This window comes from Triturus cristatus, chromosome 7 (genome assembly GCF_964204655.1).
Source record: "Triturus cristatus chromosome 7, aTriCri1.1, whole genome shotgun sequence".
NCBI lineage: Eukaryota > Metazoa > Chordata > Amphibia > Caudata > Salamandridae > Triturus > Triturus cristatus.
In genome coordinates this window covers 1623745355-1623889533 of record NC_140590.1, presented here as the reverse complement: position 1 = coordinate 1623889533, position 144179 = coordinate 1623745355, and the positions used below count along the sequence as shown (strand labels likewise).

Below are 144179 nucleotides of genomic sequence, written 5' to 3'. Positions count from 1 at the left end.
TTCCTGAGGGATCCCCTTCACAGGTAGTTAGGGACCTCCCCCAGAGGGATTCTGTTGGGCACAGGCAAACATGGGACCTTAGGGCCCCAAACCTGACCTGTCCCTCCAGTAAGCCCACAAAAGGGACCCAGCCTCCAGCTTTAGGTAGCCAGAGGCTGACCCTGAGAGCACAGTGCAACTCAGTTAGAGAAAGAAAGGCATCCATGGTGGAGGATGATTGGAGGAAGCTGAGGCCTCACTTTGAGGACACTCACTTCAGTACTCCATCTCAACACCAGCCTTTTACTTTGCAAAGACACACCAAAGGTAGAGATTCCCTATGGTGGAGACCCTATGATATCTTTAGGATGAGGGATTGCTTAGTGGACCATGAGACAGGGGGTAACCATGCCAGTGCTGGTTCTTCCTTATATGGCCACTCAGGCAATAGAGGCTGACCTTGTCAAGGCCAGCCTTATCTCCTTTCGTTTGGGGGGGGGGGGGGTTGTGTAGGAAGGTGGATATCTGACTATGGTTACCCCCAACTTTTTTGCCTAGTGTCTAGCTGGTTTTTCGACTTAGTTGGCCTGAGATCCTGCCATTCAGGGTCTCAGGCTGTCTTCTCTCTCTGTAAAATGGACTCCATGTACCCTAGGTACATACACAATTGGTAAGGATCACCTTATTGGATCCTGTACAGTGTACCCTAGGTACCCAGGGCATAGGTGTACCCTAGGCCTCCCAGGGGCTGCAGCATGTATTATGCCACCCCTGGTCTGGCCTTCCAATCAGACACAACTGGCTGATCACTCAGCTGGGGCAAGGTCGTGTAATCACCCCTTGCTTAGGTATAGTATGCCTATATCTACCCTTATATATAGACAAATGTGTACCTATCAGTCACTCCTATGGCAGGCCTTAACAATCCTGGAGGCAGAGTGCTTGGTAACATGTGAGATGGTGCTCTAGCATGAGCTGAGCCTGTCTGCAGCTTTCGGAACCAAGTCCTTATAGCTGTTCTATGATATAGCCTACCATATACTCTTAAAGTGCCTTATAATCTTAAACGGTTATGGTAACTATGGTTTGGCTTTATCAAAACATGTCGTGTAAGGTGTCTAACACTGTGGAATAATACCCCCATGCCATTTCTGGACATGAGAATATTATTCCCCCCTTCTAGAGGGAAAGACATGTTAAAATCATACTTCAACTGTTAGCCTCTGACCAAAGCCTCAGCATCACAAAATGGATGCTGCTGCCACGACACAAGTCTGACCTCCTGCAGCTGGGAGTGATCCCAGCCAGGGAGGCCTGGACAATAGGTTTCCTGCTTGGGGAGGTGCTAGCACCTCCCCAGACAGCCTTTAGTGTATTGGGGCAGGGTGGGCTGAAAGGAATGAGACATGCCTGGGGCACACAAGGTGTTCCTTGCATAGTCCAGTTCAAACCGGCACTGGGGCACTCCAGCCCCAGCTCTGGCGCGAAACTGGACAAAGGGAAGTGGGTGTAACCACCCCCTCCCAGGTCCCACCCCTAAGGCGTGACCTAGCAGGTATCCCAGCCCCCCAGATTGGTATAAGAGTGGGAGTTGGACCTCAAGACTTTAGATTATCCTGAACCTGCAAAACTGAACAGAAACTCTGGACCTTCGACATTCGACGAAAGAAGAAGACTGAAGAATCTCCCTTGTAGCCAAGGAGTGGCTACCCTGTGCAAACAGGCACCATCAAGAGACTACCCTTTGCTTTGCCCACGTTCTACGAGGAACCGACTGCAGAGCCTGACCAGAGCCTTGACTCCCAGACTTCTCCGACCCTGATCCACATCTGCAGCAGAGCTGAGATCCGTGGAGGCGACGAGCGACGTGGGACCGGCTACCTGGAAAAAGTGGCTAGTAGCTTAAAGCGCAGCTTCAGAGGTACCCTCGAAGTTGTGCACCGGGGATTGAGAAGCCCCAACCCCAAGCACCATCTGCACCGAAGATCAGCCCCCCACACTCCACGAGTCCTGCGTGGGGCCCTTCAGCATTTTCCTGCTTGCCGCGTCTGTCCGGTTGCTTGCCCGCTGGCTAGTGGCCTTTGTGACGACGCACCCTGAAATCTTCTGCGCTGGTTTGGCTCCTCCAGACTGGCTCCCGCTTCTCTGCAAAGAAGCACCCCAGACCTTCCTGGTCTGCACCAGAAGCAAGTCCTTCGTTCTTCGTGGGTTCCGCTTGCCAAGGCTTGGTGAGTCCTAGTCCAACTTCGACGCCGCCGACAGCAAGAGCCTTCGTGGGACAGCTCGCCTCCTGGTCCTGGTCGTCCTCGACGCTTCCTGGTCCTCCTGGCTGCAGCGACAAGCTTCACCTTCACCTGCAATCTTCACGACATCGCCTGGTTCCTTCCTGGTTCCACGTGGTCACTGGCTAGTGACCTTGACTCTGTCCCTTCTGCTTGCAGGTTTCCTCTCTTCTTGATCCCAGCCTTGGGATCCACCGGACACTCTTCACTGACTGCCTGTCAGCATCTTTCTTCAGGCATCCATAGGAGTCGACGACGAAAACGACGCATCTTCACCCCTATGCACCCGCAGCCTGTGGGCTAGGTAACTTGGGTACTCCGGTGCTCATCAGGATAGTGACTATCCTAGTGTCTAGTTTTCAAGTCTCAACTTCCTAGCTACTCCGGAAGTGTCCTAAATCTATCGATTTCTAAACTGTACTATTGCTATTGACTTTTACGCATTACGCGTGAGTGTTTCCACTCTGCACACGAATCCCGTGGGCCTCCCACTTCCTAACTAACGCTAGTGTAGTGTAGCCCCAGCGATTCCCTAGGCCTAGGCCTATTCTATTTCCGTGACAGTGGTTCTTATACCACTTACTTAGCATATGGTTTGCGTGGCCCCTAGGGCCTAACTGTATTACTTACCTGTGTGACTTAATGTATGCTTAAATAAGACTGTGTTGTACTTACCTCTAATCTCATAAAGAGTGCTGAGGGTTGCTTAGAATAAATACACTTTATTTTATATATATATCTGTTGTGGTGTCCTTTCATTTGGTATTCAAGGGATTATATATGGTATCACAGCTGGCTTCACATGCCATTCAGAGTTTAGCCTAAGACTGCTCTTGTCCATGCTACCACTAGGATAGCTGGTCTATAAGGTTGACTTTACAACCAATCACCATAAGGGTATTTGGACTGATATAAGGTGTACACTAGAACTAGTGACATCATACATCAGGCCAACTTCTCACAACTTGTTATTGTTTGCAGCTGCTGCAGACACATCTGTCAAAGTGACGCCAAACACTAGAGGTGAATATCATACGAAGACAAGTCCTATAAGCATTTACGTAGTGGAAGCGGGCCCGTATAGGCAGCCTCTGTCATCTTTGTTATACCAACGACTATCTTGAATAAAAAATAATCAGTGGGCCCAGGACTGTTCAAGTAAGGACATTCTACCACAAAAGGTAGGAGCAGTTGAGGAAATCTGGTATATTTATCAGGAAAAACCATTAGCACTCTTTGAACCACAACCATTGCGAGGGGTACTGCTTTGGGACCACTGGGACCTGCCCTATGACCATCATGGACACTATTTGTGGATCGAGATGGTGTGGTGATGTCATCAGTGAGACCTAGTGCTACCTTCCCCTGTGAATGGGTAATACTATCTATAAGGGTAGCTCTTTCTAGCCTAATGATGTTGAATGTATTCAGTACAGCTGTCGCGGCCCGTGCCATTGCAAACATGTATTTTGCATCCATTCCGCTGAGCAGTCTGAGTTGCCAGAAAAACTGTCAACGACTCTCCAGGAGCAAGAGCCCAGCTATCTGTTACGCTGCCAACCATTAACCGCCCCACACCTTGGCATTCAAACACTGAGATTCATGGAGTAGTTCCTCTCATGTTACCCTTGACACTGGTCACCTGGAAGTGAACATTGTCCATTCGCTGCTGCCATCGCCATCTTGGATCACTACAATGGATTACGTTATGGCCACCATCTTTCTTTGGGGTCCCATCTGGAATACCACACTGGTCAGCAGGTCCCTCACTAGATCCTCACCAGTACCAACAATCCATGCTCCACAAATACCCAGTTGTGTTCATGTAAAGCGCTCAAGTCCTCAATTTCTAAAAATAAAACTAATAGTGAAATCGCTGGCAGCTTTAGCATCTCCCTAGTGCTCAGCCAGGGTATCTTCTCTGACCTGTGAGCTGAGACAATAACTTGAATCCAGAGGGAGTGGTGTGTCATGGCCAACGGAGACTGAATGGCGTTCCAGTTTTTTGGCTTGGATCTACAAGATTTTGTTAGGTGCACGCACGGGAGGGCACAGGCATAGGATCTCTGGCCAATAGGCTGAGGCTTCAAATACTGAAATCCCAAACTTTGAAGACCTTTGAAAGCCTTTATAAAAACATTGAATTTGTTACACGAGATCTCAGTTTGCACCAGATGGGGCGTTGTGTGCTTATAGCCAGAGCCTCAGATTAGAATGCCAAGTTGTGCTTTCTGCACTAACATGCGTTACCTGTTCAGATGCAAGACGGCTTTGCACACAAGAAATATATATAGTTGTGATATGTTATTAGCATGTGCACATTGCATGATCTTCCACTGGCATGGTGTCACAGGGCTTTAGGTAGCTCTGGGATGACTTTCCAACAGTTTGAAGGATTCCATCGCAGACGTGAGTATGATTTAAATTAAGATGTGCGCTCAGTAGTGTGAATGAGTATGTTCCAATGCAAAGTGAATGTGTCAACTCAATGAGTTGTGGGTGAATATTCTTGGTGTGTGCTGGGTGAGTCCAAAGGTGTGTACCAAGTTGTTTATATGTGTTCTAGGATGGTAACGGTGCCCATTACTGCCAGAAATGCAAGTGTTCCAGACAAGTAGTGGTGGTGAGTGCTGTTAGGTACAGAAACAGTCATTGAATGCCACATTTGGGCTTTTTTGGATGGATTTTCTGAGTTAATGTGCTCAGTTGCATGGAAATACATGATGTGCCCTTTTAGGAGAGTACGATTGTGAGCAAAGGGGAGTTTACAGTATGTCTGTGCGCTACTGGACGTGTGCGCAATGTCCTCGCTGAATGCTGTGCATGTAGCATCTAATTAGGGTTGTGTGCATTTCTGACCACAGTGATAACCAACTTTATGGCCTATCTGTACTTGTTGGACGTGTATGCTTTGTTCTGTTTAAAGTGTATTTCAGAATGCTGTGTTTCTGGCATGTGATTAAGGATGTGTTCTGCAGTCCAGTTGTGCGAACACGAAGTCGCGAATCGGTGAATCCAGGTCTAGATGTGTAGCACACTCACAAGCATGAGTCAGACCTTGCAGCGATCAGATCACCAGTTGGACACAAATTAGAGCCCACAAGAGTTATGCTGCTTTTCACACAATCAGAGCCTCTGTGGGAAAATGTCTTGGTGGCCCAAGAACTTGCATGCCAATAGCAGCCGCGGCCGCTGCAGGTAAGAGCGGTGGGACAGTGGGGCGGGCTGGGGGGGATTTCGATTGACGACCACAAGGGGAAATTAAATAAATAACGAATTTTCCCTCGTGGCCGTCCCTCGAAATCCCCCCCAGCCGGGCCTACTGCTCTTACCTGCAGCGGCCGCCCAATAGACCGGATTCCGGTTGGAGATTCGCAATTTATTTCAGCTGTGTCCATCCAGATATTGTCTCTGCTTCAATAGAAGTCAATAGGAGAAATGCATTCCCCGATTTTGTTTTCAAATTCTCCCACTTTCCTGCTCTGAAATGTTGGCATGTATGCAAGAGATGGGTGGTTTAAAGAGAATATACGCAACGGGGTCTAAATCTTTTAGCATCATTTTAGAAGATGGTAAAGCGTCAGCAACCATATTAAAATGAAGCCTGCTCAGTAGAAATTCAAACCAGTGGAAGCGTACAGTTTTTATTGACTGGAATAGCGGAATAGCAGCGCGAGAACCTTGGTGACGAAAGTGCGACAGAAATGAATACAATGAATCGATGTGAAAGAAAGGCCTTGGAGAAGAAGCATAAAAGGGGCCTTTAAAAGCACTGGGTGGAACGTGCCTGAGGTAACATTCTCAGAAAAAAAGCCATTAAAAGATATTATACGTGATAGGTGCACACAAAGCAGGAATCGGGGACTGGAATTAATGCGACTCGTTAAAATGACTCTGGTTGACTGGGACATACTTACACAAGTATTTTAATTTTGGATAGAACACAACTTTTGAAATGCCAGCGAAACATGGGCTTAAGGGGAACGAAACCGTCAACATTCAACAGAACTGGCAGAATTTGTTGTAGTCGTAAACAAGATTTAATCGTTAAGCAGAATCAGATAACTTTTCTGCTCCACTATCCACATAAAAGTGAATTTATGGGGAATATGCTGAATGCAATAAGTTTGAACTGATCGGATAACGAGGTTAAAGTGATGCTGTAGTTAAGTGTTGAAATGACATAAATGTCAATGTTTAAAAAATGAAAAACTACTGAAATTTGCCAGTTTGGTTTAGTGGACTGACTAAATCTTGTGCCATCATCTTGTACTGCTTATGACCTCATATACATTACATCACTCAAGATATGTTAAAAGACTTTTTTCCCAATGAATTTCAGTTTTTTAATGTATGTTAAGATCTTATTACATATCTACGACGTCACTTTAACCTATCCTTGGCTATTGGAAACAGCTATATGGAACCAACAAAAATTTGGGATTCACTGCCAGCAGCCAATAACCTCCTAATAAGGGGGTCATGTGAGGCTGGGTAACCCCTTAGAAAAACCTGCAATTGGATCCTTTTGGGGTCCCCCTTGCCCCACTACTGGCCCTGGGCTCTGCCGGGGAGTACTTGGGCTTGGGATTTAGGTGGCCCCTAGGATCAGTGGCCACCTGAAACTGCCAATTAATAGGGAAACAGAGAGATGGTCAGAACTTCAGGCTGCGGCATGTGGGACCAGCTTTCGTCTTGTCGATATCGGGCTGAGGAGCTTCACAGCCTGCCAGGGCTGGACTGGTCCTTTATTCCACTGGGCATTTCCCTGATGTGCGGGAGCCGCTGGAGGCCGGCTTTGAAGGACCAGGGCACTTACTGGAGCCTCTATCGCTCTCCCCAGGTCACCGCAGTGAATTCAGTAGGCACGGGGAGGTTTTGAGAGAGCGACTTAAGTAGGGAGAAAGATATCATGGAGATCAAAAAAGAAGAGAATGAATGGATGGATGAGAAAAGCGATAGGGAGAGAAAGGGGCGGGCTGGATTGAGCATTTTTTTGCCACGGCTGGTGGTGGTTCCTTAGTCTGACCCTGAGTCAACCGCAATGCCCATAGGGCTAAAAGGGCTTCAGCCCCCCCCCCCACCCCGTCGTGTGTCTCAGCCCGGGCTGCTGCAGTTCGAGCTGCTGTGGCCTCAGGAGGGCAGTGTCTGGAGTCTTATCTCCGGCACGCTCGAGTTTTTCACAGGTCTTTAAACACCATTTGCATATTCACATACCTTTGTAAACTGGTTACCGTGGCGTAGCTTTTTTTTCTAGTACCCCCTGGGCCCCCACACTGCCTATTCCTTACGTTTGTATTTTACATTTACTGTCTTAGTGTGAGAATGTATTTCATGAAAAGGAACATAAAGTAGGGCCAAAAGAAAAATGCCAGCTATGGGATGTTTAAAGAGCCTGCAAAGACCTCATCTTGACACTAAATAGGGTTAAAATGATTGTTTAATTTTAATGTGACTTCTATGTCTTTGTTCCCTTTAATTATCACTCATGGATCACTCAGGCAGCCCTAGAACACAATTAAAAGTGCTTTTTATTTCTATTTGCTGTTCGAAGTATGCACAGATAAGTGCTGAAAATACAGCTTTAGGTGACTGGTTATTTTGTACAGTCTGGGACAACAAAATAATGAGCTGGCAACACTGATCATAAGACTGGAAGTTTGTTACAGGATCAGCACATTATTTATTTCTTCCACCATCGATCCCTGATAAAAGACATAATGGCAGGGCTTTCAGTTGGCTGGGTCCTGCCGGTGCTCAGCACCGACAGCTCTTGAAAGCAGGTGCCCAGATGGGTCCCTATCTGGCTCTCCATTTTCACCCTCACACTCAGAATGGGCGAAAAAATATTTAACTCTGCAGCAGTTCACTGTTTTGATGTAACTTTTATTTTTTTTCAGTTCTGTAGTGCTAACCTTGAAGTGCTTTACATGAGCACCAACAAGGACATCTTCATTTATTTTTTGGTAGGCACAGACGATGAAGTGATTTGTCAAGAAACACAGGATGTTGAGCCAACGCTGAGACTCAAACCTGCTTCCTCAGCTCCAAAGTTGGCAGCTCTAGCCATTACGCCACAACCTCTCGCACAAAAACTAAAGCATTTTCATTATTATTCACAGCTAAGCCATGGTTGTAGGTATGCATGTAGTATATTTATCTTATGCAACTAACAACCTTTGACAAAGCCAATAGTCCTGGCTTGTTGTAGGTAAAATGTTACTTATGAGGAGGCAATAACAGAAGCAGCAAAATACCAGTCAGGCGGCACATTATGCTGAGCACAGATGTTTAGCATATATGTTTTAAGCCACGCCCTGAATTATATTGGCCACGCCCCTTTGAGGGACCCCCCAGTTTTTACATCCCACTTAAAGCCTTGCATAATAGCTATAGTTTAACTTATATCTGAAACCCTACGCCGCCGTCAAGAACATGCTTAGTTACTTCAAGTGTCTGGAAATGCACCCTGCTTTTAGACAACTCTCCTCATTCTCGCCCTTTACTTTCACGGTCTCCCTGCACTCACAGCGATCACAATGCACTCACACTGATCACCATGCACTCACACCATTCACCCGCTCACCCTGCACTCACAGTGATCACGCTGCACTCACATTGCACTTGCGCTATTCACCCTGTACCTCACCCTGTGGTCACATGAGCACACTACTCACCCTGCACTCATGTGACACTTAACTCAACTGTCCCCCTCCCTGCTCATTCTGCAATCTCACTCAAACAAGCCCATCACTAACCATGCATTAATTCTTTTCAATCTGCACTTACATCTGCACCCAAATTAATATGGTCACCTCACTCACCCTGCAGTCACTCCTCTTACCCTGCTCCCACACTGTTTCATCGCTCACCGTGCACTCACATGGGCACTCCTGCCACCCACACAGCACAAAGGGTTAATGTGTCTGCTACGAATTACGTGTACCATGTCGATCACAGAACTGAGTGTGAGTAAACTATGAGTAGTGCTGTAAAAAAATGAAATGTTTGTCAGAAAGGTGCTATAGAGAGATGAGGTGCATTGTTGGTGAATGGTAGTGAGGGAATTCATGGAGAAAGAGGAAACGGGAAAGGGGCGCCAAAAAAGACTGTTGCACCGTGTGCGACCAGTGTTAGGGCCAGCCCTGGCTGGGAGTGTTAGCCACCCCCCGAAGTTCAGGTCTAGTTGCGCCCCTGCCCTGAGTCATTATCTTCTGATTCACAAATGACCAGGCCCTTCATAATTTATTGAACTTGAAACATGAACAAACTCAGCATTTTCAAATATGCTCAGAAATCTGGCTTCCGGTGCCGCTGCAGTGGCTGCACCAGTGTTTCCTAGGTCCCTTTGTGTGGAACCGAGGAGAAGGGAGCTGAAGGTGTCTCCCATACCAATTTGTTTACCTCGGCTGAACATGTCTTTCAGAGAGAGCTCTCCCTCACACTTCATGCCAGTAATCTGATTCTGCCTTTGACAAAAACAGCTCAATCAATAATTCTCTGACCTTTGCGTTTTTAACCCCCGCCTCGTCGCCAATGTGTGATCCTCGTGGCATTTCTCATGAGCAGGTTTCTCTGTAAGCCTCGCTCTGAGGACGTGTATTTCCGGCAGTCGAGATGACGTCTGCTGTCCATGGTTCTGAATGGTAAGTCGCGGGCGAGCTCCGGCGCGAGCTTGGACAGGCAGCCTGGTTTGGAAAGAAGTCTGAAGTCCCTCCGGCGCCTGACTCAGCCCCAGCCTTGCGGTGCTTAGAGAGGGAGGCGAGTCTGAAATGAGGCTTAGTCAGGACTGTAACAGGTTTTCATAAGGGGCCCAAGAAGCAAAAAAATGAGGTGCCTGCCACACCATTTCCTTTTTCCCCATGCGCCACTGCTTCCTCACCCTTTCTGCCTCCAAATCCCCCTCTCCTAAGACCCAGTCCACTATCATCATTAAGTGTTTTATAAAAATAAAAAGAGGCGTGGCGGACTGTGCAGCTTCTAATAAACTACCACTGGTCTGATTTCCGCCGGCACTAGAACAGCCACTCGTGCTAATTCGAAAATGAATCATCACATAAATCCATTGCTTTTTTTCTTTCAGATATTTCCACTTCACTCTGTTAGGGACCCCGGCTTCCTCTTCCTCTCGCCTGATGGTTCCCCGAGCAGTGGTTTAGCACTCTCTTGTAGTGCATGTGGTGGTGGGGGCTCACCTTCTCCTTGGGTCATTCCTCAGCAATGCCCCTCCAGGGATACAGGCTGTGATAGAAGCAGCCAAATAGAACCATAATCCAATGAAAACCAAGAGCCCATTGAAAAGGAGGGTCCAGACATTAGCAATGAGCAAAAAACCCAATGACATCAAAGTTGACTAACCAGACCCTTGGTGAGTGCATGGACTCCATAAGAACGGGCAGCGCATCAGAATGCCAATTATATTAAAAATGAGGGAATAAGCAGGGCAAAAAACACGTCATTGAAATAGAGGATTTTTTTAGCATACCGATGGTTGAGAGGAGGTTACATCGTTTTACAATATGCCACTTTCCAGAGCCGGGTTAGTGTGAAGGATTGAAGATGGGCCCGTGAGAGACTAGACCTGGAGTTGTGTCTATACAGGTGTCAAGCAGCCTTCCATCAAACCCACCCACCAGCATTTCATGGAACCTCTTCACTCACAGCTTTGGAAGCCAAGAGGCTGGTGACAAAAACGGATGCCAATGCATCAATTGGAGTCAAGGGGTTTGCATTGGCACACTATGAGTCAATTCATTTTGTTGTTTTATACAGAAGGCACAGAATTGCCTTTAGTTTCTCCCACATTTTTGGGAGAATAGGGAACTATGGCACAGAGACATGAAGTGAAATGTCCAAGATCACTCAGTTTATCCTCTTGGTCTCAACAGACCCCACCACCACTAAGACCATCTTCCTCAGCTGCATGAACCATGTCGCAGCCTGGATGAAGGACAGCTGTCTGAAGCTCAATACGGACAAGACCGAAGATCAACACAGTCTCCGCTGCCTGCTTCCACACTCTCCACATGCTCTGACATTTTTTCAAATGACTCCCAACAAGCACAAGAAAAACAGTTACACAAGCCCTAATAACCAGCCAGCTGGACTATGGCAATGCTCTGTACACGGGAACCACCACTGAACTCATGAGAAGGCTCCAGACGATACAAAACTCAGTGACCAGACTGATCCTCAACCTGCCCAAACGGACCCACATCACCCAACGCCTGAGGAACCTTCACTTGCTCCACGTCCATAACAGATGCATATTCAAGTTACTGACACACCTACAAAGCCCTCCACGACCAACGACCAGTATACATGAACCACCGCCTGCACTTCCACCAACCATCCAGAAACCTTTGCTCCACCACCCTCGCACAGACGCCACGCATCTGCTGCAGTCACAGCGGAGGCCGCTCCTTCTCCCACCTCGCCGCCAAGTCCTGGAATGCCTTCCCTCTTCCCCTCCGAACATCGCCCTCGTTGATGGACTTCAGGAAGAGACTCAAGACCTGGCTCTTGGACTAGCCAGCAACCCAGCGCCTGGATACCCTCACGGGTGATAAGCCGTACTCTACAAGTACAGATTGATTGATTGATTTAATAAAACGGGGAAGCCTGATTTAGACCCAAGACTCCAGATTCTGAAATATGTCACTCAGGCCACCTCTTTTCTCAAGCAGCCCTCCCTAGGAATCACTAATGTCAACCCTCAGCCTTCAACTCTCAATGGACCAGCCGGCAACCTTTAAGATATCGTTAGATACTAATGATCGGCTGTAAGTTTTTCCCTTCTGATATTCAATTTCTCTAAAACCCATGGGGCCCTACTCGCACAGCAACCTGCAAGTTGAACTTCAACATGCAAATACCCTTTTGCATATGTAAAGCCATGGAAGCTATTCGCAAAACGTGGGTTTACTGATGTAAAAATATTCACTCCCGCATACTCGTTCATGGTGGGCTGATCAAGAAGTCTTCGACCACTCCGATTAATGAACTGACTCAGATCTTTGTGGCTATCCATATTGAGTTACTCTCCTATGTACCTATCACAGAACCCACAAGAATTAGGCACAGGAGAAATTTAAAAGACTGGGGAGTCATTTGCATAATTTGGGATATTTTGTGTTATGCTTGTTACCTGAAATTCCCAAAATGAATTACACCACTACGCCATGACGTGTAATTACAACGCCGTTCACAGCAAATTTATAGCGTAAGAGTACAAGCACAACGTGAACAACCAGAACACGAGTGGCTGTTGAATGCAGAACTTGTGTTTGTCATTCAAAGATGCATTTCACATTAACATATAGCGCTCAATGAGAGATTTGCATTTCATATAATTACGTATTATTTCATGTCATTTTCCTTAAATTTCATGTAATTATGCAAAATCTCATGTAATTGCGCAAAAATGTCATATAATTATGAAAATCACGTGCATTTCACACACCCCTAAATAGAATACTGCCCCAGGCCTCAGTGGTATGCCCATTTACAGGATCAGACCCAAATATATCCAACCACCCCTCGTAGGGGGACATTTATCAGGTCTCTTCCACATGCTGTGGCAAGCAGGCCTCTGTCCTCGATCCCTCGGAACACCCCTGTAAGATCCTGATCTGCATGTTTCTGACACAAAATCTGGGCTTCTAGACGCAGCTGAGATCTGCGAGGGCTGAAAAAGCAGCCGAAATCTCTGTGCAAAACTGCAGGGAAAAAACATGCAGAAATGATCGAGGAAACACAGATTCCTTCAGTTTTTTCTCCAAATGCGTGCAATTCTTGTAATTTCCCCACCCCCAGGAGTACTGGGACCCCCAGTAATGGTGATTCTTGGGTGGAGAAATGGCGACGGCTTTAAGGAGCCACTTCCAATGAGGGTATTTTCTCTCTCTGACAGCCCCTAGTAGGACACGTGTCAAGGTCTCTCTGAAGGCCCCTGCTAGAGCACTGACCTGTCTCTTCCTATGACCACCATTACGTCATCATACCCGGTGTGCTCGCTGCCGGTCCTGAAGGCCGTACCCACCCTATGGAAGGACAAGAGACGTGAATAGAAGGCGCTGGCGGAACAGGAAGGCACGTTCTCACTTCCATCTGCATCAATCCAAAGGTCGCCTTCCTTTGTTTCCACTGCTCTTTGTGTTTCCCAAGGTAACACTCAACAGCGCGCGGGTGGGGGCGGCAGAGTGCGCCGCGGAGGGAACATCGAGGCATCTAACCTCTGAATGAGGATTAGTGCCTCACTGCGGAAAGAGGGGGCGCAGCAAAGGAAAGCACGGATCGGATGAGAAGGTCAAGGCAAGGCAGAGGAGCATTGTACCAAGAGAGACAGAAAGTGCCTGAGAGAAAGAGTGAAAAAAAGTCTCCCCAAGACAGAGCTGAGAGACGGTCAGAGTAAGGCACCTGGAAGAGTGATATCAACAAGAGGAGTGTAGTTCCTACAAAGTGAAAAGTCGAAGGGAAAGAAGTTTTCCGATAGCAGACTTTCACCTAGTGAATGTAAGTGCACAAGGGAAGGGGATCCCTTTAGGGTGGAACTGAAACCCTCACACACCCAGCAAGCTAGGTGTCATGCTTCATCATCTGGGTTTTGCTCCTCGTCGGGTCGGCGGTGCAATACCCGACGGGCACCCATACAGGGGCTCTTTATCGGAGATCTTTTGTTCCCTGCCGTATGGTGCATGCGTGTGAGGGCCCGGGAGTGTAGATGTGAGACAGGACGGAAGAGAGAGCATGCAACAAAAGAGAGAGACAAGAAATATGCAGAGAAGACAGAAGCACCAAAGTGCTTCAGAGGGACGATAAAGTTACAACAAGCAGCGGGAAGAGGGGAAGGAGATGGTAGGTGAGAAAAAAAGAGCCAGATGGGAAGTGTAACAAGCATTGGCATAGCCAATAGGTCTCGCCTTTGGGACCTTATAAGTGTTTTGCCACGCAACAGTTGTTGTTGCACCAAGGATATTGTGCTGCCTAACTAAATACTTATAAGGTCCTAAAAGTGAGACCTATTGGCTATGCCAATGCTTGTTTATACGAGCTTTCGCTAGCTCAGTTGGTAGGGTGGAGGACTGTAGTGGAGTGACTGACATTCTTACATAATTCCAAGGGTAAGGCGGGGGAACCAGGCAGCGCAGGATGACGTTTTGCAGATAACAATGGAGTGGGTCGGTTATGGCACATTGTCCCCCGTGTCTGTAATTATGGTCGGCGTGGGGTGCTCAGATGAAGCGATGCAGTACTGCAAGCTTCGCTTACATTTAAGAATAATAACGCAAGCGTAGTGCAGGCTTCAGTTACACTTAATAGTTAAAGCTCAGGCAGTAGAGCACACTTCGATGGACAGACGAGAGAGGCAGAGCCACATGCTAGGAAGGAGAGGCCCACGGGGCCGGACTGGCCGTAGCGGGCACCGGGCAATCCCCCGGTGCGCCGCACAGGTGGGGGCCGGTTTTGGGCCCCTGGGGGCCGTTTTTGTTACACGCCGTTTTTGCAGCATAGCTGCAAAATCGGCCCTGTAACAAAATCGGCCGAAAACCGGCCCTCACAAAGAGCTCGGCGGCGCCCCCAAGCCCCCGGGGGCAGGCCGAGCACTTTGCCAGGGCCGGATTTGGTTCCCAGTCCGGCCCTGGCAGAGGGGTCGGAGGGGAGGGGAGGGGGGACAAGAACAAGGAGTGGGACAGAAGAAACTCTTGCACTAATAGATTAACAGGAAGAGGCGGGGGGCTTAATAAGACTCTGGAGAGTCTTCAACACAGCTCTCGGAGCCGAAGTTATAAACAAGCAGGAACTGTCTTTTCTCGTAAATGGTGTAATTTCGTTTTAATGTTCAGCGCGGGACGGGATGATCTCAACTAGGGGATCCAGGGTACTGGGTTAAGCTTCAGAGACAACAGGCAACACCCTGTGATTCTGGGCAAGTCGCTTAATCTCCCCCTATATAAGTATTAAAATAAATACTTGTGGCTTTATGTAACGCAATTCGTGCCCAATTTAAAGCGCTCTGATACCTGTTGCAAAAATTCAGGTTAAAAGGGAAACAAGTAATAACGGGGTTGCACACACGACGATTTCCCTTCAGTGACGATGGGGCTGAAAACGCCCCAATAGCGTGAATTCATATTGTCAAACAACGACACAAGCATGCCAGGAGGGGGAGAGAAGGCAGGTGATAGTCGGACAGGAAGATGCAGGAAGGAAGGGGAATAAAGATGCAGGAACAGGAGGTGGCCTAAGGGCTAGGCGGTCGACCTCCACTATCGGATCAAGGGAGCTGGGTTAACTTTCAGAGATAACGGTCAACACCCTGTGATTAGGGGCAAATGGCTTACTGCCCTCCCCCATATATATTTTAATAAATAATAGTGGCATTATGTAACGCACGTCCTGCTCGGATAAAGCGCTCTGATACTTGGCGCAAAATTCTTGTTAAAAAGGGAAACCGATAATAAACAGTTTTGCACACACGACGATTTCCCTTCAGTGACAATGGAGCTAAAAACGCTCCAATAACGGGAATACATGTTGTCAAATAACAAACAAGCATGCCAGGGCCGTAAGTGGGATGACAAAACTGGGGGTTATTTCAAAGGGACGTGGCTAAAATAACCAAGGGCATGGCTTACATTACATAAGATAACAAGCGGCCGTGCGGCCGCGAAAGTGATCGCGATCAAACATCAAAGCGGCCGCGAAAGTGAAAGTAATCGCGGTCAGGCGCGCCCGCGCACATGCACTGTAGCTCTAGGCTGGCCTGGTAGCACTTTTTGGAGCCCTCTCAAAAAGTCTCGCCAGACCAGCGCATGCACTGGGTCAGGCGAGAACTAAAAACAACTGAAGATGACAGAAACAGTTACAAGAGACAATGACGGAGGGGGAGTGGCATGTCTGGATACCTTGAGGCCAGGGATGGATTGGGATTAAAAATCGGCCCGGGCACGCTGAAAAAAGTGGCCGCATTTGCATATTGCCTCTCCGCAAAACACTGCTTCAACGAAGTTTGATAAAAAGAATGAGGAGGTCTCTTTCGGAGGCATGTTTTCTTAAATTTACTTAGATTTTAAAAAATGCACGAATTAGTTCACACTGGTGAAGCACACCTGAAAACAAGTGAGGCCACTTCTGCTCAGGCCCCCTGCCCTGCTCAATATGCATACAGTCATTAATGGGCTGGCCCAGCGAGAGAAAGGGAGTGACACATCTGCCCATTGATAAAAGGGAGGTAATGGACACCCATATGCCTCCAGAAAGACTACTCAGGCACCCACTGGGCCGCTGGCGGCATCCAAACAACACAGACAGCCCAAATCGGCCCCTAGGCGGCCCAAAAAAGCAGCCCATAGCTGGAACTCCGATAGCAGCCCATCAGCCATTGTCCGAGTGCCCGCGTTACCAATCCGACCCTGCTTGAGGCTTCCAGGCAGGAAACAGCCTTTGCAACGCGGCTGTTTCCACGCAGGACCTTTACCACGCAGCCTTTACCACGTATATATTGTTACCACGCATAGCCTTCACCACGCAATGTACGTGGTGAGGGTATATGCTGGTAACAGTGGTAAAGGCACCTGCGTAGTCAAGGCTATCGGCGTCGTTATGAGGAGCAAAGAGATCCTTCCGCTTCCTCTTTCAAGAGTTGCCTCGTCGTCGTCGTCCTGTTAAGGTAAGGAGGATTATTTTTAAGATGGCTTTTGTCGCAGGTATTTATTAGTGATTAGGGCAGGGGTTGGGTATTTGTTTTAAAGGGCAGGGGTGGTGTGGGTCGCGCTGGGTTCTAAGTTTAGGCCTTAGGGCAGGGTCGTTGATTTTTTTTAAAAAAGGGCGGGGCAGTCGGGGTCGGGCAGGAGTGTATTTTTAGGGATTAGGGCAGTGGTCGGGGACATTTTAAAAGGGCAGGGGCGGTTTGGGTCACACAGGGATCTAAGTTTAGGCCTTAGGGCAGGGTTGTGGATTTTAAAAAAAGGGCAGGGACAGTGGGGGTCGTGCAGGGGTGTATTTTTAGGGATTAGGGTAGTGGTCGGGTATTTTTAAAAAGGGCAGGGGGGGTGTGAGTCGCGCTGGGTTCTAAGTTTAGGCTTTAGGGCAGGGTCGTGGATTTAAAAAAAAAAGGGCAGGGGCAGTGGGGGTCGTGCAGGAGTGTATTTTTAGGGATTAGGGTAGTGGTCGGGTATTTATTTTAAAAGAGCAGGGGACAGTGGGGTTCGCGCTCTGCTCTACAATTAGTTTTTAGGGCAGAGTCGGGTATTTATTTTAAAAGGGCAGCAGTAGTGGGGGTCATGCAGGGGACTATTTTTAGGGATTATGGCAGGGGTCGGGTATTTTAAAAAAAGGTCGGTGGGGGAGGTTCAGGGTCTGGCTTGAAGACTGAGGGCAGGAGTTAGGGAACATTTTTATCATGCATGGACCTTTACCATACATGCTTTACAACAAAATACGTTGTAAAAGCATGCGTGGTAAAGGTTGAACGTGGTAAAGGCATTTGCATTGTAACGCATGCGTGGTAAAGGCATGCGTTGCAACGGAATGCGTTGGTGCATCATACATCCCTTCCGGGCAGAGAACTCTTTATCCGTACCCAGCCGGCAGCTGCTGCAAACATCTACCTCCCTGGCGCTGTGAAGCCTGCCTTGCCATGTTTGGTGCTCTGGGAGGCCGGCGGCAATGATCGGTGGTCGGACGCTGCTGGGCCGCGAGCTGGGGGAGGGCCCCGCATTGAAGCCTACGCCTCGCACCCCAAGTGTGTCCTGAGTGAGGCGGCGACCTGAGGGCTTTCTGTATGGTGATCATAATGTTGAAGACTGAACCATTTCCCAATAAAAGAAGAAGGGCTACAATTTTACTTCAAATGAAAGCACAGAATGACAGCGTTCCTTAGCAGAGAATTACAGAAGAGGCAGTAAGAACATAAATAAAATGCCATTTTTAAAGCCAGCAGCATGCCTGTTAATTAAATTGCTTTCTTATAACAGCTGCTTACTATCCCTGCTTTGCAAAACATAAAAAGATACCTCCCACTGTTTTCAGTCGTCCCCTCTCTAAAAATCGGGACTTAAGCTAAATTTCCTGAAATCTGCCGGGACAACTGGTGGGAAACGGGGACTGTACCGGCAAAACGGGACGTCTGGTCACCCTACTCTCTGGCATCCCTGATGGCTGACCCATGGTCCGGGTGGAGTGAGCCATGAGAGGCAGCGGGCAGGGCATGAAGTGGGAGTAGCAGATCGCGCCTGTTCTTGAAACAAGGCAACCAGTAACTAGGTAAGTTAACGTCACTCACCGGTCGCATAGTGTCCCACATTATACACAATCATGAAGACATTTTATTTGTGGCAATAACCGTCTTGCCAGGAATGAAGTAGAACCTTTTACATGAAGTATTTATATCATAAACAGGGCCACTGGAATTATGCGGCAGTGGAGGCCCAAATTATGCAGCAGGGTTGAGTAAATTATGCGGCAAGAAAAAGGCAAATTATGCGGCATTATGCAGCACATTTTTTGATAGTCTGACTTCATTATTTTGTCAATTTTAAACTTGTTAACACTGTTTGGGCATTAGTTGCAGATTTTTAGTGCCAGTTTAACATCCAAATATAGCAGTAAGCAACAGAAAGGTGACAGTCCAACTTTGCAAAGGGCCTTTCACTGCGTGGCAACACATGTGTCTGTGTTTTTAGTAACTTTTGAACCGCTAGAAACACTTTTTTTGCTGTTAAAATCTGCAGATGCAGCTGGATTTTGTGGCAAATGTGGCAAATCTGTAACTATGTGAAAATCGCCACTGCAGGACAATCGCATAATTCCACTGGACCTGATCATAAATGTTGTCAGAATATCTTTGTTTTATGGGCACAATTCAATTGTCAAATTTCCATGCATTCATTTTGTTGCAGAGCGTAAATATCAGAGTGGTGCCCGCATGGAGAAACACGAAAGCTTTTCAGACTTCAGGAGAAAGGACATCCCACCGGCACAAATAAGTATTCCAAGCGTGGTTACCCCCTTTAATGTTTAAAAGAGATTGTCTCTTGTTTCTTTTTTCAGGTATCAGGATCGAGGTATGCTGCAGCACGAATACCCCGGACAGAGCTGGCAGAAAAACGCGACCAGGCACACCAAGGAACCACAAAATCAGGTGAGGGCAATCCGGAAGGGAAGCTCGGTGAAACACTGGAACAACAAGTGTAGTTGTGGGCTTCCTCTGTGACTAAATAGTACCCCAAGCAAGATGGCCGCTTGCTCGCGAGACTATGCGAGACTTCAGCTTTAGAGTGCCAAAGTATTTGTGTGTTCTCCCGCATTGCTAAGATCCCGTACAGGCACGCAATGCCCACCGTTCTAGGACCAAATTCCCCCACCACCCCTCGGCAGACCCAAGGTAGATTCTTCAAAGACTCCTGTAGACAGGCATGACAGTACATTCCCCAGGGACCCCCATACGGTTTTGGTTTCATGGGTTACTTTTGATGAAATAGCCGTAACAGACTGAATGCATGTACCCCAGGTTCAATCCTCTGGCCCATATGCTTTCCAGCCAATAAGGTAGAATAACTTGTTCTTTAATCGTTTTCTTTATCTCACTCCGCCACCCCAGTTCAAACTGGACAGTTCCCATGAGGCACAGGGTCAGACTGATTTGCATATGGCCATGTCTGAACTGGGGTGGCGGAGTGAGCTAGAGAATGATGATGGATTAAACCCAGATCAGTTGACTGGGGGTGAGTGCTTGCAATGTTCAACACTCCATCCATCATCCCCTTTGGTTTTGCTTTGTTCGCCCTAAGTTAGCAGGGTATGCCAAGACGTGGGTCCCTTGCTCACTTTGTAACAGCTAACCTGGCTGATGACAGCTGATCAGCAAGAAACCGGTCCCCAGGATGCTTGTTTCTGGTCCAGAGCAGACATGGCTTGGCAGTTCGGGCTGGACTGTTCCCATGAGGCACAGGGTCAGACTGATTTGCATATGGCCATACAATTTTCAACACTTCGTCCATCATCCCCTTTGGTTTTGCTGTTTTCCATTAATTCCCTTCTCACACATACACCAGATAATAAGCTCCCCTGAGGTCAAGCTTTGTGAAGATTGTGGTTCTTTTGACCTGATCGAGTAGAGTGGGTATCAGTGGTAGGGGATATCAGTTATTTATAGTTACAGAATTCAGGGCTCTGTACTCTATACAGGTCCATAGATCGCCCTCGTTCTGATGGACAAATAAGAAGGGAGAAGAGGCAGGGGGCATTGAAGGCCTAATAAACTCAATGACTAACGTTTCATTCAAAAATTGCCTAAAGTTTTGTTTCTCTTTTTCCGTTAAGGCATGAAGTCTGCTACACAGTATTTGTGCACCAGGATGTGGATTAATATAGTGGTATTTGTAAGGTCTGTGAGGAGGTAGAGTAGTAGCCTTTTTCTTATCACCCATTTCCGCAAGGTCTTTGTAGCAAGGAGGTAGTACAGGTAATATACAGATTTCACATTCAACAGTGTCCAGTGATGGAGTTACTCTGGAAGATGATTTCCAACAGTTCAGTTTACAATACAAAGAATGAAAGGTAATGGTTTGTTTAGCCTAATCAATTACAGTATTGTAGGTTTAGAACTAGGGTATACAGAGAATAGCTTGCCTTAATGGCTTTTCAGAATGCAGGGTATGCCATGTTTGTTAGCTAGATAAATATCGAGAAAATTGCCGGTGTACCCTGAATCTATTAGAATATGTAATATCATCATTTTAGTACCCCATTTAAGCTGGGCAGAGATGTGGTGGAAATGTTGATAGTCATGATCTATGCACATTTGGGCCAATGTTTAGGACGCAAAGGTATTAGTGTGCAATAAACGTGCCTCCACTGTTTCTGAGCATCTTAGTTCCTGGCTTCATATTTTCTTTTGGGTTTGCTTGTGCAATTGCTTTGGAAATGTCCTTTTTTACCACAATACAGACAGAGATCATTTTCTCTGCCTTACCGTCTTTCTTTTTTTGTTAAATAACACTTAATTCTACCTATCTCCATTAGTTCTGCTCCATCTGGAGTTTTACTCATATCTGGCTTTCTTTCTCTGATAACCAAAACTTTGGATTCTGAACGCCCCGATCAGATCGTCTTTCAGACAGTCGATAGTGCAATTTAACTCCCAAATCCATTAATTCCGCACAGGAATCTGGAGGAATCACTGCCTGTGATAATAGGTCCTTTAGTTCCTCTCTTAAATCAATGTAAATCAATGAACTTTTTTTGCCCTCTGGCCATTCAAATTCTGCCACCAATCTATTTTTTTTTTATAATTCTGTTTATTAAGTGGTATCGACATATCAAGCAGCATTGAAATACAGTTAGGAGACAGTACTTATATCAAGCAACAATAATAATTCGCAAAGATTTGATACAAAGTATAGGATACATAACATCTAGGGGGGTTGTAAGGTGCTCATCATCAGTCAGTGGTGTCGGTGGGGTGCAGATGTCTCCCCTATACGAATTCCATGGCCCCCAGACCCTATTCCATTTCCTGGGACATCCTCTGGCCGTATAAACTGATTTTTCTCTGAACATACACCAATCCAGGTCTTCTTACATATCTTAGGTGGTTGCTGCCCCCCCCAGTTCTGTGCTATATTCCTTTTTGGTACCATTACTGCTAATGTTGCCCACTGCTTAGTGTATGAGGTGAGGTCCGTTTTGTCCCAAATATTTAATAGGCGCCTCCGGCGTAAATCAATCGCTAGGACCTCACTTAGTGTGCGGTGTATGGCAATCCAATAAGTTTGTATGTGATCACACTCCCACAGGATATGGATAAATGTGCCCTCTCTCCCACACCTCCGCCTCCACTCTCCACTCTTGGCTCTGCCCATGCGCATCAATCTGGGACCAGTTACATGTACTCTGTGAAGAATTTTAAGTTGCACCAGTCGTAACCGTGCCTGGATCGCCACCTCCCTCGGGGAGGAGACTGCGTCTTGCCAGTCCTCCTCATCTAGCTCAAGGCCATCCCTCACCCATTTATCCCTCAGCGATTGAAGAGGATCTTCCATGTTGTTAATTAACTTTTTATAGATCAGAGAGATGGTCTTTTCGGGCCGCCACCAATCTATTTAAAGGTATTATATTAGCTAATAGGTCTTAATTACCTTGCTTTAGATTCAATAATTCCATATCCAACAATTGTATCAATGCATGTCTATCGAATAATTACTTCATTGCAGCTTTAAATGCGCCATAATCATACAGCATAGGATCGTCCCTTTCAACCAAGGGTATTGATCAAGATGTAGAAGTTCCACTGAAGTAGGACAATACATACGCCGCTTTGGACAGTTCATGAGAAAATATGTGGGTTTACGCATGAAGTGTAATTGACATTGATTAATAGAAGTTGCGAATTTCATAGGTTCCCCCATGAATCTTTCAGGTGGTGATAAGGGATAAGCTGGGGGTGTAGAGACACAGAACACTGGGTTCCCCACCACTGTGGTTGTCCCTAAGGTGGATGGGGTGAAAATACAAAGCTGGCTGGGCTAATCCCATGCATATTTCCTCTTGTATGAGGGTCTACCCTACTCTGTTCCTGCAAAGCATCTACTCACTGAGTTAGGGCTTGTTTTTCCTTAACCCCTTCAGTGCCCATGACGAGCTGGACTCGTCATGGGCCGCGGTGGCGCTGTGCCCATGACGAGTCCAGCTCGTCATAGACCCCGCCCGCTAATGCAACGGCCGGCACTGGGCGGGGAAAGGGGCGGGCACTGAAGGGGTTAACTAACATTTCGAGATGGTGGTACCTCACTGTAGAGTGCTAAATACAAAAGGGCATATTTATGGCCCGGTTTGCATTGCGTTTGACCACACAACGTGGTACATGCGCAACAGAAACCTTAAGTGAGATTTATGAAGCCACGCACTTTGCGTGGCCCTGAGCGACTCTATACATCTGGAGTAAAGCAACACAGTGCAAATCACTGCATGCCTTACCTCGTCCTGGGAAGGTGGTCCATAGCCATTGTGTGGGTGGTCCCATGCAACTCCCATGCATTTTGATGCATTCCTAGATTTACCAGAAATGGTAAACCTGGGAATGCGCCAAAAAGATACGCCTTCCCAAGGGAGGCGTGGAGAGGAGAAATATCTTTATTTAACCTTGTTACTTCCTTTTTCTACACATAAAAAGAGGAATATGCCTCAGGAAATGCAGGAATGTGCTGTATTGACTTAATGTGGCGCATTCCTGTCCTTTCTCTGTCACGCAGCACAGCCCGATGCAGCAAGGTGACTTGCTGCTCCGCGTGACAATTTTGTAAATATGCCCCAAAGAGTGGTTCTAGCTTTCATGACAAAGAATTACAATTTGACTTGTCACACTCCATGTAGCACTTTTGTTGTGTTTAAATTATTTTATAAGTTTGAGACAAAAAGGCATACAGTCAGGCGAAAGAGCGATACAGGCAAAAGTAACGAGGTACAGGATACTCATGACAAAGCAAGGCCATAGCTATATCAGTTGTCACGATTGAGCATCTAAGTACAGTTCAGGCGTATAAAGATAAAAATGTAGGCTGTGTCTTTAGTATAACTAACAGGGTATATGAACTAACGGCTCAAAAAGGGACCATAACTTATATGAGCTGAATTCGACGGGTGGACTTAGTACCAGAGAGTGTGACATCATTTGTATCGCCTGTATATCAAGAATCGACAAACAAGAGAAGGGGGGAGAAGAGAGGCAGGGAGGGGGAGGGGGCATGGCAGGATATCTGCTTCCTGAACATAGTATTAAGTCTTAAGGAACAGGATCACTATTGGGATGAGCCACAAGACCCCGTCAAGTTAATTTAACGTATCTGTCCAAGGATCGCCAGACAATGCTAGAAATTGGTGGTGCGGATTGCCTTTCCGAATTTATCGTGAGGGCACTTAAGAGGTATGACACCTAGGCACACCAAGTATGATACGATAGATGGTGGAAAGATTTCCACTCTGTAAGTATGACTTTAATTGCCATGGTTAAAAGTAAGTCCAGCTGTGCTATATCAGTAGTGTTTAAGGGTAGAGGAGCTAATGAGGCCCAGGGCCCAATGTTACCATAGAAAGGGAGAGGGTTATGGGTATATGAAAGATTACTGACAAATGTTTTTGTATGGATACCCAGTATAAGTCTAACAGTTTGCATCCAAAGAACATATGTTGATGTGTGCCTGGTTCTACGTCACAATTCCAGCATTTGTCATTATCTCGTCATTTTTATTTGTACAGGCAAGCTGGTGTACAATTTAAGAGATTCACTGTGAAGAATTTTGACTGAATAAAAGACGTGCCAATTTTGTTGCACAAGAAGAGCTTGCCAATCAAATGCCAGGTTTCAGGTGTAATATGTTCATAAACCCCCTCATCAAAATATTTTGCCCATTTGGTGCAAATAATTGAGACTTGTGGGGGTTGAGAATCAGATAGGAATTTGTAGATTTTGGAGGCAACAAGTCCTGAGCATTGCCAGAGGGCCACATGTGTGATTAGGGCGAAGGAGAAGTTTAGATATCTTAACCTTGATTTTTAAGAAACTATAAAAGTCAAGGTTCGTGAGATCGTGTTTCCTGTCAAGGACTGAAAAGGGGAGCAGGTCATAATTGTTGTCATAAAGGTCTTTAATTAGCCAGATTCCCTTAGAGGCCCACACACTTGCAATGGTAAGATCGAGATCTGTATTGAGCTTTGGGTTGAACCACAGTGACCCCCATCTGGAGTTATTGATATGTTCCGGAAGTCGTTCATCCACAAATTTTAAAGCACTGGCCTTATCAGAAAGAATACGCTGAGAATGTGGTGTAGTGAATTTCGACATCGTGATAAAGGAGGATAAGCTAAAAGGGGAGCAAAGCTCACATTCAATATACACCCATGGGGGAGTGTTATGTGAGTCTGGGAGAAACCAGGCAGCCCCTTTGGCTGCTAGAAAGGCTGTTTGATATAGGTTCTGATTCGGGAGACTGCATCCCCCTAATGTAGCAGTCTTTCTGAGAGATTTTTATGAGATCTTTGCTCTGTTACCATTCCAAAAGAACTGTGGGGCATATCAGCAAAGGCCAGCGATAATTATCGCTCAGCACGCTTAGCGCCAGGGTAATTATTGCCGGCTAACGCTGAATTGTATCACTGAGATAGCGTGCTATCAGCAACGCTTATCTCAACAGCGATAAAATTCCAGGCGCAAGCTGGCAAATGTGCAATTATCGCTGGAAATCCAGCGATAATCGCACAACATTTGTCGATAGCTTGTTGATAGGGCAGGGCAGACTCAGCCATGATATTCACCTTCCATTGGACATCATGGCTAAGTCAGATGAAAAGCAGGCGTAAGGAAAGTAGCGCTAACCGCGGTTAGCGCTACTTTACTTATCGCTCTGCAGGTTAGCATGAGGCTAGATAATAGGAGAAATGTCAGTTAGCGACATTTCTCACGTTCTTTTGGGACGGAACGCCCACTTTGCATCTCATTAGAGATGCAAAGCTGGGCATTAAGAGGAAGGGCGCTAAGGCAAGGATTCACGCGATAGCGTGACCTTGCTGATAAAGCGATAAAATTATCGACGCTTTTCGGCCGAAAACAGACCCAAAAGCAGCGATAATTTTATAGTGCTGCCTTGATGATATGCCCCTTAGAGGTGAGTATGTCTAGCACTTAGAAGACTAAGGGGATGCGATTTTACACAGGATGTTATAAAGGAATGTTAACATTTTAAAGTGCAGATGGATTGTCTTAAATGCTAAGTTTATAAGTATGCTAAAAGAGAGTTGTCTAAAACTTGTGACACCGTTGTTTGTTTTGATATTGCAGCTACCCCTGACGAAGGGCGACTTTCAGCGCGAAATGCATTGGGTAATCATTAATATGGCTGCCTGGGGCTGCGTATTCCCAACGTGCTTTTGAAAAGACCTGGATAGGCATTTCCTCAGCATTTGAAACTATGGGATTGACAAAGTCTCGGATTTAAATGGATAACATTTTTATTAACTTATGGATGACATTGTGGGTAAACTTTTTTCATTAAAACAAAATATCGAAAGTACTAGAGTTTTCAGAAATTCTTTTGCTGTGCGATGTGAACGTGGAACGTTACACACGCTCCACTTGTTTGGAAATTAGCTCTTGAAAGAAACAGGGAGAAAATTTTGAGCATGGATGATAAAAAATTAACTATCGGAGTTATCATCATTTTGAGTGTTTGAAGTCTACCTCACCAGGAAATACATTTGGGAGACCGGGCATTAAGGAGATCCCTCACTTTGGCAATAGCATGGGATGCATGAAAGAGTACTGTATCCGTGAGATCCCTACAGAACCAGATCCCCAAATATTTAAGGCGTGTGGATTGCCACTTAAGACCGGAGTCACCTAGGTGAGAAGAGAAACACATTGGATTTAAGGGGAATACCTCAGTCTAGTCTTCATTCCCGGTAAAGCCAGAGACTTCTGAAAACGCTTGGATAATGTTAATTATATAAGGGATTGCCGATTCAATATCCTCAGTAAAGATAAGGATATTGTTTGCATATGCAGCAGTTTTCAAAGCTGTTTTGCCCAAATTAAAGGCCTTTGATTTTCAGATCTGTGTTAAGTAACCTAAGTAACGGGTCAATAGTAAGTCAAAAAAGCAAGGAAGAGAGGGGACCTCCTTGTTTTGTTTCTTGATGGAGGTTGAAGTATGAGGAGGTCGAACCATTAATCCTAATGTTTGCTTTGGAATTTGCATAAAGCACCAAGATCATGTTGATAAAAGAGCTACCTAATTTGTGTGATTCCAGTACCACGTGTAAAAAGGTCAAGGCACCTTTTCACGAGCCTTTTTTGCATCAACAGCAATTGCAGCCATCGGCAGCAAGGACAGTCGAGCTTTTTCTAAAATGTGATAACAAGTGCAAATATTATCTCATGCAACACATCCTTTGACAAAACCCTTTTGGAAATTATGGATCATGGATCAGTTTGAGTATGTAGCTTTCTAGCCTGTTGGCTAGGACTTTCGCGAAGATTTTTGCTTCCATGTTTAAAAGGGAAATGGGCAGAACTTTTTTGGGAAAAGAATGATCCTTGCCCTCCTTGGGTATGATCACTATGCTGGCCTCAGTGGCCGTGCCTGAGACCTTGCCCGACAGGGTATATTGGTCAAAGATACTTTTAAGGTGTTTGATGATTGAATGTGTAATAGCGCTATAAAAAATCATTGAGAAGCCACCCGGACAAGGCGCTTTGCCTGAACGCATGGCCTTTACTGCTTTAACAATTTCCTCTGTTCCTATTGGCTTATCCAAATGCAACCTTCCTTCTTCAGATACTGCGGTCATAGGAAGCGAGCTAGGGAACTATGGCATTTTGATTTATCACATGACGATTACGGGGTATATCACTTTTTTAGTTTAGTTTTACAACTTGTATAATCTTCTGAACAACAGAGGTGAACATTGACTGTCGGGAAGACAGAGGACACAAGGAGACAAGTGGATACAAGGAGGAACATGGGGGAATAGTTATGGTAATGGTGGCACAGAGCAGCGCAGCAAGTTGCTTTGAGCGCTGCCCTGCCACACAGGGAAAGGGCAGGAATGCACCGTATATGCACTGTATTTATCCAATACAATTCCTGTCCTTTTCCCCTGCGTTGTTGAAATTTCACCAGCCTAGGGCCAATGCAGCCATCCTTGCACCATGATACAAGGGTGCCTGTATTGTTGGCAGAATAATTTTTGTGCAGGAAGGGGTACATTCTTGAACAAAACAATCCATTTAGGGATTTACCTCTTTCTATGTGTGCTTCAGAATGCAGCACACATAGAGAGAGAAAAAACAAAGAGAAAAAAAAGATATTTATCCTCGTGACGCATTCCCAGGTTTACAAGTCCTTGTAAATCTAGGAATGTTTCAAAAACCATGGGAGCTGCGTGGAAACATCCATTGCAAAACGAATGGAATGCCCCCCTCGTGCAGAGTAAGGCAACAAAGTGATTTGAGCTGCGTTGCATTCAGTGGTTAATTTGTAACAAAATAAGTGTTGGGGCTCTCCTCGGGAGGCAGCTTGCACCAGCCCATTTCTCCTGTTAGCATGCCTGAAACAGAACCAACTACTAACCATGAAAGTGGGGAGAGGACGTGGCATAACTTCAGCCTTCGACTTAGGAGCTGGGAAACCAGGTTTGAGTCTCGGCGTTGGCTCAACATCCTTTGATTCTGGGCAAATCACTTAATCTTCCCGTGCCTACCATAAATACATGTGTCCTTAACTGGTGCTCATGAAAAGCCTTGATATTGATGATTAAGTGCCGGTGCTGAGCACCGGCAACCACAGGCTCAAATTAAACGCCATATTTGTGAAGCCATTCAAAGCCCCGCAACGTGGCTTTGCGTGGCTTAATAAATATTACTTGAGGCTTTGCGTCATGCATGTACTGCTTTGCGCATGATGCAAGGCCCTTGTAAATGTGCCCCTGGGTGTGGGAGTTGCTGCCCTTGGCACCCCCTGAATGATATCCACTGCCTCCCCCCAAGATGCATTTGTTTTTAAAAACCATGACAGTGGCTGGACATTGGCCTTTATGGATTGTGATGCTCTTGGATCTCATTATGTCTTGCCCTGATCTCCATCAAACGTAAAGGCCTACAAGAGGGCTCAGTGAGTTAGGCTGTTGCTGGTGATTGATGAAGGGCCTGAAAGGCACAAGATCGAAGACTGGAAAGGCTGACTCGGGTTTTCATTCTCACGAGGTCTATAAATTGAGTGCCATTAAATTTGGTACAGGTAATGTTAATTCTTTTCAGACAGGAAACATCTGAGGTTCAAAGTGCTATAGATAGTAGAAGAATCTATCTGTCGTAGTGTACCAGTATATTTACAACCGTGGTTATTTGCTTGTGCAAACTAAAGCCTACAGGATGTACCGGTCGCTGCTCCTCAGATGTGCTCAGCTGAAATATTTTACATTTGTGTTACTGGTAAAGGCCATCTATTAATGCTCATGAGTACAGCTAGGCATCCGTTTGTACTCTTGATGAGAACTTTGTGATGTGGTTGATGATAGGAACTATGGGGCACATGTACAAAGAAGCTGCGGAGCGTGTCATTAGACTCCTTGGCTTAACGACACGCTGCGCCACTTCTGAAACGCAGGGCTGCACCATATTCACAAGAATATGGTGCAGCCCTGCATTTCCCCCTGCGCTGGAGCTAACTTTAGCAGCCTAGCGCTAACGCAGGCACCCTTGCACCCTAGTGAAAGGGTGGCTGCGTTCAGGGGAAGATTGTTTATGTGCAGGAGGGTCCCCCTTCCTGCACATAAACAATCTTTAAATGCCGCTTTGTAAATTCTATGTGCGCTGCTTAATGCAGCACACACAGAAGTTGTAAAACGACATTTAAAAAAAATATATTGTTTATGCGCAGGAAGGGGGACCTTCCTGTACATAAACAATCATTGCCCTTTTGCTGTTTTCATGTGTGCTGCACAACACAGCACACATGAAAACAGCAAAAACAAGGAGAAATTTAAAATTTCTCCTCGTTGGCCCGGGTGAGACCAGGTTTTCCCTGGTCTTAATTCTGGCGCTGCCTCCTATTTACTCCTCCCTTGTTAATAGGAGTCAGCTTCGGAATTAATGAGTGTTGCGGTGGAACGCCCACAGCAACATCCATTGCCCTCCCCTTTCACGCCAAGCATAGCGTGAACGGGTGGGGTGCCTTATTTACAAGGCAAAGTTAAGCCACTTTAAGTGGCTTAACTCTGCCTTGTAAATAAGGTGAAGCCCCTATCGCCACAGAAACGTCCTAAAAAGTGATGCTCCTGTGGTGATAGGGACTTGTACATATACCCCTAAGTGTGCAGTGTAGGGTGTATATATTTGTAGTGCAAGCTGTGTATATTTGTAGTGTAGGATTATATATTTGTAGAGTATGGTGTATATATTTGTAGTGCAGTGTGAATTTATGTGTAGGGTGTATATACTTGTAGAAAAGGGTGTATATATTTGTAGTGTAGGGTGTATATATTTGTAGTATAGGGTGTATATATTTGCAGTGTAGGGTGTATATATTAGTAGTGTAGGGTGCATATATTTGTAGTGAAGGGTGTATTTATTTGTAATGAAGGGGGTGTATATATTTGTGGTGTAGGGTGTATATAATTGTAGTGTAGGGTGCATATATTTGCAGAGGGTGGTGTATATATTTGTAGTGTATGGTGCATATGCAGTTTAGGGTATATATATTTGTAGAGTATGGTGTATATACTTGTAGTGTAGGGTGTATATATTTGTAGTGTAGGGTGTATATCTTTTTACAGTAGTGTGTATATATTTGCAGTGTAGGATGAATATATTTGTAGAGTATGGTGTATATATTTTTAGTGTAGGGAGTACACATTTGTAATGTAGGGTGTATTTATTTGTTGTGGAGGGAGTGTATATATGTGTGGAATATGGGGACATATTTGTGGTGTAGGGTTAATATATATTTGTAGTGTAGGGTGTATATATTTGTAGTGTAGGGGGTATATATTTGTAGTGGATGGTTATATATGTGTAGAGTATGTGGACATATTTGTAGTGTAGGGTATGTATATTTGTAGTGTAGAGTGAATATATTAGTAGGGTTGGGTGAATATATTTGTAGTGTAGGGTGCATATTTTTGTAGAGTATGGTGTATATATTTGTAGTGGGGTGTGTATATATTTGTTGAGTATGGAGCATATATGTGTAGTGTAGGGTGTATATATTTGTAGAGTATGAAGTATACATTTGTGGTGAAGGGAGTATCAATTTGTAGTGTAAGGAGTATATATTTGTAGAATGGGGGTATATATTTGTAGAGTATGGAGTAAATATATTTGTAGTGTAGGGTGTATATATTTGTAGTGTAGGGTGTGTATATATTTGTAGAGTATGGAGTATATATTAGTAGAGTATGGAGTATATATGTGTAGTGTAAGGTGTATATATTTGTAGAGTCAATCGCAATGGACCGCACTCCGCTAGAGGTATAAATTTGTGGTGTAGGGAGTATATATTTGTAGTGTAGGCAGGGTGTATCTATTGGGAGAGTATGGGTATATATTTGTAGAGTGTGGGGTATAAATGTGTACAGTATGAGGTATATATTAGTAGAGCATGGTGTACATATTTGTAGTGGATCGTGTATATGTTTGTAGTGTAGGAAGTGTATATATGGGTAGAGTGTGGGGACATATTTGTACTGTAGTATATATATACATACATATCATGTGACCAAGGCCTGTGACGGGCTGAAACACGTAATGGCGGCGTTGGTGCTTGTTATATTTAAATAAATTATTGGAATTTGCACCGCACTTTGGGTCTGCTTCCGTTCTTTGAGGACAATCCTGGAATTTTGAAACGGAGTTTTGGCTATATTATATATATATATATATATATATATATATATATATATATATATATATATATATATATATATATATATATATATATATATAGATAGATAGATAGATAGATAGATAGATAGATAGATAGATAGATAGATATATGTGTGTAGTGTACGGTGAATATATTTGTAGTGTGTGGGATATATATTTGTATGGTTGGGTGAATATATTTGAAGTGTAGGGTGCCTATATTTGTAGAGCATGGAGTATATATATGTGTAGTGTAGCATATATATATTTGTAGAGTATGGGATATATATTTGTAGAGCATGGAGTATATATATATGTGTAGTGTAGCGTGTATATATTTGTAGAGTATGGGGTATATATTTGAAGAGCATGGAGTATATATATGTAGTGTAGGGTGTATATATTTGTTGCATAGGGTGTACATATTTGTAGAGTATGGACTATATATTTGTAGTGTGCGGTGTATATATTTGTAGTGTAGAGTGTATATATTTGAGCTCTGCCTTGCCTGCGAGCCCTACTCCACTGCTGATGCATTGGGGTCCCCCTTAGGGGTATTCTCTGTGATTCACAGACTATCCACCCTTGCAATAAACACGTTCACCCTCCAACGAGAACTTGAGCTGGAGTTTTCTTCAACAATATAAAAATATATTATTACTCACATCGACTCGCATTGCTATGATGTGGGTGCGCACCCACCGCCACTACTATAGGTTCTAGATTACTACAGCTTGAAGTCCAACCCCTGCAGCCAACCGTGGGCCAGTATGGCAGATGTGAACAAGAGGGTTCTGGGAAGTTCTTGTTCAGCGACAGAAGGTGCGCTTAGCTCTTTATTTTTGGCCTTCAAGTACTTCACAGAGTAACTAAACTTACACCTGCAAGCCCCTGTGGCACATGTTCCACCCATCCACCCTCTACACCCCCAAGCCGCTGTGGGGCATGCACCCCCCATGCTCTACACCCGCAGGCCCCTGTGGCTCATGCTCCGCCCACCCTTTACACCTGCAGGCCACTGTGGCGCATGCCCCCCAACCCGAGGTGCACGGCCCCCCACCCTACACCAGCGGGCTCCTGAGGTGCATAGCCCCTCACCACATCCTCTACACCCGCATGCCCCTGAGGCGCATGGGCCCCCCCACCCTCTACACCAGCGGGCTCCTGTGGCGCATGGCCCCTCACCACACCCTCTACACCCGCAGGCCCCTGTGGCGCATGCTCCACCCATCCACCCTCTACACCTCCAAGCCGCTCTGGCGCATGCACCCCTCATGCTCTACACCCACAGGCCTCTGTGGTGCATGCCCCCCACCCTCAACACCCGCGTGCCCCTGAGGCGCATGGGCCCCCCACCCTCTACACCAGCGGGCTCCTGTGGCGCATGGCCCCTCACCACACCCTCTACACCCGCAGGCCCCTGTGGCGCATGCTCCACCCATCCACCCTCTACACCTCCAAGCCGCTCTGGCGCATGCACCCCTCATGCTCTACACCCACAGGCCTCTGTGGTGCATGCCCCCCACCCTCTACACCCGCGTGCCCCTGAGGTGCATGGGCCCCCCCACCCTCTACACCAGCGGGCTTCTGTAGCGCATGGCCCCTCACCACACCCTCTACACCCGCAGTCCCCTGAGGCACATGCCCCCCCACCCTCTACACCTGCAGGCCCCTGAGGCTAATGGCCCCCCACCCTCTACACCCGCAGGTCCCTGAGGCGCATGCCCCCCCCACACACCAGCGGGCTCCTGTGGCGCATGGCCCCTCACTACACCCGCAGTCCCCTGAGGTGCATGCACCCCCCACCCTCTACACCCGCAGGCCCCGGAGGCTAATGGCCCCCCCACCCTCTACACCCGCAGGCCCCTGAGCCGCATGCCCCCCCCACCCTCTACACCAGTGGGCTCCTGTGGCGCATGGCCCCTCACCACACCCTGTACACCCGCAGTCCCCTGAGGCGCATGCACCCCCCACCCTCAACATCTGCAGGCCCCTGAGGCTAATGATCGCCCCACCCTCTACACCCGCTGGCCCCTGAGGCACATGCACCCCCCACCCTCTACACCCGCAGGCCCCTGAAGCTAATGCCTCCCGCCATCTACACCTACAGGCCCCTGAGGTGCATGGGCTCCCCCGCAGCCCAACCCTCTACACCCGCAGGCCACTGTGACGCATGCTCCCCCGACCCTCTACACTCGCAGTCCGCTGTGGCGCATGCCCCCGCACTCTCTACACCCGCATGCCCCTGAGGTGCATGGCCCCCCCCCACCCTCTACACCAGCGGGCTCCTGTGGCGCATGGCCCCTCACCACACCTTCTACACCCGCAGTCCCCTGAGGTGCATGCACCCCTCACCCTCTACATCCGCAGGCCCCTGAGGCTAATGGCCCCCCACCCGCTACACCCGCATGCCCCCCCACCCTCTACACCAGCTGGCTCCTGTGGCGCATGGCCCCTCACCACACCCTCTACACTAGCTGTCCCCTGAGGCGCATGCACCCTCTACACCCGCAGGCCCCTGAGGCCAATGACCCCCCAGCCCTCTACACCCGCAGGCCCATGAGGCGCATGGGCCCGCCACCCTCTACACCAGCGGGCTCCAGTGGTGCATGGCCCCTCACCACACCCTCTACAACGGCAGTCCCCTGAGGCGCATGCGCCCCCCACCCTCTACACCCGCAGGCCCCTGAGGCGCATGCCCCCCCCACCCTCTACATCAGCGGGATCCTGTGGCGCATGGCCCCTCACAACACCCTCTACACCTGCCGTCCCCTAAGATGCATGCACCCCCCACCCTCTACACCCGCAGGCCCCTGAGGCGCATGGGCCCCCCACCCTCTACACCCGCAGGCCCCGGAGGCTAATGGCCCTCTACACCCGCAGGCCCCTGAGCCGCATGCCCCCCCCCCCCACCCTCTACACCAGTCGGCTCCTGTGGCGCATGGCCCCTCACCACACCCTGTACACCCGTAGTCCCCTGAGGCGCATGCACCCCCACCCTCAACATCTGCAGGCCCCTGAGGCTAATGATCGCCCCACCCTCTACACCCGCAGGCCCCTGAGGCACATGCACCCCCCACCCTCTACACCCGCAGGCCCCTGAAGCTAATGCCTCCCACCATCTACACCTACAGGCCCCTGAGGTGCATGGGCTCCCCCGCAGCCCAACCCTCTACACCCGCAGGCCCCTGTGACGCATGCTCCCCCGACCCTCTACACTCGCAGTCCGCTGTGGCGCATGCCCCCGCACTCTCTACACCCGCATGCCCCTGAGGTGCATGCCCCCCCACCCTCTACACCAGCGGGCTCCTGTGGCGCATGGCCCCTCACCACACCTTCTACACCCGCAGTCCCCTGAGGTGCATGCACCCATCACCCTCTACATCCGCAGGCCCCTGAGGCTAATGGCCCCCCACCCTCTACACCTGCAGGCCCCTGAGGCACATGCACCCCCCACCCTCTACACCCGCAGGCCCCTGAAGCTAATGCCTCCCACCATCTACACCTACAGGCCCCTGAGGTGCATGGGCTCCCCCGCAGCCCAACCCTCTACACCCTCAGGCCCCTGTGACGCTTGCTCCCCCGACCCTCTACACTCGCAGTCCGCTGTGGCGCATGCCCCCGCACTCTCTACACCCGCATGCCCCTGAGGTGCATGCCCCCCCCACCCTCTACACCAGCGGGCTCCTGTGGCGCATGGCCCCTCACCACACCTTCTACACCCGCAGTCCCCTGAGGTGCATGCACCCCTCACCCTCTACATCCGCAGGCCCCTGAGGCTAATGGCCCCCCACCCTCTACACCAGCTGGCTCCTGTGGCGCATGGCCCCTCAGCACACCCTCTACACTAGCTGTCCCCTGAGGCGCATGCACCCTCTACACCCGCAGGCCCCTGAGGCCAATGACCCCACAGCCCTCTACACCCGCAGGCCCATGAGGCGCATGGGCCCCCCACCCTCTACACCAGCTGGCACCTGTGGCGCATGGCACCTCACCACACCCTCTACACTAGCTGTCCCCTGAGGCGCATGCACCCTCTACACCCGCAGGCCCCTGAGGCCAATGACCCCCCAGCCCTCTACAGCCGCAGGCCCATGAGGCGCATGGGCCCGCCACCCTCTACACCAGCGGACTCCAGTGGTGCATGGCCCCTCACCACACCCTCTACAACGGCAGTCCCCTGAGGTGCATGCGCCCCCCACCCTCTACACCCGCAGGCCCCTGAGGCGCATGCCCCCCCCCACCCTCTACATCAGCGGGATCCTGTGGCGCATGGCCCCTCACAACACCCTCTACACCTGCCGTCCCCTAAGATGCATGCACCCCCCACCCTCTACACCCGCAGTCCCCTGACGCTAATGCCCCCCGACCCTCTACACCCGCAGGCCCCTGAGGCGCATGGGCCCCCCACCCTCTACACCAGCGGGCTCCTGTGGCGCATGGCCCCTCACCACACCCTCTACACCCGCAGGCCCCTGACACTAATGCCCCCCCCTACCCTCTACATCTTCAGGCCCCTGAGGCACATGGGCCTCCCCGCAGCCCCAACCTCTACACCCGCAGGCCTCTGCGGCCCATGCCCCCCTCCCCCCACCCCCTAGGGCCCTCACAGTCTACCTTGTGCCATGAATAACATGTGAGATATGGGATACTCAGGATCCACTCATCACATTCTGCGGGGACCAAAAATCCTGACACAGATCACACGGCTGGTAATGGCGCCCATTGATTTCCTGTCAGTGAGAAGGACGAAGAGACTCGTCAGCCGAGTGTGATAGAAATACACCCTGCAGGACAGATGGCCTTCGAGGAGGTAGCTTAGTGTTAAACATTAAAGAACCTGTCTAGTAGAGGTGACCACAGCAGTGTCTCTCAGAGAGAAGGCGGGAAACCCCAGAAGGAGGCGCAGGAGGCAAGAAGACAGGAGTAGGAAGAGGAGCTGCAGAGAGGCAGGGAGGCAGCCCAGCAAAATATTATAATGTCCTGCTAAGGTAGGTCATTCCTCAAACTGATTTGTCTCTTACTACTTAACCCCTTGTGTGCCCATGACGAGCTGGACTCGTCATGGGCCGCGGTTGCGCTGTGCCCATGACGAGTCCAGCTCGTCATGAACCCCGCCCGCTAATGTAACGGCCGGCACAGGGCGGGGAAAGAGCGTGGCACACAAGGGGTTAAATGCTGATCAGGGGAAATGGCCTGGACAACGCGGGCAGAGCCACGTGTTCCATTTTAACGCAAGCGCAGCCAAGCTTGCCTTAACCTCGCATATCCATAGTTAAGGCACTGCGCGGTCTCGATGCTGAGATGGGCAGGAACAGGAAAGATCAGGAGAAGACGCGTACTAATGTGGGGCTGGGGTCGTGTTAAGGGGAGTGGGGGGTAGTTTTTAGTGGTTGGGGTAGTTTTTAGGGCTCAGCATTAGGGGGTTGGGTTGTTTTCAGGGCTGGGGGGATATTTTTAAGGCTGGGGGGCTCGGGGTAGTTTTTAGAGCTTAGGGGGAGGCAGGGTCGTTTTTAGGGCTCGGGGGGGTTGGGTTAGTTTTTAGGGCTCAGGGTGAGGTCGGGTACTTTTTAGGGCTCAGGGGGAGCCAGGGTAGTTGTTAGAGCTAAGGACAAGTGGTATAGGGTGCGATCTTTACCACACATCCCTATACCATTTATGCCTTCACCACAAAATTGCATGGTAAAGGAATGCGCTGTTCAGACACGTTCGTGATTTAGGCAGCGTCGTGGAGGCACGTGCGGTTTAGCCATGGCTGCCTCTGTCATGCAACTACTGTTCAGCCCTAGGAAGGGAACCAAGGGTCCTAATGTGTTTCAAGCCAGGAAAAAGCCCCAGTCCCAACCACCACCCCACAAAGTTGGATAATAAAAGACAGATATAACCATTGCCACTGCAATTATATAATTCTGCGGCAGTGCCATATTCTGTAGAATTCGGGATTGCCGCATTTGCCACACAAGCCATTATCTGGTGCATAATTTGCCGATTTTAACAGAAAAAAAGTGTTTCTAACTCAAACTGATGAAAAGTTACTAAAAAAGTACCAATAATATGGTGCTATGCAGTGGAAAGCATTTTCCCATAGGTTGAATGGTCACTATTCAGTTGTTTTTTTGTTGTATTTTGGCGTTAAATTGGTATTGTTGAGGTGAAACTTTAGCCGAGACAGTATTAATGTTTAAAAATGACAAAATAATGAACAAGTTACCACAAATGCGTTCCAGTAAGCCGCATAATTTGCCTTTTCTTGCCACATAATTTAGTCAACCCAGCCGCATAATTTGTGCCTTCCCTGTCACATGATTTCCGTGGCCCTGGACGCAGGTGCGATCTATCCCTTCCACTGTTGACACATCCCTTTACCTAATGTACTGTTAGTGCTGCCCCGGAAGCATGAAGGTTCAAGAGTCGCCTGTCAGGACAGGGCATGTGAATGGCAAGTTACATAGTTATATATCTATGCTCATGTGCAACACCGACAGGAGTATCTTACAGTGTGCGCACAGTCCAGTTCTGCTCAACAGCATTCCACTAAAGGAACTCAGTAGAAGGGACAGTAATCTGCCCCCGGCCCTGAGACACTTTGTCCCGGTTACCTGGCTCCACGAGGCCTTCTTCCAACTTGAATCCCCGGGCATTGTTCTGTTCCATTACACTCATGAATTTTTATTTCCGAAAGTGAAATGATATGATAATAATATTCATGATGTGTGGGTGTTTCAAAAAAGATTTTTTTAAGTCTTCTTTTAATAGTGATACATGTTACATAAACCTGACATTTACACTGACGCAATTTGGGGTTTTTGAACAATGTCCCATTGTTTCCAGCAAGTCTTTGGTGCGAGGCTAAGTCTTTCTGTCTTCTGTCTCTCAGTTAGGAGGGGTGCAGTGCACTGTGAGGAAAGGATGCCACACGCAGGCAGTGCGTCTGCTGCAGGTAATGCTCTCCTGGTGTATTGTGTTTCCTGGAATGCCGCTTCACTGCAGATAATTCTTCTATGATGTATCGTGTCTCCTGTAACACCGCTCCTTTGCAGATAATGCTTCGCTGATGTATCGTGTCTCCTGTAACACTGCTCCTTTGCAGATAATACTTCTCCTGATGTACTGTCTCCTATAACACTGCTCCTTTGTAGATAATGCTTTGCTGATGTATCGTGTCTCCTATAACACCGCCCCTGTATACATAATGCTTCTAGAGCAATGCGTCCCTTTGCAGATACTTCGTTGATGTATCGTGTCTCCTGTAACACTGCTCCTTTGCAGATAATGCTTCGCTGATGTATCGTGTCTCCTGTAACACTGCTCCTTTGCAGATAATGCTTCGCTGATGTACTGTGTCTCCTGTAACACTGCTCCTTTGCAGATAATGCTTCGCTGATGTATCGTGTCTCCTGTAACACTGCTCCTTTGCAGATAATGCTTCGCTGATGTATCGTATCTCCTGTAACACTGCTCCTTTGCAGATAATGCATCGCTGATGTATTCTGTCTCCTGTAACACTGCTCCTTTGCAGTTAATGCTTCACTGATGTATCGTGTCTCCTGTAACACTGCTCCTTTGCAGATAATACTTCTCCTGATGTACTGTCTCCTATAACACTGCTCCTTTGTAGATAATGCTTTGCTGATGTATCGTGTCTCCTATAATACCGCTCCTGTATACATAATGCTTCTAGAGCAATGCGTCCCTTTGCAGATACTTCGTTGATGTATCGTGTCTCCTGTAACACTGCTCCTTTGCAGATAATGCTTCGCTGATGTATCGTGTCTCCTGTAACACTGCTCCTTTCAGATAATGCTTCGCTGATGTACTGTGTCTCCTGTAACACTGCTCCTTTGCAGATAATGCTTCGCTGATGTATTCTGTCTCCTGTAACACTGCTCCTTTGCAGATAATGCTTCGCTGATGTATCGTGTCTCCTGTAACACTGCTCCTTTGCAGATAATGCTTCGCTGATGTATCGTGTCTCCTGTAACACTGCTCCTTTGCAGATAATGCTTCGCTGATGTATCGTATCTCCTGTAACACTGCTCCTTTGCAGATAATGCATCGCTGATGTATTCTGTCTCCTGTAACACTGCTCCTTTGCAGTTAATGCTTCACTGATGTATCGTGTCTCCTGTAACACTGCTCCTTTGCAGATAATACTTCTCCTGATGTACTGTCTCCTATAACACTGCTCCTTTGTAGATAATGCTTTGCTGATGTATCGTGTCTCCTATAATACCGCTCCTGTATACATAATGCTTCTAGAGCAATGCGTCCCTTTGCAGATACTTCGTTGATGTATCGTGTCTCCTGTAACACTGCTCCTTTGCAGATAATGCTTCGCTGATGTATCGTGTCTCCTGTAACACTGCTCCTTTCAGATAATGCTTCGCTGATGTACTGTGTCTCCTGTAACACTGCTCCTTTGCAGATAATGCTTCGCTGATGTATTCTGTCTCCTGTAACACTGCTCCTTTGCAGATAATGCTTCGCTGATGTATCGTGTCTCCTGTAACACTGCTCCTTTGCAGATAATGCTTCGCTGATGTACTGTGTCTCCTGTAACACTGCTCCTTTGCAGATAATGCTTCGCTGATGTATTCTGTCTCCTGTAACACTGCTCCTTTGCAGATAATGCTTCGCTGATGTATCGTGTCTCCTGTAACACTGCTCCTTTGCAGATAATGCTTCGCTGATGTATCGTGTCTCCTGTAACACTGCTCCTTTGCAGATAATGCTTCGCTGATGTACTGTGTCTCCTGTAACACTGCTCCTTTGCAGATCATGCTTCGCTGATGTATTGTGTCTCCTGTAACACTGCTCCTTTGCAGATAATGCTTCGCTGATGTACTGTGTCTCCTGTAACACTGCTCCTTTGCAGATAATGCTTCTCCTGATGTATCGTGTCTCCTGTAACACCGCTCCTCTGTACATAATGCTTCTAAAGCAATGCTTCTTTGCAGATAATACTCCGTTGATGTATTTTTGTCTCCTGTAACATCGCTCCTCTTTACATAATTCTTCTAAAATAATGCTTCCCTTAGCAGATTATGCTTTTTGTGATGTATCGTGTCTCCTGTAACACTGCCCCTCCGTACATAATGCTTCTAAAGCAATGCTTCTTTGCAGATGATACTTGTTGGTGTATTGTGTCTCCTGTAACACCGTTCCTCTGTACATAATGCTTCTAAAGCAATGCTTCCCTTTGCAGATAATGCTTCTCCTGGTGTATTGTGTCTCCTGTAACACTGTTCCTCTGTACATAATGCTTCTAAAGCAATGCTTCTTTGCAGATAATACTTTGTTGATGTGTTGTGTCTCCTGTAACACTGCTTCACTGCAGATGCTTCTGAAGAATTGTTTACTTTTGCAGATAATGCTTCTCCTGATGTATCGTGTCTCCTGTAACACCGCTCCTCTGTACATAATGCTTCTAAAGCAATGCTTCTTTGCAGATTATACTTTCTTGATGTATTGTGTCTCCTGTAACACTGCTTCACTGCAGATAATGCTTCTAAAGAAATGCTTCCCTTTGCAGATTATGCTTCTCCTGATGTATCTTGTCTCCTGTAACACCGCTTCTCTATACATAATGCTTCTAAAGCAATGCTTCTTTGCAGATAATACTTAGTTGATTTATTGTGTTTCCTGTAACACTGCGTCACTGCTATTAATGCTTCTAAAGCAACGATTCCCTTTGCAGCTATTACTTAAATGGTGTATCGTGTCTCCCGTAACACCGCTCCTCCGTACACACTGATTCTAAAGCAATGCTGCTTTGCAGATAAAACGTCATTGATGTATTGTTGTCTCCTGTAACACTGCTCCTGTGCAATTAATGCTTCTAAAGCAATGCTTCCCTTTGCTGATAATACATCGTTGATGTATTTTGTCTCCTGTAACATCGCTCCTCTTTACATAATGCTTCTAAAGCAATGCTTCCCTTTGCAGAAAATGCTTCTCCTGATGTATCGTGTCTCCTGTAACACCGCTCCTCCGTACATAATTCTTCTAAAGCAATGCGTCCCTTTGCAGATAATACTACGTTGATATATTGTGTCTCCTGTAACACTGCTCCTGTGCAGTTAATGCTTCTAAAGCAATGCTTTCCTTTGCAGATAATGCTTCTCCTGATGTATCGTGTCTCCTGTAACACTGGTCCTTCGTACATAATGCTTGTAAATCAATGCTTCTTTGCAGATTACACTTTGTTGATGTATTGTGTCTCCTGCAACACTGCTTCACGTCAGATGCTTCTAAAGCAATGCTTCCCTTAGCAGATTATGCTTTTCCTGATGTATTGTGTCTCCTGTAACACTGCTCCTCTGTACATAATTATTTTAAAGCAATGCTTCCCTTTGCAGATAATACTTCGTTGATGTATCCTGTCTCCTGTAGCACCGCTCCTCTATACATAAGGCTTCCAAAGCAATGCTTCACATTGCAGATAATACTTTCTTGATGTATTGTGTCTCCTATAACACCGCTTCTCCGTACATAATGCTTCTAAAGCAATGCTTCTTTGCAGATAATGCTTCTTTGATGTATCGTGTCTCTTGTAACACTTCTCCTCTGTACATAATGCTTCTAAAGCAATGCTTCTTTGCAGATAATACTTCGTTGATGTATTTTTGTCTCCTGTAACACCGCTTCTCCGTATATAATGCTTCTAAAGCAATGCTTCACTTTGCAGAAAATGCTTCTCCTGATGTATCGTGTGTCCTGTAACACCGCTCCTCTGTACACAATGCTTCTAAAGCAATGCTTCTATGCAGATAATATTTGGTTGATGTATTTTTGTCTCCTGTAACATCGCTCCTCCGTACATAATGCTTCTTAAGCAATGCTTGTTCGCAGATAATACTTTGTTGATGGGTTGTGTCTCCTGTAACACTGCTTCACTGCAGATGCTTCTAAAGCAATGCTTCCCTTTGCAGATAAAGCTGCTCCTGATGCATTGTGTCTCCTGTAACACTGCTCCTCTGTACATAATGCTCCTCCTTCACAGTTAATGCCTCTAAAGTAATACATTTCCACAGTGATGCTTCTCCTAATATATTGTCCCCAGGAATGCTGCTTTTCTGCTTCTGTGCAGCAACCGCCCCTCCTCAAACAATGCTCGACCTTACATATTATCTTTCCTTAGCGTCCGTCTTTGGGTTCCAGAGTCTTCCTTAAGATTCTGATTTGGGTTCAGAACCCTCCATAAGAACCAGATTTGGGTCCCAGAACTTTTCATTAGTTTCTGGCATGAGCTTTACATTATTTTGCCCCACACCGCCTTTGGGTTTCAAAACACCTTATGTCTGGCTCCCGGGACCTTTCACCGTTCTGGGTTGCTGAATCTTTTAGCACCATCTGCCCCTTCTTTCTAGAACTCTTCACCCCACTCAGGAACCATATTCCAAAACAATGTTCTCCACTGTCTGAATGCAGACTCCAGAACAATGTGCCACATTCTGGCTCCAGATTGTTTCAAAACACTAGGTCCTCTTCTTCCAGAAGTGTTTACCGCATTACCTATCACCTTGCTCTGGGTTTTGGCCTCAAACTCTGCGACCATCTCTGCAGCTGGGTCTAAAAACCTTTCTTTAAACTGTCTATACTTTGTCCAAGCTCTGTCACCCATTGAGCGTACGGCGGCTCTGGGTTCAAAGCCTCCCACCACTCTCTGGGTGCCAGAACGGTTGTCCTACAGTTTGGCCAAGAGTTAGACATTCTTTGGCCACAACTTGTTAAGAGTGTTAGAATCTTTCCTCTTGTATGCCCCAGAGGTGAGCAATCACCGCCTCTCTCCCGTGCACCGCCAATCATTGTGCCACTTCCCTTTCAACCGATGACTGAGTCATTCTGAGACTCCATCACTGTGTCACTCACAAACACAAGGGCGCTTTGTATCGCTCCCAGAGAACCTGTTCATTAGTTAGTCATAGAAGCAAAACATGACCCCATAACTTTCTATCAAATCTCTATACCTCCAGAAAACAATATGATAAAAGAAGAAAAAAAGTAAAAAAGTATAAATATTATAAAAGAGCTATATTAAGATATTATTTGATATTAGTATTAATACGACTACTAACAATAATAATAGTAATGATATTAACAACAAATATTACTAATATATATATATAAGTGTGTGTGTGTGTATATATATATATATATATATCCAACAAAAGATTAGCCCCAAGGAAAGAAGCCCCCGGCAGATGAAATAGTTTGTCTTTATTTTGACAACTTGCAAACAGGCTCCCCTCAGGAAACAAGCATCCTCATAAAAGCAAGCCAGATGCGTTTCAGGAATCTCTTTCCTCCGGGCCCACCACATGTTTGCGGGCCTGTACTGATGCCCAGGTGGTGCTGGCACTACGGGAGGCAGGATGTTGGCGCCAGTGCGGTGCTGAATTGATGTTCTTATTTGGCAGCTGAAAAGCGGGGCAGGCATCTCAGCAGGACCTAGCACCAAACCACATGGATATGAATTTTGTTTTTATTGGGCTGAATGAAAAAGCCGACTCACTTGGGAGTACCTTAGCGCCACTGCAAGACCCAGAAAGCCATGAGGATGGCCACAGCCACTGGGGCAGGGACTTGAAATATAAATGTGCGCAAGAAACGCTGCTTTTCCATTTGCTGTACAAGCGCCACTGAAGAAAGGAAGAGATTCCTGAAACGCGTCTGGCTTGCTTTTATGAGGCCTGAGGGGAGCCTGTTTGCAAGTTGTCAAAATAAAGACAAACTATTTCATCTGCCGGGGGCTTCTTTCCTTGGGGCTAATCTTTTGTTGGATAGCGTTACGTGGCACGCGGTGCGCTCCCACCGTGCGTGCACGGCACTAACTGCGTAAAGTGGGCACGCGGTGCGTGAAGCGCACCGCGTGCTCACTGTGCGCGCACGGTGCGTGAAGCGCCCCGTGCGCGCACGGAACGAACTGCGTTAAGTGGGCGCGCACGCCACGAATGGCGTAAAGTAACTTAGCATTTAAAAAAACGTACAAATTCACTGAAAAAACCATAGGTTTCACACACGTTATAGTTAGGAATTAGCATTTAAAAAACCTTGCAAATTCACTGAAAAAACCATAGGTTTCACACATGTTATAGTTAGCTGTACATTTCACTCGTAAAAAACCAATGAAATTCCACGTTATAGTTAGTGCAGGCAACTATAACTCACGCGACCGCAATCCTCTGCTGATGACATATGTGTCTTTATGAAAAAAAAATATTTGTAATATATGTATAGCTAAAATTTAATGGAAGAAGACATGGGCAAATAAGTGTCTAAATACAGTATTAGCATCAGCAGAGGATTGCGGTCGCGTGAGTTATAGTTGCCTGCACTAACTATAACGTGGAATTTCATTGGTTTTTTACGAGTGAAATGTACAGCTAACTATAACTTGTGTGAAACCTATGGTTTTTTCAGTGAATTTGCAAGGTTTTTTAAATGCTAATTCCTAACTATAACGTGTGTGAAACCTATGGTTTTTTCAGTGAATATATATATATATATATATATATATATATATATATATATTCACTGAAAAAACCATGGGTTTCACACACGTTATAGTTAGGAATTAGCATTTAAAAAACCTTAGAAATTCAGTGAAAAAACCATAGGTTTCACACACGTTATAGTTAGGAATTAGCATTTAAAAAACCTTAGAAATTCAGTGAAAAAACCATAGGTTTCACACATGTTATAGTTAGCTGGACATTTTACTCGTAAAAAACCAATGAAATTCCCCCGTTATAGTTAGTTCAGCTAACTATAACTCGCGCGCCCGCAATGCACTGCTGATGACGTCACATATTACATCACTCATGACATGGTCAGTGACATCACTCATGACATCACTGATGACATCTCAAATGACATCACTGATGACATCACTGATGACATCATCCAGTGAATGTGTGTTTTTCTGAAAATTAAATATGTTTTATATATGTATATCTCAAGGTTGATGGAAGAATAAATGGGTATATTACTGTCTAAATGGATGATTTCTTTTTGAAAAATTGATTGTGTAACTGACTGATTAAGTGTATCATAGTGAATACATGGCTTAGTGAGTAATGTTTAAATATGTAAATATCTGTATCATTTTTTCACTTTGTGTATAAGTGGCTGCATGGGTTGGTGAGTAGCTACATGGGTGTCTATATAGGTTATTAGTTGGTTTTTTGAGTATTAGTCTGAGTGTCTGCATGGTTCGGTGGGGGGTATGACGTAGTGCATAGGTGCATGAATGAGTGACTCACTGTTTGTATGTGTTGAACAGAGCATGTGTGCAGGACTGCATGGGTGGATGAGTGTGTGTATGGGTGTGTTAGTGAGTGAATGACTGTCTCAATAGTGTCTTTATGAGTAACTACATATGTTTAAAACTAGTATATGTGACTATTGGTTTATATATGTGAGTATATGTGAGAGTGAGAGATTGAAAGAGTTCCTGTATGAATAAGTATGTATTTCTATAAGTGATTGTTTAAAAGACTAAGTATGTGTAAGTTTCCGTAGAAGTAAGTGTGGTGGTGTGTGTATAACTGTATATGCAAGTAAATGTATGTTTGATTCTTTATTAGCATGAGTGACTATGTGTGTGAGTAGCTCTATGGATGAGTGGCATTGTGTAACAGGATGTATAGGTGTATGAGTACATATGATAAGTGAGTACATGTATGAGTGACTGTATAGGACTGTTGGTGAATGAGTGGATGTGTATGTGGATCTTAGAATTACTGAAGAGGTTGTTGTAACTGTTATTGGTATGTCCATTGTTTTGAAAATTTTAGTCTCTATTTTTGAATGTGTGTATCAAAGGTTATATTAGGGGAAGAGGAGGTCTGCCACTCTATCACAAGGATGATGTCATCAGTGATGTCATCAGTGATGTCATTTGAGATGTCATCAGTGATGTCATGAGTGATGTCACTGACCATGTCATGAGTGATGTAATATGTGACGTCATCAGCAGTGCATTGCGGGCGCGCGAGTTATAGTTAGCTGAACTAACTATAACGGGGGAATTTCATTGTTTTTTTACGAGTAAAATGTCCAGCTAACTATAACATGTGTGAAACCTATGGTTTTTTCACTGAATTTCTAAGGTTTTTTAAATGCTAATTCCTAACTATAACGTGTGTGAAACCTATGGTTTTTTCACTGAATTTCTAAGGTTTTTTAAATGCTAATTCCTAACTATAACGTGTGTGAAACCCATGGTTTTTTCAGTGAATTTGCAAGGTTTTTTAAATGCTAATTTTTTTTTTTCTTCTATTTTTTTTAAACATATTTTTTTTTAATTTTCTTACCTTTTATAAAGACTATGGTTAAATTTTTAAAATTCTTTAATATGTTTTTTTTTATATATTTTTTAAAATAAACATGTAAAATTTATTTGCAGTACATTTTTTCTATTTTTTTGATTATTTTTTTTAGTACGCGTACCGTAAGCTTACGGTAAGCGTACGGTTTACGCAACGCCCGTAATTTTTCTACGCTGCTTGCGTATAGTTACGCAATTTGCATAGCCGCGCGTACTCCGCGTGGGACGCGTGCGCGCGAACGCTACACGCGCACGTTACGCGGAAGTGTCGGGTAGTGACTGTTATGCGCATGCGCGCAAGCGCGTGTCTTTTTTACGCGCATGCGCACTTTTGCCGTAAGCGTACCGTAAGCGTACCGTAAGCGTACGGTAGGTCATGTGATCATGAAACACAACTTTTGATTGGTTGAAACTACTTTCAGTTCTAGAACTCTCCTACACCACACCCATTCCTCTCATTTCTGCTTGTGATCCCTTAGGAGAAGGAGCTGGGTTGTCTTTGTGATACGATGGCAGAACAGCAGAGCTCTTCTGAGAGTGAGGCTAGCACTAGCAGCACTACCTTGAGGCAGAAAGCGAGGAAACAAAAGCCCTCTTATGTATGGGATTATTTTACTTTTCCTGAAGGCCAGCAAAAGGTAAATGCACCTTTAGTAACTTGTAAGCTGTGTAAGCGTGTACTTTCAAGAGGTAATCCTGACAAGAAGTATTCCTTTGGGAATCATACCATGAAGAGACACCTCAAGGATGTACACAGAAGGACACATGCTCGACTTTTTGGAGGTAACTCTTCAGAAAGTCAACCAAGCACATCCACAGCAGCTCAGCCTGGACCATCATCTGCAGGGCTGACTCCTTCTTCTGCAGGTCAGGTGAGCCCTTCATCTGTGGGGGGAGCATCTCCTTTTGCTGGCCCTCTGGAAATTAACCCTCGATTTCTGAGGGTTGATATTCGATGCGCCTCTTGTCATGATCTAATTTGTCATAGGGAGACCAGTGTTTCCCAAGTGAACAACAAAATAGATCAGCACACTTGTCGCTTTGACTAATTTTCCCAGTCTTTCTTTCCTCTGTCCCTGCATGAACACAACGGCTCTTTTAAGAGCCAACCTTATCTTTCATCTTTTTTTTACATATGTTTTTTAAAAAAATTTTTTTTTTTTTTTTTACCGTACGCGTACGGTACGCGTAATTTTTTTTTTTTTTTTTTAAAAACACTAAAAATCAATTATCACATTACAAGGTCCTTGAGAGACTACAATTATTATTATTGACTTACCATACCCACTCAAAAAAATATTTATTCATTTGTTTTTTTAAAAAATTGCTTTAAAAATGGTTCTAGTTTTCGAAATTTTTCTATATCAATCTGAAAAAAAAGAAAAAAGTATTAATATTTTTAAAACATTTTATAATACAGTACACATATTTATATATTTTTCAAAAAATATTTTTGCCTTATTTTTGCTGTTTTCAGAATATATTGCATTTCACTATAAATTGTGAAAGCAATTGCATTCATCATTTTACAGCGGGCAAAAAAAAATAACAATCTCAAAGATTGTATTAAAAAAGCCCAGAATCTCTTTTTACTTAAACTTAACATTATAGAAATGCATAATATTCTAAAAAAATATCATCTAATACCAATATTTCTTTGCCAATTTGAATGCACACTTACTGCTCTTTTTTTTTGGCAAGTGAAAATCACTTTTACAGACTGACACATTATGAAACCACTTTTCAGTTTTTTTAAAAAGCCCATGTCCAAACTGCTTTTTCAGACCAGCACCATTTGTAACCTGGGTGACTACCTACACTCCAGCAAGGGCAACCAGCCTTAGTGATGCAGAATGTATTTGCATTACAGACTGAAACCTGAAAACCCCACTCGCTTCTAAATACTGTGCATGATTATACATGGAAAGGAGCTGGGTGTGTGCTAAGAGTCTGCTTCTTCCCCCAAAAAATTGCTCCCCCTTTTTCCTACTAATGCAACTGTGAAATCACCAGAGCAAAACGCAATAAATCTCTGCCTGTAATTCCTATTTCCACACAGAGTCATGTTTTCACATGAGTCCCAAAACGAAATTTCTTTGCCAATTTGAATGCACACTTACTGCTCTTTTTTTTTGGCAAGTGAAAATCACTTTTACAGACTGACACATTATGAATCCACTTTTTTGATTTTTTTTAAATGCACATGTCCAAACTGCTTTTTCAGACCACCACCATGTGTAACCTGGGTGGCTGCCTACATTCCAGCAAGGGCAACCAGCCTTAGTGATGCTGAATGTATTTGCATTACAGACTGAAACCTGAAAACCCCACTCGCTTGTAAATACTGTGCATGATTATACATGGCAAGCAGCTGGGTGTGTGCTAAGAGTCTGCTTCTGCACCAAAAAATCGCTCCCCCTTTTTCCTACTAATGCAACTGTGAAATCACCAGAGCAAAACACAATAAATCTCTGCCTGTAATTCCTATTTGCACACAGAGTCATGTTTTCACATTAGTCCCAAAACGAAATTTCTTTGCCAATTTGAATGCACACTTACTACTCTTTTTTTTTGGCAAGTGAAAATCACTTTTACAGACTGACACATTATGAAACCACTTTTCAGTTTTTTTAAAAAGCCCATGTCCAGACTGCTTTTTCAGACCACCACCATGTGTAACCTGGGTGGCTGCCTACATTCCAGCAAGGGCAACCAGCCTTAGTGATGCTGAATGTATTTGCATTACAGACTGAAACCTGAAAACCCCACTCGCTTGTAAATACTGTGCATGATTATACATGGCAAGCAGCTGGGTGTGTGCTAAGAGTCTGCTTCTGCACCAAAAAATCGCTCCCCCTTTTTCCTACTAATGCAACTGTGAAATCACCAGAGCAATACGCAATAAATCTCTGCCTGTAATTCCTATTTCCACACAGAGTCATGTTTTCACATTAGTCCCAAAACGAAATTTCTTTGCCAATTTGAAAGCACACTTACTGCTCTTTTTTTTTGGCAAGTGAAAATCACTTTTACAGACTGACACATTATCAATCCACTTTTCAGATTTTTTTAAATGCACATGTCCAAGCTGCTTTTTCAGACCACCACCATGTGTAACCTGGGTGGCTGCCTACATTCCAGCAAGGGCAACCAGCCTTAGTGATGCTGAATGTATTTGCATTACAGACTGAAACCTGAAAACCCCACTCGCTTGTAAATACTGTGCATGATTATACATGGCAAGCAGCTGGGTGTGTGCTAAGAGTCTGCTTCTTCCCCCAAAAAATCGCTCCCCCTTTTTCCTACTAATGCAACTGTGAAATCACCAGAGCAAAACGCATTAAATCTCTGCCTGTAATTCCTATTTCCACACAGAGTCATGTTTTCACATTAGTCCCAAAACGAAATTTCTTTGCCAATTTGAATGCACACTTACTGCTCTTTTTTTTTGGCAAGTTAAAATCACTTTTACAGACTGACACATTATGAATCCACTTTTTTGATTTTTTTAAATGCACATGTCCAAACTGCTTTTTCAGACCACCACCATGTGTAACCTGGGTGGCTGCCTACATTCCAGCAAGGGCAACCAGCCTTAGTGATGCTGAATGTATTTGCATTACAGACTGAAACCTGAAAACCCCACTCGCTTGTAAATACTGTGCATGATTATATATGGCAAGCAGCTGGGTGTGTGCTAAGAGTCTGCTTCTGCACCAAAAAATCGCTCCCCCTTTTTCCTACTAATGCAACTGTGAAATCACCAGAGCAAAACGCAATAAATCTCTGCCTGTAATTCCTATTTCCACACAGAGTCATGTTTTCACATTAGTCCCAAAACGAAATTTCTTTGCCAATTTGAATGCACACTTACTGCTCTTTTTTTTTGGCAAGTTAAAATCACTTTTACAGACTGACACATTATGAAACCACTTTTCAGTTTTTTTAAAAAGCCCATGTCCAAACTGCTTTTTCAGACCACCACCATGTGTAACCTGGGTGGCTGCCTACATTCCAGCAAGGGCAACCAGCCTTAGTGATGCTGAATGTATTTGCATTACAGACTGAAACCTGAAAACCCCACTCGCTTGTAAATACTGTGCATGATTATACATGGCAAGCAGCTGGGTGTGTGCTAAGAGTCTGCTTCTTCCCCCAAAAAATCGCTCCCCCTTTTTCCTACTAATGCAACTGTGAAATCACCAGAGAAAAACGCAATAAATCTCTGCCTGTAATTCCTATTTCCACACAGAGTCATGTTTTCACATTAGTCCCAAAACGAAATTTCTTTGCCAATTTGAAAGCACACTTACTGCTCTTTTTTTTTGGCAAGTGAAAATCACTTTTACAGACTGACACATTATGAATCCACTTTTTTGATTTTTTTAAATGCACATGTCCAAACTGCTTTTTCAGACCACCACCATGTGTAACCTGGGTGGCTGCCTACATTCCAGCAAGGGCAACCAGCCTTAGTGATGCTGAATGTATTTGCATTACTGAGTCCAACCTCAAACCCTTAAACTATTCTTTTTTTTTCCAGTACACCTTAATTTATCGTGAAAACATAGTCCATATTATTTTACATGTTCCTCACATTTAAATTTCTCCCAAAACAGAAAATGATAAACGCAACTTCAACAAAAGGATTTCCATTTCTATTATTCATTTCTTAATTTACCATATACATCTCCTCTCAAACTCTAACCTCACCTTTAAAATTAGTTAGTTGTGAAAGAAATGTGGCACTCAAACAGCAGATTAGCAGAGCCAGGATCTCAGAGCTGTACACCTCTCTCCTCTCAGCAGAACCAGATAATGGCAAACTTTCCCTCTATTTTTCCACACATATACATGTAAGTTTCAAATCTCAGTGCTTCCCCCTTTTTTTCAAATGTAATCACACATTTCTATTGGTTGAAAACCAACCCTTTTCCAAAAGTACCCTGCCCCCAACTTGACTTCTGCCTAGTACCCTTCCCCCAACTTGACTTCTGCCTGCTACCATAGCAACAGCTCATGGAACACTGCTGTGTGGAGTTAGGTCAGAAGTTCGCCACACAATGTTTCAATTCCACAGAGCAAGAGTGCTTGACTTTTCAAACCTAACAGCAAATCCATAGTACTGTTCTTTGGTAACACATTTTTTTGTACCAATACAAAACATGCTTCTATTAATTTACACATACAGCCTAGTTTTTATTCTAGAATGGTATGAAACAGCCAATCAGTTCTTTTTGTTTTGAAAAAAATATGTATGCCTCCATTTCCAAACTGTCTTTCTTTTCATATTGCCATTCTACTGAAAGACACCTCCTGAGTGCATCCAGTTCTCCTTTGAAGATGTTCACAGTGTGGATTGTAGGGCACAGCTATGTCTTCTGGAGTGAAAAGTTTGCAGAGAAAACAGGTATGGTGAGAGACCTTGCTTTGCCAAATGTAGACATTAAATGGATTGGTCAGAGAGGGTTAAAGTGGCACCAATTGATGCCATTGGTGAAATCCTTCATGCAAATCCAACACCCTGACCTCATAATAGTGCACTGTGGTGGCAATGACCTAGGCACTTTGACTGGGGTAGGTCTGGAAATGCTTATGAAGGACACCTTTGCACAACTGTTTTCACTTTTCCCTAAAACTGCCTTTGTGTTTTCCAACATATGCCAAAGGCAAAAATGGAACTGGTCCAATCATTTCTGTCCGCAGATTGACAAAGCAAGAAAGCACGTCAACAAATCTGTTTCTGCTTTCCTCCGTGACTATGGTATGGGTGCCATTTACCACAACAACTTGCGTTATGACATGCAAGACATTTATAGAGGAGATGGTGTGCACTTCAATGATGAAGGGAACAGAGTCTTCCTCTTGAACCTTAGACTCTGCGTCGGTACTTACTTGTAGGTACCACTAAAAAAATGACTTCATAAACACAACGGCTCTTTTTAGAGCCCCCTAATATCTAAACTCTTACATCTGCATTTCATTTCTTTTTTTATTTATTTTTTCTTCCGTACGCTTACCGTAAGCTTACCGTACGCGTACCCCGTGATTTTTTTAAAAAATCAATAAATGTTTTCTTTGAACTTTACAGTCCTTCTTTGACCCCCTCACAAATGTAAGGGGGTCTGTAACTCTCCTCCTTGCCCCCTTTTCTTGTTTTCACTCTTTTTTTTTCTGAGTGAAACACACAAAATGGCGGCCGCCGCTTCCTGGTTTCGGCCGATTCGAATGTTTACTAAGATCTAACAGCCAATCAGAATCGCGCTCGCGCACGCCACCGTACGCGTACGGTAAGCGTACCGTAAGCGCACCGTAAGCTGGCTCAGATATATATATTGATTTAAAGGCTATTTTCTCAGAATCTACTGAACAGATTTACACCAAACCTACAAAAGGCACTTCCTTGACCTAGGGACTACCTCTCTACCAAATTTCTAGTAATTCTGTTCAGCCGTTCGGGCTGTAGCCCTGTCTAAAGGTCCTATGGAAAAATGCATGGGAAAAACGCGTTTTGGGACCCCCCTTTTATCTCAGCCCCCGCTTGACGAATCCCCCCGAGACTTTCAGGGTAGGAGCGGAGCGTAGCGCCCCACCTATTTTGAGAAATTCGCGAGGATTCATCGACCGGCGCCAAAGTTATTCAAAATAGAATGTTGCGGATTTCCTATGGAAAAGGGGTCCTAACTATAACTACCTACTGGCGACCGCCAGTAGGTAATATATATATATATATATTCACTGAAAAAACCATAGGTTTCACACATGTTATAGTTAGCGGAAATTTTACTGATAAAAAACCAGTGAAATTCCCCCGTTATAGTTAGTGCAGGCAACTATAACTCACGCGACCGCAATCCTCTGCTGATGCTAATACTGTATTTAGACACTTATTTGCCCATGTCTTCTTCCATACATTTTTAGCTATACATATATTACAAATATTTTTTTTTCATAAAGACACATATGTCATCAGCAGAAGATTGCGGTCGCGTAAGTTATAGTTGCCTGCACTAACTATAACGGGGGAATTTCACTGGTTTTTTATCAGTAAAATTTCCGCTAACTATAACATGTGTGAAACCTATGGTTTTTTCAGTGAATTTGCAAGGTTTTTTAAATGCTAATTCCTAACTATAACGTGTGTGAAACCTATGGTTTTTTCAGTGAATTTGTACGGTTTTTTAAATGCTAAGTTACTTTACGCCATTCGTGGCGTGCGCGCCCACTTAACGCAGTTCGTTCCGTGCGCGCACCGTGCGCGCACAGTAAGCACGCGGTGCGCTTCGCGCACCGCGCGCCCACTTTACGCAGTTAGTGCCGTGCACGCACGGTGGGCACGCGGTGCGCAATGCGCACCACGTGCACACGTTACGCTAGATGGGCCATGTACGCACGATGCGCTTCGCGCACCGTGCGCACATGGAGGACATATGATGCACTTCGTTTTGAAAGGTAATATTTTAATTTTTCGTAATTTTTATAAGCCATGCACAAATGGTGCCCTTCGGGCACCATTTGCACACGGGGTGGAGAGAGTGTGGATAATTTTTTCTTTTATTATTTTTGTTTAAAATATTGTGGTTTTTCACACCTCTAATGAGCCCTGCACATTTGGTGGCCTGCGGCCACGAAATGCCCAGGGGGTGGGGAGAGTGTGGATAGTGGTTTTTTTATTACATTTTTTACCGTGCGCGTACGGTAAGCGTAATCGGCGAAATTAGTGAAAAAATAAAAATTCAATTTTTGGCCTTGGGGGGTCTTTGGGGACTCCCTCAACATGGCTATGTGTGTGGGAGCTGTCTAAAAAGCCCCTTTACATGTTTATTGGTTTTATTTAACAACCTAACTCTCAGTGCGAGAGAGAAAATGGCGGCCGCTGCTTCCTGGTTTCGGCCGATTCGAATGTTTACTAAGATCTAAGAGCCAATCAGAATCGCGCTCGCGCACGCCACCGTACGCGTACGGTAAGCTTACGGTAAGCGTACCGTAAGCTGGCTCAGATATATATAGATTTAAAGACTATTTTCTCAAAATCTACTGAACAGATTTACACCAAACCTACAAAAGGCACTTCCTTGACCTGAGGACTACCTCTTTGCCAAATTTCTAGTAATTCTGTTCAGCCGTTCGGGCTGTAGCCCTGTCTAAAGGTCCTATGGAAAAATGCATGGGAAAAACGCATTTTGGGACCCCCCTTTTATCTCAGCCCCCGCTTGACGAATCCCCCCGAGACTTTCAGGGTAGGAGCGGAGCGTAGCGCCCCACCTATTTTGAGAAATTCGCGAGGATTCGTCGACCGGCGCCAAAGTTATTCCAAATAGAATGTTGCGGTTTTCCTATGGAAAAGGGGTCCTAACTATAACTACCTACTGGCGACTGCCAGTAGGTAATATATATATTCACATAGGTTTCACACATGTTATAGTTAGCTGGACATTTCCCTCGTAAAACACCAATGAAATTCCCCCGTTATAGTTAGTGCAGGCAACTATAACTCACGCGACCGCAATCCTCTGCTGATGACGTTAGATATTACATCACTGTATTTAGACACTTATTTACCCATGTCTTCTTCCATTCATCTTTAGCTATACATATATTACATTTTTTTTTTTTCAGAAAGACACATATGCCATCAGTGATGTAATATCTGACGTCATCAGCAGAGGATTGCGGTCGCGTGAGTTATAGTTGCCTGCACTAACTATAACGGGGGAATTTCATTGGTTTTTTACGAGGGAAATGCCCAGCTAACTATAACAAGTGTGAAACCTATGGTTTTTTAAGTAAATTTGCAAGGTTTTTTAATGCTAATTCCTAACTATAACGTGTGTGAAACCTATGGTTTTTTCAGTGAATTTGTACGGTTTTTTAAATGCTAAGTTATGTATTTATTAATATATTTTTTTAAACAAAACTTTTTCATGGGGAAAACGCGTTTTGGGACCCCCCTTTTTCTCGGCCCCCGCTTGACGAATCACCCCGAGACTTTCAGGGTAGGAGCAGAGCGGAGCGCCCCATTAGTTTTGAAAATTTCGCGAGGATTCGTCAATCGGCACCAAAGTTATTCAAAATAGAATTTTGAGATTTCCTATGGAAACTCGGTCCTAACTTTAACTATCTACTGGCGACCGCCAGTAGATAATATATATATATATATATAGGCATCATAGTAACAATGATGCAAATTGTGGGGATTATTTACAAGCTCCTTGTGCCACTGCTGCGTATCATTTTTGGGGCGCAGCGGCGTTGCAATCAGTGCGCCACACTGCGCCATATCTACAAACAGATGCATTGGGTCCAATGCATCAGTTTGTAAAGGTCTGCGTCACATTAAACCTGCGCCAGGTATAATGTATGCAGGGTAGGAATTGCCACGCAAAAAAAGTCACGTAGAACTGGTGCAGTGAAGTTTGCATTTCACTGCGTCACTCTATGACTTCACTGCATCGAAATCGTAACGCCTGCTCAGACAAGGAGTAAGGATTGATGCAGCGCTTTTACAATGGGACTCCCGTATGTATTCTGATGCATTGCTGGAGTTGCGTCCGTTTTATGACCAACTCCAGCAATGTGTCACTTTTGCGCCAACAGATGCATCAGAATCTCTGACGCATCAGTTAATCCTTGTGCCATGGAGCCCTGTATTGTAAATAAAGACCATCCACGGTGTCGCAAGGACATTTGGTGCAGGCACAAGGGAATTCACTCAGCGATTCTGATGTGTCAGTTTCTTGTAAACAAGGCCCTCTATGCATTGTTCAGGGCAAGGAACATGGTGATTGCTAAAAGCACCACACAGTCTTCAAGCTTTCTTGGTATTTTGCTGTGCCACCGTCAGTGTCAGGAGGAGTCTTCCAATCCCTTTGAAATCAGCCTACTTGAAGTCGTGAGTAGCTGGAAGAGCCTGTGTGGTTAGCGCAGGTCATAGTCATAGAGCCTCTGGTCGAGTAGTCAGGTCACTGAAAGGGATGGATCTATGGGTTTAACCTGCTATGGGGCAATAGAAGTTTGTTCGACGGGTATTGGAAGTTGCTATGTTTAACTGTTGATGCCTGGGTGATAGGCCAAGTGCAAGTGGTGTGTCTTGAGGACCGCCCAGACTAACCTAGATACATTCCTAATTTCATACTCTTTTCTTGAGAAGGCGAAATCCTTCTCACATAGAAATCCTTCTCTCTTCTCTCTGTTTCATTGTTACCTTGTGATGGGAGCTTATTAATCTCAATTGCTGGACTGTTGAAAGATATTCTGCTGTTTTGTTCATATCGTTTCCGGAGACCTATAGGTAGCCCAAGCCATTGCTATATAGCTGGTATGTAAGGTGTCTAGGTAGACAAAACAGACCTCAGACCCCTATAAACATTAAAGAAAAACCCAAACAAATGTTCCTTGGGGGCCACAAATTAGTATGGCTCATCTGACGTCTCTCAAACATCTTGTTTTGAGAGCCTCCCCCAAGGGCTGTCTTAACAGCTTTATAGGCCCCCAGGCAAAGCAGTGCACTGGGCCCTGCCTACACAATCACTAACAGGAATAAAAATGTTTAACGGAAAATTAGCGTTAAATTCTGGTCTGCATGGGGCCCCGATGCTCGTAGGGCTCCCGGGCAACTGCCCAGCATGTCCATGCATTAAAACAGCACTGCCTACCCCTGACCCCCCTGAAGGCAGGAGGAAGCCACAGTGATGTTATTGCAAAATGTGATTTTCTGCAGAGATAGCGGGTTCCATACCAAGTCCAAGTGATGGGGTGCATTTTTGGTATTGTTCACTTGTCAGGGGAAGGAGAGTTCATTGTCCAATAGGACTGCCGTTGTTGTGCACCATCTTGTTTGTGTTGTGGTTGGAAGCACGGAGCGAGGAAAGTCTAATAAGTGAAGTGAATGAATGGTGAGTTATATTGCAGACATGGGAAACAAATTGGAAAGAAACAGGAAGTCTCAGAAATTTCTCTGGGCAGTCTTTTCCGATGATGGACTTTAGCGAGGGTATGAGAGATGCAGACAGGATCGCATGATGCTGCCTTGTTCTTTGGTAGCTAGTCTATGCTTAGTTACCACAAAGGAGGTGCCTGACTGTTCCTGAGCTCACCTGCTGGAATAAAAGAAACATACCGTCAACTGCAAGTAGTAATGGTTGAGTTCAGAGTTTGGTTGGGTAAAGAGAGAGAAATGACACTTGCTATGTCCCACAAAGAGGCTGTCATTTCAAGTTTCACAGGCCATTCTATGAGCAATGCCGCTGGTGGAATGCCGTCCAACAGGACATGTTGGACGGGGAAACAGAAACCACCAATGGACAGAGGCGTACAAACAGAGACCTTGTCAGGCTAAGTTATGCCTACGAAAGTACAAATAAAGACACTGTTCTTCAACAAAGAGAATAGGAACCCTGGTCACACCCCCTCGGGCACCAGTTTGAAGATGAGCACACATCCAGCATGAAGAAAGGCTACGGTTTTGTCAGAACTGCTCCCAGATCTGCAGATAGGCACTCTGCCAGTGCTTAATTTGAGCTAGTGGTTCCCGGTGCTTGGCACCGGCACTTAATTGTCAACACCAGCACTTATGACAGCTGCTACATGGTGGCCCTGTCTGCGTACTTTAGAGATGAGCAGCACAACAGTTGTTTGATAATTAAAAAGAACCAATGCTTGTCCCCCACGCCATCGTTATGGCTTTTGGGGCCACAAATAGTCTGAATTGTCACACTTGTAGCAGTGTGATGGTTAGTAGTTGTGTGGGTACCGGCATGGTTACGTTATGTCATGTTAATATAACTTGATAAAGCACAACAAATCATACCCAAAGGTATATCTTGGTGCTCTGCCAGCACACAACCCATATCAGAGACTAAACCAGCCATGTTTTCAACATTTTCTTAAATTTAATTAAATCTGTGCAGCAATGAAGATGGAACATTGGCAGCCCTGACAGCGACAGTGACAGTGGGTGATGCAAGCTGCGGTGGCCTCCTGTGGCGTAGTTAGCCCTTTGGCCACCCGTGGCAGTCCCTGCATTTGCCATCCCGCGGCAGACGCCTTAAAGAGTGGGGAGGTGGGTGCTGGCAAGATTCTGCCAATTGCCGCCCCCATAGTAGGGGGGTTCTGGCAATTACCGTCCCGAGATGGCAGGTAGGAGCGGGAGGAGGCCACCACCCCCAAAACTCATGCCGCCCAGGGTTGACCGCTTCCCCCCCTTTGCTAAGCCACTGCCTGACGAGAGTGCTGGCAATTACGTTTTTACAAATTAAGCATTGGCACTCTCACTGTACAATGAACATCGATCCAGAAGAGTGGGCAGTAGGTAAAGAGAACTTGACTTCATGGCACCCACACTAGGTCCTTCGAGACAGCACAATACACAGTATGCTTGTGTAGTAATACCTCATCACGTAGGCTGTTGTAGAGCAACCCTTCGCATGTGTGCAAATGGGAGAAACGTGCTCACGGTCTGTGAGGAACATGCTCTCAGAATCTGGATTCCACCAGGGCTCATTACGCAGATGCAGCCGGGCTGGCGCTGACGTCACCGAGTTTACATGACGCACTCGCTGTTGTTGTAGAGGTAGGCATTAGCTTGTTAGAGAGATTGATAGATGGTGTGGGTCTGTGAGCTGTTATAACAATGACAAAATAATAATGACAGTGTGTTTTCATGTACCTTGTGCTCACCTCGAGGCGTTCCGGAGTCCCTGTGCATTCTACGCGCTACTGTTCCCCAGCTCTGTGTTACTAATTACGGTGTCACTCCAAGAGACTTGGTGTCAAATCACTCTTTCCCGCCCACAGACAATAAATCTCGGTGTCAGTTTCTGAGGCAGTGGACACGAGGGGACACCCGCGGAGCACAGCTCAGCTGGCCTAGTGCTAACAAGCTTTCCATGTGTCACAAAAGCTCCTCGCGCAATAATTATACTCCACGCTGTTACTTGAAGCGTAAAAGGCAATTTTATTAGAGCATGGTTTTTAACAAATTACATTAACCAAAACATCAATTGACTATAAACCTTTCCCATCATCAAACCCTTTCATTCGATCCGTCCATCTTCCCCTCACACCTATTGCTCTCATCCCGTTTCACTCTGTGACCTCCTCCATCTCTCCACTTTCGTCTTCCTTTATCTTTCAACATCCTCTCTTTGATCTCCTGCCGTCGCTCTCTTGCATCCTGCACGCCATCATTAACCTGCCCCCCCCGAGAGGTGGATGTGCCTGTCAGTGACTCCCACCCCTACAAAGTACTGCCAACCCAATAACCTACAACCTGTCCTAAACTGTCACGCTCAACCGACCTATATCCCATGCCCTAAAACTTGTAGAGTGGGTGGTCTAAATTTTCCAACCCTCCACGGTGGTGTCAGGTGCAGGAAGAGAAATAGCCCTTCTCCCCTGCACCTTTATAACCCACCCTAATCCTTCCCTTTGTCCAACCCCTTGACCTCCTCCCCAGCTTGTCCTTCCACCTCTGCGTGAAGCACCCCGGGGGAAGACTGGTCTGCGACCCTACTTCCCCCGCGGTCCGACATTGCTCAATAATTACACTCCACGCTGCTACTGGAAGAGTAAATGCCATTTTATTAGGACAAGGTTGTTAACAAATTACATTAACCAAAACATCAATTAACTATAAACCTTTCCCATCATCAAACCCTTTCTTTCACTCTATCCATCTTCCCTCACACCTGTCATCCCATTTCACTCTGCGACCTCCTCCATCTCTCCATTCTCATCTTCACTTATCTTTCAACATCCTCGCTTGGATCTCCTGCCGTCGCTCTCTTGAATCCCGCACCCGCATCATTCACCTGCCCCCCCCCCCGAAGGGGTGGATGTGCCTGTCAGTGACTCCCCACCCTACTGATCATGTCACGCATCTCCATCATATAATAGGCATTACCAAGTTGCGAAAGATGCACTCCGTTATCCCTGAACAACAATGGTTCCTCCAATTTGAGGCCAACATGAGCAATCACCTTAATGTCTCTGGTTTGGGAGAACACCCTCATAGCTCTATTCAGCTTTGTGCGGGCTTTCTCCATGGCTGCATGTTTTACCGCCCCCTTCCACACTTTGCACGGCACAAATTCTGTCCATACTAGGCATGTTCCTGATAAGTTACATTTTATCACATCCAGATCCCTCTACCTGTGCTGCAAAATTGCCAGTCCAGATAATTGTATCAAGTCATTTTCGCCCAGGTGTAGGGCCAACATATTGGGGCAGCCTCTTTGTGATACCATCTTTGTAAGCCACGATAATAAAGCCCCCAACGCATCCCTCCTTTACCCCAACAATGCACCTCATGATGGCTGCTCTTCAGACTTAGGTTACGACTGTAGACCTGACGATCTCACTATCTGTACTAACAAGAAAGGGTTTGGCCCTTAATCAGTAAGGCCGGACCAATAAACTAAGAACAAACAAAAAAATGCCAATACTGATAGTCATTCACACATCACATTTATACCTGAAACCAGAAGATCAAAACAATCTGGTCTGAAAGATATCTTTTTTATATCTCTTTCAAATATTTTTCATCTTTTAATATTTTTGTTTAGAATGTTTTTTTTATTTACAATATATACAATTACAATGTTAAACATACACTGAAGACACCACAACATTTAGCAAACAAGGACAACCAAATGTGACAAATATGCAATGCAGATCACTATACAATTATAAACAAATACAATACATGTGTAGCTATGGTTCCAACAGGTTTTGTAGACCTCGCTTTTATACATAAACACTGCCTCTGATCATTGTTTATGATTTTGCTTATTATTCTGAGAACTCATACCAAATGGTGGACCTACTTTGCTCGCTTTTTACTTTAGTAATATCTACACCACAGATCTGGTAAGCAATAAGTGGTCATCCTATCCTAGTGGGCACCTATTTGGTGATAAATGAGATCAGTCAACGCGTTTCGAACCCACTGAAATTATAGAGTTCTCTTCAGGACGTCGAACACCAAGCTTAATCTCTATAAATCTGACTTGAATCTCCTTAATCACCAGCCGGTGAATCAAGTGGCCAAATTCAACTTGTATGTAATGCACAGTCTGCTTGTGCTCACATTTTCTTTGTTTGTAATATATTCGCCAAAGAGTCTCTTCCAAGAAATCCTCAAACTTCCTGTACGGTGATCTAAACTCCACCAATGTTCCGACCGCAATATTATTTCCGGTTCACCTGCCTATCTGGCTGCCCAATGTATAAAAGAATGTCCTACGATCCAGGTAACCACCTTGGTTCCTGGGCCGCCCACACAACCTATGACAAGAGAGAATATGTTAGTGCACAAATACTCCCCATTCTTTTCTTACTTCAGCACCCCCATAAAACTCCCTTATTCTACTTGCGCACATATCTCTCGCAGCACCTAGACCGCCACCTCCCGATCTGTTGTATTCTGTCTCAGGACCAATCTAGTTGTGCTGCCGCCATAGCTGCGCCAATGCGAAAAGAATGAGTGCCATGTCTCTTACCAAATGCCTTAATGCCATGCGCAACACCGGCAGTAACTGGAAAGCCGTCAGCCTGTGCCCTGACGCATGGCAAACAATTCCACCTGTCGGCCCTCCTGCCCTTGCTAAGAAATCTTTCCATTCTTGCAACGGGCACACTCCCCTGCATCCACTCTCATTCAACCAAACCCACCTGCCACTTCCAGCCTGATCCGTTTTTGAATGTCCCAGCCAAATCCCCAGTCTACCTCGATCCAATCTCACCTCCTCATATGTTCTTTCTGCCTGCTGCCTTGTGCCCAACAATTCTAAAACCCTAAATGCCCCCAAAAAACATCCACACCATGCATAAATGAAATACTGAAACCCCATAATCATCATAACAACAGTTGGGCAAAACCCCCAGCAAACTCTGCAACAATCTAAATGTAATGGCCTCCCTTGGACGCCCCCTTCCTCCACCGTTCGTGTCCCCAACCTTTCAGCATCTTACTCAGCATCTCATCCTTTGCAGGGTCAAAACCTAGGTATAGTTTGCTGTAAAATGAGATTACCTGCATCTGTCCAGGTGCCTTAGATCTAACACTCTGTGCTGATGCCCCAGATCCCATACATTAACTGTGTGCATCAGAACAACTGCTCTGTCCATCTGTCACCGATCGCACACTCTGTCCTTGCTCCCAAGATCCCACACTCTGTCCATGTGCTCCAGGCCTACCTGTCCATGGCTTCAGGTCCCACACCTGTCCATGGCCTCAGGTCCCACACCTGTTCATGGCCTCAGATCTAATATTTTGTCCATGGCCTCAGGTCCGACACCTGTCCATGGCCTCAGATCCCACACCTGTTCATGGCTTCAGATCTAATACTCCGTCCATGGCCTCAGGTCTCACACCTGTCCATGGCCTCAGGTCCCACACCTGTCCATGGCCTCAGATCTAATACTCTGTCCATGGCCTCAGGTCCAATACTCTGTCCATGGCCTCAGGTCCCACACCTGTCCATAGCCTCAGGTCCCACACCTTTCCATGGCTTCAGATCCCACACCTGTCCATGTGCCCCAGGCCCACACCTGTCCATGGCCTCAGATCTAATACTCTGTCCATGGCCTCAGGTCCCACACCTTTCCATGGCCTCAGATCCCACGCCTGTCCATGGCCTCAGATTCCACACCTGTGCATGGCCTCAGATATAATACTCTGTCCATGTACCCCAGATATAACAATCTGTCCAGGTTCCCTAGATCGCACGCGCTGTCCTCCTGCCTTACATCCCACACTCTGTCCATACTCAGGGCGGGCAGAAGAATGCACCTTGAAATAGTATCTTAGTGTTCAGATTTGAAGAACAATAGCAAGCAAAATGATTGTACTTTAAGAATAATATGTTTTAGAACGTACACCACATAACGCAGCATAAACTGCAAACTTGCAAACCATGTTTGAAAGTCGCGAATGTGTTTGGGTCTCTCTGCCCCTGAGTCTTTTCAGCATTAGGACCAGTTACAGCGCTTCGACGAAGCACACATGTGCACTCAGCACTATTTAAATGCACACCTGATTTGCGCGGGGGGAGGTTAGTGTTTTTCACAGCATCGTCTGCTCTGAGGGGTGCCATCTCCCCACACCAACCTGACAGAACTGTGAATATTTACTAGAGGGAGGCGGTGGTGTCGCCCACCCTCGCCGTGCTTCCCTCCACCCACATCTCCCACCCTCAGGCTCCCACGCCGACCCCTCTCAGTGCACAAAGAGCAGAAATGAGGCGAGGAACCTTCAAAAGGTGGCAGAGGGGGAGCGGAGGCAGCGGGAGCCAGTGCGCGTGTGTGTGTGCGCCCGTGCGCGGGTGCGTGCGCGCGCACCGCTCATCGTCCGCTGCTCTTCCCCCATTGGCTCAGCTCAGCCTATGCTGAGCGGGCGCTGAATTACAAGAGGTGATAAAAAGAGGAGAGAGGACGGCTCTGCCAGAAACCCCCCAACTTGTGGCACTGCAGTGCCCCTGGCAGGAGGAGAGATCGAGGGGAGGAGCAAGGTCCAGGGTGCCGACCCCTGCCTAGGAGAGCAAGCACCCCTGGGTTCCCCAATCCTAAAACAGCCTCCATCCTTGGTTACCCCTCTCTAGGGATATACATTCCTCTCTGTGCCCTTATGTAGGAGGAGAGTTAGTTCCCCTTGATGCAACCTGTGTAGTAGAACCTCCGCACTGAGTGCCCCAAAGTCAAGACACCCTGGGGTACCCCAAGATTACTGGCACCCCTAGGTAGTAGCTCCGTGTAATAACCCCTACGCCACCTACCACCCCTGCTTAGGACTGCCAGCAGCTGTCACGGTAGAGCAGCATCCGAAGTAGTGTGGACATCCAGCGCCCACAGAACCCATCAAGCGCCATCTGTGACAAGAACCTAGAAGAACCCCGCACTGACCCGGAACAGCGACTGGAGGTACGTTTTCGACACCTTATTCCTAATTTTGTAAACGTTTTTTGTCCAAGTTCATACTTGCGCAGGCCACAAACAAATTGTAGTTTAATGCAAAAGGCGTTTTTCCCATCTGTGCTTCTAGGAGCTTGAAGAGCAGTATTTATTTGAAAAGCACAGTTTACCTCGATCGTGTGCCTGCTTTAGAGAGTTGTTTTCAACTTGCAAGTTACAAGTTGTGTTTCCTGCAGGGTGGAGTCGCCTTTCCGAGGCTCAGGAGAATTCATGAGCTGGTTAAGGCTGTAATATAGTTGATAAAGCGCATCTCTCAATACATAAATGAAGTATGAGATGAGATAGCCCCGAGAGTTCAGCGCCTGCAGCAGAGACAACAACCTCAGAACTGGTCTCACAGGTTCAAACCATGACGAAAAGGGAAAAATCATCTTTACAGCACTACAAAACAGCCCAACAGGCTGAGTTTAGATGGACGTCCAACCCCCACCAAGCAGGCAACATAAAATGAGACCTGAAGGGGCAAATGGGCTGAAACAAAAGGGGGGCTTTAGAAGTAATAAATACTGTAGAACGAGTTCACTCTAATACCCGGATTACATATATTTCACCTAAAGTTTGCTCTGCCATTTTCAGGTTGCATAGATTCCATTGGTACATCCTGCGATGTTGCTCCAATATGTTGGAGTTACGTAGATTCCAAGCACACAAGTTCGGTTTTGCACCCACATTTCGGAATACGAATGATTGCGTCCATATGTTCTATTTATATAGATTGCACCTATAACCGAGCACCTTTACATGATATTCGGATTCCATATATTCCATCCACACCGTTGCAACTTTGCATCAACATTTCTATATTATAGATTTGCACCTATAGCGGTCCAAATTTGCACCAACGTTTTGATTGTACATTGCTTGTACCCAGAGCAATTGCATTTTGCACGACAATCGGTGCACGGTCTCATGTTTGTGCCTCCCAGTGCAAATATTGGTGCAAAATTGCCAGGGCAGTCTATGGAATCCGGCGTCGTTCTGTCCACCTGTATCGCAGCCATTCCGTACAGGGGGTGCATCGGGAATGCCGTAAGCACAGCCTGCACACAGAGCAGTCGACCTCGAAGCTGGGAAACCGGGTTCGAGTCTCAGCTGGGATTCTGGGAAATTCGCTTAATCTCCTGTGCCTCACAAAATGGACGGGTCAGCCAGTAAAGCAACTGGCTGTTGTGGTTCTACTTGCATTTTTGACACGGGTGCTCATGTAAAGCGCTCTGATCCGTTCGGGTCTTGTTCGCGCTATATCAAACTTTTTTTTTTTGAACGGTCATTTTTACTGCCTAGAAGATATTTCAAAAGAAATGCCAAAGAGCGGTAAAAGTAACGGCCTTGACAGCCCTACTTCAGATACCTCGCTTTGGTCAGTTGCGTTTTCTCTCCTTAGCTGGGTGAGGAAATGGCTCTGATGAGCTTTGTACGCCTCAATGTAGGGCACATGTACACATCACAACGGAAAAATACATCGATTCATAGGTGCGAGGAGGCTAGAGCCCTCAGTCGGAAGAAGCGCTTCTTTTCAAATATGTGCCTTCCAGGCGCCTGCAGCAGTGCGGGGACGCGCGGAGGATCAAGAATCTTATGCAGGCTGGAGAGGGTTCCCGAGGTGGTTCTGGATGGGGTCTGGAGCCTCTGGAAGTGGAACGCCGATAACTACATCTCCGGCTGAACCCACTGGGCTACCTTAGGCTTGAGGGACTGGTGAAAACTGGCCGTGCGCACTGGTTTTCGCATAATCACGTCACACAATGAGAGAGTGACAAAGGCACGGCTGTCTCGTGGGTCAGTCTCCATGTCGATCCTTACTGTTCAGCATGTATTCCGGGGCTCAGTCGAGCGCCATGAAGCTGCAGCGCACGGCGCTGTACAAAACCGTCAGCACTGGACTGTAGACAGTCACACTTGTGGGTCACCATTACTGGCTTCTCTGTACCTCCCAAGTCGCTTACAGAGGAGTCGAAACGCAGCACACAGCGCTTTAAAACATACCGAAATACGTAACTGTATTAAACTCTGCTGAAGCGACCCCCACAGACCGTGCCTTTCATATCGGGATTCCTTTGCTCCACACCATCCAACCCTGCCTCAGGGCTGTAGTCTTGAAATGCTGGAAACAACAGGGTCTTTTCACTCACAACAATACATCGATTGTATGAACGTGGAAATTGTGAAAGCCTCGGCTTCTTAGTTGGCGCTATAGTCCTGGACATCTAAGCGCTATTTGATTGCGTTGCTAAGGAATAGCAGGAATTGCGCTTGGTGGCAACGGATGTATATTTTTTTTCTTTCCACGTGTAACAGCCCTGCCGGGATTTGTATCCCGTCTCCCTCAGGACACCCTGAGGAGTGAGCAGAAGGAGCTATAACCCACCGAGCTATCGTGCGATGCATTGCCCGCACCAAAGCAGGGTCGAAATGTCTGAGGACGCGGATACCAAGAGCGCATCGTTTGAACCCCGTCTTCAAGGCGCTGTAGCTTCTCCCCTACTCTGTGCAGGAATACCATCGCGTGCGGAGTGGAAGCAGCAGGTGACTCCGAGGGAGTGCACGTGTCCTGGTATTTACCCGAATCCACTGGAATTTGATTCCGTTCCACAGCTGGTGAGACCCCAACCTGTGGGGGCGAGACCACAACTCTTGGGAGGAGAGAGGAGACGTATCGTCGGGGGAGAGGGGGAGACTTCCACCGCTGGAAATGTGTGGTAGCCCAACACTTAGAAGCAGGGTGAGAGGAGTAGAGTGATACCTCAATCTCTGGGGATATGGGTAAAATCATGGCCGCGGGGAGGAGAGCCAGACCCTAACTACTGTCAACGAGGTGATATCCATCCTCTGGGGAGGCGGGCGAGACCCTAACTACTGGCAACGAGGTGATATCCATCCGCTGGGGAGGCGGGTGAGACCCTAACTACTGGGAATGAGGGTGATATCCATCCTCTGGGGAGGAGGGTGAACCCCTAACTAATGGCAATGAGAGTGATATCCATCCTCTGGGGAGGGGGATGAGACCCTAACTACTGGGAATGAGGGTGATATCCATCCTCTGGGGAGGAGGGTGAAGCCCTAACTACTGGGAATGAGGGTGATATCCATCCTCTGGGGAGGGGGATGAGACCCTAACTACTGGGAATGAGGGTGATATCCATCCTCTGGGGAGGAGGGTGAAGCCCTAACTACTGGGAATGAGGGTGATATCCATCCTCTGGGGAGGAGGGTGTGACCCTAACTACTGGGAATGAGGGTGATATCCATCCTCTGGGGAGGAGGGTGAGGCCCTAACTACTGGGAATGAGGGTGATATCCATCCTCTGGGAAGGAGGGTGAGACACTAACTACTGGGAATGAGGGTGATATCCATCCTCTGGGGAGGAGGGTGAGGCCCTAACTACTGGGAATGAGGGTGATATCCATCCTCTGGGGAGGAAGGTGAGACCCTAACTACTGGTAATGAAGGCGAGACCCATCCTTGGGGGAGGAGGGCGATACTATAATTTCTGACAATGAGGGTGAGACCCCATGAGGGTGAGACCCCTTCACTGGGGAGACAGGCGGGACCATAGCTACTGGTTATGAGGGTGAGTGCTCCCACCACACACTGGGGAGGAAGGCGAGGCAATAACTACTGTTAATGGGGGTGGGACCCCTCCACTGGCAAGGAGGGCGAGACCATAACTACTGGCAACGAGGATGGGATTGGGGAGGAGGACGACACGTTAACTACGGGCAATGAGGGTGAGACCCCAATCACTGGGGAGGATGGCGACACCTTAACAGCTAGAGAGGAGCCCCACACGCCAGAGGAAGGGTGAGACTATTACTAGTGCAAGGAGTGAAGAAGGCGAAGATGTCAGTCACTAGGGAGGGGTTGGTTCTCCAAACACAGGGGCGGGTGGAAGTGGAGGGTGAGATCCTATGGAGAAGGATGACACCAGGGAGCAGGGTGAGACCCCGCGACCCCATGGCTTTCAGTAAGAACCACCATCGCTCTGCTTAAGGTGATAGCATTATCCATTCTACTGGGGCGTGGGGGTGTAGAAAACTGAAAAGTGGGGTTCGTAGTACGGTTTGGGGGGGGGCAGATGGCGAGGCTAAGAGACACAATTCGCGATAGGTTGCCATGTAGGAATAGCGCCAGGATCAGAGGTATGCGGAAATGTATGGTTAGGTAAGGGATGCGGGGTACGGCAGTCTCCCCTCGGAAATTGAAGAAAAAAGGAATATCAGAGTTATCTGTTAGATTTTCCCGAAACAAAATTGTCAGAAATTATTGAAAAATGAATATATCATGTAGGGGATTCGTTACGCCAAGATTAACGGCCGCTGATTAATCTCAAACTGATTAAAACATCAAAAAATGCAGTGACTCCCGGACCTTTTCGCATCTATCCCTCTGCACCACCCCGTCATGTATGTCTCACTCTCACACACATGGCTCGGTGAGCGGCATCCCAGGGAGATATGGGCCCCACGCACTCCCTCGGGTATGGGGTCTCACTCATATAATGAGCCGATATCTCCAGGAGCTATGGACCTCGCGTCATCCCTGGGGGCTGTGGTCTCACATAACCAGTATTGGATGTCTGACATATGTAGGAGATGTGGATCTCACGCCATCTCTGGGGGGGGGGGGGGGGGGGGGTCTCACTCACGTACCTAGGGCTGGATGTCTGGCACATGTAGGAGATGTGGATCTCACGCCATACACTGGGTTCGATAGCCGACATCCTCGGGACCTATAGGCCTTGCGTCATCCCTGGGGAATGAAGCCTCGCATACCTGGGGCTGGATGTCTCACATACGTGGTAGGTGCGTATCTCACGCCATCTCTGGGGGTAGGTGTCTGACTCACATACCCAGGGCAGGGTGTATGGCACTCTCGGGAAATGTGGAGCTCGCACCACCCCTGAGGGCTGGGGGTATCACATACCCAGGGTTGGATGTCTGACATATGTAGGAAGTGTGGAGCTCACGCCTCCTATGGGAGCTGAGGTCTCACTCACATGTATAGGGCTCCTTGGCCGACATCCTCGATAGATATGGATCTCACGCAATGCCTGTGGGTTGTGGTCTCACATACCCAGGGCCGGATGTCTGGCATATGTAGGACATTTGGATCTCACGCCTCCCTGGGAGTTGCAGTCTCACTCACACACTAAAGGTTCAACAGCCGCCATCGTCAAAAAATGTGAACGATGCGCTAACCATAAGGGGTTGAGGTTTCGTTCACATGAATAGGGTTGGATGTCTGACATCTATAGATATGGGCCTCGCGCCATCCATGGTGGGGTTAAAAATTACCCCTTTGGTACTTCTCAGAATGAGGCTCCACCCCATTCAAGCCCCCCGTCCCCCCCCCCCCTCAAACCGTGAGATAGTTCTTCAAATTGGTAGGTATGTATAGAGGTCACAATCCCGTCTCCAAGGAGATGTCTCACTCACAATAACAGGTTCTGAGGTCTTAAATAATCCCCAAACGAGGGAGCCTTGCCCCCTTCTCCGGGGGCAGTGGTCTCACTCAGATTCTCAGGTCTACATCTTCAGAAGGTGGGGGTCGCATTCCTTCCCTGGGGAGCCTAGCTTCCTAGCTTCACGCACATTCCCAGGGTTCGAGGTCTTAAACCTCAGGAGACAGTGGTCTCACCCCGTCTCCAGGATGTTGTGGTCTCACCCACACACCGAGGATCGAGGTCCGACATCCTCAGTGCAGCACCAGAGAGGCAGCCTGTGCAGACCTGTGTGGGAGGGTGGTACACTGTCCAGGGCAGCACCAAAGAGGCAACAGGTGCACTCATGGGTGGAGGGTGATACACAGTGCAGCACCAGAGAGGCAGCCAGGGCACTCCTGTGTGGAGGGTGGTACGCAGTGCAGCACCAGAGAGGCAGCCAGGGCACTCCTGTGTGGAGGGTGGTACGCAGTGCAGCACCAGAGAGGCAGCCAGGGCACTCCTGTGTGGAGGGTGGTACGCAGTGCAGCACCAGAGAGGCCGCCAGGGCACTCCTGTGTGGAGGGTGGTACGCAGTGCAGCACCAGAGAAGCAGCCAGGGCAATCCTGTGTGGAGGGTGGTACGCAGTGCAGCACCAGAGAGGCAGCCAGGGCACTCCTGTGTGGAGGGTGGTAGGCAGTGCAGCACCAGAGAGGCAGCCAGGGCACTCCTGTGTGGAGGGTGGTAGGCAGTGCAGCACCAGAGAGGCAGCCAGGGTACTCCTGTGTGGAGGGTGGTACGCAGTGCAGCACCAGAGAGGCAGCCAGGGCACTCCTGTGTGGAGGGTGGTACGCAGTGCAGCACCAGAGAAGCAGCCAGGGCACTCCTGTGTGGAGGGTGGTACGCAGTGCAGCACCAGAGAGGCAGCCAGGGTACTCCTGTGTGGAGGGTGGTACGCAGTGCAGCACCAGAGAGGCAGCCAGGGCACTCTTGTGTGGAGGGTGGTACGCAGTGCAGCACCAGAGAGGCAGCCAGGGCACTCCTGTGTGGAGGGTGGTACGCAGTGCAGCACCAGAGAGGCAGCCGGGGTACTCCTGTGTGGAGGGTGGTACGCAGTGCAGCACCAGAGAGGCAGCCGGGGCACTCCTGTGTGGAGGGTGGTACGCAGTGCAGCACCAGAGAGGCAGCCGGGGCACTCCTGTGTGGAGGGTGGTACGCAGTGCAGCACCAGAGAGGCAGCCGGGGCACTCCTGTGTAGAGGGTGGTAGGCAGTGCAGCACCAGAGAGGCAGCCGGGGCACTCCTGTGTAGAGGGTGGTAGGCAGTGCAGCACCAGCGAGGCAGCCAGGGTACTCCTGTGTGGAAGGTGGTACGCAGTGCAGCACCAGAGAGGCAGCCAGGGTACTCCTGTGTGGAGGGTGGTACGCAGTGCAGCACCAGAGAGGCAGCCGGGGTACTCCTGTGTGGAGGGTGGTACGCAGTGCAGCACCAGAGAGGCAGCCGGGGCACTCCTGTGTGGAGGGTGGTACGCAGTGCAGCACCAGAGAGGCAGCCGGGGCACTCCTGTGTGGAGGGTGGTACGCAGTGCAGCACCAGAGAGGCAGCCGGGGCACTCCTGTGTAGAGGGTGGTAGGCAGTGCAGCACCAGAGAGGCAGCCGGGGCACTCCTGTGTGGAGGGTGGTACGCAGTGCAGCACCAGAGAGGCAGCCGGGGCACTCCTGTGTAGAGGGTGGTAGGCAGTGCAGCACCAGCGAGGCAGCCAGGGTACTCCTGTGTGGAAGGTGGTACGCAGTGCAGCACCAGAGAGGCAGCCAGGGTACTCCTGTGTGGAAGGTGGTACGCAGTGCAGCACCAGAGAGGCAGCCGGGGCACTCCTGTGTGGAGGGTGGTACGCAGTGCAGCACCAGAGAGGCAGCCGGGGCACTCCTGTGTAGAGGGTGGTAGGCAGTGCAGCACCAGCGAGGCAGCCAGGGTACTCCTGTGTGGAAGGTGGTACGCAGTGCAGCACCAGAGAGGCAGCCAGGGTACTCCTGTGTGGAGGGTGGTACGCAGTGCAGCACCAGAGAGGCAGCCAGGGCACTCTTGTGTGGAGGGTGGTACGCAGTGCAGCACCAGAGAGGCAGCCAGGGCACTCCTGTGTGGAGGGTGGTACGCAGTGCAGCACCAGAGAGGCAGCCGGGGCACTCCTGTGTGGAGGGTGGTAGGCAGTGCAGCACCAGAGAGGCAGCCAGGGTACTCCTGTGTGGAGGGTGGTACGCAGTGCAGCACCAGAGAGGCAGCCAGGGCACTCCTGTGTGGAGGGTGGTACGCAGTGCAGCACCAGAGAGGCAGCCAGGGCACTCCTGTGTGGAGGGTGGTACGCAGTGCAGCACCAGAGAAGCAGCCGGGGCACTCCTGTGTGGAGGGTGGTACGCAGTGCAGCACCAGAGAGGCAGCCGGGGCACTCCTGTGTAGAGGGTGGTAGGCAGTGCAGCACCAGAGAGGCAGCCGGGGCACTCCTGTGTGGAGGGTGGTACGCAGTGCAGCACCAGAGAGGCAGCCGGGGCACTCCTGTGTAGAGGGTGGTAGGCAGTGCAGCACCAGCGAGGCAGCCAGGGTACTCCTGTGTGGAGGGTGGTACGCAGTGCAGCACCAGAGAGGCAGCCAGGGCACTCCTGTGTGGAGGGTGGTACGCAGTGCAGCACCAGAGAGGCAGCCGGGGCACTCCTGTGTGGAGGGTGGTACGCAGTGCAGCACCAGAGAGGCAGCCGGGGCACTCCTGTGTAGAGGGTGGTAGGCAGTGCAGCACCAGCGAGGCAGCCAGGGTACTCCTGTGTGGAAGGTGGTACGCAGTGCAGCACCAGAGAGGCAGCCAGGGTACTCCTGTGTGGAGGGTGGTACGCAGTGCAGCACCAGAGAGGCAGCCTGTGCACTCCTGGAGGGTGGTACACCGTCCAGGATAGCACCAGAGAGGCAGCCTGTGCACTCCTGTGTTTGTGTGTGTGTGGGGTGGGTGGGGGGGGGGGTACGCAGTGCAGTGCAGCACCAAAGAGGCAACAGGTGCACTTATGGGTGGAGGGTGATACACAGTGCAGCACCAGAGAGGCAGCCAGGGCACTCCTGACAGTGCAGGGCAGCACCAGAGAGGCAGCTGGTGCTCTCATACGTGGACGGTGGTACACAGTGCAGGGCAGCACCAGGGAGGTAAATGTGCATGGGGTGGTGTCTGTGCCGCACCAGAGGTATGTGGAGCTCTTTTGCGAGGGAGAACGGGTACACTTAGCGCTGGTTACACCCGAGAGAGGACCTGACCGGTCACTCCTGGGGGGATGGGGGGGGAGGGAGGGGGCGCGGTACTAACTGAGGTCCACGTGAGGTGTAGGGGGCGCAGTTGTGCGTGGGGGTTCATTGTCCTCTTTGTTTCTTCATCTGTTCAAGATTTTATCTTTTGAACATGTTACTAGAAAATCCACAGACCTCTAACCTCTCACAGGCTGCCTGACTGCTGTTCTCACACACAAAGTAATCCAGGAGCAGTGGCTATCCTTGCATAAAAAGAACAGGGCGGTGCAAGAGGAAATAGGGGGAGGCCCGTACTGAGAGGTGTTTTAATCCAGGGTCCAGTAAATAAAGTTATAGTGACCACCACAAGTACAATTCTAACTGCTTGGCCACACATGTCAAGTTTTTGACAAGTAGGAAATTCGACAAAAGTGGTTGGGTCCTACTCCGAACTTTAGCTTCATTAGGCAGGGTAAAGAGCCTTGGACAGAGTCCCAGATCAGAAGCAACGCAATGATGAAGCATGCCACCAAGTGAGGCGAGGGTTGGCCTCCATTTTAATATATCAGGATAGCAGGTTTAGTATCCCGAACCGCTAACAGTTTCACAGGTCTTGAGAGATAAGGGTTTCAGGGCGTTGGTGAAATAACTGTACATGGAGGAAAGGCCATATATATATATATATATATATATATATATATATATATATAAATATATATAATCCCCTACTTACATACTTGTGTTTTGTCTAATCCTGGCTTCACCTGTTAAGAATCCTGTCTGACGTGGTAGAAACTAGGGGTAGGCGGTAAACTCCGCTCTGCCGGCGGAGTCTGCTGAGCTTTGCCCACTCTGCATGGAGTGCAGAGTTCAGAAAAACTCTTGTGAAGTGGCACTGAGTTTTTCTCTCACACGGCTCACCGACATTGAGTTGGCTAACGCGAGCAAGGAAAATCATATGTTAGTCCACCGTCTGGCAAGATTTCTTAACACAGGCGGTCGCGACAGGTAGTAATGGACATCAGTGTGCTTATCGCACAAATCGCAGATTCCACTCGGCTCAGACTTTCAGCCCTCCAGGTCGTTAAAATGAGTACAGTTGGGTGACAGTTACATGGTTTAAGGCCCAAGGCACCATCCTGTACATTGTGTGGGTTATATAAGTGAGCCATAGTATGCCAGGATCCCTGCTGGTCAGTTCTTTTTAAGAAAAATGATACATGTTTAATTTCCTTCTCAGCACCTAAATTAAAAGGTACATTTCCCTTTACAACGGTTGATTGCATTGGGTTCCCACCCTGGTACAAAATCATGCTATAGATGCATTTATTTCTATAGTAGGACGCGTTACACGGGACATTGAACATGCACACGACATATGCCATATCTTTGGGTACCAACTTGCTTAGGGCAGTAATTCCCACTAAGAAACACTGTACATGGATACATCTAACCAGTGCTTAATTTGAGCCGGTGTTTGCTGTGTCTGTTACTGAGGTGAGCCCATCAACAGAGCGTTTAATGCCTCAATATACAATACAAATTAATAATGCCTGCTGCTCACGCCATTCTTATAGATTTTGGTGGCTGAGAATAGTCTGAATTGCCCCCATTATGGGGTGTGATAGTTGGTAGTTGGGTTGGCACTGGCAGGGCCGATGGGTGGTAGAAGCTGCAATGGCCTCCTGAGCAGGCCCCCCGGCACTTATTTTTTCACAAATTAAGCACGGCACCTAACACAATATTAGAGCACCTAAGCACACCCCTGAAAGCACAGATATGACACAAAGATGTACATGACACCTTTCACACAACCACACCCACCCAATACCATTCTGCACATTCCAACCAACCACAGAAAATGTTAAACAACTCCATACTTTCACCCAACACATCCTAGGTAGGCCAGATGAAAGAGCGCAGGGCTCCCCACCATCACAGCTAGCTAGTTAACATAACCACATGGCAACAAGCCAGATAACCAAACAGCAACGAAATGTCTGGGCAAGACCCCTAGCAACGCACATTGAGTGGGCCACTGTAGTTATGGGGCAACGTCGCAGGGGATGAGGTGGAAAGTTTCCTAAATTATGTAGCAAGGAAAGACAACGTATGCAGCATAATAGGGCACATTCTGAGGCAGCATTTCACCACTTTGTCATTTAGAGACACATTAATAGTGTATGGACAACAGTTTCACGTCAGTGCTAGTTTACACACGAATGCAGCAACTAGCAACTGAAAGGTCAGCAGCTCACTCTGCTAAAGGGTTTGCCACCCTGTGGCAGCAAAGTTGTGCTTTGATGTGTAACTTTTGATCTCTTTGATCTAGCAACTACATATTTTGTTGAAAACTTTGGAATCTGCAAATTGTGCAGCGGATGAAGGGTTATGTAGCAAGTGTGGCGACGCCATTATTAAGCAGCAAACGCTTCACCTGTCATCTATTAAACACACCTAGATCACTACAGACGTTACCGTGGATAAAACCAGCCGGACTACAGGATATGTCAGAATTCTCACAATCTGATGATGTAGCCAGGCCACAGCAATGACACTATGTGGGCTCTTTAAATACATCTAACATAACTAAGTGCCAGCATGCCACACTCAGGGGTGCGGCTGATGTTAGACAGGGAAGAGGCGAGGGGGTAGAGATGGGTTCACCAGGGAATGAATCAAGCCTGGCGAGGAGTGAAGGTTGTAGCCCTGCAGAAAGAGGCACCTAGGGTTTGGAGTAAAGATGGGGCACTTCTAAAGGGGCATGGAGGAGAAGGCAGGAGTAAAGAGGGCGGCAACAGACAAGGGGAGCAAAAGTGCTCTGAGCACAGCTCGGGGAGGTGTCACCAGATGGAAGAGGAGGGATAGGCCTAAAGACAGGGAGCACATAAGAGGGGACAAGAGGAGAAGAGGGGACAAGAGGAGGAGTGGGGACGACCTACTATTAGTGCTTGGAGGTCACAGATTTGGAACTCCAGGCGCAGCATTTGGAATGAGACATCTTTAGGCGCATCCATAGCGAAAAGACCTGAGAGCAAGTTGTGTGACGGGGAGGGGGGATTAGTTCAGGAGGGTCAGTGAACGGAAATGTCAATCAAAGATGTATTTCCAATCCTAGTGCTATGGAAAAAGTCACCTATGTATATTTGATCTATAATGCGCTGCACATGTGCTCAGTGTTGTACGCAAGCACTGCACTACCATACAGCGGTAAACCTGTCGCTACAACCTGGCCGCAGAAATAACAGCACAACATCGAACGCCAGCATTACTGAAAACTGCCTCTTTTTACAATTTTCTCATCAGCTCATTGAGGCATTATCCTGTTCGAGAAAAAAAAAGTCGTTGTGCTCCTCAGCCTTGTGGGAGAAAATTACAGTTAGATCCAAATTAAGCGCATAAATATTGTTTAAAGAAAACAGTAAACATCCAGCATTCGGCGGCAGGACGTTATTAGACGCGTGAATTGCCGCAGCGCGGGAACGAACGACGTCTCGTGATGAGAGCAGAATTTTCATAAAGCCGTCGCGTGGCACTGGTGCTGCAGAACAACTGCCCGATTCCAACGGTTTTTAAATGAGTCTGAAATTCAAGGGTACATCACACGTCAACGGGAGTAAGAACTGCTCAGTGCTTAATTTCTTACAAAAAAACATGAGTTTCAGGACCCAAATATTTCTGAGGTGGCCGCTGCAGCTTCCAGCCAGCACTGGCCCACTGCAGCGATGACAAATGCGAGTACAAACACTACCTACTAACATCACATTCCGAAACATGTCACAATTTGGACTATTCCAGACCGCCCAAAGGAGTAAGAATGGCCTGGAATGTGCGAGTATTATTGTCTTTTGAAAGGTGGATTGAAGTTTTAAACAATCTTCATGTTTTCTCGCCTCAAACATAGGCAGAAAGCACACCCATGTGAAGAACGGTCATAAATAAATACAGGTGACTGGTACCTTCACACACTGGCACAAATAAAGCAATATACTCCCTACAGAAAATCTTTCATATCCAGGCCCATGTTTTTTTTATTTACCAAAGGAGTACTTTTGTGAGAGGATCTGGGTGGGTGGAGAGGATGTATAATGCGTCATTATAAGGACAAGTCCTAGAGCCCGAGTCCCTTTTTTCCGAGGATTATTGGACCTATAAGGGTGCTTAAAAGGGACCATATTCTTACAGCAGGCGAGCTATACCCCAATACTCAAGCCTGCCACGCCTGTCTCACAGAGGCACATCAAGTGCTTCACTTGTAAAAAAAAAAAAAAAAAAATCAAACAAAACAAAAACAAAAAAAGGCACGGGTCTGAAGCAGAAGCCTACTGCCTGTGCTGGCATATACTAGGCTTACTGAATGCCAAGGCTGCCTAGTAATATATGCCTTTTACTTCCAACACCCTACACTTCCTGTCTCTTTCACTCACTCTTACATGTTCTTTCCTCTCTGTTTTCTTATCTATATTTCTCTCTCTTTCCAGTCTTCTACTTTGCCCTCTCTTGCTCTGAGGCAAAGTCTGTGATGATAAATAAGTCATGGTCACAAACATGAGTATCACTGCCAAGCACTGCAACCAATGGCACGAATTAAGCACTGGCACATTCCTCCTCCTGGATGACAGCAAATCTCTACAAACATAAATCAAGCTTGACTATTTAAATAAAAATTATTGCACGATATTACGCTAATCTCCAGTCTCTGAGTACCTTGATGACTGGAATGTCTTCCACTGGAAAGGAGACCCAGCAACTTTTGAAATATGTTTCAATCAAGACAGCGTTCTTGTAAAAAGGAAGGACTTCCTGTGGGTTGGACTGACTCCAATTGAAGAGAGATGGCCTGATCCATAGAACAGTGATGGGTGGGTGAACAAGTGCCTGTTGGCCATCCACCCGTGGCCGAAAGATGGCCTGATCCATGGAACTGTGATGGATGGGCAAAAGAGTGCCCACCGGTACCCCAACCCATGGCCGAATGATGGGTTGATCCATGGAACTGTGATGGATGGGTGAACGAGTGCCCACCGACCACCCACCCATGGCCGAAAGATGGCCTGATCCACGGAACTGTGATGGATGGGTGAACGAGCGTCCACCAGCCCCCTCACTCTTGGCCGAAAGATGGCCTGATCCATGGAACTGTGTTGGCTGGGTAAACGAGTGCCCACCAGTCACCCACCCGTGACCGAAAGATGGCCTGATCCATGGAACTGTGATGGATGGAAGAACGAGTGTCCACCAGCCAACCACCCATGGCCGAAAGATGGCCTGATCCGTGGAACTGTGGTGGATGGGTTAATGAGTGCCCATGGATGAGTGAAAAGTGCCCACCGGCCACCCACTCATGGCCAAAAAATGGACTGATCCATGGAACTTTGGTGGATGGGTGAACGAGTGCCTATCGATCGGTGAATGAGTGCCTACCGGCCACCCACCTGTGGCCGAAAGAGAGCCTGATCCATGGAACTGTGATGGATAGGTGAACGGGTGACCAACTGCTACTGAACAGACTATAAACCAACATCATGCAGAGCATCGCCAGCTTCCTTCCCCATGTTAAAGATATATAATTAGTAGGCTTCAAACTGTTAAAATACTCTAGAATCATTGAAAAATGTAAGAATTCGAGGATGAATGACGCCGAACAGCTAAATTATTTAACTGACAACACCAGGAAGAGCACAGCAATCGGGACGCATTACCTAAACCAGCACACTGCCTAGCGATGTGTCCATAACACGATAACCGTAACACAATGGTCCTCACACATGACATGAAGTCACTCCCCACATAGGCTGAGACAGCACCCTTCCAACTGCACACCTCACACGGTGCACGGTGCTGACCATGTATGTTAGTGTTTTATCGCCCACAGAGAGGTAGCACATACCATACAAATGCTACAATTCAATAGAAAACAATAACTGGATTATTAGGAGTGGAGACGGCTTCATGAGCCGCAACGGCAAAGGGCAAGCAATTCAATCCCCACCAATTACACATCATATAGAAGAGCATTGAGGGTGAAGCTGTTTACTTGTGCAAAATGACAGTTGGTGTCACCACAAAAACAAACTGGTTCTGTCTAACTTTTAGCAGAGAAGTCCGATCTAAGAGTACAACAGAGTGTTATGCTCCCCAGTCTTGTCTGATCACTGATATATTTAGCTTTTGGAGATTGTTAAAATATGCACCAAACACGCATCACTTGGAAATCCAAAGTACAATGAACTCAAATTGAGTATCAGGGACTCATGTGTATTTTTGAGTTGTACCCAAGTATGTTAGGGACAGGGGTCATTCATATCACTCTCAGTTTCAAAGTTCTCATAATGTCATGCAATTGTGAGAACGTTTGTGCGCGGAGTGTTTGTAGATTATCCCATTAGACATGCATTCTCATATTAAGAGCATCAAATGATACTAGTAAATGTCCAACCATCTTGAAATACCATAAATCTCCCGGTACGTGTAAGTAGACCTGTCGTGTGTGATGAAGGACCAAAGCTGCGACCATGTGAAGTATAATTAATAATATTCCCATGGTTGATGTCTGCAGTATTTGGGCTCTCGGTGATCCATCACCCAAGGAAGCCTCCCAACCCCTCACATGTGTGAAACCTAAACACTTGCAGAGATTTTTCTGACGTCCACGCTTTCTCCAGGTGTCCAGGTGCTTCTTCACTTCTGCTGCTAGCACAAGGGGGCATATTTACAAGCCCCATTCGACACCGGAGTGGCATTTTTTTGACGCTCCGGTGGCGTAGCGCCATTTCACATATTTACCAGGTGACACTGAGCCACTTAACATGGCTTAATGTCACCTTGTAAATATGCCCCTTTCTGTCGCAGTCCTCTGCGGCAAAGGGGCATGTATTGGGTGTTGCTGTGGGCATTCCACCCTGACACCCATTGCTTTTTGACATTGCCCCAGATTTACAAGACTGAGGCTGCACCAAAAACAGCGTAATTCTAACGCCATGGATTATCAGGCGTTAGAATGGCGATACGAGGATAAATTATGAATTTTGCCTTGTTTTTTGCTCTTTCCATGTGGGCTGCATTCAGCACACATACTGCAGCACACATAGAAAGAGTACATCTCCATGAATGATTATGTGCAGGAAGGTTCTGCACATAAATAAATGCCCCTGCAGCACAGGCAACCTTGCAAGATGACGGCAGGTTGCCCTGCGCGGCGCTAAGCAGCTTTTTTGCACCAGCACTAGGGGAAACACGGGGGTGCGCCGTATTCTTGTAAATATGTTGCATCCCTGCGTTTTAAAAATGTTGGAGTGAGGTGCTGCTAAACTTGGCGCAGCTCCAGACTCCAACATTTTTTTGTAAATATGTCCCAAGGTTTGCAAGGATGCACTGTATTCTTTGGATGGAAGGTGTGATCAAGGTGGAGTTCAAGAGCATAAATTTAGAACAGGGGTGTGAAGCAGGCCCCTGCAGGCCCTTCAGTGTAGGGGGGCTCACCCCTTTAGGGGGCCTCATTAAGCCTAAGGTCAATGAATATGTATGGGAAATGGGAGACTAAATGGGCCCTCATTACACTTTGTATGGGTGCCCCATCATTTTACGTTATGCCACTGATTTGGAAGTCTCCCAGTCACAACACAATGGCTATAAGATCTTCAAAGGATTGTTCTAATCTTGAAAGGTGGTCCTTTATACAGTCTACACGATACTAAATGCACTCCTCTTCCCACTAACGCTTGATAGACACCTCTTCCATCACACTGCAGACTCCTGAGAATAGCAAGTTTCTACTACCCCCTCCCAGATGCTACCCCTTTTAAGTAATCTCTGCTCGGGACTTCTAACATACCATAACACAACGGTGGCTTGTGCACAAATTTGGGACTTGGTGTCTGCAAATATTCATCAAGTTTTTTTTAATGTCACGGTTTATTATTTACAAGTTTGTTTATTATAAGACTCCAAAAGTAGGCCCAAAATCCTACTTTTGGCAGTAGAATTCACCTACATTAGAGCTCTTATGTGAAAAATCTCTCACAATAACATGTATTGGGGGAAATTTCACTACTAGGTTTAAGCTCTGTGAAATTCACAAACTTCTCAAAGGATAAAGGTTGTGAACCTCAAGTACAGAACTTAATTTATAGACATCCCTATAGACAATATAAACCTGTGAGAGTAACACTGTTCCGAATCCTAGGTTACACTGATCTTAGTGGTCATAATCCTGGGAGAGTAGCGCACAGTTACCCTGGGCTTATATAGGCCTTCTCTGCACAGTCCCTGACTGGCAGAACCATCCTTCAAGATATGCAGGTCTTATCAGCTCCAGGCCTAATATACCTGGACCTCAGGTTACACAGCTCATATCTGCTCATGCTGTAGATCGAAGCATTTTCCAGACAATTCCAGAAACTTCATTGGCTTGGGCCCTAGATAGCAGAGCTGACCTTCAAGTTACACTGATCTAGTCAGCTTCAGCCTTTAAAGCCAGCACTGTGCCACTGGCTACTAAAATCTTATCCACTAAGGCCCTAGGCAGCAGAGCTGTATTTCAGCTCACACAGAACATATCAACACAGGTCTCAGACAGCAGAGACAACCCAGAGAGCACAAGAATCGGAACAGGCCTGTCCATCCTTCAACAACAACAAGGTGATGGATTGAATGCTTGAAGTAATCTCAGCCACTGGCAATTGCTTGGGGCCACATTCCAGTAAAAATGCCACTAAAGACAAAGGCCCGCCTTATTCAAAGCAGTGCTGACGCTGCACTTTATGAGTACAGTCCGTCCCAAAGAGCCAGTTGAGACACCCTCCTGAAGGGACCACAAGCAACCCGAGACCAGTTTCACCCTACTTGAGGCTCATTAGTAGAGTGTACCTTCAGTCCTATGGCACTGTGAACACGGTGCCCACACTCAGGGATATCCGTTGCACTTAGGGCATGAATGGTAACAACAACAAGGTGATGGATGGATCTCAGAAACTAGCAATCACTTGGGCCGCGTTCTAGTCCGTTTTTCACCCATTATGCCACTGTAGACAACAGCCTCCTTATGCAAATCAATACTGACCCTTCTCCTTATGCGAATAGACAGTCCTGAACAGCCCGCCTGGACAGACCTCCTCCAGAAGGGACCACAAGCAACCCCAGAATGGTTTGCCTAGCTTGGGGCTCATGAGTCAGGTGTAGTTTGAGCCCTGTGGCACAGTGAACACAGGGCCCATTTCTTGTCATGCCTATTGAATGTATGGCTGGGTCTAGACTGAGGTGTCACAGTGAACGAAATAACGATGGACTGGGATGGGTCCCAAGTAACTACCAGTGGCAGCTATTAATTCAAGCATTCCAACCATCATTTTGTTGCATACTTCAGTGTGATGGCCTAAGTGCATCGAGTATGCTCAGACATGGGTCCCGTGCTCACTGTGCCACCAGAACCAAGCTGCACCTGACTGACAAACCCTAATAGGGTCGAAATCTGTTTTCCATTTCAGGAAGGGCCTGGCCCGGCAGTTAGGGCTGAACTGTTCTATTGTAGCTGGGGCAAGGCTAATTTGCATATGGCTGGGTCTAAACTCATGTGGCAGGGTGTACAAAATAACCATGGACTGGAAGGATCCCCCAGTAGTTACATTTGGATGAGGTTAATGCAAGCATTCCATCCATCACTTTTTTGTGTACTTCAGAGGTATCTTTCGAGGCACACGGCTCTCACACAGTAAATACTGGACAGCAGAGGTGGCTACCTCTGAGCCTCGCTTAGCTGCTTATGCAAAGCGCTCTCTGCGGAAGTTCACCTCACTGCAGAGGTCAGCGCGCGCTGATGATAATCAAGGAATCAATGCAGGGTGGCGCGCGGCACTGACCCGGAACATGAGCTGCAGCGCGAGCAGCTGATGCTTCCAATTAGCCTCGGACACAGTCCTGGGCCTTGGGTCTGTCACCTTAGGCGGAGCGTGGCCTGTCACCGGACCCGACCCGACCCGACCCGTGACGTGCGCTCAAGGGGGTGGGTGCCTAGGGAACAAGGGTCGCGGGGGGGTGGGGGGGAAGGTGGACGGTGAAACCCTCAGGAGTGTCAACATATATCACGTTTGCGAACGTTCTCGACTTAAATAATAGTGGTTGTAAAACCTGTGATTCGGGTGTTTCTGTAAATTGCCAGTGTTCAAAAGCTTTTATTTTGCATGTAAAATAAATACACATGTGGATCTAATTTTCAACGTTTGATGGGATTCACAAAGACAGTTGTTAGTAGTCATGGAAATTTGGGCAAAGCATAGATTTTCAGGAATATTCTTTACCACTTTTTTCTCCACAAAAAAAAAAACTGTTTAGAAAGCGGTACCCATACACCCTTATGAAATATGGAGAAGATCCATTCTCTTACCCCTTAGCAAGATATTTACTCCTGCTTTTAAAGGTAGTAGTTTTCCATGGAAGGCAGCTACCTTCGAAATTCCTCATAAATTAACCAAAACCCTGAGATCTATACGTATGTGGTATGTAAGTAGCTCACGCCTAGGTACCGGGCCTTGTGCAGCTTTAAAGGCAAAGATACAGTCAATGAGTGATGTGAGCAGTGCTTAATTTCTGCCCGTGGTTTCCGGTGCTCAGTACCAGCACCTAATTGTCAGCACCAGCTCTAGTACCAGCCCACCACACGGTGGAGCTGTATTTTTAATTTTCACATGAGCACAACAACCGTGTTCATTAAGTCAATATATACTGAAAATGAATAATACAAGCCTCTCATGCCCACTATTATAGCTTTGTGTAGCCTAAAATCGTCTAGCTTGTCACTTGTAAGAGTTCGATGTTAGGTGTAATGTTGGTACTGTCAATGGCCGCGCTGGCGGAGTATGGGTGGTGCAGGCTGCAGTAGCCTCCCTAGAAGGGCCCTGGCACTTAAGTTTTTTACAAATTTGCACTGTATCTGAGGGGTAGCTGAGCTAGAAGAGAGAGAAAAGACTGTCAGAGGCATTATTGGTACATAATGTATAGCAGCATGACATACTATCCGGTATTATGGTCACAGAGTGACGTCAAGGGCGTCTGGTATCATGATGAAGGGTGGTGAAATTATTATGTAAATTGCAAGGTGGGCAAAATCTGCATTTTTTCAATTTACCTGCGGAATTAGACTACAACAACTACACAAATTTGCTCTGCAGACGAACCAGAGATATAAGCAGATTACAGGCGGTTCCATAATTTACCCATTTCATGTATTTCCATTCACTTCTGCATACAAAGGAATGAAAAAACATTATTTGGCACGACAAAGAAAAAGTGATTTTGTTAAATTTCACCACAACCCACAATAATTTACAGTGCGCGTTATGTTCTTTTCAAATCGTCCTGGGTTATTTTTCTTTAATCTTGCTGGAAAATATGTGATTCAAGTAGGGTGTATGTATTCAAAGCAGTATATTGGATGTTGCATTTTACTGGTCGCTAGTCTGTATGCTACAGTACAAGACTAGACAAAAATAGTCATTTTACATCAATTAGCAGGTGGCACTTTAATGACTGCATTTGTTCCGTTTTTAGATTTCCATCTTAAAGCAAGCTGCAGGAGAGGAGGGTTGGCAGCTGCAAAGGCCAGCTGACTATGAACAGTTGTTTGTACACAATGATTTGCTTAGCTTCATTGGTTTGAATACATAGATCGCAGATTACACACAGGATTGAATACATTGCATATTTTGTGATCTTTATTCTAAGTGTTTGTCATGCCTTCATGGGTAACCTTTTGCATGCTTGGACCGTCATGACCCGGGGTCCGGTCTGTGAGTCATAGTTTCACACTCTATAATAATAATAAACCTGAATATTCTGCTTGAATGGCACCTCGCCGACTCACAATGAAAAGTTCATGGGCATACTTAATCAGGACCAGGCATTGGTGAGGGCAATGTGCTGTGCCCAGTACCCACAGGTCATGGTCTGTGGCCATTCCTTGCAAGTAATGCTGGCATGGGTACTTGGTTGGCACCGGGCATGGGTACACATTCTGTACCCAGTATACACACTCTATGGCACTAAGCCATGCTCTTTGAGCAGTCTGTGCCTGGTCCCTGTGGACAGCGGGCAGGGCATTACCTTAGTCCATACTTTGTGTCCTGTACCCACTGTATGGCCTTCGGCTCAGATCACCGCTATCGCCTACCTACTGTCCCCATCTCTCGAAACTCATCCACCACAGTCATCACCTCTACCTCCCTTTGAGAACCTCGCTCTATTGGCTTCTCCCTCTACCTCTGACTTATTCTCCTTGTCTGAATGTCCTTCTTACAATAAATACAAGGGGCAGCCCAATAACCCTGAGACAAGCGCATGACAATAGATCTGGAAAAGCAATGGTCCCTTAGGGGGAAGTGTGAGCCTCAACTTCCTTGGCAGCCGTGAGCAACCATCAATAGATTGGTTTGAAAAGAGACTCAAATCAAATGTATTTGATTCATTAAGGGACATCAAGAAGAAAAGAAGCTTTGAGAACACATTGAATCACAGTGAAGTGCTCCAAAATACAAACAATGCAGTTAAAGTGAAATCGGTGAACTAAAGTGTGCAAGTGCTATTAAAAAAACATATGTATATGAGTCGTGGCTGATATGGATGCAATTTTGGTGAACATCACCCTGTATCAGAGTGCGATGTTCCCCATCATATTAAAAACAGCCCACCAGTTTCTTTGTCAACGTTTTGACCCTATTAAATTACTTATATGAGGGTCATCATCAGGACAAACAGGGTTTTTGGTAGCACGGATATGTTGTGGTGACTTCTGAAGCACATTAGATTCCTTGTAAAGCTCTTAATGCAATAGTATGGGTATTATACTCTACCACCCAGCATTATTGGTGGTTTATGCACCAGTAAACTGAGCAGGGGACTATTTTTCAAAATTGTCAAGTGATCAGTGTTTGCAGGACAGCCCGCGTAAGAGATAGCGTCTGAGTTTCAGCTCTGAAAACACTGATCGCTAGACAGTGGTTGTTTAAACATATTGACCTGCACCGTTAAGATTTTTGAAAAATAGCCCCTGGCTGAGTTTACACCAATATCCAGTAGCAGTTCCTTGAGGGAGTGTTGCGGGGCGGTGGGGGAGGGTGGGGGAGGGGCGGGTGGGGGGTAGTAAACTCCGGCATATGGCCCAACTGAGGAAAGTAAATAAATAATGAAATAAAACGAAATACATTGCGTGTGCTGCATCGCCATTTTGCGTGGCAGATCACGGAATCTAATTTGTTTTATTTATTACTTACCTCCGTTCTGCCGTATGCCGGAGTTTACTACCCCCCACCCTGGCCCTCCCCTGCCCCGCTCACCGCCCACAGCACTCCCTCGAGGAGCCGCTACTGCAAATATCTCCAAATCACTAATTACCAGGGCCATAGCTACCATTGTGCAGCAGTTGCAGTTGCACCGGGAGCTCTGGGGGGCCATTGAACAAAGGCTGTGCTTCTACCCCAACAGCAGTCAAAGGGGCCATTTTCCTTGCTTGCACCGGGGCCCATGGCTTCCTTGCTGTGCTACTGCTGATTATCACCTGTCTACTAAATTTAACCTTACTTCTTAATTACCCTCCAGATGCTCCTGGCACCCATGCCAATCTACCCAACTATTACACCTTGCTCACCCTCTCTACTGCCACAAAGGCCATGGCAATCACTAAACCAACCATTGGAGCAAGCAACCGAACTGTGGTCAACCAAAGCACTACAATGTGACATCCTGTACATTATCCCCTGTTCCTCTCTGGCACCATCAATCAGCAACACCATCTTGGCTACCGTAGAGTCAGAGCAATCACCAATGACCTCTGGCCATCAAAGGCGCTAGATCTTGAGACACTCATAAAACATATTTTATCCTTTCCAGTCAGTTAAACATGAGGAACCATCAATCTTATCTCTGCTGACACACACACCAGATGAATCAACAGAACCGTCACAACACCAGGCATGAGACCAAACACACTATTCATAAGTGCCACCTCGGCCAACACTCTCGTCAAAGTTTGCACAACAAGCAGAACAACTACTTAATCAACCAGAGAGTACTTTGACGCCTTGTCAAGGGCTCAAAAAGGGCTACAGAAATGCTAAAATAGCAATGCAACACAATAGACTGAACCATGCGCCTAATGCAGGCTGGGAAACTGATTGTAGAACAGAGGTGAAGGCATGCCTCGTGCCATGCACTTATTGTAGGTAATGTAGACATGCATAGGTCTGCAATGATGTCAAAAGGTATGTCATTTGTGATGTTGTTTATGATGTGATGACCCATGACATGAGTATGATGTCATGACTCATGAGTAGTGAATTGTTGCAAAGGGGAGTTATGGTTGTGTAGATCACAAAAACTGGTCACTGCCAATGATTGTTACATTTTGTATCACAAACATAATTTCCGTACAGCTGAACATTTTGAGAATGTTTATGCATTTATTATATTGACCAGTTGCACATCTTATTATCAAATCATAACATACTGTGACTTACATGTTTCACTTCATGTTTGCATCTCTCTTATGACCCCTATCGTTATTAATGTGTTGGGCTGGCCCTCAATTGTACTCAGTGGCTCCTGATGTAGAGAGTGGCATTTGGCCAAGCCCTCAGTCCAGTCCTCATTCCCCAATACTCAGTCAGTGCAGGACATGGGCTCCCACCCCTAGTGCTGGTTGAACACTTCCTTCAACTGTACCCTGCAAGCACTGAAAAAAGGGAGTGGCCTTTGACCATGCAGACGTCTACATGTGTTCGTGGCCCCCCAGGCCCATTTACAACCCACATTACAGCTAGAATTTCCACCCATAATTTGAATATGTGACTACAGAGGCTCCCTTGAAGTCCAAGTAAAGTAGCCACTGCTCCTTCGTGCACCCTGTTGCCCCTTGTGGCTGCAGTATGCTCATCTTGCCCTGTTACCCCACTTTTTTGTACAACAGCATCCCTTGGCATGACCGGTGCCCACTAACTTTTCAAATTGGCAGAACGAGGAGGGATGATACAGGGAAGTGACATAGGTGAAAATGATAAAAAGAGAAGAAAGGATCAGATAATTATTTTCTTTTATCCTGGTAAGAGTGACAATATGTATCTGCCTTGAGGGCGGGGCCACCTCAATGCGTTATAACTGAGACAAGGAGGAGTTGGACTGAGGGGAATGAAGATTACCGCTTAATCAGAGGTTAATTCACTTTCATTGTTTCTTCTACATATTTTCAAATCTCCCTCTCTTGCTCTCTGTCTTTCTCACTTTCTCCAGCTCACAGACCCTGGGGACTGTGTCTGAGACGTTTTAAGGATTTTGGGGGCCCAGGTCCAAATGTATTTTTGGGGCTCCTGTTCGGAACAGCTTTGATTTTATGATCAAGTTTCAGCTCTCCCATGCCCTGTTTGGTCAAATTATTAAAGTATGCACATCAGATATTCAGAAATAGTAACGTGTGTTTTCGATATTGTAACACAGCAGCAGCTCACTAATATTACTGCAAATAATCAGTCGCACCCTCCCATTTCTCATATGTAAGGTCTTGTTTTGATCTAAAAAAAATTTTTTACATGGATGTTGCATGAAACAAACACATTTTTTCTACAAAATGTCATTAATAGACTCTCGCATATTAAAAATAAATAATAGAAAAATGCTATTTGCAAAAATTAGTTAAAAAATTATTCAAGATCATCAAGGCAAGACTCTCTGCAGAACATAACTGGCTCTATCAGGGGGCCCCCTAAAAGGCTGGGGCTCTAGGCCAGAGCCCACTTTGCCCATGCCTTAAAACGTCTCTGGACTGTGTTGCCCACATACTTACAGGTAACCTTCCATTCACATATGTGCAGAATTAGTGTATTGATTCCAGAGTGTGCCATTTACCCATCTCTACTCAGTATCTTCTTCAGCGCCAGTAATTCCTCCCTGTAAATGTCACGGGCCCTGGATGAGCTGCCATGGGGACTCCTTGGCAATGCTAACTCACAGAGCTTGCCACTTCCGGCCTACTGCTGGAATTACGCAGAGGACGTCTAGGGTGTCTGGGAGATATCCTGACGGGCCAGGGCCTCTGAAAGGTTAAGGCGATTGAGGTGGCCATCCTCGTCAGAACAACCTGAGAAATCTATACTGCAGCTCTGTAGGTCTTTCAGAAGGAAAGCATATGTAACCACAGTGAGCGGGCCTTGCTGACGACGATTCAGACACGTGATTGACTCTACCAGAGCCACGCTGGCCTATCCAAGGCGAGCTTGTGAATTCCGGAAAGAAGTCTGGCTTGTGGCCATTCAAGTTTGAGAGCCCTGCAAGAGCCCTGCTCTCCTCAGGCAGTATATCATGGACTCTAGTGCAAAGAAGGAAATGGTCCTTCTGGCTCCTGTTTAAATTATAAGCAGGGCCACTGGAATTATGCGGCAGAAGAAGGCCAAATTATGCAACAGGGTTGAGGAAATTATGCAGCAGGAAAAGGCAAATTATACGGCATAATGCAGCACATCTTGTAATATTTTGTAATAGTATTACTTTATTATTTCATCATTTTTAAACTTGGTAACACTGCCTGGACATTGGTTGCACCTCATTAGTTGTTCCAAGTTTAAGTTTATGTACTTATGATTTTGGAACTCCAAAGAGATCCACATAATCTGAAAGGCCAACAACATATATTAGAATATTTTTTGTGCAGCATAATTTCTACAATCATAAGCAAAAGCTTACACTAAAAAATCTTCCAAATACAAAACATTAGAATATTTTATAGAATAGGAAATAGTTAAAATATGCTTCATGCCCTTAATGCTGTATAACAGGTTACCTCATTAGTACCAGTGTAACAATCAAATACAGCAATAAGCAACAGAAATGTGACCTGTCCAGCTTTGCAAAGCGTCTTTCACTGAGCCGCAAGATGTGTTGCTGCATTTTTGTAACTTTTGGAGCTAGACATTTTTTTTGTTGTTGTTAATATCTGCCGTTTATGTGGCAGATGAAGGATTATGTGGCAAATGTGACAAATCTATAATTATGCGAAAATGGCTGCAGGCGCTCAATTGCATAATTTAAGTGGTCCTGGCCTGATTATAAGATACTGCAATACTCATGGTTCAGTGTGCATCTCAGGAATTGACCTTTAGGGTTTTAAATTATATTACTATAGGCCAGAAGACTTCGCCTGACGCCCTGGTCACCACAGCAGGTCAGTCATTCGTTACAAAAGACACACCAATAGTACCCATTGACACCGAAATATAATACCAGTTTGACAATATTGGAGACCCCTGAAGGGTTTGGTTCTTAGAGCCAAGCCTTCCTTCCGACTCGACTGTGGCTAGTGTCTCTCTTTGAATTTGTTGTCTGACCGCCTTACAAAAATCAACTCAGTTTGCATGGGTGGCAGGTTTCCTAGGCCCATGCATGACTAGTTAGGCCATTTCAAATTTTTCTTAGAATTCTGAGAGCCTTATTTAACCCAGTACTAAACTGGGACTACAAGTTCCCGAATTCTATGAAAAAAATAGATCAGATCTAACTAGTCACTAAAGTACCTAGGAAACTTGGCAACTATGGCCTTATTTATGAAGGCCATGCGCCAGCGATGCGTCACTTTTAAAATGGGGAAAAGTGGCATACCGGGGGCGCAACGCCTTCATAAATAAGGCACTATAAGTTTGAAGTGTATGGCATTTAAACGGTGAGATCCAGTGACATCACACGTGTTACCTGCCGACACGCACAATAAATGGCCCACGTCAACATTGATCTTTTCTCGTAAAGTTCACTACACTTTTGGTTTTTTTTAAACTATGTTGACAGTAAGGAGCCTTCACTTCGCTTGAAAAGCTTGCGCTGCAGCAGTCACACGATTGTCAAACTACGTTCGTGACAGGGGTAGAAAGCGCTACATAAATACAAGCATTACAATTATAATTTTCAATGCGTTTTTATTTTCGCGTTCCATGACAGTGTGGGCATCGGCATACCGATGGGCAGGATGTCGGAGTTTCAAAGGCCAGATTAAAAAATCAGACAAAGATGAAGCAAGAGGGACACCTAGTGGTTAGTACTGAACCTGCTGGAGAGAGAATGGAGTTTTGTCTAGTCACAGTTTTGAACAGGGCAGCTTTAGGGCGGTGCCACCGCACCGGACGCGGAGCTTGATGGGTGCTGTGTTTTGAAATATCTTATTTGATGAAAAACACATGCTGCAGAGTTCCTTTTGTTCCAGTGATTTTCAGGTAATAATAAAAATGTCAAGATAACTCTAGTGATTCATGTACTGGCTAAAGAGAGAGATCCGAGTTTTGTCTACTGGCAGTTTTGACTCAAAATAATGCAGCACTGTGGGTTAATATGCCTGCTGTAAAGAACCTGTACCATGTAGGTCACAGAATTGTATTTTGACTAGATAACTCAGTGCTTTACTGCTTTTGTCACAGAGATGCTTTTGGGACTTGGAATTCATAAGTGACTGTCCTAATACAGCACAGTGAGCTATGAACTGGCATCAAGGAGCTGCATGCAAACTGCATGGTATAGGCAGGGCCACTGGCATTATGCAGCAAGAGTGAGCCAAATTACGCGGCAAGGTCGGATACATTACGTGGCACAAAAAGGTAAATTATGCAGCGTAAGGATTATGTGGCAAATGCAGCAAATTCATAATTATATGAAAAATGCTGTGGCTGCACAATCATATAATTTCATTTGTCCTAGGTATAGGTCAGAATGTTATGATTTTTCCACAGTCTTGTATTATTCTAATGTTTCTATAAAGGGTTCGTTTGTGTAGAAATACATTCTTTTTTTTTTTTTTTTTTTTTTTTTTTTGAAAACCTTTATTGACAGTTCAATAAGAACAAGTATGGGCCTACAACCCCCCGGGGCCGGCCGCTAAGCAATCAGAGCAATAACGACAAGTATAAACACAGGCAGCACTTCAGGGAGCAAAATCGTACTACTAATACTGTGAACAGCGTAAGTAGGGCACCAGGAGAAAAAGGTTTTCATTTTATGATGAAACAAGGCAGAAGGATCAGGTGACAAGCAATTTTAAAACAACGATCACGGATATGCAGAGTAATGAACGTTAGCGATTTACAGCAATCTATTCGGTCAATGGCGCAAACACAAGAACATCAGGATGGAGAAAAACATAGTCTACAGCTGCGCCCACAGTCCCCTGCCAGAACTCCCCAAGAACACCCCGGAAGTTGTGAACACATGGAACGGCAACGAGGCATAGCAAAAGGAGGTGTATCACGCTGATCCCAGAAAAAGAAAGACAAAAAGAATCAGAGAAGAAAAAGGAGGCCATGGAAAAAGATGAAGGAATACAGAGTCCCCTCCCCCAACCCCCCACCCTGCACCTCTGCAGATGAGTACGGCCCCCCCCCCCCAGCAGTGTGCCTGTCGCCCTGGAATCAGACCCGAAATGTAGGAGAATAGGGAAAAAGAAGTAGGAAAGGACCCCCACCAGACGGGGGGGTAGAGAAAGTATTTATAAACTGGAGGAGGGCCTTCATAACAGACCCCCGGCTTCTCCCTCCCGCACGGTAAGGTTCCCCTAAAGTGAACAAGGAACAGCACAAAAACAATCTTCTCAAACCACGATGGGGAGCATTATGCGTCTATTGTGCCTGTGGCCATGTCAGGAGAGCACACCACCCCAAGTCCGCCCGTCCACTAGGCGACCACCCCCGAGGGGCCAGCCTCATCCCTGACCACTCCGTGGAATTCTGCCCATGCCAACCCCTCGACCCAGCACCATACCCAATGTTCCTAGGCAGAGGAATGTCCAACAACGACAGAGAAGCGACGCACACAGGTGGGGTGGAAGTCTCTGAGCATCAACACAGTCCGCCGCGTGAGGAAACAGGCTTCCAAGCGCTGCCCTAGGATCTGCACTGCACGCAAGGTTCAGGAAGGCAGAAGCAGCCAAAAGAGACATTAGTTGCTGGAGTTGTCTCTGGGTCGCAGGAGGGCATGCACGGGATGAGGCCACCACATCCCACTCAGGTCCAACGCCTCCGGGACAGATCAGGCCCTCAGAAGATCGAACACACTGTAGCATACTGGCCGGGGCGTCCAGTCGTGTACTAACCTCAGGGGGGGCCGCCACAGCGTCCTCCTGCGCGCAGTGTGGGTAGACTCTGTGTTCGTGCGGACAGGCGGGCCGCCACTGCCCCAACTCCGACGCCACACCATCGAGCTTACTCCCCAAGATCACGAAACCATGAACCAAGGAGGAGTGAAGAGTACCAAGAGCCTCGAGGAGGTCGCCGTACCCCAGCTCAGCTCTCTGTGATCACGCCGCCGCACTCCCAAAAATCGTACGCTCACAGGCCCGCTGCGGCCCAGTGGACAGGATGGTAGGCTTCATCGACCCAAGATGGCCGCCAAGTATGCCCGACCCTCACCGGGGCCGGGACCCCAGGGCAAGCGTCGCGATGTCCCCGTCGCGGGTGACCGGGTTCCGGGGGCAGGCAAAAAACTATCCGTGGTCACGGGCAACAGTCGTCCCCACCACGGACCAGCTCCCGTAGAAATCCGGGGGCGGCCCGCAATGATCGGGGCAGGATACGGACGGCGGCCGGGCAGCTCACCAGCAAGGCAGGGGCAGTCACCGGAGGATCTAAGATTTGCACCCCCGGTCATGCACTCGGTCAGCTACACTGGGCAGTAGAAGTGACCACTCCGAAATGTAGGCCGAGTTTGGCACCGCTCCGGTGGGCCGACTCCACCCAGTCACCACCGGCCGCTGTTGTCGCACTGCCACCCGGCCACGGCGTCCACTCGATGTCCCGGCTCCAGGGCCGCACAGGCCGCAAAGTTCAGATGCAGTTTTCTCCGGCGATAGCACGGCTAGAAACCTCGGAGTCACACAGTCGGGAGCCCCTCTCCTTCAGAAACACGACCACGTGGCACAAGTTGAGGAGCTCAGGCAGGATATCCGTGCGGGATGCGGAGGCTCACGGAGCCGGGGGTCTACGCTGCCGTCCCGGTCGCCATCTTGGCTCCTCCCCCTAGAAATACATTCTTATTAGTAAAGTCAAACCCAACCACTGTGTTACATTTTAAATTCTGAGTTTGTGCTTCTCCAGACCAAACACTCTTGAAATGTACAGCCTACCAGTATTGACGGCATGTGATTCCTTCACCTTGTAAAGCTCTCTGTCTTATTTAAAATGTACTATACACTGCTTTGCACACAGATGATTCATTGCCTCTGTATAATGTGTGTGATGCAAAGTGCTCTAACACCCTAGACTGGTGTGAGTAGCGCTATGAAACAATGTAATACATATGAGAGAATTGCAATGGAGAGATGAGAGGCACTGTTGGAGGGTGGTAGTGAGGGAATCTGTGAAGAAGCAGATCACTGAGGGAAGAGGGGTGCAGATAAAGGATGTCACACAGGGCACCACCAACTCTGACGCAGGCTCTGTAGCGCAAAGCGGTAATGTGCCTGCTGCCAAGCATGTATAACGTGCAGATCACAGAATTGTATTTGATGTAGATAGCTCAGTGGGTTACTGCTTTTGTGACAGAAATTATTGGAAACATTAGAATCATATGTTTTCTGCCCTAGTCTTTTATTAGCCTACAGTTGCTAAAAATGATTCCTTTGGGTAAAATTACATCTTTATTAGTAAAGCCAACACCAACCACTATGTTACATTTTTAATCCTGAGTTTGTGCGGCCAAACACTCTCAAAATATAATGGCTACCAGTATGGATGACATGTGAATCCTACACCTAGTCACATGTAATTCATTGTGTGGTAATGATGTGTGTGTGATGTAAAATGCTCTGACACCATCATTGCTATGAGTAGCACTAGAAAATAACTGAAATACATGTGAGAGAGGCAATGGAGAGATGAGGGGCACTGTTGGAGGGTGGTAGTGAGGGAATCCATGGAGGAGGAGGTCATTGGGGGGCACAGACAAAGACTGACAAACTGGGCACCACCAGCACTAACACCGGCCCTGAATACACCTTTAGCACCATCACCACTTATGTTTAGTGTGGTTCACCAGCCTGACACCAGTAAAGTACCAATCAATAGTGCAAGAGGTGCAGTGGGACCTAGGACTGGGGGGCCACTGCACCCTAGGTTTTGTCAACATTTCAGTACCTAATCAGGGTAAGGGCCTTTGATTGTTTCTATTAGGCCCCTGACATCCTTGTTATTTCCCTGCCTAAGGCCTCATTGACTGTTTTCCTTTCAGAAGTGTGTTGTTGCTGCTGGGAAGACTGCTGGATGGGTTAATGTATCTCCTGCATATATCTGTCTGCAATGAGCTTCCCAGAAAATGTGAGCCCCACAAGGAATGACCTTACTAACAAAGTGCCATTGGGGTGCCATGCTTTTGCTCTGTTCATTTCTTTCTCACAGGTCATGTGATTGTGCCGTACCAAATGAACCTTATGTCATTGTTCCTTTTGAATGTATTTATTCCTCGGAAAAGAAAGAAATTCTAAGGGCTCACTCACGAGGAAAACTTACAGAATGGTTTAATTGCTCTATCTTCATCACCTGCTTCATCATCTGCTCCAACACCTTTGCCTTTTGTGCCCCAAAAGACCAAGCTTTTCAACCTTATATTGATTACATGGGTTTAAACAAGATCACAGTCAAGTACAGCTATCCTTTAACTTTCACAAAAGGCATTTTGGAGTCCAGCTACGGAGCACAAGCCTTTACTAAACTCGACTTACGCAACTACTGCATATCAAGGAAGGTGACGAATGGAAGAAGGCTGGTCACACTCCTTGTGGGAATTTAGAACATCACGGCATGCATTTTCTGACATCTTTCAGGACTTCATTGACTCAGTATTCTCTGATATCTTGAATCAGTTTGTCTTGCTCTTTTTGTATGATATTTTGATGTTTTTAAAGTTAATAGTAGGAGGATTCACCCTTTCCTCAGACAATTAAGAAGGAAACTTGACAGACCATCACAGCACCGAGCTTTTAACAAAAGCACTGAAGTGAGGTTCCTGTGACCTCTACAATGGATGGAGAATTGCCAAACCGGGAAAGGGGGAGCACATCTGATACAGTGGCTCATCTGGGGGGTCCCAAACTTGAACAAAGATAATATTGCCACAAGGCTGGCGTACCCTGGGCCAGTGTTAATGAAACTCTGAGCAACTGTCAAGGTTAACAAATCATTTTGTTGGGTCCCCTTTCCAGGCTGGACCACAAAGCTCCAGTAGGCCCAACAAGGACCCCGAGTCCTTAAGGGTTTGAAACACCCCAAAAATAAACAATAACAACAATAACAAAACAAAAACAACACTGATAATAACAACAACAATAAAAATAACAATAGTATGCAATTTACGTAGTTTCACTTTGCCCTCTTCGTTTTCAAAGCTGAGATCTTTGCACCCGGTTAAACTTGCTATTAGCCTGTAGAACTCTTCACCCACCTTTCCTTTGCCTCTCCTTGACAGATTTGCATGCAACCCATTTTACAGTAAGCTAAACTTGCTCAGTGTTTGTCAAGTTTCATTTGGATCAATGAGCAGAAAGCCCACTATCCACCAGGGTTTTATTTTTGCGCAATTGTTTTTAGGGTCTGGGCTGCCCGAAACGGGCACGCCAATGCCCCCACCCTCCCCCCCACAAAAATGACAGTCTTTCTGCCCCCCAGGAGGCAGATGGGAGCTGTAGCCCCCAATCTGGTCCCCCCTGGGGGGCACAGAAAGCACACTAGAAACCATGTATTTTTTTGTTTTATTAGTGTAGGGGTAGGGGCTCCCCAAAATGGGCATGACAATACCCCCACCCCACCCCCAGAGAAACTCCAGTCTTTCCGCCCCCCCGGGAGGGTAGTTGGCGGCAGCGGCCCCTGATCTGCCCCCTGGGGGGGCCAGAAAACCCACTAGGCACCAGCGAGTACGCAGGCTTTTTTTTATGCGTGGGGGTGGGGGCTGCCCAAAATGGTCATACCAAAGCCCCCACCCCCACAAAAAATAGCCACAGTCTTTCTGCCCCTTTAGGGGCATATCGGGATGAAACCCCCTTCCCCGATTCCCCCCCAGGGCGGCAGAAACCCACTGGGCTCCGGCTTTTTTATAACAATGTGCATACCTGTGGATTTTGGGCCCTAGCGCAGTTGGCACGTAGGCAAACCTAGCAAACCTGTACATTTTTTAAAACTAGACACCGAGGGGAATCCAGGATGGCATGACTTGACTGGCTCTCACCAGGTTCTGTTACCCAGAATCCATTGCAAACCTAAAAATGTGTCCAAAATAACAAATTTTCCTCACATTTCTATGGTGGAAAGTTCTGGAACCTGCGTGGGTCCACAAAATTCCACCCACCCTGCGTCCCCAAAGTCTTCCGAGAAAAATGGTACCTCACTTGCGTGGGTAGGCCTAGTGCCCGCGTCAGGCAAGGGCCCAAAACCAATTGAGGAGACATCAAAATTACCTATCACAAAACAACCTGGTTTTGAAAAGGGGGTCCCTTGAGTTTTTGGCCCCGGGCGGCCCCGGGCTTGGCGGCTATCTAGGGAAGCCTACCAAACCCACACATTTCTGAAAACTAGACACCCGGGGGATTCCAGGGAGGTATGTCTTGCGTGGATCCCCCAACGTTTCCTTACCCAGAATGCCCTGCAAACCTCAAATTTAGCTGAAAAAATCACTTTTTTCACATATTTTTATGTGGGAAAGTTGTGGCATCACCGGGCTGACACAAATTTCCTACCACCCAGCGTTCCCCCGGGTCTCCCGATAAAAACGGTGCCTCACTCGTGTGGGAGGCCCAAGTACCCGCGACAGGCAAGGGCCCACAACGTAGTGAGGCGACATGAAAATTGCCTATCTCAAAACGACCTGGTTTTGCAAGGGGGGTCACTTGGGTTTTTGGCCCGGTGCTCGGCGGCCACCTAGGGAAACCTACCAAACCCACACATTTGTGAAAACTAGACACCCGGGGGATTCCAGGGAGGTATGGCTTGCGTGGATCCCCCAACGTTTCCTTACCCAGAATGCCCTGCAAACCTCAAATTTAGCTGAAAAAATCACCTTTTTCAAACATTTTTGTGTGGGAAAGTTGTGGCATCACCGGGCTGACACAAATTTCCTACCACCCAGCGTTCCCCCGGGTCTCCTGATAAAAGCGGTGCCTCACTCGTGTGGGAGGCCCAAGTACCCGCGACAGGCAAGGGCCCACAACGTAGTGAGGTGACATGAAAATTGCCTATCTCAAAACGACCTGGTTTTGCAAGGGGGGTCACTTGGGTGTTTGGCCCGGTGCTCGGCGGCCACCTAGGGAAACCTACCAAACACACATTTCTGAAAACTAGACACCCACTTGTGTGGGAGGCCTAAGGACCCGCCACGGGCAAGGGTCCAAAACGTACTGAGGCGCACTACGTTTAGGACCCTTGCCTGTTGAGGCGCACTACGTTTTGGACCCTTGCCTGTCACGGGTACTTGGGCCTCCCACACGAGTGAGGCGCCGTTTTTATCGGGAGACCCGGGGGAACGCTGGGTGGTAGGAAATTTGTGTCAGCCCGGTGATGCCACAACTTTCCCACACAAAAATGTGTGAAAAAGGTGATTGTTTCAGCTAAATTTGAGGTTTGCAGGGCTTTCTGGGTAAGGAAACGTTGGGGGATCCACGCAAGCCATACCTCCCTGGAATCCCCCGGGTGTCTAGTTTTCAGAAATGTGTGGGTTTGGTAGGTTTCCCTAGGTGGCCGCTGAGCACCAGGCCAAAAACCCAAGTGACCTCCCTTGCAAAACCAGGTCGTTTTGAGATAGGCAATTTTCATGTCGCCTCACTATGTTGTGGGTCCTTGCCTGTTGCGGGTACTTGGGCCTCCCACATGAGTGAGGTACCGTTTTTATCGGAAGACCCGGGGGGACGCTGGGTGGTGGGGAATTTGTGTCAGCCGGTGATGCCACAACTTTCCCACACAAAAATGTGTGAAAAAGGTGATTGTTTCAGCTAAATTTGAGGTTTGCAGGGCATTCTGGGTAAGGAAACGTTGGGGGATCCATGCAAGCCATACCTCCCTGGAATCCCCCGGGTGTCTAGTTTTCAGAAATGTGTGGGTTTGGTAGGTTTCCCTAGGTGGCTGCCGAGCACCGGGCCAAAAACCCAAGTGACCACCCTTGCAAAACCAGGTTGTTTTGAGATAGGCAATTTTCATGTCGCCTCACTACGTTTTGGGCCCTTGCCTGTTGCGGGTACTTGGGCCTCCCACACGAGTGAGGCACCGTTTTTATCGGGAGACCTGGGGGAACACTGGGTGGTAGGATATTTGTGTCAGCCCGGTGATGCCACAATTTTCCCACACAAAAATGTGTGAAAAAGGTGATTTTTTCAGCTAAAATTGAGGTTTGCAGGGCATTCTGGGTAAGGAAACGTTGGGGGATCCACGCAAGCCATACCTCCCTGGAATCCCCAGGGTGTCTAGTTTTGCAGAAATGTGTGGGTTTAGTAGGTTTCCCTAGGTGCCGGCAGAGCTAGGGTTAAAAAACTACAGCTAGGCACTTTGCCAAAAAAAGTTCATTTTTCACTGCGAAATTGAGGTGTGTTCACAATGCGTTTTGCGCCGTTACCTGTCGCGGGCACTAGGCCGACCCACACAAGTGAGGTACCATTTTTCTCGGAAGACTTTGGGGAACACTGGGTGGGTGGAAATTTGGGGATCCAAGTAGATTCCAGAACTTTCCACCACAGAAATATGTGGAAATGTGTTTTTTTTGGCAATTTTTGAGGTTTGCAAGGGATTCTGGGTAACAGAACCTGGTGGGACGCAGTCAAGTCACCCCATCCTGGATTCCCCTGGGTGTCTAGTTTTCAAAAATGTATAGGCTTGCTAGGTTTCCCTAGGTGCCGGCAGAGCTATAGTTCAAAAACTACAGCTAGGCACTTTGCCAAAAAAGGGTCATTTGTCACAGCGAAATTGAGGTGTGTCCACGTTGCGTTTTGCGCCGTTTCCTGTCGCGGGCACTAGGCCGACCCACACAAGTGAGGTACCATTTTTCTCGGAAGACTTTGGGGAACGCGGGGTGGGTGGAAATTTGTGGATCCACGCAAATTCCAGAACTTTCCACCAGAGAAATGTGGGGAAAATATGTTTTTTTGGGCAATTGTTTAGGTTTGCAAGGGATTCTGGGTAACAGAACCTGGTGGGACGCAGTCAAGTCACCCCATCCTGGATTCCCCTGGGTGTCTAGTTTTCAAAAATGTATAGGCTTGCTAGGTTTCCCTAGGTGCCGGCAGAGCTATGGTTCAAAAACTACAGCTAGGCACTTTGCCAAAAAAGGGTCATTTTTCACAGCGAAATTGAGGTGTGTCCACGTTGCGTTTTGCACCGTTTACTGTCGCGGGCACTAGACCGACCCACACAAGTGAGGTACCATTTTTCTCGGAAGACTTTGTGGAATGCGGGGTGGGTGGAAATTTGTGGATCCACGGAGATTCCAGAACTTTCCACCAGAGAAATGTGGGGAAAATGTGTTTTTTTGGGCAATGTTTTAGGTTTGCAAGGGATTCTGGGTAACAGAACCTGGTGGGAGGCAGTCAAGTCACCCCATCCTGGATTCCCCTGGGTGTCTAGTTTTCAAAAATGTATAGGTTTGCTAGGTTTCCCAAGGTGCCGGCAGAGCTATGGTTCAAAAACTACAGCTAGGCACTTTGCCAAAAAAGGGTCATTTTTCGCTGTGAAATTGAGGTGTGTCCACGTTACGTTTTGCACCGTTTTCTGTCGCGGGCACGAGGCCGACCCACACAAGTGAGGTACCATTTTTCTCGGAAGACTTTGGGGAACGCGGGGTGGGTGGAAATTTGTGGATCCATTCAGACTCCAGAACTTTCCACCAGAGAAATGTGGGAAAAATGTGTTTTGTTTTGGCAATTTTTTAGGTTTGCAAGGGATTCTGGGTAACAGAACCTAGTGGGAGGCAGTCAAGTCACCCCATCCTGGATTCCCCTATGTGTCTAGTTTTCAAAAATGTATAGGTTTGCTAGGTTTCCCTAGGTGCCGGCAGAGCTATGGTTAAAAAACTACAGCTAGGCACTTTGCCAAAAAAGTGTCATTTTTCACAGCGAAATTGAGGTGTGTCCACGTTGCGTTTTGCGCCGTTTCCTGTCACGGGCACTAGGCCCACCCACACAAGTGAGGTACCATTTTTCTCAGAAGACTTTGGGGAACACTGGGTGGGTGGAAATTTGGGGATCCAAGTAGATTCCAGAACTTTCCACCACAGAAATATGGGGAAAATGTGGTTTTTTGGCAATGTTTGAGGGTTTGCAAGGGATTCTGGGTAACAGAACCTGGTGAGACGCAGTGAAGTCACCCCATCCTGGATTCCCCTGGGTGTCTAGTTTTTAAAAATTTATAGATTTGCTAGGTTTCCCTAGGTGCCGGCAGAGCTATGGTTCAAAAACTACAGCTAGGCACTTTGCCAAAAAAGGGTCATTTTTCGCTACGAAATTGAGGTGTGTCCATGTTATGTTTTGTGCCGTTTCCTGTCGCGGGCACTAGGCTGACCCACACAAGTGAGGTACCATTTTTCTCGGAAGACTTTGGGGAATGCGGGGTGGGTGGAAATTTGTGGATCCACGCAGATTCCAGAACTTTCCACCAGATAAATATGGGGGGAAAGTGTTTTTGTGGCAATTTTTTAGGTTTGCAAGGGATTATGGGTAACAGAACCTGGTGGGAGGCAGTCAAGTCACCCCATCCTGGATTCCCCTGGGTGTCTAGTTTTCAAAAATGTATAGGTCTGCTAGGTTTCCCTAGGTGCCGGCAGAGCTAGGGTTAAAAAACTACAGCTAGGCACTTTGCTAAAAAAGGGTAATTTTGCATTGTGAAAATGTGGTGTGTTCACGTTGGGTTTGAGCCATTTCCTGTCGTGGGCACTATGCCTACCCCTACAAGTGAGGTACCATTTTTATCGGGAGACTTAGGGTAATTCAGTTTTGTAAAGGAACTGTTATTACCTATTGACTTTCGATGCATTTCTGCCTTCCAAATGAAAGACATTGTGTAAAAAAGAAGTCATTCTAAAAAATGACTTATAATTCTCATGCTAGTTTGAGTATTCCCAAATTCGGAAATGTGCAAATATCTACTGTTTCTAAACTCTATATTTTGTTCCCATTTCAGAAATACATAGGTGTCTTTCATACCGATTTTTCCATGTGCACATTTTTACAGAATAATTACTATATACCCGGTACATAATAAAAAACCATTGCAAGTTGCTGCTCAGTTTTTGGCTCTGGGTTCATCGGGTTCTTGGTGAACCTACAAGTCCTATATATCCCCACAACCAGTAATGTCCAGCGGATGTAACGGTATATTGCTTTCAAAGAGCTGTCATAATTAGAAGAAGTTTCAGGTGAAAACGTGGACACAAAAGGCGCTTTTTTTAAAACAAATTTTCAATTTATCCTATATTTAACTGTTAGTTTCTATAAAGAAACCTTGATGGATCTACACAAATGACCCCTTGCTGAAATCAGACTGTTGTCTACTTCTCTAAAATGTATAGCTTTCCAGGATCCATTATTGCTTTTGTACCCATTTCAACCATTAATTGGAAGGAGGTCGAACGCACAAAAAATAGCAAAAATAGGCTATGTCCCAGAAAAATGCCAAAACTGTGTAAACAATGTTGGGTTTCTGACAAAAGTCTGGTATCCCCTAAAAGCTGGGAAAATGGTGATTTCAGCCCCACAAACCCTTTTTTGATAACACTTGCAGGGAAAAACCCAGATGCTTTCATTTGCAGCCCGATTTTCCCATTTTCCCCCCCAAAAAACTAAATGTTGCTGTATTTTGGCTCATTTCTGTGACCCCTCCAGGGGAATCCACAAACCCTGAGTACCTTCAGAAACCCCATGATGTTGGAAGAAAAGGACGCAAATTTGGCGTGGATACCTTATGTGGTCAAAAAGTTACAGGGGCCTCAGCGCGCACTACCCCAAATAGCCAAAAAAGGGCGCGGCACAGGAGGGGGAAAAGGCCTGGCAGCGAAGGGGTTAATAAAAAGTAGAGTTACAAAACAAAACTATCCTGCACTAATCTATATCTATAATTAATTTTCCTACAATAGATATTCTATTAAAATACCAGAAAATTGGGTAGTTACAAATAAAAAACTTACATAATTTTTTAAAACATTAAAACTACACAGCTAACATCATCTTACTTCAAAATTTTACCATAAAAAACGTATAATACATTTAAAATCTTTACTCTACTGTACCAAATTAACTGGTAGTAAAACATATACTTATCGCTCAGAAGCAGCAAACAAAAGAGGATGAGCCTAGAATGTTGGAGGCTTGTGTTATATTGAAAGTTCTATTGTTTTGTGACTTCATTCAGTGATGTTCTGAAGCTTTTAAGTGTTGCTGCTCAGAAGTGAGTGAATAAAAGGTAATGCATAATGCTAGCCTCCTGTCTTGCCATTAAATGAAAACACCCCCAAACCTTTTCTAATTAAATATCTATCTGTATAGCTATATAAATAGCTATCTATATATCCAATTGTGCTCACACACACATATATTGTATTGACTCCAAGAATGGTACTGCAGTGAGAACATAAAACTTTTTTAAAAAGAGGAAAGGGAATCATATAGAAGAAGATATATGCCACTGCCGTTACAAATACTGCCTGTATTAAAGACACTACAAGATGAAAGTGAGCAGAGATTCTCCAATGTGATCATTATAGAACATACGCTTGAATGAAGTCATTAATGTAACTCTGATGCAGTCACAATTGTATCAGCGAGATATATGTGTTAAAATCACCCGAGCCTAAAAGCCACTTTGTCAACTACTTCTGCTGATTATGAACTTTTTTCATGTGTACGTAAGATCTGAAAGAAAAATTATATATATAAAAAAACTACACATATACACTGAAAAAAAAGTATGTTTGATTCGTATTTAAGCATCAATTCACCTCCGTGACTCTTTATATAGCACAGAAGTGGTGGTAAAGCATGGAAAGATGTAGCTTCACCTGACAGAACTCCTGCCTTTCTGCAGAAGCGATGCTGAACGAAAGTCAGATGGTGTTATCAAAAGGTACCACTAGAGTGCGCCAAACTGCACAAAATAGCCCCATTACCTGGCCTTGATGTTCAAATTACAAACAGTTATTTTGCCTGGGACTCTGCAAATGCCTGCATCGGATCTGCCTCTATTTGGTAACTGGAAAGGATATCATCTTCAGTCTCTGTCGGAGACAGCTCTGTCATGTCCCCGTAGGACTGCTAAGCCGTCCAAAAGGCACAGTACTACTGGTGTCTGTACTGCAGACAGGTGTCTCGGCTTCTGGCAGGTGTCTGCACTCTCACAGGTGTCTCAGCTTCTGGCAGGTATCTGAACTGCTGGCAGATATCTATGCTGATGGTAGATGTCTCAGCCGCTGGCAGGTGTCTGCACTGCTGGCACGTGTCTGGGCAGCTGCAAGAAGTATGGAAAGCTAGCAGATGTCTGTACAGCAGGCAGGTGTCTGTGCTGCTGGGAGGTGACTGTTCTAAAGCCAGATGTATACACAATAAGGAGCTACAGAGGGAAAAAGAACCTAGGCCGCCCTCCTCTCAATCAATATCTATCAACAAAGGCCTAGGGCTTGGGAGGTGGAATGCTTTCTTCTTAGCTGTGGATTAAATCCTATTACTTTAGTTATGTGATACTCCCCGCTTTTTCGAAAAAGGGGTAGTCATCCACTATGCTAGCCACCTACAATTTTAAAATGAGATTTTTACCTGTGGCAATCCCCTTGACAAACCTCAAGGTGCATGAATACACATAGACTACACCGGGTGTTATTTCAACTACAATTAGTAAAAGAAATATGAAAAAATGTGAAAGAAACGAGATGGCACCTCACGTGCGCAACACCAATTGAGCCTGCTGATTGGTACTCATCAGCTCTGCCCACTTTTATCATCATTGGTTACCATCACGTTCCAAAAAATAATAATCAAGAAAGTGTCCAAAAAATAAACCAAAGCTGTTAAGGTACGTGGTGAAGAAATCACATACCAAAAACGACTGAATAGTGAAAGTAAAAGGTTGAGGAGGATACACCCTCAATAGGTTCAAACTTTATTACTCCTTTGATGTGCACCCAAATCAACAATTAAAAAGGTTGCTTAATATGCATACCATTAAATAGTGCCAACATGTTTCATCGCCCAATCTTTTTTTGGCGATTTCGTCAGGGCTGCTCCAGTCGCTTGGCACAGACACAGGACATTGTTAGAGTTTTCTCTCTTGGGGACTGCCAAAGGTAAAAAAAGGGAATAAAAACACACACGACTTTCAGCTCATTCCACTACCCCTGTTACATATACAAGTCTCTGCTTTTCATTTGAATATATCCATTACCCTTAGTGAGCCATGGCCTCGCGTACCAGCTCACTCCAATAGGTCTTGCGCGGGCTCCTTAAGTGAGTCCTCGCAGTGATTCCGCACTCAGCTGTAATGCGAATCTACAATAAGAGTATTTTTGATATATTCAAATCCCAATCTTGTCTTGGATGTAAAAAACACACTCTTGTGTCACATATAAAAGCCAACTAAAAACCAAGACCCCCTTATTTGATGGCTCTTTTTAAGGAGACCCAGCTGCATGTTCGTCCCTGCTACAATTTCACCTTGGAGACAGGATACATGTTCTATATTTAAACTCGCTGTATTATCTCCAATGGTACACACCAGCACATACAGAACACAAGGGGACTCTGCTTTTAGCGATGTCTAGGCTGCTTATGAATCCCTGTTGGTCTCATATATATATCGGGGTGGCACCCTTTACTTCTGTTGTCCTAAGTGCAATGTTGGACTCACTACCGCCTTCACCTTCCTATTATTCATAAATGGAAGATCACCAGTCCAAAAACAACACCACGGAGTCTTAACAACACTGGGAGTTCAGCCTCACGTCTATGTCCCCACTCCCTCTCAGTAACGCCTCCTTACCACCCAAAGCCTCACGGAGCTCCTTCTGTCCGCCGGTCACTCGTGGGCTCCTCCCCACGCTCCTTTTATACAGAAACCACCTGCTCACTTGTGCGTCAATAATACGCGCCATCTTGGAATGGGGAGGTTCTTTATTTTTGATCTATTTGTAACTAATAAACAAATGAGCGTCTGTTCGTAATTTTTTGTATCAATGACGCCCGTTTGTGAGAATAATGTAAGAAGAACCTCACGGGTGGGATCATAGGTATCCTGGTTATATATATACCCCCTCCGTTGTAGAGCATAACTTTGGGCGCCATCATAGATAGGGTTTTGAGGGAGGTTCTTAATTTTCGATCTAGTTGTAACTGATACACAACCAAGCGTCTATTCGTAATTTATTGTCTCCATGACGCCTGTTTGTGAGAATAATGAAGGACCTCACTGGTGGAGTCATAGGTATCCTGTTTACATATATACAACCCCTGCGTTGTAGAGCATAGCATTGGGCGCCATCTTAGATAGGGTTAGTATTCATACTGGAATATACTCAAAATGGTACTATCCCCTTCAAGCGTTCTTATATCGTTGATGTCATTTCAGAAAAAGTAATGTGGGCACAGAAGTGGTTCATAATGGGTTTAAGTTCCTGCAGATTTCTGTCCCAGTCTAATATCACTATGAGCGCCATCTTGGTATGGGTATCAGAAAGATGGTGTTTATTTAGAAAGATAGTGTTTATTTTGAAAGGCTCAGGGCTTATAGATACCTAATAATAGTTTTCTTTTTCTTTTTCAATGTGGTTCTATCTGAAGTCTATGATGGAAACTTATCCTAGCCTATAAGTATAGACTATGTTCTAATCTACATATGTCCCCCATAGCCAAGTGGAGATCGTGTTCCTATGTTGCACTGGGTTCATAAATAGAGCTAAATTGGGGGGTTATGTATACGACCCGAAATAACTGACCACAGGAGACAAACATCAAGCCAAAGAAACTCTGTTACAGTTAGAGCCCACAATGTTCTTCAATTTCAGAATGTCCTCAACCACTTTAGAATCTTGCCCTTCCCCACTCAATTTGGTCGTTCAGTCCAAATTGGTCAGATTTCTCCTGAAAAATCCATTTGGCTTCTTTTGAGGCCAATATATCCTCAATGTTTTGGGGTGTGTCCATTATTCTCTCAAGGACTACCCATGTGAAGGCGTGTTTGGTTTCGTGACAGTGTTGTACAAGCTTGGTCGTAAGTTTACCAGCTCTAATCGTACTGAGATGCTCTTGCATTCTCACCTTTACCTTCCTCGTTGTAAGCCCTATGTATTGTAGGTTACACTGGTCCGGACAAGAAGACGGGTTACTGGAGTTCCTCAATTGGCTTAACCTCCAAGACCCAAGCCTTAGGTTCACATGGAACTACAGTAGCCATACAGCGGTATACCTGGATTTGGACATCTACGAAGAAGGGGACATATTGTGCTCCAAAGTCCACCAAAAGGTAACTGATAAGAACTCACTCCTGTGTTACAACTCATACCATCCTAGAGCACTTAGGGATAATCTACCCGTGGGACAGTTTCTTCAATATCGTAGGAACTGTTCATCCACCGCCACTTTTTTGGACCAATCAGAGGAACTATGTGCCAAATTGGAGATGAGACTCTATCCACGGAAGATCATCAGACATGCCAGAAAAAGAGCAATGAACACCCCCCGTAGTGTTCTACTCCAGAAGAACGAAAAAGCAAGAGATGATTGTTTACCTGTGGTCATGACATTTGACCCTTTGGCCACCAAAATCCGCCAGTCAATACGTAAACATTGGACATTGTTGTCCACCAAGGATTTTACCATGCCCCCACCTAGGTTTGCGTTTGGAAGATCGAGCAACCTAGGAGATAAACTAGTGCACACCCGTGTAAAAATGGCATCTAGGTTGACAGAGTCGACAATTCCCTCAGGACACTATCCATGCGGATCTTGCTCCGTATGTAGTTTGACAAAGAAAACACAGAGTGTCACTCTAAATTCAGGTAAAACATGGTATTTGAAATATTTTAGTAACTGTAATACCGCATATGTGGTGTACAGACTGACCTGCCAGTGTAACCTACAATACATAGGGCTTACAACGAGGAAGGTAAAGATGAGAATGCAAGAGCATCTCAGTACGATTAGAGCTGGTAAACTTACGACCAAGCTTGTACAACACTGTCACGAAACCAAACACGCCTTCACATGGGTAGTCCTTGAGAGAATAATGGACACACCCCAAAACATTGAGGGTATATTGGCCTCAAAAGAAGCCAAATGGATTTTTCAGGAGAAATCTGACCAATTTGGACTGAACGACCAAATTGAGTGGGGAAGGGCAAGATTCTAAAGTGGTTGAGGACATTCTGCAATTGAAGAACATTGTGGGCTCTAACTGTAACAGAGTTTCTTTGGCTTGATGTTTGTCTCCTGTGGTCAGTTATTTCGGGTCGTATACATAACCCCCCAATTTAGCTCTATTTATGAACCCAGTGCAACATAGGAACACGATCTCCACTTGGCTATGGGGGACATATGTAGATTATAACATAGTCTATACTTATAGGCTAGGATAAGTTTCCATCATAGACTTCAGATAGAACCACATTGAAAAAGAAAAAGAAAACTATTATTAGGTATCTATAAGCCCTGAGCCTTTCAAAATAAACACTATCTTTCGAAATAAACACCATCTTTCTGATACCCACACCAAGATGGCGCTCATAGTGATATTAGACTGGGACAGAAATCTGCAGGAACTTAAACCCATTATGAACCACTTCTGTGCCCACATTACTTTTTCTGAAATGACATCAACGATATAAGAACGCTTGAAGGGGATAGTACCATTTTGAGTATATTCCAGTATGAATACTAACCCTATCTAAGATGGCGCCCAATGCTATGCTCTACAACGCAGGGGTTGTATATATGTAAACAGGATACCTATGACTCCACCAGTGAGGTCCTTCATTATTCTCACAAACAGGCGTCATGGAGACAATAAATTATGAATAGACGCTTGGTTGTGTATCAGTTACAACTAGATCGAAAATTAAGAACCTCCCTCAAAACCCTATCTAAGATGGCGCCCAAAGTTATGCTCTACAACGGAGGGGGTATATATATAACCAGGATACCTATGATCCCACCCGTGAGGTTCTTCTTACATTATTCTCACAAACGGGCGTCATTGATACAAAAAATTACGAACAGACGCTCATTTGTTTATTAGTTACAAATAGATCAAAAATAAAGAACCTCCCCATTCCAAGATGGCGCGTATTATTGACGCGCAAGTGAGCAGGTGGTTTCTGTATAAAAGGAGCGTGGGGAGGAGCCCACGAGTGACCGGCGGAGTGAAGGAGCTCCGTGAGGCTTTGGGTGGTAAGGAGGCGTTACTGAGAGGGAGTGGGGACATAGACGTGAGGCTGAACTCCCAGTGTTGTTAAGACTCCGTGGTGTTGTTTTTGGACTGGTGATCTTCCATTTATGAATAATAGGAAGGTGAAGGCGGTAGTGAGTCCAACATTGCACTTAGGACAACAGAAGTAAAGGGTGCCACCCCGATATAAATATATGAGACCAACAGGGATTCATAAGCAGCCTAGACATCGCTAAAAGCAGAGTCCCCTTGTGTTCTGTATTTGCTGGTGTGTACCATTGGAGATAATACAGCGAGTTTGAATATAGAACATGTATCCTGTCTCCAAGGTGAAATTGTAGCAGGGACGAACATGCAGCTGGGTCTCCTTAAAAAGAGCCATCAAATAAGGGGGTCTTGGTTTTTAGTTGACTTTTATATTTGACACAAGAGTGTGTTTTTTACATCCAAGACAAGATTGGGATTTGAATATATCAAAAATACTCTTATTGTAGATTCGCATTACAGCTGAGTGCGGAATCACTGCGAGGACTCACTTAAGGAGCCCGCGCAAGGACCTATTGGAGTGAGCTGGTACGCGAGGCCATGGCTCACTAAGGGTAATGGATATATTCAAATGAAAAGCAGAGACTTGTATATGTAACAGGGGTAGTGGAATGAGCTGAAAGTCGTGTGTGTTTTTATTCCCTTTTACCTTTGGCAGTCCCCAAGAGAGAAAACTCTAACAGTGTCCTGTGTCTGTGCCAAGCGACTGGAGCAGCCCTGACGAAATCGCCAAAAAAAGATTGGGCGATGAAACATGTTGGCACTATTTAATGGTATGCATATTAAGCAACCTTTTTAATTGTTGATTTGGGTGCACATCAAAGGAGTAATAAAGTTTGAACCTATTGAGGGTGTATCCTCCTCAACCTTTTACTTTCACTATTCAGTCGTTTTTGGTATGTGATTTCTTCACCACGTACCTTAACAGCTTTGGTTTATTTTTTGGACACTTTCTTGATTATTATTTTTTGGAACGTGATGGTAACCAATGATGATAAAAGTGGGCAGAGCTGATGAGTACCAATCAGCAGGCTCAATTGGTGTTGCGCACGTGAGGTGCCATCTTGTTTCTTTCACATTTTTTCATATTTCTTTTACTAATTGTATTTGAAATAACACCTGGTGTAGTCTATGTGTATTCATGCACCTTGAGGTTTGTCAAGGGGATTGCCACAGGTAAAAATCTCATTTTAAAATTGTAGGTGGCTAGCATAGTGGATGACTACCCCTTTTTCGAAAAAGCGGGGAGTATCACATACCTAAAGTAATAGGATTTAATCCACAGCTAAGAAGAAAGCATTCCACCTCCCAAGCCCTAGGCCTTTGTTGATAGCTAAAGCCAGATGTGACAGCTGCAGGCAGGTGTTTCTATTGCTGGCACGTTTCTGTTGAGCTGCCAGATGTATGTAAAGCTAGTATGTATCTGCACAGCAGGCAGGTGTCTGTGCTGCTGGGAGGTGACTGTTCTAAAGCCAGATGTGACAGCTGCAGGCAGGTGTTTCTATTGCTGGCACGTTTCTGGAGAGCTGCCAGATGTATATAAAGCTAGTATGTATCTGCACAGCAGGCATGTGTCTGTGCTGTTTGCAGGTGTCCATACTAAGGGTAGATGTCTCAGCTGCTGGCCAGGGCTTAATTTGAGCCGGTGGTTTCCGGTGCGCGGCACCAGCACTTAATTGTCAACACCTGCGCTTGTGAAAGTCTGCCACAAGGTGGTGCTGTCTGGCTAATTAAGAGATGACCACAACAACCGTTAATTATTAATTCAATATACATTAAAAATGACTATTACGTGCTGCCCAAGCCATTCTTATAATGCTGGGGGCCTGGAATAGTCCGAACTGTCACACTTGTAGCAGTGTGATGGTTAGTATTTGTGTTGTTACTGCCATTGGCAGCGCTGGCAGGGGCAATGTGTGGTGAAAGCTGCAGTGGTTTCCTGGCACTTTTTTTTTTACAAATTAGGCACTGCTGCAGGCTGTTGTCTGTGCTGCTGGCAGGTGTCAGTACTGCTGGCAAGTGTACGTACTGCTATTAGATGTTCCAGCTGTAGGCAAGTGTCTGTACTGCTGACAGATATCTCAGCTGCTGGTAGGTGTCTGTTGCTGGCAGGTGTTTGTGCTGCTGGCAGGTGCCTGTACTGCTGGCAGATGTCTCAGCTGCTGGCAGGTGTCTGTACTGCTGGCAAGTGTCTGTTCTGCTAGATGTCTCAGCTGTCGGCAAGTGCCTGTACTGCTGACAGATGTCTGAGCTGCTGGTAGGTGTCTTTGCTGCTGGCAGGTGTCTGTACTGCTAGTAGATGTCTTTGCTGCTGACAGGTGTATGTGCTGCTGGCAGGTGTCTGTACTGCTGGTAGATGTCTCAGCTGGTGGTAGGTGTCTATGCTGCTCGCAGGTGTCTGTGCTGCTAGTAGATGTCTTTGCTGTTGGCAGGTGTCTGTGCTGCTGGCAGGTGTCTGTACTGCTGGTAGATGTCTTTGCTGCTGGCAGGTGTCTGTGCTGCTGGCGGCTGTCTGTACTCCTGGTAGATGTCTCAGCTGCTGGTAGGTGTATGTGCTGCTAGCAGGTGTCTGTGCTGCTGGTAGGTGTCTGTACTGCTAGTAGATGTCTCAGCTGCTGGCGGGTGTCTGTGCTGCTTGAAAATATCTCGGAGGCTGGAAAGTACCTCTACAGCTGGCAGGTCTTGATATTGCTAGCAGGTGTCTCAGCCCCTGGCTGATGTCTGCTTTTTTGGCACGTGTCTGAACAGCGGGCATGTGTCTGCACTCTTGGCACTTGTCTGGACGGTACCAGGTTTCTGTGACGCTTGAAGGTGACTGCCCAGCAGGCAAGCGTCAATAGCACTGGCAGGTACCTATACTGCAGGCTGGCAAATCCTAAAGGTCGGAGAGTGGACTCTAAAAGGCTAAAAGGTGCAAGGCCAAAGAAGCGCCATTAGGAATTCCTTTCAGACACTGTGGTCTATGCAAATAACAGTGTCTTAAAATATATGAATTAAAATCCAGTGCTTCACACAGCGTGTCCTCTGACCAGTCTTTGGGTGACTCTTTGTGAGTTTTCGTATTGCATCCAGACTTATCACACAACAACGAGTATATGCCTAAGCAAGACAGATTTATTGACTTTGCCAGGGCTCTTTAGTAGTTTCAGATAAATGAGTAACAGCTATGATTTTGTGGTGAATAATTACAATCGGAAATGTTTCCATTCTGAAAATATGAGACTGGGAATTGAACATTACTAAGTTCTGCTGAAAGGATAGTGGTCTTGGAGTATCTTAATCTCTCCCACTCTCATATACACACCACTTTCTCTGTTAGATAATTAAACCTTTTTGTCCGAAGACCTTTCTGCGTCTATTGTTTGCGTATCTCACACATTTCTCCTTCCTCTTCATCTCTGTCTTTTCACTCTGTTCGTCTGCATTTACTCCCTTGTGACACCCCTTATTTGCAAAGCTCTCTCTCTCTCACACACACGCCCATTCTCTCCCTCCTTACATGTAAACACAGTATTTTCATTTCCTTTGGCACTGTCAATATGTCAACAGCTATGTATACCTCCTTCATACACTTTCACATAAATTGGAAGTTACAGTTGACACATAAGTGACCATTGCTGTATGCGATCTGCAGAGGCCACGGATTGGCTGAGCATGTGACTACATCTTTATGACTCACTGAGAAACTCACCCCACCTTCAGGTTCAGCTCCAGAGCCCTAATCGTGCCCAATCATGAACACCCACCTACACCCTGAACTTAATTAGACACCTAAAGAGACTCATTTTATAATAAACACACATCTGGAAAAAGCAAATGCTCTTAGGGAATGCAAGATGAAGTAATGCAGGTGAAATGTAAATAGGCACTTCATCGCTGATATGGATTATCTTCAGGATTTTTACAGTCATTGCTGAGAAAGTGATGTTGTTTTGCCTGTAAATGTAAGGATGGAAATAAAGAGCCCGCTAGGGTCCAGTTGGTTTTCAATCACTGCCGGGTCTCAGACCTGCCACACTTAAAGACCTTCTGGCAGGTGTCATACAACTGGCAGGTGTTGATACCACTGCCAGGTGTTGATACCACTGCCAGATGTCTATACCACTGCCAGGTGTCAATACCGCTGGCAGGTGTCCTTACCACTGCCATGGGCTATACTACTTCCAGGTGTCAATACCACTGCCAGGTGTCGATACCACTGGCAGGTGTCTTTACTGCTGCCAGGTGTCGATACCACTGCCAGGTGTCGATACCACTGCCAGGTGTCTTTACTGCTGACAGGTATCTATATTGATCGTATACGCATTCACAGCTGGCAGGTGTTTGTACTGCTGACTGATGTTTGTGCTGCTTGCAGGTACTGCTGACATATGTCCATACATGTGGCAGATGCTGTACTCCTGGTAGGTGTGTGGATCCAGTTAACTATACTACTTGGATCTGTCTGTGTTGTTTGCAAACATCTATACTGCTGCCAGCTGTCTGTATGGATAGCAGGTGTCTATACTACTGGCCGTGGTGTTTATGGCTGACGGGTGCCTATACGTCTGCAAGTGTATGTCCTGCTGGCAAGTGTTTGTATGGCTGTGTCTCAATGGCTGACATGTATCTATACTACTGGTATGCCAAGTCGGCCTGGTACCCCCAACAGGATCAAGAGCCACAAACTGCTCTCTACTAAAAAAGGTGAAATTATTCCTCCCTGAAAATGACTTCAAAACTGCAGATCAATCGCTTAAAACTCTCGTATCTGGATGGTGTCAGTGCCTTGCTTCAGGGCCAGAGGCGGCTCCTCCGCTGTGGCTGAGGATCATCGCCCCCCCCCCCCCGCCCCCTCTCTGTCATTTAATGAGGCTTGGGGACAAGTTAGGAGGGCGAGTGGTGGGTTTGGCTGGCAGTCTCGGGTGAGGCGTAACGAGGAGAAACATATTTATTTCTCCTAGTTTTTTCCTCTTTCTATGCATGATGCATTTTGAGGCACACATAGAAAGAGGAAAACACATCTATGGATTGTTTTTGTTCAGGACACATAAACAATCCTGCCTGTAATGCAGGATGCGTTGGCACTAGGCTGCCGAAATGGCACCAGTACAGGGGGAAAGGACAGGAATGAACCGTTTTGTATAAATACGGTGCATTCCTGCCCTTTTTCCTGTGACCAGGGCAGAGCAGCAAGGTAACTTGCTTAGCTTCCCTGCGCCACAATTCCCAGAAAATATGCCCCAATGTGGTTATCTCCTCACCGTTTTAGCTCATCCTGCTCAACTACCTGCTTATGACCTACAAAACACCAGAGAGGCTTTGGCGCTCAGGCATGCTGGCACTGCTCAGGGACTCCTGCTCACTTCTATCATATGGTGTGGGATTGTCCAATGATTGTGAGATTCCAGGGAAGGATCACTGAAGTCCTATCTAGGGTACTTGAAAAGGCCTACTGACACCTCTCTGCTGCCCATTCTACTGTAAGGTCCTATAGGGGTTGTGTGAAGCCAATGGGGATAAGATTTGGGTGGGGATTGGCGCGGCACGGACACAAAAGTGATTGCTACCCTCTCCTCCTCTGATAGCTCCTTGGAAGTAGGCAATGGATTGGTGCGCAGCCCAAGTGAAGGGTGTGTATATGGCTAGGGGTACCCCAAAAAGCATGTAAAGATGTGGGGAAAGTGGATGGTGAATTGTTTTGAAATGGATACTCAGGTGGGATGTTGAGGTGTACAACTGAATGGTATCATTTTACTGTATTTCTGGGCCTGTGGAATTGTTGTAGATTGCTGCTTGCTTTAAATATCAGTAAAATTCAGTTTATAAAAAGAAAGGGCAGGGGAAGTTTCTCTTCGTGGACAGAAGAGCGTCGCCCAACTTGCTGTGAGCACAGCAGTAAACACAGAATAATAACATAGTCATTACCATTTTATTATTCTGAGTGCCACCAGCCATAGCGAGTGGATGGTGGAGGTGGGGCAGATTCCTTCACATTGCAGGATGATTTTAGGTGTTCAAGTACGCATGTCAGATTGGCCGACTGCCTCCTGCGGCCAATTTGTCATACGCCCTTCAAAGCCAGCAATCCCAGCACTGTAAAACAGCCAAAGGATTGCAGGCACAGGCCCTCCACCTCAAAATGAGCGCTAGGTTTCCCTTCTTCAACCAATCCTGGAGCTGTTCTGCAACTCAAGGATTGGTTGGATTCACGTGGCAGAAGGAGGGAAGTCCCTTCCTTTCCTTCCTGCGCCTCGTCACCCCCAGGATGGGTGCAGGGAGAGAAGCATCTGTTTGAAGTGCCCGGCAGCCGGTAGCATTTATGGTGAGTGCCTCACCATTAATTAATGTTGCCAGCCGCTACTAAAAAAGAACAAGAAACAATAAAAGGGAAGCAGGAGAAACCAGGAATGTAGCATAGAGTATAAAATAGGGCTTCCAATTCTCTGTTTTTGTTGACTTTTACAGATAAATACAGAAAGAAAACTGTCTATTTTCTTGTCTTTATTTATTTATAAATAAAGAAAAATACTGAAGGTAGGTCGTCTTTGGATAATTCTCAGTACTGTCAATGAAGAGTGCCAGGTAAGTAAGTGTGCAGATTGGCAGGTAGGAGAGTTAAAAAAAGAATACAAATGTTTCTTATGAAGCTTAAATAAGGCAGCTAAACGGCTGCTTGCGCTGTTCTACAATGAAAATGTTTTCAGGTGACTGTACTGTACTGTACTGCATGTTGCTAAAACCTGATGGGCCTTCAAATGTGAGTATACATTTTTCAGCTAAATTAATGTGGAAATATACCCACTGAAGCTTCATTTATACACTAAATCTAAAATGAAAATGGATAAATATGCAAAAAATAAATATGGATAACTACAGATGGAAATGTTAAAAAAATAAATATCATTAAAACGGGAACCCTAAGTGTAATAAACTGAGTATGGTCACCGCTATTTAAATAGCAAGCAGGTAGTGAAGAATGCACCCACCACCACCCGGGCCTGGGGTCCGCTAACCCCAAGCGAGAGATGGAGGCGGGTTCCACTTGAGAGTCCTAAGAGGGCTTGCCTGCAAATCACAGAAGTACAAGGAACACACAGGGGCAAAACAGCAATGGCTATTAACACCTGTAGCTCATACCTTGAGGAAATGTGCATAAACACATCATTTTTTTTAGCGAGGGATGGACAGGGTGCAGACTTGAGCGAGGTTCAAAGAAATGTGCAGTGTTGGCAGACAATTAATTGCATCTGCCTACTTTTCTATCCTACCATGTGGAAGGAGAGTGCCTTCAGGATTCTCTTTTGACACAGCATCTTATAGCATATAAACAAAATACGAGATAAGTGACCTGGTATATTGAATAATTTGTCCTCACAAGACTTTAAGGATCTAGTTATACCCTTGGTGGAATCCACCTCCAGATTTCCCAAAGAAAACAATCATCTTGAACTCTAATGGCACCTATTTCATAGGTGGTACCAACTTTGCATCCAAAGTCCCTCCAAGAACAATCCACTGACAGAAAATGTAATCCATGTCTCATTGTCACATATTCAGAGACATAGCCAAGTAGTCACAAGACCTTTGATATGGGAGGCTGCATTCACGTAAGATTACATATCAAATTACAACCAGGGGCCCTAAATGAATAAGCATCTTTAATATGAAAGCCTTCTATCTTTTTCTGACAGACCCATCATCAGCTGTGACCTGCCATCCTAATTCAAATTAGGATGCAAATTATTATCCGTCTAAAATAAGTCAGAGACATCAACCGAGGCCCTTTAAAAAAAATGTTTTTACCACTGATTGGTCTATGTCCGGAAGCTGCAACCGATGCCTGTCTTTTTGAGGGAGCAGAGGCTTTGACTGTAAACTTCACCTTTTGCCTTAAGCAGATAATCTTTAAATCCTACCAGAAGCTTCACCTTACAAGGGCTTTAATGCCTTGCTTTCAATTACACATCTTGACCTCAGTGCATTCACATCCATCTGAGCAAGGCCAAAGGCAATCCCCTTAAGAAGTATCCTTCTGCAGTCTTGTGGTTTCTGATCCTGTTTTTAAAAACTCCTGCCATTAGATGGTCGCTTGGCGATAACCTCAACAGATGTTTTACTGAAACATGAGTATGATCCAAAATCAGTTTTAAATACTCTTTTCACAGGAAATGAATATCATGAACTGAGTGAACTGTTTCATAATCGGAAATACCTTCTGCAGAACACGCTTTGCCATACCAATAAGACAAACAAGTTCCTGGGAAGCACATTGTAATCACAGAAAGATGTAAAACTCATTAGAAAAAATCTAATAAACAAAGTTCATCTGAGCTGAACACTTAACAGTCCTGTTAAAGATGTTAAACAACCTTGATTTGGCTATTTACAGCCATTGTATGCGTTTGCGTCAAGTACAAGTTGACCAACAGGCAGTTATACAAGTGTTTTATGTCTACCTGTATGTGAGTTGGCTGTGCTTGTATATGTGCACTTGAGTGTGAAGATTGGTGTCTGTATGCATGTGACCTTAGTGCATGGGACAAAACAGGGCATGTCTATAGAATAGAAGGACTATCTTGTTTAACGCAAAAGACAGTCCTTCTTTTATGTCTATCCCACTATAAACATAAAAGAATGACTATCTCTGCCACTAACATAGATGTTTTTTAAGTTTCCCCGCATGATGAGGTTGGCTGGACCGGTGTCAAAGCGGTCATGATTGGAAGAGCAAAAAGGAGAAGCTAAGCACAGCCCTGAAAGGGCCTGCCCTATACCAGGGCACTTAATGAGCAATATGTGAAACGTTATTATTTTTGGGTTCAGTGTCGTTCAATGATTTGGTCACACGTGAATATTCACGAGTTCATTTTAAAAATGTCCAGAAGCAAAAGATTTTTCACTTAGTGGAGCAATGTTGGTTGTATCTTACCCGTTTCAGATTAGGCACTGTCCAGTTTTTGGTAGCCTACCCCCCAAAGGGTTCATGGTTTCACAGCTTACCCCTTTGTTCCTGTGGCATCACAAAACAATCTTATGTCTATTTTATGTTTTCTGCAGGTTTTATTCCCAACCTAGAGGGACTTTTCAACGACCTATCCTGCTGTCATTCGGGGTTAGCAGTCATAATGCGAGTGTATCCCGCCTTTTACGATTAGAAACCAAAGTTTGTTGTTTTGCCATTACCAGCTTTATCTGAGGGGCTTTGAAAATTTGAAACTCTCAGAAACAATAATAATAAGCTCAACATAACTGCACCTATCTTAACATTCGGTTTCCTTTCACTGCTCTTAAATATTGACCCTTAAATGGAACAGGGTCTGAGGACCATGGAATGCATACAGGAGAGACATTTGCTCCCCGCCGACGCCATTAAATGATGATGACCGACTCACACCCCCTTAAGTATTTTGTATTCTTCACTGTGTGTTCGACCTTTGTAATCATGTACAATTGTTTGATGTATATACTGTCTCCCAAATATGACGTAATCTGTGTAAGATGTCGATATTGTTTCATAATAATACAAAAGAATTATTAAAAAAAAAATATTGACCCTTGTTTATCTCATTATGTATTTTTATAAATGTTCCGTCTACGGGTTTTATGTATGCTGCCTATTATATAATATGTTTTGTTCAAGTGACTTGCTATTTGCCATTTCAGTTTTACGTACCTCCGAGTAAAACCAATTGATAACTGTGTCTGACTATTTTTCTCGGACTGACATCCCCAGTAACTTGTGACCTTTTATGGAGATTTAGAGGTTTTAGTTTTCTCAGGTTTGTCTTAATCAAATGGTATTTTAGTGGAATGAAATGCAGTAAAACTTATTTAAATTTGTCTTATGCCGTCACACTGTGACCTGTATTTTAATCATGTTTTTATTATTTATCGTGCTCATTTTTATGGTCCTTTGAACCGAATAAAGATGTTTGACCGACCGACTGACTGACATTCAGTGGAGTCACAAAGACAACATTTATTTAATGTGTGGCACCCACGACCTCGTCCCAATCTTGCGAAAGAAAATGGCTTTTTCTGAAGGAATATCTTATAAACACTTCGTTTAGAGAGGAGGAATCATCCAATAATAATATCTGTCTTATGGATGCACTTATTCTATAATAATTATTTGGGCTTATCCTGGATATCTGAAATGAGCCATTTTGATGGCATAGTTAGCTTCTTGAAATCTAGTTCTTAGAGCTGGGAAAAGAAGCACTCGTTGGTCCAGAGAGGATACAATGCTGTCCGTCATTCATCTATTTGTTTTTTGTGTTTCTCCATACAGGGAGTGTCCTATTGTCTACAATGGCGTGGCCAGTCCTAGTTATGGTTCTGTGTCTTGGTTGGACCCACACCTCGCGGGCAGATTGTGCAGCTCAATGCTCTGTATGCACCATACAAGGACCTGATGTGGACATTCAAGTCAACCCATTGGTACGTGTTGCAAGTTAAGAGAAATAAAATATGCTGAGTGAAAGAAGATAAGAGCCTTGAGGGATTGCTAGGGCGACGGGTGGAGAAAGTTCCTTCCACTGAGGGGGGACAGGGGGAATGCTAGTTTCAGTTTACTTCCCAGATCCTTAAGTTGTAAGTAGGAACTAGGAGTTTCTAAGATGAGAGTATATGTGTTTCCTAATAAACATGAGGCTGGATAACTTTATCTTACTTACAGAGCTGGTCTTACAAAAGCTTCCTTGACTCTCCAGGGAAGCCAGATTGGGGAAGAAAAGCCTAGCTCATGGGGTGCGATGTGAACGTTGAGTAAGGCAGACTATAACACACTCCTCATGCATGATAAAGGCTAGAGCCCTACTTCAGGGTTCAAGGTCAGCTCAGGTTCCTGCTCCTTGGGTCACTTTGGGGGAAGCCCTCTCTTTGGAAACAATGGCCTAATGTTAACCTTGCTTGGGTGCTGTCCAGAGTGCTGAATGCCTTTAACTTTGATGCTCTTGATGGCAATCCACATATAGAGTGACTAGAAAGCAGAGAGATCAAAGTCTGCTGGCACCCTTGGTATATCTCATTCTCTTTTCAACACGATCAAAGAATTCCAGTCCCACTGTATTCCAGGATAACCTACTGTGAGGGTTCATTGAGCCCCAAATTAACAAGCCCTGGTAAAGCCAATAAGTCTGGCTTTGGCAAGTCTGTCGTTTTCTTGCAAATATATACAAAAGACATAAGACGTCTAACAGTAATAACACGTAAAAATGCTGTCATCTAAAAGTGGTTTGCATATGTTAAAATATAAAATATATACTTATATGATAAAAAAAATTATTCAAAATTAAATTCAGAGATTCACCAGCCAGCTCTTAAATTGAAGCGGTCTACTTTCACTGTGGATGTACACATGTGCAAGAGCAAAAGAGCAAAATACTCACAGTGAAAAAGCCCAGTAGCTGAAGATGGGTGACCTATTGTGCCATGCTGTAGACAGTGGTGGACAGAAGCAAAATCTGAATGACACTTAAACAACCCGATGGTTTAAGAGGGCTGGCAAAAGCCTAATTTGTATATATATATATATGCATGCATTTGTATTATGATTCTTTTCGAAGGAAATGGAGATTTCTTTTGGGCAAGGTCAAGAATGTCCAGCTGATCCACGTTATTTAATTATTTGTTTGTTTATTTACTTGTTATAGCACCTTTTCCAGCTGGGTGGTGCAAGAAGTGCAAAAGAGAGAAAGATAGGATTGAGGAGGATAAAGCCACTTTCCTGGAAACAAAGAAGAAAAGCTCAGAGAGACAAGACTAAAACCATTTAAGAACAGTACCCTAAATCCCAATTTTAGAGAAAGAATAAGAATAGAACGACCCAATGTATCAAAACCCACAGAAAGATCTAAAAAAATAAGAACAGGAGACTGCTTATTGTGGTGAGCGCAAAATATAATGTTTGAAACAGAATAAAGTGCAGACTTAGTTGAATAGCCAGGACAAAAACCAGACTGAGTTAAAGAAATCAGAGCATTGGTCAGAAGCAAAGAGTAGAGCAGAAAAAAGACAACATGTTCCAGTATTTCAGAAAGGATCAGCAGCAGAGAAATGTGCGAACGGTAGAATGATCACTTGTGCTAAAGTGGATTTGTTCTGTAATTTAAGGACCATAGAAGCTTTGAAACAAGAGGGAACGAACCCAGAGGAGAGAAAGAAAGATTAAAAAAGAGGCCACATTATGCAGGGTAGGTTAAAGATCAAAGCGGGTGCAATAAGTTTTGCTCTAGATAGGTGGAAATGAATGCCCAAATCCAAGTTAGCCTGGAACTCCGAACGACTACAGCACAAGGAGGGTGAAGAAGATGCATGGGGAGGAGAAAATAAATCAGGAGAAAGGAAAAGGAAAGCTGGTTGTGCTGAGGCAAAAATATTACGAATGTTAGGGATTGTAGTATTTTTTTAAGGAGTTTAGAGTTATAATACTTAGCTAACTCCTCTATAATGTGGGAATAATGAAATGAGGGGTCGGGATGAGGAGGATGTATAAGCATATGATTAGGGCTCCCAGTTTTCCATTTTTACTGATTTTTACAGATAAATACAGACAGAATATTTTCCTGTCCGTATTTATTTTTAAATAAAGAAAAATACAGAAAATAGGTCTTCTTTGGATGATTTTTTTCTACTGTTAATGATGAGTGCCAAGTCAGTAGGTGTACATATTGAGAGGTAGGGGAGATTAAAAAAGACAATAGATTTCCTCATTAAGCTTAATTAAGTGCAGATCTACAGTTATTTTTGCTATTCCACAAGGCAAGTGTTTTCAGATAATGCTTTTGCACTGTATACTGCTGAAACCTTCTGGACATTCAATTGCTAATATACGTTTATCAGTCAAATAAATGTGGAAAAATACCCATTGCGGCTTCATTTATACAGAAAACACAAAATAAAAATGGATAAATACAGAAAAAATTAGCAAAAAATAAATATGGATAAATACAGACGGAAATGTTGAAAAAATAAATACCATAAAACCGGGAGCCCTACATATGATTAATCATGGTAAATAGCTGTCGAGGATCATGAGATTGTTTGGTAATAAGTTACTAAGAAAAGTTTTCATTGGCATCTTTAAGTTGAGATGTTTAAGCCATAGACATCCAAAGTGCCACTTCATTTTACAGAGAACAGACATTTCAGGAGCTAGCCAGGGTTGAGGAGGGTTTGTCGTAAGTTTCAAAGGTTTAAGAGGAGCATTGACATTAAGACCGTCAGAGGGAGAGCAGAGAACAGGTAAGAAGTAGCTTGGTCAAGAGATAATGATGAGAACTGGTCTAAGAAGACAAGTAATTATGGATCAAGGCTGCGAGCAGGCCAGGTCCGGAAAGAGATTGCCCAGGTTACACCAAAAAATTGTTGCCGATATAGGTGCAGTGCAGCACAGGGTAAGTGCCCCTAAAAAAGGCAACTAACATGAACTTATCAAAAGGAAAGATAGAAATAAAGAAGGTGAGAACTAGAAAGAGAGCATGTGGCAGAGGATAAAGATGTCTCTCTGTTAGGGCTACGGCCTCTTTTGACTATAGGATTTTGTAGATACTCTTGGTCTATGTTCACAGGTTCAGTGGGAGTCAGTCTTGGCGATCAACTTAAAACAAGAATTTGATGATTTAGTCTCAGATGTGAAAAATTCCACCTATTTGCAAACAATATATAAGGAAAGTGGTTTTGCGGGGAGGTTTATGGCATGGCAGGACCGGGAGTGGATTTCAAATAGCAGTAGTAGCACTTGGAAATGTCTGAGGACAGGGGTTTGTTGGGCCTCAGAGGAAGAAATTAATTTGAGTTTCTTATATTATTCTATCAAAATATATAGTAACACCCCTAGTGTCGATATGAATGAATTAAAGTATTTATAGATCAAATACGGATTCCAGTAATTTCAGAGGAAGATAGTAGGTTTATGGATAATCCCTTCTCTTTGCAAGAGCTTGAGGAGGTGGTGGGCAATTTACCTGGGGGTAAACAATGTGGCCCAGATGGGTTTCAGCAAACCTTCTCTCTAGTCACAAAACTAACTCTTGATTTTAATAAAAAAATGACAACGTAGATGTAACATAAGAGACTTATTTATAAATGTATTTCTCCCTCCAAAGCTGTCTGGTTTTGACCTTGGAACCTGGACATGCGCCCATCTGGAGGTGCAATGGCCAAAATACTACTATGGGCAAACATAAGACAGTAACAACAAGACAACATAGGGGGAGGTCCAAGGGAAAGATTTTATAGACCTGCAGGTTGTGTATCCCTCAATTTTGAACACTATAAACACTGAATCAACCTGGGTCTAGTGCTGTGTCAACAAAAAGGGACCAGGAGAAAGTATATCTAACTACTCCGACATCTCTTGTTAATAGAGAACCCTTCTAGGAACAGAACCCATCAATCACAGAGGAGTAGTGTATTTGTCATCATTTGGGTCTGTATATCTCGATATAACGCACTAAGTCCTGATGGAACGACCTGGTGACGTATAAAGAGAATATGGCATACAAGGGTTGCTGTCAGATCTCCAATAATAACAGAAGTATTGATAAGCCCTCAAGTTTGTGAAAGGGATCCTAAAAGTGCAGCACTAAATAATAAAGGTGACGATAAAAATGGCTAGTGGATCTCAAATGTGCTTTAATCGGTAGAGTGCCTCTGCCATCGTTAAAAAGCAATATGGCAATTTAGCACAAATAATTTGTCATTATGCTTAATGTCCATAGCAATCTGGTCGACATGTTTCTGCCCATTTAGATCTACACAGTATCGGGGGCATTCCTCAGGACCTTAAATGCTGCTACTATGTGAAAAAGTGTATCAAATTAAAATAAAGAATTCACAGATAATCCTACCGCACCGGTCAACTCTACAGATATCGAAACCGGATACCTAGGAAGACAAAAAGACGGATAAGGAATACAATCATCCTGGGTTTTGCATGAAACAGCAAAAAAATCATTTCTATCAAATGACATCAACAAAAGCATATACTAATGCTTCACAGCATCTAATAGTGTATTAAATTGCACTTACCCAAATATTTTGGGTGATACCCTCACCTCAACCTGGTCTGTACTCAGGGAAAAGGGGCCCCGCTCTAGTAAAAGGGAAGACAAAATGAAAGGCTGCTGATTAACATGCCTAAGATGTATCTCCCCGTTAAAAAGGCTAAAAGATATAGGCAACGTCCATGTACTACAAAAAACATGTGGACAATGGCATCATGGTCATGATCAAAGTAATAGCTCATCCTGAAACTGTATATCAGGTCAAAGAGCTCAAAGACGTAAAGTGCTTCTACAAAGAAAACTGGTCTTGTTAGAGAGTCAATCACGTGTGACAAACACACTCAAGAAAAACACGCCATCTAGGTCAAATAACAAGTAAGGTTCGCTGTACTTTTACATAGAGTGACGGGTCACTCGCGTATAGTGAACAGTAAACCCCATCTGAACCTTTAAACAGATAGAACTTGGTAGAGCGGATAATCGCTCACAAGATTAAATGAGAACAAGGACAAAAAGGACAAAAAGGACAAAAAGGAGGAGAGGTTAGCGCTGCACTTACCTATCCGTCGGTACCCCGGGGCGGTCTTTAAGTAAAGACCAGAGGTACCGGCAAGAAAGGTACAGCGTGCTTTATAGTGAGAAAACCTCAATTGGTTGCAGCTGCGTCTGCTCCTCTGGGTGGCCGAATGAGTGCCTGTTGCGTTGTAGACCGGCACGCATGTGTAGAAAAAGACCCCCGTCGAAGAAAGAACTAAAACAGAGTGCGCATGTGTGGCATTCATCCGCTAGTCTGCTACAGCCCTATGCGCATGTGCCAACCTATCTTCACTAATCTAGTACAGCTCCTTAGTCTCAGAGGGGCTCATAGGAGACTCATCATCAAACGTGCACATACGATGAGAATGAAAGTATTAGATGCTGCAAACGTACTCAGAATCAGCTATCTAATTGACATGTGTCACAAGTTATAACAACAGCCAAGGGATATCATCGTTTAGCCCCATAACATCAGAGTGTAATCGGTAAACCCATTTCTGTTCTCTGCATAAGAGAAACCGTTGGACATCTGCAATGTGTGGGGGAATGTAGGGGTTGTTCAAGGATAACCCAATGTAAATCAGTATCTTTATGGCCTGCTGTGATAAAATGACTAGTGAGTTTAGTAGCACTTTTCTTGCACCGTATAGTGCTCTTATGTTCTGAGATCCTCAGCTTAATCTTGCGAGAGGTCATCCCCACATATTTTTTTCCGCAAGGACATTTTATCAAGTAGACAACTCTGTCACTATTGCAATTGGTATGTTTATTAAGAATCCACGGTCTACTCGTGCCGATGTTAACTTCCGTTGTGTGCGAGGTCTGAGGGCACACTGAGCAGTTCCCACAGGGGAAGTGGCCTTTAACTGGGGGTAAGCCCCATAGGGGGGTGTTCACAGAGTTTCTCAGATGTCGGGGACGTGTGTGTATTAACTGATCTTTGATGTTGCAACTCCTCTTAAATGCAAATAAAGGGGGAGGTAACACCTTGCCTTCAATTTTAAGCACTCTCCAGTTTTTAAGAATGCTCTTCTTAAGTGCGTTAGAATAACTGGAAAACGTGTTAACACATGTAATCCTCTTGTCCTCAGTAGTGGGATTGCAGATTTTCTTCTCCAGAAGAGCCTCCCTATGATTATTTCCAGCTCTCTTCATTGATGTTCTAATGGTTCTTTTGGGATATTGTCTATCCAAAAGTTGAGATGAAAGTTGGGCGGCATGTTCACGGTACTTGGAGACGCCGGAACAATTCCGACGAATACGAAGAAATTGCCCAAATGGCAAATTTTCCCGCAGAGCTCTAGGATGAAAGCTCTGAAAGTGTAAAAGGGAATTCCGAGCCATCGGTTTTCTATACAGTTCCGTGGTGAGTATTCCATCCTGAGAGCCGATCAACAGATCCAAAAAGGGTAGGTTCTCTTTAGAGACTTCACACGTGAATTTCAAGAAAACATTCCTGTTGTTCAACCAAGAATGAAAATTCTTAATCGTGTCCATAGAGCCTCTCCAAATGACTAAAATGTCATCTATATATCGTTTCCAGGTCAAAATATGACCTAGAAACGGATTGGCTGTGGACAGAATCTCGGTCTGTTCAATTTGATGAACATACAGATTGGCTAGGGAAGGAGCAAAAATGCTCCCCATAGATGTTCCGGAGATCTGTAGGAATAGCTCATCTTCAAATTGGAAAAAGTTCTCCTTCATGGCCAACGTTGCACAGAACATGATGAAATCAACTGGTGTAGGACTCTGCAGATCCCTTGCTTCTAAAAGTGTTTTGATGACAGACAAAGTCTCATTCTGGGGAATGCAAGTATATAGTGACTCCACATCGAAGCTCACTAAGAAATCTTGTGTAATGTCAAAAGGCATTCCATCTACGATGCGTAGCAGATCTTTCGTGTCCTCAACATATGTGGGCATCGTCTTCACAAGTGGTTTTAGAAAGAAATCTACAAAGGTAGACAGGGGTTCAAGGAGCGACCCTATCCCCGAAATTATGGGTCTACCCGGAGGGGGAAGCACTCCCTTATGTATTTTAGGTAATACATAAAAGTATGGAGTCACTGGAAATGTAGTTTTCAAAAAGAGTGCCTCATGATTAGTAATCCAGCCCCGTTCCAATGCATCGTCTACCCGATCTTTAATGGTAGCCATGAGTCTTTTAGTAGGATCCAATTTGAGAGGCCGGTAGAAATTGCCGTTATTTAGTTGTCTCTTGCACTCACTTCTATATGCTTCTGAGTCCATAATGACCGTAGCTCCCCCTTTATCCGCAGGTTTGATAGTGATTGACCTATCCATTGATAGTGTCCGGAGAGCAAAGCATTCTTTCTTTGACAAGTTAGAAAATTGTCGGTTCTCAGTTTGGAAGAGCGTTTCAGCATCTCTTAGAACAGCCCTCTCAAAAGTGAGTACTTCCGGTGGAACTAAATGAGTAGGTGGATTGAATGTGGATCTCGGGCGTAAACCAGTGTTAGTAGTATTCTCCTCGTCATTCTCTTGTGGTTTCTCTTTAAAGAAAGCACGTAATCTCACTTTCCTGAAAAAGCCAGCTAGTTCTTGTCTGGTCTGGAATGAGTCTCCTTTGTATGTTGGAACATAACAAAGACCCTTCTCTAGAACATTAGTCTCATCAACAGTGAGTAAGCGTTCACTTAGATTGACAATCAGGCTGTCGCGTTGCTTGGTCCTGGTATCGCAGGATCTCTCTGGTTGCTCCGTGTACGAGACGACGGAGGGGGGCTCCAATGGACGCTTGATTGAGCTGTTCTTCTCTTGCCTCTGGAGCGGCGTTGGCCTTGTCCTAAAAAAGGCTGTTGTTGGAAATTGTCTGTATGCATCGGACCTGGATACATCGGATGTTGGAAATAGGGCTGTGGATAGTTATAGGGTCCAGGCGGCCACCATTGTGGCGGCGGGGGGGGACCTCCAAAAAAGGTACCTCTCCTCGGTCTTTTTCTACACATGCGTGCCGGTCTACAACGCAACAGGCACTCATTCGGCCACCCAGAGGAGCAGACGCAGCTGCAACCAATTGAGGTTTTCTCACTATAAAGCACGCTGTACCTTTCTTGCCGGTACCTCTGGTCTTTACTTAAAGACCACCCTGGGGTACCGGCGGATAGGTAAGTGCAGCGCTAACCTCTCCTCCTTTTTGTCCTTTTTGTCCTTGTTCTCATTTAATCTTGTGAGCGATTATCCGCTCTACCAAGTTCTATCTGTTTAAAGGTTCAGATGGGGTTTACTGTTCACTATACGCGAGTGACCCGTCACTCTATGTAAAAGTACAGCGAACCTTACTTGTTATTTGACCTAGATGGCGTGTTTTTCTTGAGTGTGTTTGTCACACGTGATTGACTCTCTAACAAGACCAGTTTTCTTTGTAGAAGCACTTTACGTCTTTGAGCTCTTTGACCTGATATACAGTTTCAGGATGAGCTATTACTTTGATCATGACCATGATGCCATTGTCCACATGTTTTTTGTAGTACATGGACGTTGCCTATATCTTTTAGCCTTTTTAACGGGGAGATACATCTTAGGCATGTTAATCAGCAGCCTTTCATTTTGTCTTCCCTTTTACTAGAGCGGGGCCCCTTTTCCCTGAGTACAGACCAGGTTGAGGTGAGGGTATCACCCAAAATATTTGGGTAAGTGCAATTTAATACACTATTAGATGCTGTGAAGCATTAGTATATGCTTTTGTTGATGTCATTTGATAGAAATGATTTTTTTGCTGTTTCATACAAAACCCAGGATGATTGTATTCCTTATCCGTCTTTTTGTCTTCCTAGGTATCCGGTTTCGATATCTGTAGAGTTGACCGGTGCGGTAGGATTATCTGTGAATTCTTTATTTTAATTTGATACACTTTCTCACATAGTAGCAGCATTTAAGGTCCTGAGGAATGCCCCCGATACTGTGTAGATCTAAATGGGCAGAAACATGTCGACCAGATTGCTATGGACATTAAGCATAATGACAAATTATTTGTGCTAAATTGCCATATTGCTTTTTAACGATGGCAGAGGCACTCTACCGATTAAAGCACATTTGAGTTCCACTAGCCATTTTTATCGTCACCTTTATTATTTAGTGCTGCACTTTTAGGATCCCTTTCACAAACTTGAGGGCTTATCAATACTTCTGTTATTATTGGAGATCTGACAGCAACCCTTGTATGCCATATTCTCTTTATACGTCACCAGGTCGTTCCATCAGGACTTAGTGCGTTATATCGAGATATACAGACCCAAATGATGACAAATACACTACCCCTCTGTGATTGATGGGTTCCAAACATAAGACAGACAAGTGCCATGTGTCCTGCCAAGCTGCTACTCTATCTGATACTCGCCCACCCATAAGCACACAGGTATGCACCTTAGGAAATGAGGGTGCTTCATCTTGCTGCCGGTTAGACTCACAGCCCTCACAGAAAAACAATCCATCCCGCATTTAGACTGAATGTAACAGCCATTCGTAGCCTTCCGTAAGCCCCAGATTCACACAGTTACAGCTAAAATAATCCGTATTTATAACATAAATCTGAGAGTTACACTAACCTTCCATAGCCCATAAACTCATACCATTCACAGCTAAAAAACCATACCCCAAAATCAAGCACAAATCTAGGAAAAACATCACCCTTCCACAGACTCCTAGGTTCAAATAATTCAAAGCTCAAAATTGCCCCAAATGGAACATAACCAAACACTCACTCACAGTCCGCCACCATCAAACTATTCCAGCAAAATCACAGAAAGAAATTTATGGAAACATCTCAGAACAACCCATAACTTTGCACATGCCCATCAAATGAGAAAATTGCCACAAAATTAGGGATAATCTGGGAATGACCTTCGTTCTCAGCTTCTCGGTTCACAGGCAAGAGTTATTTTCTTGTTCTTTGTTTTGTACACCATGATTGCTGGGACTGTGTGATGTGTACCCTAGAATTATTGCATGAAACGAATTAGTGAAGTCATTGTTAACTCTTTACCTCCCCCACTTCTTAGATTTGTTCCCTGGAGTGTGAGGGTGCCCTGCGGTCCTCTGCGGAGTGGGTGAAATGCCAAGCTGTCCTGTCTTCCTTCATGCCACCCCTGATAGAGGCCAACAAACAGATTCGGACCACTGCTGATGCCAGCCCGGATGGTGAAGAGGTGCCTGGAGATCAGCCGGGCGGCATGGCCAAGCGCTATGGAGGCTTCATGAAGAAATTGGAGAAGAGCAAAGCCTTTGCCAATTCCCTCCTGCGTGAAAATGGTGTCACCACCAAGGGTGGGTCTGCCAAAAAGTATGGGGGCTTTACGCGCAAGTTTGGAGAGAGGGAAGTGGCTAGTGTTGAGCCTGTGGCAACTGAGAGTGAAGAAATGGCTAATTATGCTGACAGCACAGAGATGGGCTTTCTCAAGGATGAGAGAAAACGCTATGGGGGTTTCCTGCGCAAATACCCAAAGCGCAGCACTGATCCAGAGGAGGGGACGGACCACCTGCACAAGCGTTACGGGGGATTCATGCGCAGAATCCGGCCCAAGCTCAAGTGGGACAATGAAAAGCGCTATGGTGGTTTCCTGCGCCGCCAGTTTAAGGTGACGACCCGATCTGACGAGGACCCCCGCGCCTTCTCCGGGGAGACTGCAGACTTATAGGCACAGCTTGTAGGGCCTGCGGGTAAAAGTCCATTAAAGACTGTGTGACTCATCCATGATATCGCCCACCTTCACTGCTCAGCCAAACAAATAGAAATCTAAGAGTGCAAGCACCGGTCAAATCAACAAAAAATATAAAAAAATACATTACTGTAAAATGAATGTACAAATTCAGTGTTCCCTCCACAAACCCCTCCCCAAATAAAATAACCTCTTCATCCCTCATTTAGTCTCAGCCTGTCTAGCCTTTGCATATTTTTGAACCATGTTATATACTCCCATTGTTTCGTTTATTTATACTGTTGGATTTAAAGTGCATCCTTTTTATTGTGAACACAATATTTATGTTACAGAACTTTCACGTCTAAGATGTCTCAACATGTAGTCATAAGCTGCAATATTTGATGGCACAGTACAGTAGCACTTGATTGTGTTAGACAAGTAAAGCTTCAGTTATATTCGCACAGAGAATGCATTTTTCAATCTCAAGAAGGTACTTTGAAATGCTTGTGTGATTTAGATAGATTTCTAGAGTTGCACTGTTATTTTTCTATGCTTCTTTCTTTCATCAATATTGTAATGACATCACATGCTGCTGGTTCCACTATGGTGGTTTTCTCCTTCAGTAGACTTTCTAATTAAATTTGTTGCTGGTACATTCAAAGCCACATGGTCTGCAGCTCCTTGCCTGCCTCAGCCTCCTTCCCATACCTTCACACATCTCCCTTCTAATGTGTACCTCTGCAGCTTTCCACTACTCCAGAGCAAGGAATTGTCAAATATTGTGTCAGTACAGTGTATGAAATACTTAACCTGGATGGATGTACCAGGCTGAAGCTGTCACAAAGTAAGAGAACAAGTGAGGCATGGAAAATGAGAACATAACCTTTAGAAAGAAGTTATGTGAGGCATAGTTGCATAGGACTTTCCACTCTGTTTGCATCATAATATTTAGAGAGTAGAAGTTCACAAATATTTTTTCAAATCATGTGTCTTAGGTGTCACACCTAGATGTTCTCCATCGTTTTTGGCATATCTGCCCTAGATTTTGGGTCTTCTGTGGGAACGTCTTGTATTTGTAACTCTTTCTTTGTTTCCCTTCTGCATCATCAACACGTTGACCTGTATTCTCCATGCATCATTGAACTCTTTAACCCCTTCAGTGCCCATGACGAGATAGTCTCGTCATGGAGCGCGGTTGCGCTGTGCCCATGACGAGACTATCTCGTCATGAACCCCACCCACTAATGAAACGCCCGGCACAGGGCGTGGAAAGGGCGGGGCACAGAAGGGGTTAACTGTCTTCCTTCTGTAACATACAAATCTTGTCTTGTATTGATCTTGTATCAAATGAATCATAACTTGTGTTCTGTGTTTCAAAATATTCTTGTCTTGTGTTCCTGTAGTATCATTCCATACATCCTGAATCAAAAGAATCTTGTCTTGTGTTCCTCTTATCTCATACTATTCCTCCTCTCACAAATGAATCTTGTGTCCCTTGGGTATCGTGTGCCTCCTCAATCGATAGACTCTTGTCTCATGTTAATCTTGCATCACTTGGATCCTGAATCGTGTGCCTCCAGTGTCATCTCAATCAAGTCATGTGTTTCTCTCACAAATACTGTCTCCAAGCTGTATAAACTGGCTCGTTCTCATTCTTACCCCTGTATGTGTTAAATAATTGCTGATTTTCTGCCCACATATTCCCATTGCTTGCAGGTTTCACTGGTAGATTATCTGCCCTGGACCTTCTTGTGTCTCTGCTCTGAACATTTTTGCTTTTTTATCGACCTGCTTTACAAATTGGTGTGTCAATATAGTTTCAATAGTATTGGATTTAACAATATCATATCAGTGCTATCCAGCTCTTTAAACATTAGAAGTGAATCTAAACTTGATGTGTGCAGTGTTGCAATGGATTTTCCCCTGCAACTTAATGAAGTTTACTTTAAAACATTGCACTCTTCACGAACGTTACACAGTTTGTGAAGTTTGAAAAAATGTATAGTGTTGAAAAACTTTGGTTAAAGTTAGTTTTGAAAGAGAAACTTCTCCTAAAAATGCTTTTAGTGGAAAATAATGTTGCAACAAATCCTCCTGCAAAAACATTTGTTTTCGGACACCGCATCCCACAAACGCAAATTGCAATGTTTGTCAGTCCAACTGTGAGCACAATTAACTTTGTGTAAAACATTTTTTTCCAAGTACTCATTTTCCACACTCACTTCCGACTGACCGCCTAGCTCTCAGTTTACCCATCTGTCCTGCCACCAGAAAGAGCTGGGCTTGTCAGCTAAGGGAGAGGGCTCCAACTTTAATGGGCTAGACTTTGCCCAACACCGCATCCCAAAAGCCATTCGGCCTAATCATCAGACCAAGGGGGGAGCGTCCATTTATCTTGCCTTTGGGCTGCTCTCCCCACTTTCTTCCACTAGCCATGTTACCAAGGGGCCCACATTCTCGATCTTTTTTATGAGCACAGCTCGTTTCCGTTGTGCATATATATATCCAACAGCCATTCTGCCTTGGAGGTGCAAGAGGTAGATATCCACTACTTACAGTTTCTGTTCTCCCCAGTAGGATTAGAAAGAACAACAACTTGCTGCAGTTTCCCTGGAGTAATCCCGGCCCTGGCGAGCATCCAAAGACAATCATCTCAGGACTTACCTCAAAGCTGCATCGAAATATGCCGTTCAGGAGGACCATACCATTTTCTTCCCAAAATTTCTGAATACTGGGACAGGTCATGAACATGTGAAATTCACTGGGCTCCCGCAGCCCGCACTTACGGCAGCAGGCCTCCTCAGTTTGTGTAAATATGTGAACGTTATTCTTGTCATAAACAGACAGTTCCTCACTACTTTAGTTGTACTTGTTTTTGAGGTCCCCTCAAGATCAAATATAGTTCTTTGCCTTCATTTTTTCAACTTGTAAATATATAACTATTTACAGCTACATCCAAAAATCTAAAACAAATATACAGTTACTACTGTATCTTGAAGCCCTTTAACTTTCAAATTTGATGTGTATAGCAAACACAAGCTTTGCAATCGATACATCACAAACATACATCATCAAAACATTTCCCATCATTCCCTAGCAGTCCATTAAATCATATTTGTGATACTTAAACAAAAATGTAAACGACATTTAATCAAACTCAGTGTGATGGTACATAGACCATTTAAAAGATGGATGCAATCCTTTCTTAAAACAGAAAACTACAGTGTGTTAATGCATACCAGTGCTTAATTTGTAAATAAAAGTGCCAGGGCTCTTGTCAGGAGGCCATTGCAAGCTGCACCACACATTGCCCTGCCATGCTGCCAATAATAGAAACAACACAACTACTAAGCATCACACTCATACAAGTGTGACAATTCGGACTATTTCAGGCACCAAATCTATACGAATGTCTTAGGCCACAGGTAATAGTCATTTTTAATGTATATTGACTTAATAATTATCTGTTGTTTTGGTAATCTCTAAAGTAGCGAGACAGCGCCACCTTCTTGCAGACTGTCACAAGCGCCAGTGTTGACAATTAAGTGCCGGTGACAAGTACCGGAAACCACCGGCTCAAATTAAGCACTGATGCATACCTCTGAACATGCAGAGATCAACTTGTTTCAGTTATGATGTTGGTTCACAGCAAAGTTTTCAGGGCATTACAGAGGAATCATTAGGCTCATCTCCATAGGATTCAACAGGGGATTCTAATATGTACTGTAAAGCATTCTACAACTAAGATAAAATAAAAACAACATACTAAATACAAAATGAGATGAATGCACATATGTTAGTTCTAGGTCCAATAACAAAGTTAATTAATTCCAACAGGAGCATTGAGCAGTGCATCTTGCAGTTATCAATTTAAATAGGTCATCAAATTCATCTAGTTATTTCATTATGTACATGAATAACAAGTCCAGTCAAATCAAAGTCGTCATGTAAAAATAACTGTGGTTATTAAACATTAACAAAACAGACACAACCACATAGTGAAATTAAAATAAAACAACTAAAATTGAAAATACAACCTGGAATCATAAAATATGACGCACTATATATAGATTACCAAACTATCTTAATCGACCCCACTCCTAACAACTGGAAAGTGCTTTAAGAATGACTCATCGCACCCTCTGTGTCAATACTCTGCTGAGAATTTGAGCTATGTCTGTTCAGACATTGCAATGACTTTCAAAGAGTTCTCCCATATCTTTTTCTCTCATCCTTGAGAAAGCCAATCTCTGTGCCGTCAGTGTAATTAGCTTCCGAGTTCAGATGAGATAGAGTGCATTTAGGGTGATATCAAATCGAAAAACGAGAAACGGTACTTGTAAAGTGCAGGCTTATTACCTGTGAGGGTATCCAGGTGCTGAGATGCTGGGTTAGATGAAGAGACACGTCTTGAGCTTCTTCCTGAAGGCGGTCAGCGAGGAAGATGTTCGGAGGTGGAGGAGAAGGGCATTCCAGGACTTGGTGACGAGGTGGGAGAAGGAGCATCCTCCACTGTGGCTATGGCAGATGCACAGTGTCTGTGCCAGAGCGAAGGAGGCTGAGGAAAGGTTTCTGGATGGTTGGTGGAAGTTCAGGTGGTGTTTCATGTATGCTGGTTCTTGGTCATTGAGGTCTTTGTAGGAGTGTGCCAGTAGTTTGAATTGCCATATATTTTCTGGATTGGGAGCCAGTGGAGGTCTCTCAGGTGCTGAGTGATGTGGGTCCTTTTGGGCAGGTTGAGGATCAGTCCATAGGCATGGCTCTCAAAGAGTAGGTTGTACTTCTTTGAATGACCATATCAAATGTTGCTGTCCTCATCCATCTAGCTTCCATTCAGTTTGGGACAAAATGAGAAACTATCTAAACACATCCTCCCCTTAAAAGCTTGAGCTAAAGCTAGCTCATTTAGATGGCATTCATTTACAAAATATATAATTATTGGCTCCAGGAGTATTATAATAAAATTAGTTGTTGCTTGGAGATAAAGGCAGACCTAATAAGAAGCGTAGGCCTATAATAACATATATTTTGTCTTGATGTACTATGGACTTACATATACTGTCAGGGTCATCCAAAGGAGGCAAAGTCAAGCACACCGACCAGAGAAGGTTTAACATGAACCAGCCAAGGATGCAATCAGGAGTTGGATTTTGAAAGAGCTCACTCAGAACAGCTTTATAGAGAGTCAGTTATGGGTTAAGTCACAATCTGGCCCTAAACAGCAGAGGTCTTAATTTCAGTTTGATCCAGAACTGGAAACAGTTCAGTTTTTGACCACATTAAAACAAAAGTGCTTTGGTGCGTGGAAAACTCTTCAAAAAAGCATTTTCTTCTGTAGCCAGAGAACCAATGTATTGCTGCAGGCCAACGCTCCAAACCACTGCAACAGTACGGGCCCGGTAAATCTCAAGAGTCTCATTTAATACACAGTCCTTATAACACCTTTTAAACCTGTTTACTCCTTTAGTTGACTGGTTCCAGACATTTGTCTTTAATTGTTGGGCTCACCAGCAGAGCAGCAAATCTCACACACAAGGATGTCATAAACTTGTACAAGCTGCAAAGGTCTGCCCGCAAGAGCAAAGTGCAAATCTTTCCTAGGTAGAAGTCCATCCTACAATACCTTGGCTATACATATATTTATGGTTGTCTTTTCAGCAGTACAGCATTTATCAAAGGCACCTAGTATCTTCAACGTCAGCTCTACCCATGAGCAATGAACCATCTACAAAACACAGAACAGGAATCTGCTGTCCCCCAAAGTATTCAGGGCTGCACACTCAGAAGATCTACTAGCCCATTCACACATAAATGAAAAAAGAGCCCAACACCCACTCTTGCCTAACCCCCATTCCCCCTCGAATGGGAGAGGCCACATGCCCATCTGCTCCGTGCAATAGGGCCAAAGTTAGCATGAGACAGACAAGCTATTGCATCGACCAGAATTGGGTCAGCACCTAACATAAGAAGATTTTCCTAGATTAGTCATCATTGAATTCTTTGTATCGCTCCTCCATTCCAGTGTCAACTGTAGAATGAAAGTTTGGCACTCACTCCAACTCCAACTCCAACCCCTTATAGACTTTCTGCTTAGAATGTTCTTAATACTCACTTAAGGAACACCCCCTTCAGCCCCTGGCTTTTTTTTCCCCAGTTCTTTTCATTCATTGGCTTGGGACTTTGTCAATCACGTCTTGATTCACCCTACAGGAATATTTCCCTCTTACCTGATTTCATTGGCTGTTAGGGTGTATCTTTCCACCTCCAACGTAGTGCTTGTATTGAACTGCATCAGGGACAACAATACAATGACAGGTCTCATGCTGGCTCCCTCCTGTCCCTCTCTTTACCTTGTGTCTTACTCTTCCATTCTCGCACCACCACCATCTCTCGTTTCTCCTTTCCACCCTTCCATCTTTCACATGTGTGCATCTCAGTCCCCCACCTGCCAATTTCTCTTATTGCTCCCTCCAACCAGTCTCTCTTTCCCCTTTGTGTTCCTCCTTCCCCGGCCCACTGCCCTCTCATTCCTCCCTCCTTATTTTTTAGCTTTGTTGAAACAAAAGGCTGACTTTATTGGAGGCTATCTTGCCTTCAACACCGTCCTCTTTTCATTTGTATGCATTATGAAGATCGGATAGCAAAGCAGCCTTCATTATAACCATTTCTTTAATATCTATGTCATAGAAATTCAAGAAGGACTATAGTTAAGGCTCTCTTTCTTTTCTACCTTTATTTGACATAGAAAAAAACAGGACTGCATCAAAGGTAAGGACGCCTTTGCTTCTTTGTCTAGCTCTAATATGCTTATGCTGGCTGCATTAGCTCAATACACTCAGGCCAATTGGCTATATCAATGCTTGTTGAACATGTGGATGATAATGGTTTCAAGCCACTGAGGTACATCTAAACTGAAGGACAGGATTAGATGTCTGATGTAGAATGGGCCCTCGGGTCAACACTGCCCTTAAAAAGGTCCACACAGAACACACGGGACCCGGTGTTAACACAGATGTCTTTTGGAACACAGAACTCCCAACTTCCCCAGAGGTAAATGGCCCCAATGGTGCTATACTGGACGCCCTTTACTCTTGCCCCACCCACCCCCAGCAGAAGATCCCTTCAAAATGTTTCACCCAGTTGTCAGCATTAATCTTGCAATCCTCACAAAGGAAGCCACAAAGTCACCAGTCTGTAAGAGCCTTCAAAAAAGTAACTCTATCCATTTCCCTAATGGCCTTCATTAGTTTAACTCAGAAAGAACACTTCAGACTTCGTCTACTTCTTGGTTCCAATGTCACAAAACGTCTTCCTGAAGTCCATATCCCTCTCGCCAGTACCTTGGACTAGATGAGGGGACCTTACAAGAGAAAGTACACTTTGCGACCTCACATTCAAGTTCAAATCAACAATTGATCACAAAGAGTGAGAATTTCCATTTTTTTCTTAACTTCTTTTTATTTTATCGAGGTGTACAGACAATTTTGAGTAAAAAGATAAACAAAACAAACAGAGAAAAACAAAAATTATCCAGAATAATCAAAACATAAGTAGTAATAAACATTACAAATAATACATGAACAAGAAACTACACAGAGCAAGTCCTAAACAAATTCTAAATAAGCCATATAGATGTTAATACAATAACACTTCTAGAAACGTCCACCATCAGTCTGGTGACATACAATACTAATGCTCAAAGTATTTCCAAATACAACTAAATCTTACCATTGAGCGAATAGACCGAGTTTTAGCAAGTACCAGTTCTCTCTCGTAAATATCCTTCATGAGAATCAGCCAATCAAATAACGAAGGAGAATTGGGGCTAATCCACTCTCTCGCAATACAGAGACGGGCAGTTACTAATAAAATAGACATTAAACACTCCATGAATGAGTCATCACACAGCTTAAACTCAGCACAATCTCTTTAACGGTAAAAGTTACATCAAGATTCAGATGTTGGCCTATATATTGTATAACCTTTTTCCAAAAATCCGATAGTTTAGGACATGAATAGAACATGTGAAGAATATCAGCAGCACTTTGATCACGTTTAGGACAACATGTTCTATCCGTACCTCCACTCCCAGATGCCTATATTGATTGGTGCTGCCACTTTGCAATTTTTTCTGGAGTATAGTATGGCATGCAGATGGTACGGAATTGTTGCAGCTTTAAATTAATAGCGTGTACAGAGTTATTTAGTTTATCTAAGGCCAGCGTAATAGTTAGGATCATTGATCCTATACAAAAACATACGGTAATCTGTACCTAATGCTAAGAGGAGCCCATAGTATGGCAATTTATCAGTTAGTAAACTTTGTATACGCCCTGTAAATGCTGCCCAAAAGTATAATTTAAAATCAGGAAGCTGCAGACCCCCAAACTTATAAGAGAACTTAAGAGATTTTATCGAGCGGCGTGCTTGCTTATATCCCCAAATAAAACTGCTGATTGCGCCCTCTAATTTGTAAAAAAAATAATTAGGAACTCGTATAGGAATAGCCCGAAACAAATATAGAAATTTAGGTAAAATCGTCATTTTAATTATATTAGTTCGCCCGATGATAGTTATTGGCAATTTATTCCAATTCTGAAGCTGCTTAATTACTGTCTGAAGCAATGTTTCATAGTTGAGTTTCCAAATTCGATCCACGTTGCAACAGTATAAGCACCCTCGATAGATGCAGTAGATTCTAAGTTATGTAATACTTGAGTTTTACTTATGTTAAGTTTATATCCCGAGAAACGCCCAAAAGCTCTAGCTTCTTCCTGTATAATACTAACTGTTGTTGCTGGGTCTGATGTAAAAACCGAGATATCATCCGCGTATGCAACAGCTTTAAGTTGATATGCACCATTAGTAAATGAAATAATATTACAGTTCCGATTTAAGGTTTGAATGAATGGCTCAATATAAAGAGCAAAGAGCAAAGGGGACAATGGGCAGCCCTGCCTTGTGCCACATTGTATTGGAAATGTAGTAGAATACAAGTCAGCAAATTTTAATTTAGCCTGTGGGTTAATATATAGTGCCCGGATCTAATTCATAAATCGGTCTGGTAAGCCATTATTACTTAGTATCAGCCACAATGCATCCCACACCACCCGATCGAATGCTTTCTCCACATCTCAAAGAAGCATCCCTATATTATCAGAAATTTTATTGGCAATATCGAAAGCAGTTGTGGCTGTATTGATATGTGCAGTAGTATCTCTGCCTGTAATAAGTCCATGTTGATGCTCGTATACTAGACCAGGCATTAGCGAGGTCAAGCGGTTAGCCAGCACTTTAGCAAATATTTTGGCATCAGTATTGATGAGAGATATTGGACGATAAGACCCACAATCATCAGCACTTTTCCCCTTCTTAAGAAAAAAACAATATTAGTCATGTCCCAGGATTTAGGAACTTGCTTATGTTCACCAATCTGATGCATGACTCCTTGTAGCAATGGAAGGATTAGAGTTTTAAAGACTTTGTAAAACGCTATGGGTAGAGCATCATCCCCAGCAGCCTTGCCTGAAGGCAACGCTGTTATAGCAGTTATCATTTCCTTCTTTGTTATATCGAGCTAGAGATGATCCACAGCCTCTAAGTCAAGGACAGGAGAATCCAATGATTGTAGATATTCTTCAGCCAGCGCTGACTCAAAATCATCAGACACAGCATACAGCTCAGAGTAAAACTGATAGAATTGATCTAAGATTGACTTTGTCGAGCTACATGATCGGTCATCTCTACCCTTAATTAAATCGATCCGGGTTTTAGCTTTCTTGTCTGCAATCTGATAAGGCAGTAACCGCAAAACTTGATCCCCGTATTCATATTGGTTGAGTCATTTTTTATTATAAGCAGCTGCAGCCTTCTCTTTGAATTGTCGAGTCATAAGCGCCCTTGTGTTTATTAATGTAGAATATATAGCTTCTTTATTTGACCCATTCAAAATAATCTCCTGAGCATGTGCTAACTCCAATTTTTTTAAAGTATTACAAAGCTCGTTCACCCGCCTTTGATGAACCTTATTCGAGTAGTAAATGTATTGTTGAGTGGACCCCCGTATAACAGCTTTCATCGTGTCCCATACCAGAAAAGGAGTAGCAGTATCCATATTATGTTGTACAAAATCAGAAAGAACCCCTTGAGTATGAGAGATATATTGTGAGTCAGACAACAGATACCTAGGAAATGAAAAAGGGTGATTACTCCTACCCTCAATGAAAGACTGCAAACAAATCATTAGCTGGTTATGATTCGATGTTATCCGTGGGCAGATTTCTATATGTGACAGCTATTCACAAAAACCAAATAAATTCTGGAGTAATGTTGATGTGTGCTAGAGTAATACGTAAAGCCGGGCAAAGCAGGGTATAATGTGCGCCATAAGTCCGTAAGACCATGAAGATGAGCCAGTTCCAAAATCGCCTTTCGGACCCTGCTCATTCTTGGAAAAGCAAGTGTGTTTGTTGAATCAATAGAGTAGTTTAAGGTACAATTAAAATCACCCAAGATACTAATTTCCTCCTGCTTGTCTAAAAGCTCCAACATTAGTTTATCAAAAAGGGTAGGATCGTCCTGATTTGGCCCATGTATTGCACACAAGACTAGCTTTCTGTTGTTAATTTCCAGTTGTAAGATGACCCATCTGCCACCTGGGTCAGAAGCTTTTTAAAGTTTTTTACAGACAAAGTGTTTATCTTTTAGAATAGCTACACCCCTAATTGCTGCGCCCTGCGAAAAAGAGTGAGAATTTGCAACTACATGAAAGGTGGGTATTGGCAACATATTCGCACTATACCACTAACACACGAGGAGGCGCAAAATCATGGGTGAAGATAACCTCCAATAATTCGGATGCCTCTCGACTGCTTTCTACAGTTAGAAGCATGACACTATATTGAGATCAATAGTATTGGCATACAAAAATAGCGTATCAAGTCATCACCTACCAGTTCATACAGGTAAGTACATTACTATTTTTTTTGCCATTGTCAATATAGTCATATTAACTGCTATATTGCCCTAATATACTTACCTTGTGATGTAGAAGTTAGGTTGATTTAGTTGATGTGTTATTAATGCCATGCAATACAAGACATGTTATATAGGGGGATAATATCTCTTCTACAACTTGCAAGTCAAGAGGCAGCAAATTCCACTTTTAAGAAGCAATGGGAGATGCAATATGGTATCATTCCTTAGTCTTAAATTGCCACCATTCAGGTGTAAAATTATGGGCTTTCGATCAGCTTCCAGCCTAGGCACAGCTGCCACAACTAAATCAAGCGACCAATAGGCAGCTGGATTAAGAATAGCCCATTAAATAAGTAGAGGTTCCTGCTGGGAAGGCTTTAAGAAGTTGGGAGTCACAAAAAGTAAACCCTTTCAATATGGAAAATATATATGAAATAGGTTGTACTTTCGGAATAAAGTCGAAAATATGCAGTGTATTAAGAATTTTCAGCCTTCTATTTTACCCACGAAAAGTAAAACAAATGTTCTTCAAGGTCTATTAATATCTGTTAGTTAATACCATAAACTGGTAAGACAGTTTGTACGAAACAATAACCGGGTGCCACCATACACAATGGATCAGCTTTAGAGGCACGTGATCTAAGTAAAGAGTGATGTCTCATTTACTATGTAGATAAGTTAGTGAATATAAGGAAGCTACCGTGGCAGCTTCTGTTTCAAGCGACTGTTGTCTCCCGTGTTGCCGTCAGGATTTTATGGTTAACCTTTGATTGGGCTCTAGGCTGCCCACATTTTCTACTGACCTGCTTGTGACAACCCATTTTTATTTTTGTGGGACTTGGGGTGAAGCTCTCCCAGCTATCTCTCCTTTGTGCTCTAGATTTGCTCAGGTGTACCTTCTGTACTTACTGACTCTTTTAAGAGACAATTGGTTGTGAAACTGTTGAAAAGTCTGCACAATGCCTGCCCGCTTGCACTTACTTTCTCTGTCGTCTATTGCGCCTCTGCTGTCATTTCCAATGCATTTTCTTTCTCCTGCAATACCTGGATAATTCATCATACCCCCCTATGTTTGAGGGTTTGCTTGTTGTGTCTCTCCTTTATTGAGTGGTTTATTTTTACTCTTCTCCATATCATGGATTATTCCTCTGCCCCTCCTATACTTACTGACATGTTCGTTATGTCTCTACTACAACATCTGGATTGTCATTTAGTCACTTCTGTACACCTTGGGTAATGCATTGTGCCACTCGTACATATGCAGAATCATCCATCGTGTCTCTCCTGTAGATTCTGAATTGTTTATTTCGTCTCTCCTGTGGTTCACGGGTTATTCCTTGTGTATGTCCTCTATATTGGGACGTGTTTGTACTGTCGCTTCTATAATATCTGCAATATTCTTTTAGTCGCTCTTGTACACCTGGTATAATTCATTGTGGCACTCCTACATTTTTTCAATTATTCAATATTTCACCTGAAATGTCATTGTTATTGTTAACTGGTATTTGTATAGCTCACATACACCGGCAGGTCTCTTAGTGCTTTGGAGAGAGAAGACAGAGCTGCTAGAGGAACCGTACAGTGCAGAGACAGGGTGCTAAACAGTGTCTAAGGCTTCTCTAAACAGAATCGTTTTGAGCTGCTTTCTGAAAGGGATCAGTGCAGGTTCCTTGCGAGGGTGTTCAGGCTGTTGGTTCCATAGTTGTGGAACCAGGACGGAAAAAGCTCTGCCCTCTTTGGATGCAGTATTGCAGCATGGAAGGACTAGGCGGCGGGCCTCGGCAGACCGCAGTATACGGCCAGGAACATAGTTCTCGAGGCGTTCTTTGATGTAGGCTGGGGCTTGCCCATGGATAGCTTTATGGGCGATGCAGAGGCCTTTGAATTTTGCTCTCTGCCTGATGGGGAGCCAATG

The 144179-nt window shown here is 45.4% G+C and overlaps 1 protein-coding gene across 2 annotated transcripts; it reads left to right on the top strand.

Moving 5' to 3' along the window:
• Positions 1-64460: 64460 nt before the first annotated feature.
• On the top strand, positions 64461-131998 carry PDYN (prodynorphin). Of its 2 annotated transcripts, XM_085614602.1 has the most exons (3): positions 64461-64927; positions 120371-120519; positions 130649-131996. In XM_085614602.1, the coding sequence occupies exons 2-3, from the start codon at positions 120391-120393 to the stop codon at positions 131282-131284; spliced, it is 765 nt and encodes a 254-aa protein (XP_085470728.1). In that variant the 5' UTR covers positions 64461-64927; positions 120371-120390; the 3' UTR covers positions 131285-131996. The 2 variants fall into 2 exon arrangements, with proteins under 2 accessions (XP_085470728.1, XP_085470729.1); XM_085614603.1 differs by lacking the exon at positions 64461-64927 and having other exon boundaries at positions 120375-120519; positions 130649-131998.
• Positions 131999-144179: the final 12181 nt, after the last annotated feature.

What these genes read in the sequence shown, in the direction of transcription:
- PDYN (XM_085614603.1), top strand. Translation starts at nt 120,391, where the DNA reads ATGGCGTGGCCAGTCCTAGTTATGGTTCTGTGTCTTGGTTGGACCCAC. An exon ending in ACATTCAAGTCAACCCATTG is followed by an intron (nt 120,520 to 130,648) that starts GTACGTGTTGCA and finishes CCCACTTCTTAG; the next exon opens with ATTTGTTCCCTGGAGTGTGA.